The 132,695-nt window shown below is 43.1% G+C and overlaps 4 protein-coding genes across 6 annotated transcripts; 2 read left to right on the top strand and 2 right to left on the bottom strand.

The window, feature by feature from the left end:
* The first annotated feature begins 11,525 nt into the window (after positions 1–11,525).
* On the top strand, positions 11,526–43,712 carry RHOQ (ras homolog family member Q). The gene is made up of 5 exons (XM_048482692.1): positions 11,526–12,221; positions 12,922–12,980; positions 31,964–32,128; positions 35,371–35,466; positions 38,335–43,712. The coding sequence occupies exons 1-5, from the start codon at positions 12,077–12,079 to the stop codon at positions 38,488–38,490; spliced, it is 621 nt and encodes a 206-aa protein (XP_048338649.1). The 5' UTR covers positions 11,526–12,076; the 3' UTR covers positions 38,491–43,712.
* Positions 38,681–71,730, bottom strand: PIGF (phosphatidylinositol glycan anchor biosynthesis class F). 3 transcript variants are annotated; one of them, XM_048482681.1, is made up of 6 exons: positions 71,584–71,730; positions 69,173–69,427; positions 66,423–66,510; positions 63,797–63,913; positions 53,406–53,514; positions 38,681–39,038 (listed from the first exon to the last, which is right to left on the bottom strand). In XM_048482681.1, the coding sequence occupies exons 2-6, from the start codon at positions 69,402–69,404 to the stop codon at positions 38,925–38,927; spliced, it is 660 nt and encodes a 219-aa protein (XP_048338638.1). In that variant the 5' UTR covers positions 69,405–69,427; positions 71,584–71,730; the 3' UTR covers positions 38,681–38,924. The 3 variants fall into 3 exon arrangements, with proteins under 3 accessions (XP_048338638.1, XP_048338622.1, XP_048338630.1); XM_048482665.1 differs by having other exon boundaries at positions 66,423–66,514; positions 69,177–69,427; XM_048482673.1 differs by having other exon boundaries at positions 66,423–66,514; positions 69,177–69,427; positions 71,541–71,721.
* Positions 71,731–71,830: 100 nt separating this feature from the next.
* Positions 71,831–78,092, top strand: CRIPT (CXXC repeat containing interactor of PDZ3 domain). Its single transcript, XM_048482700.1, has 5 exons — positions 71,831–71,987; positions 74,379–74,444; positions 75,407–75,461; positions 76,325–76,428; positions 77,230–78,092. The coding sequence occupies exons 1-5, from the start codon at positions 71,972–71,974 to the stop codon at positions 77,292–77,294; spliced, it is 306 nt and encodes a 101-aa protein (XP_048338657.1). The 5' UTR covers positions 71,831–71,971; the 3' UTR covers positions 77,295–78,092.
* A 5,518-nt stretch (positions 78,093–83,610) lies between these two features.
* LOC125438564 (GTP cyclohydrolase 1-like) lies at positions 83,611–104,612 on the bottom strand. The gene is made up of 6 exons (XM_048507037.1): positions 103,906–104,612; positions 92,441–92,550; positions 89,630–89,685; positions 88,452–88,483; positions 87,359–87,443; positions 83,611–86,640 (listed from the first exon to the last, which is right to left on the bottom strand). Exons 1-6 carry the CDS (start codon positions 104,216–104,218, stop codon positions 86,514–86,516), a joined length of 723 nt encoding a protein of 240 aa, XP_048362994.1. The 5' UTR covers positions 104,219–104,612; the 3' UTR covers positions 83,611–86,513.
* Between the last annotated feature and the right edge of the window lie 28,083 nt (positions 104,613–132,695).

Here is a 132,695-nt window from a genome sequence, read left to right as displayed (position 1 = left end):
CAGAGTGCTGTGTGGTTGCTTACTTCATCAACTATGATCTCAGAGTATGTATCAGTATTACAGTTCAAGACTTGCTGTGGAACCATATGATAAATTAAGTTAAAACAATACAAGACAGAGATGACAAAATACATTAGCTCACGTATAGTAATCATACCCTTGCCAGAAAGCCAGCTCTCTCATGCTCCCCCACCCACATTTCTCCACAGTCACCTTCCATCTTCCTCAAAGAGGAACAGATGGAAATACAGGCCACCTCTGGATATCCAGATGCCCTGCTCTCCAGTTAGTCAGCATACAAGGGTATCTTATTGCTGTTTCTTTGTTAAGTGGGTTGCTGGTTAATAGTCCTTGATGGTATTTTATCAATGGAAGCTGATGGTTAGGAGTACTTTAGTCTCAACCAACAGATACAAAACCTGCTACAATAGTGCCTAGAACATCTTGGCACTGGGACTTAATAGCTGTACATCATTATTGAACTTTGATACCAAAGAGAGAATTAAGAGAGAGGTCTATCCTGAGTCCCTTTTGGAGTTTTGCCCTCTCCATGTGAGGGAAAGAGGCAGAAGCATTATTTCACCACTGTTGTACCTGTTTGCTTAGGCCCAACTCTCGCATAAGTTAGCCAGAGGTAAAAAATGGCAAATTGTGCATCAAGTGGGAATTTCAACAAGTGCTAGCTGTTATGAGTGTGACATAGTAGACATACTGTCGAAGTTCCCTGTTTCTGTCTGCTGCAATCAGCCAGACTTCAAGGCTGCCTTGACTGGGAAGGATATATAGATCAATAGCTTTGACAGGAAGGTGCTTCCCTGTGACCCAATTTATTTATTATCCCATATGGCATGGTCTGAGACCCCTTCAAGGTGTAGTTCCCTGAATCGGACTTAAGTGTTCATTTATCCATCAGGGATTGTGACCATTTTTTCCCTTGTCATTACATTGTTTAAATCTTTAAAAAAACAAGGCAAAGTGGGGGAGAAACAAGAAGAAAGAAGCGGGAGATTTGCTAACTCATTTGCTAACTGATTTGCTAACTCATTTCCTTGGCTTGCTGCAGAATAGTAAAGGATAACTAGATGTCCATAGTGCCTGTCAAAGAACACTAGCAATTTGTGTTTGTAGTCTTGCAAACCCTTCTAAGTCCATTCAAGTCAATAGGCTTAGAAAGGTGAAACTCTCTTTAGGATTGCAGTCTTACTTACAGTGAATAGTTTGGTCTCAAGGAACCAGGAGCCAGGATCTAGGGCAAAAGATGAATAATGATATGTAAGGACCGTGGATGTTTTCTTAATGGGGCACAATTGTTAGGAGATGGTTCTGTCGGAGAAGGAAAGTTGCTCTTTCCCACAATTTATTCTTCTACTAATTATGTAAAATAAAGCAAAAAGAAGAAGAAGAAAGAATAAAAGTAAAAGCAGAATGCAGGTTCCCCCACTTAGAAAGTTTGACTCCCCCACCCAGCCCAAATTATGCCCGTGACATGATATGAAGGAAATACTAGACCAGCTAAAGTCCCAAGTTTCTAGATCTCAGTAAGAATAATTTCCCTCCTCCCATTCTTTCTTTTACAAAAAGGACCCTTCAGTTCACAAACTGCTTCTCTCTGCTGTTGCCATTAGAGGTCAGAAGGGAACTACAGGTTAAGTCCTCTAAAAATGCCACCCCTTTCATGTATCTTGCCTTTCTTTCCAACAGCCCCTGGTTGGCAGCAATTTCTAGCCCTTGCAGGGCTTGCCAAATCTGTATCTAATAAAAGTTCTTTCTACCCCCTCCCGTTTCTTGTTGAGTGCTTGATAGATAGAAGAAAAGACTGCAACACCAGCAGGCTGAGATTTTTCTAAGGATAAGTTTTATTAATACGTGGAAAAACCACATATCCCCCTCCCCCCCCAAAAAGTTCTACTATGCGTAGGCGTACATTTTCACTGTAAGAGAAAAGCTAGGGCTATGGATACTCACATTTTGTGAGATTTGTTAGGTCAATGAAAAGCAGTGTAGAGCAAAACAAGCAACTTCCTTGGTGGTTTCCCATCTAAGTGCTAACCAGGCTGAGATTGGGCTAACCTAGTCTGTCAAGGCACAATAGTATTAGGACTCTGGAAATCTGAAACCAAGCAGCAATCTGAAACAAAGATGAAACAAAGCATACATTAAACTATGGCAAAATTACATGGTAGGATAATATATACAGCAACAGGTAGTTCATATTATACACGGTCCCTTTGCTTTTGTTAAAGCATCTTTGTGGATCATTGTGTTATAATATAGCTCTATTACCTTTGTAAAAATGCCCTCCTGAATAATTCAGTTTTGCATAATTTGAGGAATGCTTGGAAAATGGCAAGCCAATCCAGAAGGCGAGGGTCATAACAGAAAATGCACATGTATGGTAGCTGTAGGATGGTAGCTGCAAAATGCCATGATCAGATGAGCAAATTTGTCATGGTGGAGTGTAGGAGGAGGAGGTCCTGCAGATATAACAAATTCAGCAACTAATTTTCAGTGAAGCATGCATAGACCTATGGATTATTGCACACTGCCAGTGACTGTGACAGAAGCTAAAGGAAGAAGCGGAGGTATGCAAATTCAGTTTGGTTCAGTTTTCAGAAGATCCCGTTGAATAATATGTGACAAAGTAAATGGGCTGTGATCTGGGGCACACCTGAGGTGGGCAAATCCAGTCTGGACATTGGGTCCTCTTTCTGCCATGAGTTAGTCACATATCTCAGGGACATTCCAGGGTGTTCCCTTCACTTTCTTCCATACGAATGAATGACTTCTACAGGGGGGAAAAACCCACTAAGTATTGCACCAGTGTCTATATTACATTTCACATATTTACAGCGAGAAGGGGGCTGTGAGTTCCTCATGGCAACTTGGTTCTGAGCCAGCATGGGGTGGGGGTGGGGGATGCTAAAGACTCTTCCTCCCTCATACCATGGTCCCAAACTGAATCAGGACTTTGTGTGCTTTGGAACTGAGTTCCCACTGGCAACTCACAGCTGATCTACTGCAAGTGCTCCATGGCAGTCATGTGTCAAACATAACATCTACCTAGGAGACAATGTCATGATGGGAACAAAATGTGCCCTCCCACCTCTGTCTGAGTTTAGGGGTCATTGGGGGGCAGGGGGGATGCATCACCGTGAAGAGTGCAGAGATACTCAGCAGTCTCCCTAGAGATATAGTGAATTTTTTTCTCTGCACACATTTGTAATGATGGGCCTTTTGCTAATTTTTTCTCCCTAGAGATATATGCATTTTTTTCTGCACACATCATAATGATCGGCCTTTTGCTAATAGATGAGTCTTACTGAAAACAGTGATTAATTTATCGGTTCCAATTTATGGTTAGTAATTATGGATATTATTAAAATGATTTGTGATCAGATTTTAATCAAGGCTTGCAGCTTGGGAAAGTTATTCAGTAATAATGACTTTTCTCCACTATCTAACTTGGGCTTTTAATTCAGAGCTTTTAAGATGATTTTATTCTTCCAATAATAAATACTGTAGGGGTTTCAGACAAGTTAGCCTGAAAAAAACTAGTTGAACATCCTGGGAGATATGTAGTCTTTGTAATTCTTAATACTAGATATGTTGGCCACAGCCAATATGGGAAAGATTACCCACAAAAACAGGTTGCATGGTTGTTTTCAAGGGGTGTGCACAAAAACAAAAAACACCTTCATTTAATTTGTTATTCTTTTGGGGGGAGGATCAGGTTCTTCAAGTTCAGTATTAAAACTATTTGTTTTAGTCATTCAGTTTATTTTTAAAAAAATTTTCCACTGGTTTCAACAGGAAGCAGAATTCCAGCTGTAAGTCTTCCTCTCATGCAACAAGAATGAAATTTTCAAAGCCTGTCTCACTTCTGCGTCAAATTTCAGACAAGCTTATTTATTTACTTACTGTCTGGGGACAGGGCTGCTGTCCAGCACCCAGCAGACCTCCTCACACTCTTCTTTTTCAGGGGTACCCACCCACAGACGACAGGATACCTGCAACAAGCAACCATGCCCCCAAACTTACCAGTAAACTAACGCACCTCATGGAAACTGGAAGCCAGGAGAAGCTGCAGAGAGCTGGCAGGAAGGCCAGGGCAGCAGGAGACAGCCTCAGCACTTCTGCAGAACAGGGCCAACCCAGCAGGGGCCAAGCTGCAATCAGCAGGCCCCACCAGTTCCCCAGGGCAGGGGTGACCCAACCCCAACCAGGCTACAATCAGCTTTTTGTTTTTACTCTTCAAAAGTGGCCAAGGGAAAGGCTAAGAGCGAACCTGCAGGGGTTGACAGCTAGCCCGCTGGCCATTAGTACCTGTAGCAGGGAGATCTAGGGGGAAGGAAACTTTTTGGGAAGGGTAAAAGGAGGACAGAGGGGGAAGCACAAGACAGCTGGTAGATGAAACATGAAGAAGGGAGGAGAGGACTGTAACTATTTAAAGCAGAAATTATTATTATTATTATTATTATTATTATTATTATTATTATTATTATTATTATTATTATTATTATTAATAAACCACCTTCTGACAAAGAACCCTGTGGCCTCCACCTTCTCTTGCTGTGCTGATTGGTTTCAAGGCCCTGAGCCTACCCTGTGCGGACAGCAGAGAGGGGCAGCGCTCATTCTTACATACTTAATTTCTACCCTTCCCTTTCTTCCCACTGAGGACTTCATCATTTTCTCCTCTTTTTTATCCTGTGACTGAACCAAGATCACCTAGCAAGTTTCTATAGCAGAGTGGAGAATCTGGAGAATCTGAATTTGGGTCTCCCAGATCCTAGTCTGACACTGTAAACACTACATTACACTGGCTTCCCATTTATTAAAATTCACACTTGATGGGCAGGCACAGGGGAGCATCCAGCAAGCCAAGAAACTCTAACATTGTGATGTGGACATAAATAACATACATAAACATCAAAGCAATAGGAATGGACACTACTCTGAGCTGGATTGTGGTACCAGGCATGATCATGTGTTGGTGAAGCAAGTCTACAGACCACTACGTAAGTTCTTCCTCTCTATCAGTATAGGGAGAAGATTGTCTCTGTCTCTGTTTCTGTGTGTGTGTGTGTGTGTGTGTGTGTGTGTGTGTGTGTGTGTGTGTTTTAACCTTTTAAACAAAATTTAAAAAACCTCCACAGAGCCCTTTAGTTCAATTGAGAGAAAAAAGCTTGCCAGATGGCATGGGGTGTACTATGAGGTACTATGCCCGTTATTCTAAGATACTGCCATCATTGTACAACTAGTAGAGTACCAACTGGAGGGGAGTCAACAGATGGGTGAAGGGTGTAGAAGGCCACTTCTGGAGAGTAAAAAGAAAAAGCTATAATAAAATAAAAGCAAGGTCTGTTTCTTAAATAAAAACACCAGCGAACCAAATAGAGGGGGAGTTGGGGGGGGGGGAGTATATAAATTGCCAGTTCCTGTACAAGTTATTTAAAAATATAAATATGGAACCAAGAATGAGTTGCAGGGGTTACTTTATTTTCTTACACCATTCCTTTTTTACTCCTCCTGTCAGCCCCCTTATCCCTTTCTCTGCTTCCTCCTCTCTTTCCCATATCTCCTTCAACCTTTCTTTTATCTACCCCAACAGTCTTCAGTTTATATATTTACCCCACCTTTATTAATACCTCACCTTTCTCCCTAACGGAGACACAAAACAGTTTACATCATTCTCCTCAATTTTATTCTCACAACAACCCTGTTAAGTAGACTAGGCTGTGTGTGCATGCATGACTAGTCCAGGGTCACCCAGTTACCTTTGCTAGCAGACTGGGGATATTAGCCTGGACCTTCCATTTACTTGCCTGGCACTCCAACCTCTACAGCATACTGGCTCTCAGCATTCATTTTTTTCTCTCAGCCTGGCAGCCTCTCCCTGGGAAAAGTCTGGCCAAGTTGCTGAAGTCTTTCATGTTGCTTGGATGAGTATTGGGGTGGCTGCTGTCAGGCCTGGCCAAGTTGTACATGGGGAGACTGCTAGGCCCAGACAAGTTGTGTGACATCAAGTTGTTTCATAACCACCACTGAATCTGGGTGAATTGCACAAATTGCATAATAACAAGTTGCTTGTAGCTCCTGCTGAGCCTGGCCCTGAGGAATCCTCCCTCCAGAGCTGAAGGGAATAGATCAAAGATGGACTGAAGCCAAAATAATCCTTGAAGGGGTCCTTCCCCTGTCTTTTACTGACAGAAACCAAGGTTTGAAATCTAGCAGTATTGTTATTGTAGCCTAGCAACCCCATAATGACTATTGAGTTTCCCATTTCTTAAACGTACAGGCCCTCCTATTACTTGGGCAGGTTTTAACCCACCAATGTATTTTTTAAATTTCGGATTTACATGCACACTAGAGATTTTCTTATGTTTGTAGAAAGATCTGTCATATCTGTCTGTTGCCCCATGCACCCACATATGGGGCCAAGCTAAGAATTAGATATATGGATTCCAGTAGGGCATTTTTAATGTCCTATTGATAAAATGCAGTAGAGAACATTCTGCCAAGGGTAGGGAGCTAGACCTTAAATTTAGATCAAACTGTGAGGTTTCTTTGTAATGAGTGGCAGTTGGCAAGTTACAGACCATCATCAATCTCTCTACTAATTATGAGTTTGACTAGCAGTTGGAACTTTTCTCACTTACTCTGCAAGTTCTTTTTCCACTATGGATTGTGAGAAAACACAATAATCAGTCACAGGAGTAAAACATCTCAGCTCATTTTAAAACTTAAATCTGGAAACATTTGTGGTGAGTTTTCAGATGCATTACTCAAAACCTTTGTAGCATCTAAACTTTAATATGTTGTGGATAGAACTGGCAACTGAAGACTAGAAAAATCATTTTGAGGGTGCGAGTTGATTAATATATAAGGCTTGGATGTGGGTCGATGTGTAAGCTGAAAGGTAAGAGCGAAAGGGTTTGTGCCCTTTGGTTGTTAGTCTGCAGCTATCAGCTGGTGCCTTCAGATAAGCCAGTCACTGATTCCTGAAGTGGTTGGTACATATTACTTTTGGTTGGTTGGTTGGTTGGTTGGTTGGTTGGTTGGTTGGTTTATATTACTTTTTGTGGTAAGCCACTTTGGGTCCCTTTGGAGAGAAAAGCAATATACAAATAATATTTTTAAAAAAGTTAACAGATGTTCCTCACACTTCTGCCCAGGATCTGAGTTTCACTGTTCACATAAATTCACAAGTGACACACGCATAATGAACAGATGTAGGTAAAATAATGTGACAGCCATTTTTTTCAGCTGGTTATGCAAAACTTGCATCACACCTGCCAAGTTTGCTGGCCTTCCCAGATGCCTGACAGTCCTCTGCATGCAAGGCAGAGGTTTATCAAGCCCCTGGTGGGCTACCGTATTTGGCAGCCTGGAGTCAGTTGGATGGGTTACATTGTATCGGTATACCTTATATTCAGAAGAAGATATGTGAATTCTCTCTCTGTGTACATGTTTTCTCTCCATGAAGCAACATATATATCTTAAGTTTAAATCACATACATTTTCTACTTACTTTCAGATAAGTTGCAAGACACACCAGATATAGACTGGTATACTTTTTAACTTATCTTTAAGTACTGATTTATAATGATGTTTGGAACTTCTGCCACAGTTCCTTCCACTGCCCATTACTGTCTCACCTGATGACTGTGGGAATATGTTCCCTGCCTGGTATTCTAATGAATGCCATTCCTTGGCACTGAAGGTCATGGAGACATCCTGTACATTTCAAAATGAACTGAAATAGGTAAGGGGAGGTATTGTGGCACTGGTGGACTCCACACAGGGCAATACAAACCATTGGGGAGGGGGACTTTGTACAGGACCCGTCCCCCAAATGAGTCTGCCCTGTTTTATTTCCCTCAACCCGGGATTTTCAAAAATTGCTAAACCAGCAAACCTTTTGCACAATCCTAGGTTGGAGCTGCTTCTGTGCAAATGGCCAGGCAGGAAGCATATTATTTCCCTCCCTTGCACCGCGCCATCCACAGTTAGGGAGAATCGCCTGCCACAACAATGCATTCACTATTGCCATTGCAGGGAGGCCCCTTTTTCTCTTTAATTTTTTTTGCATGTTGCACATGTGCATCTACCCAGGTGCAGCCGATCATGTATGGGACATTTGGCATGGCTGCAGGGGTTCATTTCTGTATGTCTGCAGAGCTACACATGCAGGAAATACAGAGAAGTGTCTCCATGTGAAGGTGTGAAAGCAACCCGGATTTTTTCTGTGGTTTCCAATCACTGCCTGCACAGCATGCGTGTGAATGGAAAAAAGGAAAATGCAACCCATTATACATTTGCTGTGTGGAATTGACCACTGTGATAAACTACCTATTTTAAATGCAGAGAGTCCCAGGTGCAGCCTCTGACAACTCTGCTTTAAATGATCAGTTAATAGGGTGATGGTAAAGATCTCTGCCTTAGACCATGAAGACCCCGGTCAAAGCAGACAATAGTGACCTTGGTAGACCAGTTGTCTAATCAGTACAAGGCAGCTTCATGTGTTCACGCCATTTGCCAATTTAATCTCTCGGGGGTTTGCTTTAAAACTGTATCAAATTTACAGCAGTAAAGAGTTATGTGGAAAGATTTTAAATTAAAAATTTTAATCAAAATAAGTCGTATGAGCAGTCTTGCCCTGACACTGTGTGCACAGACTGCTTCTGAATTTTTTGAAAAAAGTGGCGTTGACAAAGATTTTCCTCTTATGTTGCAAGTCCTGGAATGTCAGCTTCATCTCATTTTTGCCCCTTCTTGTCAGGAGCAGCAAATGCTCTCTTGTGAGGAAAAGAAGGGATAGTTGCCACCCACTGGTAGTGGCAACTGGTGGGAAACTGAGTCAACAGCAGTGCTGTGATCTCTCTTTATGGGGAAGTGGATGGTGAAGCATTCTCAGTAACAGGGGACATACTGACAGGGGAAATGCTAGCTTTCTAAGGAAAGCTCCTATAACCAGAGCAGTGTAGAGTGTCAAGTAAGAATACAAGAGACTCTGGTTCAAATGCCTGCTGTACCAAGAAGTTTGCTGGGTGATCTTGGACCAGTGACTGCATCTGAGCCAAACTGAGCCCAAAAAGTTGTTGTGATAATAAAATGGGAGGTGCACAAAAAAAGGATGTCACCCTGACTGAATTCAAAGGTGGTCAGGATGACAATGTACTAAATAAATAAAATAAACAGCAAGTATAGAGGGGTGCATCCCAGCTCAGCTGCTTTTTCTGATGAAGCCAATCCATGTCACAGAGGTAGCACTGAATGAGACAATTGCTTGAACATTTGCTTCACCCCCTCCCCAAAAAAGCTTTTTCCTTGTCCTTTTGAAACACTGACAGAGCTTGTCTTTTTAAAATCAGTGTTGACAATAGGAGATCCTGCTCAAAGGCCGCCTGTTGTGAAAGACCATATGCAGATGGAGGCTCTCCTTCAAATGCAGGGTCTGTTTTTTCTCACTGATACAAATCCAGCCTTTTAGCATTCTTATGTGGTTTTCCCACAACAGTCGACCAGATTGTGAATTGCATGTCTGCTGTCAAATGCACTCTGAAAAAAATGATTTATTTATACTCCACTTGTTTTACTACCATCAGATCCTCTGAAGATGCCAGCCACAGATGCAGGCGAAATGTCAGAAGAAAATGCTACTAGAACACAGCCATACAGCCTGGAAACCCCACAACACCCCAGCGAATCCGGCCTTGAAAGCCTTCGACAATACAATGATTTATGGGTTCACCACCTTTGTCTATTTCCTGCCCCTGACAAAGTAGCCCCTTGCCCACAGACTCTCATATATAGGTTAGTCTACATGCAGAGTGCCACAGGTGTCCTTCACTTTGTTCCTGTTGTAGACTGACAGCTGTTCTTTACAAGAAATACCTTGTTTCTTTCAAGAGCAAGAAGGACCCTCTACTGGTCACCATAACTGGATTGTTATCACCATCGCCTCTAGTTTGACTCAATCCTTATTTGCATCTGTATTTTATTGACTTCTTTTCTGCCCCACTTTTCTTGAGAATGAGGTCCCAAAGTGATTCACAACATTGTCCCATCTCCATTTTATCCTCACAACAACTCCATGAGGTACATTTTGCATACGAAGCTGCATGAAAATGAATCAGACCACTGGTCCATCAACGTCAACATTCTCTTCTCAGACTGGCAGCTGCTCTCCAGGATCTCACAGAGTGATCTTTCACATCACCTACTATCTGATCTTTTTAACTGGAGGTGTTAAGGCTTGAACCCGGGGTCACTTGCATGCCAAGCAGATGCTCTGCCACTGAGCCACAGCCCCTCCTGAACCACAGGAATGCATGACTGGCCAAGACATTCTAGCAAGCTCCTATGGCAGAGTGGAGATGTGAACCTGAGTCTCCCAGATCCAAGTCTAGCACACCACCCTGGCTGCAGCACTAATCCTGGACTTCTCACAGTTCATGAAAATGTGGAGCACAGAAAGTATAATGGCTGTTCCTTGTCATTTGCAGTGTTCCCAGTTTGAGCGGGCAATGGAAGCACTGCCGGTGTGAGAATACTATATGCTAAGGAAGCACACATTTCATTATCATATTAATTTTTGTTTTTTAAAAAAATATATCCATTTTTGTTAAGGTTATATGATATATTTCCTAGCTGTGCATGCAACAACAATCCTCATCCTCAAAGTGCAGAGGACCAGGCAAGCCTACAATGGAGAGTGATAACAGGGTTGCCGTTCTCCAGGTGGCGGCTGGAGATTGCCCAGAATTGCAAATGGCAGGGATCAGTTCCTCTGCAGCACATGGGTTCTTTGGAGGGTGGGCTCTGTGGCATGTGTACCCGCTGTGGTCCCTGTCCTCCCCAAACCCTGATCTCTCCAAGCTCCACCCCCACAATATCCAGGAATTCCCCAACCCAAACTTGGCAAGAACCTGTCTTGGGGAGAGGCCAGGGTGCAGATTTCCCATTCACTCCCTGGGACTGCTTTGCTTCACTTACACACCCTCAGGCTAACGACTTGGTCGGGTTGTTGCAGTAATAAAAGAAAAGAAACCCCAGAAATGCTGGTCTCAGCTCCCGAGACGGATACAAAAGGGATAGATTCAAGGGTATAACACAAACACTTTCAATACCAGTTCCTTTTGCTGCTTTAATTTAGGAACATTTATGGGTGGTTCCAAATTTTAGTTCTCCATTCCCAGAGATGACCTCTTCCACCTTTTCATTTTGCTATATGTTTCCATATGCGTCTCTTTATATATTGTAGCCAAGGCACCACGCTTGCCAGCAAACAAAATAACGAAATCACGATGCTAAAATAATATCTATCTATCGATCTGATCCCCTTCTCACCCGCTGTGGAAACATATTCCGGGATTAGTATTTATTGATTACATCATCCCCGGCGAGGGGAGGAGGCGGTTTGCAAAAGCTGTGAACGTTTCTCTGCGCTGCAGGCTCTTTGGAGAGGAGCCCTGAGCGGGTGCATCTCTTTAGCTATTTGGCGTCGCTCCTCCTTCCTCCTCTCAAGCTAGTCTGAGGTTGCAGGGCTGGCCCCCCCCCCCCCCCCCGTTTTGGAGAAGTGCCGCCTGAAGCCTGGACAAATTGGGGGAAGGGAAGTACGAAAGTAAAGTGGGGCTGCACTTGCTCCGCCGGGTGTTTTTTTTTGTTTTTTTGTTTTTTGCTCCGCTCCTTTTTCTGTCGGAAGGGAGGGTTTACACGGCACACGCGAAGCGGTGTGGAATCCCGGAGACGGCGGGCCGAAGTGGTGCGGGCTTTGCTGCTCGAAGTTCCCGTTGCGCCCGGGCTGCCAGGCTTATGAGACATTGTGTCATCGTGCCCAGCTGGGGCAAGCGGGAGGAAAATCCCTGCGAGCCAAATTTGGCACTGGAGGGGAGGGGAGGCGAGGCGGAGGAGAAATGCCATCTTCAGTGATTTGCGGCGCCTGCTGAAAGAGACCGGCTCCAGTACTTAATGCACAAGGATCGTCGCCCTTCACAGCTCGGCGGGTGAACCCTTTTATTGAACTTAGAGACATTTTTTTTAAAAAAAAAATGACGATCTGCTTGGAAGCATCATGGCCAACGGGACGGGGGCGACGGTCATGCTGAAATGCGTGGTGGTCGGAGACGGAGCGGTGGGCAAAACTTGCCTGCTCATGAGCTACGCCAACGATGCCTTCCCGGAGGAGTATGTGCCCACCGTCTTTGACCATTACGCAGGTGAGAAAGAGCGGGGGCGGGGGGGGGATGAGAGAGACGTGTCTCGCTTGGAAGTGCTGAGTAAGTGCTGTGCCACCGTCCTCCCCCCACCCCCCCAGCAACGCAGGAACTTCAGCAAAAACTTTGCCATTTCCAGCCCTTCGTCTCTTGACGCTCTCCTTCCTCTTGTCTTCTCCTGGATCTTCTGGGCTGTCCTGGATTCTCCCCCGGGCTACTTGACCCCCTTTGCAAAAACCAAAGCTGCCGGAAAGGACTGGCTGGAGTGCTTGTCAGCCCATGCAGTTGAATTGGGGGTGGGGGTGGGGGTAATGGTTCTGATACGGCCGGGAGAGGACGATAAAAGGGGGCTGACTGGATGTCTACCCCAAATTGTGGTGGGCAAACATGCACCCGCACCCGGGGGACATCTTTGGTTTAATCAGCTGCCTTACAGTTGTTCTACCCCCAAAAGTGCTTTTGAAAACTATTTTGCACTATTCTACACAAGGGCAGGCAGCTGTTTTGCTTTGGGTCCTCCCCCCTTTTTTTCCTTAGACGTCTGTGCTTTTTATGATTATTGTTGAGTCTGGTGGAGTAATTGAAACCACTCGTGCTGCTTCTTGATGAAGGGAAAGAGAGTGAGCAAGAGAGCAGCCACCAGGCTCATGCTGGCCTTCTCCAGGGGTGTCGGGCTTCATTTTCTCTTTGCTTTGTTTTGCAGTCAGCGTGACTGTTGGTGGGAAGCAGTATCTCCTTGGGCTGTATGACACTGCGGGACAGGTAAGGACTTCTGATCCGGCGCCTTCAGATAGCCAAATTGGATTTTTTTTTTCAAAAAGAGAAACAGCAAGAGCAGCATATGGTGTTTCCCAAAGCTTTAGTTCTTTTCCTGCTTACTTGCCCACACTGAATTATTCAAAGACGTTTGTTTATGTTGGGGAGTCTCACCACAGCTGCTTGCCATAAACACCTCCTTGCCTGCCTTGTCACAGACATCTGAGGGGGGGAAATACTGCTTCCTAGAGTACTCCCCATCCCAATTTTAAAAGCAGTGATAAAATCAGTTCCCTTAATGTCCTGTTCAAACTCCTATCCCACAGTGAAAACAACCAGCCATGAGAGACTTTATTTTTAGTTCCAAATGGCTGGGTCTTCTTTTGAGTTCTGCCTTTCTCCTCATTGGAGAATGGGCAACACAAACCTCCGGCTCTGATTGGTGAATAATGGCATCATCTAATGTTATGGGAAGGCATTTTGTCTGACTGTGTTTATTGCAGCCCAGGGACGCATCACTTTCTACCCTGAAATCATCCTCCGAGTCAAAACCTTTGCAAAGGAATGGGTGAATAGTTCTGGAGGGCACCAGACAGGGAGCATCTCTTCTGGTGTAAGCACATCTGCTCCAGCAAACCGGAAATCCCAAATTGCTGCTCTCACTTCCAGATCTGATATAATGAGCTGCAAGAATAACAGACTCCCTCTCAGTGCTTGCCAGTTTTTGCATTATTTTAGACATATTTGTACCTGGCTTTTGCAATACCTGATTGCAAATTAGCACAGCATCTTTCCAGGGTGCTTTAATTGCAGATGTTCTCATCAAACAGGTAGAGCTCTGAAATGGCCCAAGTAAAACACATTTGAAAAATCAGTTAACTGCTCCTCTGATATTTGTGTATCATAGAATAGCCTCATTACTTGATGTAACCAAATATAGTTCAGCCTAATATATCTGAATCATGTATGAGAAATAAGAAAATGTTGAGATGAATAGATCTGCTCTTTGCAGGAATCCCGGATACAAAGTTGTTTAAATTATAAGTGGTTTAAATAAGATTTTTTTTACATTAAAAATAAAGATCAAACCATATGGAATTAGACATCGGTTTTAAAAAAATTCTGGAGGCAAACATTAAAGATAATTAGGGAGTTGTTTTAATTTGTTGTCTAAACCTTAATGGCTCACATTGCAGTTATGTAGTCAAACCTTTCTTCATTGTCATGCATGCTTTAAACTTTCATAGTTTCACCTGCTGAACCATTAAGTAAACATTGAAAAAAGCAGTAGGATGTTCAGCAAAACTGCAAGAGACTGTGGTCCTTAATTAGGCTGTCCAGAAGAGCACATGGGAAGACAGACTCTTCCAAACCATTAAAAAAATAGAGATAGCAGTTACTTGAAGTCATATACTAGAAAGTGTTCTGAATGGCCCTCATGGGGTAATTGACTTTTGTGTTCTTAGGAAACCTGTAATAGTTGGATCTTCAAAGACTCCTACTGAGCGTTTATAAGAGAGGCCTCTATTTAATGGTAGAGCTCTTAGTTTTCCTCTAAGGCAACACTAGTTTAAAAGGATCTCATGTAATGGTGCTAAGAAAACTCACTAACTGAGACCTTAAAGAGGTGGTGTTAGTAGAGCAACTTCAGACTTGATGAACCAGCATTCTGGTTTGTCACTGTTCTTGATGTAATAAAAGGGTTGTTAGTACATTTACCTATTTGTATGTAGATGTCACCTACAGGGAAGTTAGAGAGAAACTGGATGTGAGTTTGGAGGTAACCCGCTATGGCTGGAGTGCTGAACCTTTCGAATTGATCATCCCCCTAAATCAGTGGTTCTCAACCTGGGGGTTGGAACCCCTTTGGGGGTCGAACGACCCTTTCACAGGGGTCGCCTAAGACTCTCTGCATCAGTGTTCTCCATCTGTAAAATGGGTAAATGTTAGGGTTGGGGGTCACCACAAGATGAGGAACTGTATTAAAGGGTTGCGGCATTAGGAAGGTTGAGAACCACTGCCCTAAATCAAGGGGAGTTTCTATTTGAGCTTCCTCAGATGTAACTAAGCAAAGTAAAATTGCTTTTGCTGATGGAGAATCCCCTAGCTTTAATGTGTCATCACTATAAAGCTAAAAGCATGCCATCATTATGTCATCAATGGAGGGCCAGGCCATATGGCCAAGGTGGCCTTTTTCCATCTTTGCTAGGCTGGACAGTTGGTCCCCACCTGTCACACATGGACCTATCTACAGTGATCCATGAAATGGTCACCTCAAGGCTGGATTACTGCAACTTCTCTATCCTGGACTGCCCTTGAGATTGCTCCAGAAGTTACAATGGTTCAGAATACAGTGGCAAGGGTCCTTACAGGGACCCCAGTCAGCACATATTCAACTTGTGCTTTGCCATCTGCACTGGTTACCAGTTGAATTCTGGATCATGTTCAAGGTTTTGGTATTAACCATCAAGGTCTTGGGTGGTCTGGAACTGTTACATCTACTGGACCACCTCTCCCAATACTGCCTCTGGAGAATATTGCATTCCCCCAGAAGTAACCTCCTGGTGGTCTCTCACCCCAAGAATGTCTGGCTGGCCTTGACCAAAGCCAGGGCTTTTTCAGCCCTGACCCCAACATGGTGGAACTCTCTGTCAGTCAAGACCAGGGCCCTGTGGGACCTAACTCAGCTCCGCAAGGCCTGCAAGACAGAAAAGTTCTACCAGGCTTTTGGTTGAAGCATCAATGACTTTTCCAACATTGCTTGCCTCCCAAACCACTCCTTTCCTGCTCCCTCTTCCCTATTTGATAATACATCTAAAATAAGGTGGGTCAGGAGGGTATTAGTTTGGTTGTCTGGGATAGCCTGTTGGTACTTCCAGATTGTTCTAAAGAATTAATTCCGTCCAGAGTAGAAATTTCAATGTTTCAGTGTTATTATTTTAACCTTGTTGATTATTTTAATATGATGCCATGCTGAGCCTGGCCATTAAGTCAGGAAGAGCGGGATACTAATTCCAAATGCATACATACGTACATACATACATATGTACCTTCAGTATGAATCTGCCTGTTATCATTGGAGACTCTTTTCCGGGTGCTTGCTTCAGCAGCAGTGAGATAGAAAGTGACCAAGCATAGGACCTCCTCAGTTGTGACTTCATGTCTCTGGAACTCCCTTCCCAAAGAAGTTTACTGTCACCTTGGGTGGCATTCAGGCCACAGATTTTTGGAGTTTTGTGTTCAAGTTACCTGTTTTCAGCCTGCTCTTTTAAATTTACTTTAGTTAAAGCCATCTGATTATGCTATTTTTATTTTCTTCTGCTGTTGCATCATCGATACATAAATATTCTGCTTCTAAAAACTTTTCATTCTTTTGAATGGTGGTTGCTACTGATTTCTGTTGTATTTTTATGGTATTGATGTGAGCCATTTTGAATAACTTTTTTGGGGAGGGGGAAGTGGGATACAAGTATTTTAAATAAATCGATAAACTAAGAAGGCACTGGAAATAGTGTTGTTTGTTACCAAAACAGATATCATGGAACTCCATCAGCCTGTTAAAGGGATTGGGGCATGCAGGAAGGGAGAAGGTGATGTAACCATTGAACACTTGATCAAGTTTGCTAATTCAAATTTGGTTCTCCATGCTGTCATTAGCAATTTTAAAGGGTGACAGATGGCTTTTTTTAAAAGAACAAAAAGCACACTAAAATTCTTGTCATATCTTTTATTTGGAATCAACCAAATGACACAAAACATTGTGCAGGCTTTTTGAGCTCACTAGAACTCTTAGCCAAGCTACAAATTACAATTCTTAAAAGTGGGGGCAGGAGAAGAAAACAGATTTTTGGGTCATGATCCTTAGACCTAATCTTGCTAGCAAACCTGCCATTCTACCTTTTCAAATTGCTAGTACAGAAAATTTGATTTCAGTTTGTGAAATCAAGTTGAAGGGGGCTTAAATTCCCTCTTCCATTCCCAGGTGACCCTGATTTGAATTTCTGCTGTGAATGCAATTTACTTTTAAGGGACTGATGGCGATTTGTAATTTCTTTCAGGTCTGTTTAGACCTGTGGTGGCAAACCTTTGGCACTCCAGATGTTATGGACTACAATTCCCATCAGCCCCTGCCAGCATGGCCAATTGCTGGCAGGGGCTGATGGGAATTGTAGTCCATAACATCTGGAGTGCCAAAGGTTTGCCACCACTGGTTTAGACCCACAGTTGAACTCTTAAGACTGATCAAATGTTACTTTAGCCTTGCTTCTGTCCTCCTGTCCTTAGGCTGTAATTAAAAAAAGGAAAGAAAAGAAGGCAAGGCAAAACAAGGCAAAGCAAAGCAAGGCCTCACAGAAACGTACCCACCAGAGGAGCTATGACATCAGCATTTAGTCATTGTCAAATAATAATTAATCGTACTTAAGGGGCGGACTGAGGACCTGTGGCTTGCCTGGGGTCATTTGGCAGGTTTGTGGCTTCTTAATTACAGATCAAACATTTCATCACTAGGCTTCACTTGCTTCCCATATGTCCATTTAATCTCTTACCAGTATGTGATAGCAGGAAAAAAGCTTGATGTTTTCATTTAGGTTGAATTGAGGGAGTGATCAGTGTGTTCACTCTGAAAAGGGCAGTATCTTCTCCTCAGTCTTTGGGAGCAGGGCCAGTGGTGGGATTCAGCAGGTTCGCACCACTTTGGCAGAACTGGTTGTTAAAATGGTGCTTGTAAACAACCAGTTATTAAATTATTTGAATCCCACTACTGAGCAGGGGTTCAGGAAGACTTACGCATGGCAATCCTTTTCTGGTCAATCCTTATTGTCACTTCATGTTCCAATTCACCACAAAAACACCAGGCCTCCCAGGTGGCAGATTGCTCTACATTTTCCCTGTCCCAGTCCTAATGGTGGCTGTATCCCCCCCCCCCCCCACACACACACACACGCTACTGTGGGGGCATTTCAAGGATTTTTAAACTGGGAATTGACATATTGGCCCATTCCACACAGAACATTTAAATATCTTGTGGAGGTTTTAAAAAAAACCTTTTGGGCTTTTTTCCTCCCGCACAGTGTGGGAAAATAAAGCATTTCAGGCCAAAACAGTTCTTTTTTTTCCAGCTGCTGCCTGACTGAAGCTTGTCAATTTCATTTTGTTGTGCTCACCATTTTGTGATGCTGCAGGGATTCTCTGTTCCTCCAGCCATTTGCTGAAGGTTTCCAATGGAGGTTTCCTTTGCTTGCAGCTCCTCCACCTGTGATTTCACTGTATTAAGTTCATGAATAAAGTTAGTTTGGACTAGTGATCCTATGCACATGTCGTTTTTCTTATTTTTGTTTTCAATGAGATATCGTTGAAGCTATGATGATTCAATATGACAAAAAAAAGGAAACAAGAAAAAAGGAAAAACGACATGCACGTGAGATCGCCAGTCCAAACTAACTTTATGTACTTTATACAGTGAAATCACAGGTGGATGAGCTGAAAGCCAAGGAAATCACCATCAGAAACCTTCAGCAAATGGCCAGTGGCGCAGAGAATCTCTGCAGCAGCACAAATGGCGGGTGTGGGCTGTTGAGAAAATGTAAGTGGTAAATTGGGTGGGAAAAATAAAACGTTTCCTGCTTTCTTCACAGCAAGCAGGGAACATTTTGAAAACATCTCAGAGGAAAGGAAACACTGTTTAGTGTTTTCAAAATGTTTCAAGGAAAAATAAAAAGTCTTCCAAATGCTTTGAAGAAAAAGCTGTGCACAAGTCCAACAGGAAATGTTTTATATTTCAGCCTCAAAACATTCTATTTGTGTGTATGGAATCAGCCATTGATATGGCATTATATAAATATGCAGTTTTCAAAGTCCTTTAAAAAGTCCCCTGTGACATGTGGGGACATGGGGGTGTGAATGATTACACTCAGGACTGGAGCAGAGGACATGGCTATTGTGTGGGTGGGACTGAGAAAATCTGGACTTTCCTGCCCCCACAGCAGCCTTCCAGGCTTTGCTGTGCACTTTCTGAAAACGCCTCACCAAAGCAGGTTTGGGAAAGATCAAGAAAAACTGGGTAAACCTAAGAAGTCTGTGGACTGCAATGTTATGGGGAAGTTGAGCAGGGAGAGACGGCTTCCCAACAGCATCACATCTGGGGAAAGTATCCTATCTGGGAAAAGTTCCTGTTCTACAGGAATAGATCGATGGGCTGACCCAGTGAGCCACTTAGCTTGAGTAAACCTAGGGAGAACGAACACATTTTGCAAGTTAAAATGCTTGTCCCATGATAGAAGATAAAACCAAACCACTGGGGTCAAGTGATCTGTAAGGTCACAAGACAAGTTGAAAGCCAGTTGTAGGACAAGCTGAGTTTCCTGTACAGTTTTAGATTGCAGCTCATTACTTTCCAACTGCTGATTTTGTCATGAGGTTTTATTACTGTGAGGCCAGGCTGGGTCAGGGGGCTCACTTTTACACACATTCTGGGATAGATTCCTCACAGTCAGTTACTGGTTCTGCTTTCCTTGCTCCTTTTCAACCTAAAATCTCACATTTTTTTTCAGTAGTAGCCTACATTAGGAGGTTCTGTTAACTCTGTTAACTACATTTTTTTTCAGTAGTAGCCTACATTAGGAGATTCTGTTAACTCTGTTAGCCTTCTGTTAACTCTGACTATTGTCACTTCGGTTTACACAAGCAAATGAGGTGGTAGCACTTTTTGTGATTTGGTCCATGCAGAGGTAGGAAGGCGATTAACTGGAAGAAATTCTGTTCCAGTCTTTTGAACCAAACTATGCTCTTTCATGGTTCAGTGTAAGAGAACAAATGTATAAATAGTCACCATTTTTGAAGCTGTTAATTGCCATTATTTCCTCCTCTATTGCTGTTTTGGTACATTGTTTTCCTGGTTAGGGTTTCTTTTCCCTTCCTAGTGTGATCCCAACCCAGTCATGAGGACATTGTTCCCGAACTAGAAATGCAGATGATCCTAACTTAGGTATCGTATCCTTATATATATTGTAACTAATTAATATATGATACCTGACAATTAGGTGTCATATATTAATTTCAGTGATGCCAGTGAGAGTAACTGAAGTGTAGCCAGAGCAATTCTGTCCCCTTTGGCAGTAGTCCCCTCCCCACAAAAAACCCCTTCCAGAAGGGATGTGTGATACCCCTATGGTCAAGGGCCCCATCTCCTCAGAGACATACTATGGTGCATTCATGTTGTCAAAGATAAGTCAACACTCAAGAATTGCCAGATAGCCCTTTTTATTAGTTCAGTTCTAGTCAGTGGTTTCTGAGGTTAACTGTACCCCTTCAGCCTGGCTGTTGTTGTTTTTCTTGATTACTTCCACCTTCCTTTATCCAAGTTCTTAGGCCCACTGCCATTGCTGAGATCCTTCAAGCTGATCTTGGCCCCCTCATCTTCTGGCAGGGTTAATGCTCGCAGTAGCTATGCCCCTCAGTTCTGGCCCAGTGATAGTTGAGGCCTCTTGACCAGCAATGTCATCATCTCAGTTCAGGAGAATTCTGGGTTTCAATGTAGAGAGCTTTGGTCAAACTGGCTTCTTTTCTACCCAGTTTCTAGTGGGTCCCAGGCAGATACTTCCTCCTACCTCCTTTAGCTGGCCCATTTTGTCCTCTGTCTACTGAACCCACCTAGCTCCTCGTACCCTGAGCCACTATTTGAATCCTGGCTTGCAGGAAAATAACAAAACATGGTTTCCTGGTTTAAATGTAACTGCAAACTCAAGATTGCTATGAAAGTAGAAATAATTTATTAGTTAAAAGGACATTCATCCACATAGCAACAAACCATGATTTGTTGTTATGTCTGAACTGAACCATTGATCACAGTGGATAGTTTATTATTCAAAACCTATAGAGGGGTGTGGAGTATTTGGTAAATATTATAGCTTTTCAGTAAAACATTTCAGGGAGGTAAGGCTATCCCAATCTCATCAGATATTGGAAGCAGAATTGGATGGTAGATCACCAAGGAAGACTCTGAAGAGGAAGGCAAATTATATTTGCTTCTTTCTTACCTTGTTGAGGCTTTAAATCAGTTGTGATTTAATGGAAATGGTGTATCTAGGGGGGACAGAGGGGGCACCACTTTCAACAGTCACATGGGGGGAAAATTAAGCCGGTCCCCCCATCCTCCCTCTAGGAGGCTCCTGAACCCCCACCCGCCCACCTGCCACTTCTGCCATCTCTCACCACTCACCCGCTGCTTCTGCCACTTGCCCTCCACTTTTGCTGCTGCTCACCTGCTGCTTCTGCCCCTCACTGGCTGCTTCTGCCATCCAACACCACTTGCTGGCTGCTTTTGCTGCTTGCCTGTTGCTTCTGCCACCTCCATCACTCATCTGTCACTTCTATACCCCCCTGTTCACCCACTGTTTCTGCCATCCTTCTGCTCATCCACTGTTTCTGCCACCCCCGGTTGCTCACCTGCTGCTTTTGTTACTCATCTGATGCTTCTGCTGTTCCCCTGCCACTCGCCTACCTGCCGCAATTTGGGGGTTAGGCAATTTTAGTACTTGCCCTGGGCAACATTTTGGGCAGGTACACCATTAATGACACTTTTGTACATAGTAAAACATTTCATCTGCAGTATCACTGCATTTAGAGCTTAACAACCTTGTAAAATCCAGCAAATAGACATTAAAACTCTAAACATTAAAATCCAGAACAGCAACATCACTGCTTCAGACAAAGTACAATTCTAACTCCATACACACAGACTTTCTGGAACACATGCATCTAAAGGTGTCTAAAAACCAGGAAGGATCAACAGTGACAAACCTCTGGAGGTGTAATTCCATAATCTGGGACAATTGCATAGAAGGTGCAACTTCTCACTGCTGACATCTGAGCTGCATTAGTCAAAATCAGGACATTCAGAACTAGATTTTGGTGCAGATTTTAAAAGGTCTTCGGCCAGGACGTGGTGCACTTAATGAGGTGCAAAACCAGGTTATGAAAGGCTTTAGATAGAAGAACTACCACACTAAGTGCAGCTAGGGGAGTTGGCAGAAAACTAAAGGTAAATGCATTTCTACCTGCTCAAAACAACTAACAGGCAATCTGCAACATTCTGCAGTAGTTGCAACTTCTAAACTATCTTCAAGGGCAGCCCCACTTAAAATGCATTGCAATCATTAGTCTGAACTTGCATAGATATGAATAGATATGATGAGACATCACTTCTCTCCACAGAGGGGACTACTTTAATATTATTGTGATATAATGTAAAACTGAAGCAGCACCCCTACTTGTCTGTCTGTGTCTTTACTGCGAAGTGTTGGAGAGAAGAAAGACAAAGCGTTATGCTCTGTGTGGAATTTAAGGCTTTCGAAAGATTTCTCTTAAAGGCTTGGGAAATTTGTTTCAGAAGACTTAGGATGCATAACTTGTTTGAAAATAACTAGTAATTAGAGATTGATTGCAGTATTTCCCATTATGAATGGTAAACAGACTTGAAGCCACCAGCATCTTTGCCAACTGTCCCAGTGAACTGCTGCCAGGGTTGATATTATCTGTCTTGTCCAGGGTTGACTATGAGTGCTACAATTCCATCAAAAAGCAGGAAAGCCACAGAATGTGGCAATGGCTGCAGAATTCAGATTTCAGAGAGTTTCAAGCTTTCCTATTTTCTGAATTGTTTGAAAGTGTGTGGAAAATGCCTTGTTGTAACTTTGGGAGTCTAAGGAAATGATGAGCCGTGCTTTGATATTCAGAACAGGAGTCCAATTGTTTAATATCCTGTGTAGCTCGTTGCGTTATCCAGACTCATTAATTTGCATAATTTATGCCAATCACACAATTCTGCATTCTTGTTTCCATTTGCATAAAACAGCTAAATATTTTAAAACCTCTTTAGCTTAGATTACACAGAGACCTTCTCCCCCCTCCACTCCAGGTTTTAGCCTTTCACTATACATTTGATTTATATGTAGAAATGTATTGTACAAACCCAGTTTCGAATGTAGAAGTTATATGTTCTCTATGTGGCGTGGCCTTTCCTTGGGTCCTTAAAAGATATCTGAGAAAGAAATCTCTGCACGTCTCCCCCCTCCCACACACACACACACACACACACACACACTGCCACGAGTGGCACTTCATCCCAACAAGAGATTTGAGCAGGCTCTCATTAGCCGGCACTACTGTGGAAAGAGATTATAATGTGGAACAGTAACCGGGACCCTCCCCTCCCCAAGCAGCCAACCTCAAGCTGTGATATGCCTCTGCTCATGTACCCATTTTAGCCCTGCTAATGGCTACCCTTCCACACAGGACGGTTGGCTTTCTTCAGCAGCTCTGACCAATATCTATTTTTGGTTCCCCTTCTAAAAACAGATGGTTCTGATTGAGAGCCTTCTCTCATGAATCCTTGGCCATAAACTGTGAGAGCAACAGATGGTTCCCAAGGTAGTGATTACAAAACCCGGGCCTCTTTCCTTGGAGTGTGCAAATCTTTTGTGATCTTCACTAGATCCTTCCCTCCAATATAAGAGAGGCTTTCTCTTTTAAAAATCATCCTGGTGTCCTGAAAGAAATTCAGAACAGGACTAATAGATTATATGCAATCCTGTGCATGTCTATTCAGAAGGAAGTCCCACAGTGTTCATTTAGGTTTACTTTGGGGTAAGTGTGCCTTGGGTTGCAGCCTTAAATGAAGAATAGAGGCAGCAACTAACTGCTACTTACTTTCTCTGGGGTAGATTGCCAGGAACAGAGGAAGAGCCACACCAGTGCTTGGGGCAGTCCTATTTCTATCCATCTGTGCATGAGAAATTAGCCCTCCTAAACTGAACCCTCTGGGGCTTGATTGAATCGCCAGTCTTCTCTGTCTCCTTTATCACCAATCAGTGGCTGAATGAATATGCTTTACTGTGTCAGACTGCAGGCCCAGGACACACTGGAAGCTGAAATATTGGTATTCCTGTCTTGTTTCACAGGAGAAGGTGGGGGGCTTGATGGGGGAGTCTTCTTATTTGGAAATTCCCAATAACACAGAAAGGTACAACACTGCCGAAGAGATTTCTGTCAGTGAAATGGAACTTCTGCCTTTCTGCAGCAGTCCAAAGGTATCCACCAAATACTGCTCCTGTGGGATAGCCCCCCCCCCCCCCCCCCCCGATAAGAACAGCATGAGAAGGAGTTGCAGGTCTGCAACAGGAAGGGAGAATTGTGAAAAGTCAGACTGGACAGTAGTGAATTAAATGAATCAATCTACAGACTTAGTGGCCGTTCATATGAAATGGTGCCCATCTGCCTGGCCTGCTGCGTCCCGCAACTTCATATGGAAGCTTACATTTGGCTTTTCATCTATCACACTGAAAGCGTTTCCGACAATTCTAAACTCTTTCATATTTTAATGTGTTAGTATGTAACATTATTTTTGACCTCATTTTGTGCTCCTGCTCCTCTAGGGCAGGTATCTTTATTGTCCTGTGCTGGCTGTTCTATGATGCAGGAACGAAGATGGCTTTGCAAGGCCTTCAAATGGTATGAGTTGGATGTGCTCTGGAGAAATATCCATCATCCTCAATGTTCTCAAGTGGATCTAACCCAACATATGACAAAGGAGGGGATTCAGAAAAGATATTGGGCTGGGTTTAATGTTGAATTGTTCCAAGCATCTACCATAAAGCATCCTAACTGTTGGCTGCCTTGACAGAGCTACTATTGAGACAGTGAAGATGGGCTTCTCTTAGGAAGTTTTTCAGTCCGAAGTCAAGCAAATTCATCAAACTGGGTCACAACCCAAATTGTCCAGAACCGACTGGTGGGAAAGGAATGCTATATTTCTAGTGCAGTCATTAGCAGGGGTTAAACTCTTCGAAGCCCAGTATTTAGGATTCCAATTTTGGGAACAGAAGTGGGAGGCTGGAAGGATCATGGAGCAGATAGCATAGCAAGAAGACCATTGGTAATGATAGCAAGACAGGTGCAAGGATGGTGGAGGAATACAGTTAGAACAGGAAAAAACTCAATCTGAGGATGGTAGATAAGGCACAGTAGACCCAAGCCCCCTGATAACATACATTTTCCAGCAGGACTGGCAATTATTGCATTTGGTATCTTTGGATCTTTAGTTACATTTTATGGTGTCATGTGTTACAAGAGGAACAACCGTTGAGGTTCTGGCCCTTGTGGTTTTACAGACACTCATGAAAGGAGAGGGTGTAGATGTTTTAGTGATACCACTCAATCCAGCAGGTGCTGAAGCCTAGAGAGTAGCGGTTTTCTCGGCCAAATGAGTGAGTCATTGAATTATTAGACAAACTTTATTTCTCAGCTCTCAGTGAAAGACACCGCCCTTCTCTGATGTGTACAATCAGAGAAAGTATTGATTGCAAAACACTGTCCTTGCACAGTACATTTAATGGCTGTAGGGTTGCCTGAACTCCCATGGTTTAATGTGTGTTTTGTCTGAGCTGACATTTAAAGTTGCAAGGTTGCCTTTAAAAGTACACATTCAATGCTTCTTGACATGCCTACTTTAATTACAAGGAAAAAACAGATGTAGACTGAAGAAACTAACCTAAAAAGTCTGTCCCCTACTCTTTGGTGTGGATGCTTCAAGTCACTCATCCAGCTTTAATTCTAGTGATTTCTCTGTTTACAAGTTCAGAGCTCATAGAAGTGCAGAAAAATTAGAGGCATGCCAGATGGCTCCTCAGTGGCCAGTTTCAAGCTTGCCTGCTCTGCCCCCTCCCTTCTGCAGCATCAGATTTGAAGAACTTCCCTCCTTTTGTTTGTGTGTTTTGCTTGCAGTTATGCTTCCTTTAACTTCATGGGCACATGCTTGTTATGTAAAATGAAGCCCAAGGAAACAGCTGCTGTGGCTGCTGTTTTCATTCTGTTTACTAATACCAGCATAAGCCAGTCCTAGGAGGCAACATCAGGGGAAGGCCTTGGCCTCTGTGTCCTGTTTGTTGCCCCCCCCTTTCCCCAAGGCAGCTTATTGGGTGCTGCGTGAAATAGGATACTGGACTAGAATGGACTGTTGGTCAGATCCAGTAGAGTTCCTTATGAGTCTTACTATGTGGGTACCCTACAGAAAAAGTTAATGTGAACCAGGATGTATGTATTGTGCCAACTCTTTGCTTGTAGAAGGTTCATTCCTTTGCATCCCCAGTTAAATAATCTGTTGTTGGGAAAGGCCTTCTTCTGCCTGTGACCTTGGAGAGTTGCAGCCAGTCAAAGCAGACAAGGGGTGGTCAGACATGCTTAAAATAACTTGCTTAACATAGAGTAAACTTCAGATGTTTGAGAGCCACAAGGCATGAACAAATATTACACACAGTTTTAAGTGTTACATGTACACTTTGTACCAAACCTGAGTCCTTTGGGAAAGGGCAGTCTGGAAATCTAATGAATAAATAAAAATAAAAATAAATGTTAAGAAATTTACATGCATAATAACTATTCATATATGTAATTTTATTAACATTAAATGAGATTGACAAAAATGATAATAAAGGAGTAAAAGCAAATATTATTAATGATACTTCTTTGTCTAAGACCCTAAGTAGCTGGTCAAAACATAGAGAAAAATAGGTAGAGATAGTTACTATTAATGCTAGTAGAAATATTGTAAATCTCTATCTTTCCTGTGAGTCGTTTAAAATCTGGCTGAAATGGTGTCAAGGTTGTACAAGCTACCTCCATCAGTTGTTGATTTGTAAGGATTGCACGATTTTTCGTGGTGTAGTGGTTAAGAGCAGTTGGACTCTAATCTGGAGAACCGTGTTTGATTCCTCACTCCTCCACGTGAGTGTGGAGTCTTATCTGGTGAACCAGATTTGTTTCCCCACTCCTACATTCCTTGGGCTAATCATAGTTCATTCAGAACTCCCTCAGCCCCACTTACGTCATAAGGGGAGAGAAAGGGAAAGGAGTCTGTAAGCCCCTTTGAGTCTGTTTGTAGCAGAGAAAGCGGGAGTACAAATCCAGATTCTTCTTCAACTTCTACTTCACAAACCTCATCACGGAATAAGTTATTCACAGCAGCATGTTGTAATCCACATGATCTACCCTCATGCAAAAACAAACATTTCCAGAAGGTCTCTCACAGGTTTGTCATGTCATGAGGATAAAATTAGGGAAGGTGTGAGGGCTGCCCCTGAGCTCCTTGGAGGTCAGAATCTAATCAATAGATTTTGTATTACCATCAGTTGCCTCCTGACTGTCCAAATCCAACTTTGCCTCAGTATAGTGGTTCTTCAGGTCCAGCCATAACATTTCAGCACAAGAGGAGTCTTATTTATTTTAGTTGGCTTCTGTGCTGCTTTTCTGCCTCAATGTTCCCAAAATAGGACATTGTTATGATAAACTACTTCCAAATTATCTCTGTACCTTGCAGGTTTACTTCTTTTGCACATTACAACTTGAGACCATGAAAGAGAGGGACCTTCAACACACTGCTATTGCAAGCCCTGTTTCCACCCTGCCTTGGTCTCAGGCGTTTTCATGCTCCAATGGTCATTCCAGCCCTTACAGCTTTAAAGTTTTTTCCAATTCTAATTTTCCAGATGTTTCATCCCTATCCCCCACTCTGTCCTATTTCTAAGGCTGCTATGGCAACAGACCACTTTGTTTCCAGGCCAAGGAGTACAGGTGCATGTTTTTAACGTGGCTTCTCCTTGGACAACTTCTCTGAATTGTGTCGGTTTTTCCCTCCCATCCATTCTACGTGTTCAAGATATTCCACTCAAGTTCTTCAAATATTTTTCATGCCTCAAAAAGCCCACTCCCTTTTTGAAGCTGCAAATAAAATCTTGTGTATATGCCTGTCTGTGGCTCAGTTTTAGGGTGAGAGTTTCTTGGATCAGGAACCAGTTTGATGCCTGAAAACACTGAATTTTTTTTGTTTGCATTTATTAGTTAAAATGACACTACCTGAGCTGATGGCTTTGTTTATGCCACACAGAAAAGGCACAGAATATAGTGTTGGCAAAATTCAGTTTCCTCTGTATAGAAGTTTAACAGCTTTTTTGTCATTAAAAAATAAAACAAGTTTCTAGCTCCTATACCTTCAAGCAGAGACGCTTGAGAGATTGTGGGTGCCCTGCCTACAGAATATCCCCAAAGCAGAGAGATGGGAAGCTGATCACTTGCACAGCCCTTTGTAAATATCTCTCTGTGCATAAAGCATCGTCAAGTCATAGCTAACTCATAGTGACCTCAGACTGGGGTTTCAAAGGTAGTTGATGAAGCAGAGGTGGTTTGCCATTGCCTTCTTCTGGCAGAGTCCTTCTTGGAGGTCTCCCTTCCAAATACCAACCAAACTTAGCTTCCAAGAGCTGACAAGACTGGGCAATACTATACCATTCTGGAGAACCAGGTTTAATTGCCCACTCCTCCGCATGAAGCCTGCTGGTTGACTTAGGGCCACTCTTTGGCCTCACCTACCTCACAAGGTGTCTTTTGTGGGGAGGGGAAGTGAAGATGAATGTAAGCTGCTTTGAGACACCTTGAAAGGAAGAGAAAAATGGGCTATAAAAACAAACTTTCTAAATCAAACTTGTATAAAGACTGTGTACCTCTAAATATTCAGACTTGGATCCTGACCCCCACCCTTCCACTTGTGCTAGGTACTTCCACTTATGGAAAGGGGAGAGGACTAATTTTGCCTAGTTGTGCTCTCACTTGCAGTTGCCCCCCAACCATATTGGTGTTTCTGGGATTTTACTTTCTCACAGTTTAGGGGGCCATGGAAGACTGAAACAGGAGGAGGAAAGTGGAAAAGCTCTGATTATGCTGCATAAGATCTTAGATCCCATGGGGGGAGGTTATTTACTTTCTTGTAATGCTTGTAAGCCTCTCTGCTTATTAAAAAATGCCAGACTCGATTGCCCTTTCGTCCAATCCTGAAGGCTGCTCTTATGATTTTGTCAAAAGCATTGCAACAACATAGTTAAGATTATTATATTTTGCAAGATTGGGAGACATGTGTCATACAGAGAAGAAAAGAGGTCAAGCCTTGGTAGTTCTTTGAGTTTGTCCATGATTAGGGTTTCCCCCAGCAAACCACACTTCCATAGCTGACATTTCTTTTTCTTCCAAAAACACGCTATTATACATTTAACTACCAGTTGCGCTCCCACATAAAGCATTCTTCAACTGGAACGTCATAAAAATGGAACAAAAGAGTCTAAGGGCCAAGCTGGACGCAACAGTGACAGCTCTGTGAATTCAACAAGAAGACTTCCCCCCCCAGTTGCGCAGAAACAGAGGGATGGGAATGGGGTAAGCCCTCTGAACAATAAAAGAGGAATGCAAGTAAGAAACTCCCGAATTCCCTCCCCCCTCCCTCCCCTCCCCTGGCTTACCTTCATACACTTTCTCTCCTTCAGTGTTTTACTTGTCAGCTGACTCTGGGAAAGAAGCATGCTTAGCTAGGAGAAAAACCCTATAGAGGAGGGATCGCAATGAGATATAAACAGGTGTACAGAGGATTTGGTGCCTGGACACACTGAACCTCTTTCTGCGGAACTGGGGAAGGGGTGTGAGTGTGTGTGATTTCTGCCATCACCTAGTTTGGATTGTGATCACCCTTTTTAGGCTAGATCCTGAAAAACTGCAAAATCGCAGTGACACCTTTAAAACTGCTCCCAAGAGGCAGGCTTATGGCATATAACATCTCTTGTTATCTGGAGCCATTTGCTGGCACACTCTTCAGTTCTCATATTCAGCTTGTGTGCTGTATTCGTTTTGTCACTGCCCACAGGACCACGCTTTGGGCTGCCACATTCTGTTCCTAGGCCCACGTTCTGATGCACAGGAGTTTCCGTCTTTTCATTGAAAAGCTGGAGGGTGTGCATTCCTGGCCATCATAGGAAATTCCGTCCTCTTCCTCTCACTTTTGAAAAGGGTCAAGTCTGTGAAGGGGAACCTTTCCAGCCATCTCTCTTGTATGATTTGTCTTGCTCTTAATGGAATCCTGGTTCCTGTTGTGAAATGAGCTTCTCATTTTACATTTTGGCAACTTGACACACACACACTTACCAAAAAAGACTGTTTCTCTGATATTTCCAGTAATTAGCATGAATTACTCACCAGATGGGCAGTATATTTCATTTTTCTGTCTATTGCTCCCTGACCACTATTAATGAGATCCACACATTGCATACACCGCTATCTTTCCAAATGTCTGTGGACTTTGCAAATCAGGACTTTCCCACTCTTCCCTCTTGCTGTTATTTACTGAGCCCCCTTCCACTTTCATTCCTCATGACGGCAGAGGGGACAAAGAGGGGTCTGTTGTGAGAGTGAGGAATCAGTCAGAATTACTACACACAAACGCACACACACACAAAAGTAGAAAAACCATTCATTGAGAAAAACCGCACGGTTGGATCAGGACATTGTTTTTTTGAGGGGTAGTTGGCTGTAAGTATTTTGTCTTAACCAGAGAATATTGTCTGCAGAGGGTAGATTGGTAGACAACCCAAACATATATGTGTGTGTGCGTTTGGTTACTGACCTTCTTTTGAAATTTATGAAAGGTTTAATAGTTCTTTAATGGTTGGCATTTTTTCTCAGACTGCAGATAAGCAATAGTAATTTTTCAGAGCATTTAAAGCAGTATGAAAATGGGGGCATTCTTCATGTTATGTATACGTATTCACCTTTTGCCTCTGGTATATGTTTTTTGTAGGTTTTCATATCATTTCAGGCTTGGTATTTTCACAGACCTGCAAAACCCATTTAGTCAGACTGGGACACTGCTTTGGATATAGATAGAAAGCATGATAGCATACAGTGATAGGAATTTCCATTTCTCTAGGGGCTTGGTTGTCACAGGTATCCTGTCTTTTGGATAATGGAAGTTGAATTTTAGCTAATAGCATCCAGGCATTGATCTAATTAATTTTTAAGCTTCTGGTACGTACAACAACATCCAGTCACAGTGAAGTGTATAGGTTAATTGTGCTCAATGAATGTTTGCTTGTCTACAGCCTGATCTCAATTATTGTATTCTGAAAGAAAATGAATACTTTTCAGGTAGTTGTTTTCTTTGAAACAAATCCTTTGCCACAAAGTGTACTGTATTATTTTCAGCCCCAACTGTTTATGTCTTTTTTATAATATGGTGACTTGTGCCCTGCTTTGTTCAATTGCTTTTCCCCACCCTTATACCATTTCTGGCTTTACCTCATCCTGTACTAGACAAGCCAGCCTGAACTGAGGGCCAGTGTGGTAGGCTGAAGAGTTTGGGGTTCAGACTATCAGGTTTACCCAGGAGTGACTCAACTGATGGTCATTTTTAAAATTTTTATCTCATATCACTGACACTGACTGGAGGCAGAGGATTCCCCACTCCCACTGGGGTAGCTAGCAACCCTACTAGGACTGCATAACTTCCTTTGTTTTGGCCTTCTGGAGATATACAAAAACTGTTGAATTCTGGAGAACATCTGTTGACACATGACATGAATGACCCTGACATGCTATAATCTATTTATCTAATGCTGGGGTTTTTTTTGTTTTGATGATTGATGGTTCTTACTATTTTAGTGGTATTTGCTATTTATCATTGATTTAACTGCCTCTTGTTGAATTTTTTAACTTAGTTTTTATTTTGTAATCTGCTTTGGATAATTTTAGTATAAAGGCAGAGTAAGACAAAGACATATATATATATCATTTCAGGCTAAGGTTGAGCTTCTGTGTATGAGGGTTGCAATCTTCTTGTTTTGTGTGTATACTTTCTCCTAGGAGCTCCATCACAGTAGTCAGTTTGTAGACTCAATTGCAGTGCTGCATTGTTCAAGTTAAGGTTAGGAACACAGTGACACAATGATCTGTCACATTTCTGTCTTGCTTTTCCTTCAGAGTATTTATAAGATACACATGATGCTTCCTTCTTCCAGTACTACTTGGGATCATCTGAATTTATGGAACAGAAGTTATAACAGACAAAGCACTGCTCCAAAACTACTAGCACTGAATAATGTTGTTCATATTTCTTTTCCCAGGAAGATTATGATCGCCTGAGACCATTATCTTACCCCATGACTGACGTCTTCCTTATCTGCTTCTCTGTGGTAAATCCAGCTTCCTTTCAGAACGTGAAGGAGGAATGGGTGCCAGAGCTGAAAGAATATGCCCCAAATGTACCCTTCTTGTTAGTTGGAACCCAGGTAGGTCTGAATATTTTACATGTTTTACAAAAGTAGAAGGATCCTCTTCCGCATCCAGCATGAATTCCTGGTCCTCCATTTTAAATCTCTTCATAGTTTTGACCTTGTCTTTCTATTTTTTATTTCTTGTTCATTCCCTTTCTGTGATTTTCACTCTCCAAATCTGAAGTGAAACTGAACAGTTTGTTGCCTGCTTAACTGGCTCTGCCAGTTCTCCTGTTTGCCTTGACTGCCTTTCCAGAGCACTGACATGTTACCGCCTTTCTCTTTCCCGTTCAGGTTCCTTCACAGAGTTTATCTTTTCCACAAAGTTTTTGCCTTCCAATCATGCTTATATTTATATGGTGTTCTAGAATGTGAATGTCCAAAGCACTGACCTTATGTTAGATGTGAGGGCAGTATTTCTATTCTTTATATGGTAGAGGGGAAGTGAAGAGTTAAGAAAGAATGGAGCATTTTGCCCAGGACCACCTGGTGAGACTCAAACCAGAGACATGGTGACTTGCAGCTCAGGTTCTTAGCTGCTACAACAATTTAGGTTCTTGGTCCTGCAAGATTCCTTCCAACTCTTAACATTATATTACTGCAATCCAGTTTCTCCAAATTCCAGCCACAACCTCTTTTTTCCAGCCTCTCACTCTCTTGTTCCTTTCAACCAGATAGAGCCAGAGAGGAGTCTAGAGTCTTCTAGTCCCTGTGACTGACTTCCTGAGCTTTATACGACCCGGTGCTCGATCCCTTCCAGTCCGGCTTCCGTGCTGGGCATGGGACGGAGACCGTCCTCATTGCCATCACAGACATGCTCCGCATGCAGCTAGACCAAGGCGGATCGGCGCTGCTTGTGTTACTTGATCTCACAGCAGCGTTTGATGTGGTCGATCACGACCTTTTGATCCACCGCCTGGCAGCCTCTGGAGTGCGGGGCATTGTCCTCCAATGGATTGCCTCCAGCTTCTCCAGGGTCGTGGGTCAGGTATGGTGCGGGGTTGAGGCCTCCCAGAGAGCCCCACTTAGTTGTGGGGTTCCTCAGGGGGCCTTGCTTTCCCCGCTTTTATTTAACATCTACATGCGACCCCTTGCTCAGCTGGTGCGGAGCTTTGGGCTGGTCTGTCACCAATGGCGGATGACACCCAGCTCATTCTGTTGATGGAGAGGGGGGCTGCCTCTGCCCCTGCAGCTCTACAGCATTGTCTGGAGTCGGGTCGCTGGTTGGTTGAAGCAGAGTAGGTTAAAACTTAATCCAACAAAGACGGAGGTCCTCTCTGGCTGGGCCGGGGGGAGAGACCAAGGGAATTCCAGCCGCCTATATTGGAGGGGGTCGCTTTTGGCCCCTCGCATCCCTGGCTCAGAGCCTGGGGGTCCGCCTGGACTCTGCCTTGTCAATGGAGAGCCAGGTGGCCCATGCCACCTAGGTTATGCGTTTTTTCATCTTCGCACGGGCGTTGGCTCCCTATCTCTCTGTGACTGACTCCGGGCCACTGTGATCCATGCGACAGTCACCTCGCTGTTAGATTACTGTAACTCTTTTACGCTGGCCTTCATGATTGATCCGCCGAAGTTGCTTTCAGTCCTGTAGTCGCTACTGACAGGTGGTGGTGATTACTCAGGACCATATCACCCCTGTGCTACTGGCGTCTGTACTGGCTCCCAGTGGAGTTCCGGATCGCTCTTCAAGGTGCTGGTAATAACCTTTAAGGCCTTACGCGGCATGGGGCCCTCATATCTACGGGACCGCATCACCCCTTATGTCCCACATAGGCCACTGCGCCGGGTAGTGGTGGCAGAATAATTCAGGCTACACCCTAGCTCGCCACGACGATGCTGCTGGCCTCGACCCGGGCTAGGGCCTTTACGGCTCTGGCCTCAGCCTGGTGGAATACCTTACCCCCATTGGTCCGGCCCCAAGGGATCTTGGTGAGTTCCGCGAGGGCCTGTAAGACAGAATTATTCCAATCGGCCTCCTTTGGAGAGGCTGGCCGCTGTTCTATTGCCCCCCACTGAAACTCACACTTCCATCTTTGTCATCTCGGCTACCTGCTGTGACTCCATCTGGGCCCGCCTGTTCCCTCCCTTTGTTCTTTCCTCTTTTCCTTTGTTTTTAGCCGTAGGAACGGGGGCCTGTTTGAACTGTTTTATACGGGTTGAATGGCTTGGATTGTTTTAATTATATGTAATTGCTGCCGGAGTTTTAATGTTTACGTTATGTTGTTGAGTTGCTGTTAATAACAGCCATGTTGTTGAGCCGCCTCGAGCCCTTCGGGGAAGAGGCGGCCTATAAATCTAAAATATAAATAAATAAATAAATAAATAAAAGCATGGAATGGTAGAACTTTGCAGAAATCAAAGTGAACACCTGCATGACACACACACACACACACACACACACACACACGCACACACACACACGCACACACAAAATTTTACCAGCTGTGAGATGCTGGAGAGGGATGGGGGAATCCTCATGGCCCATCACACAACCAATCACATCTGTTTTGAAACCCCTTTCCAACTCTTAGTGGGATAGTGGAATGAGAGTTTTCAGCTCTTTCCAGGCTCTTATCCATGCAGGGTTTGGCGTTCTGTCCTGTTGTTCTCCTGCCCCTATCAGCAGTGTTGGTGAGAAGTACAAGCTGTACAGTGTTTGCCCTGCCAGCTTCTAGGCCAAACGTGGGGCTTTCCTGAGGAAAGAGAGGCCTGCCTTCTTGTAGGATACTCATTTATATTTTGGATGTTGTGCTTTGGCACTGCTGAGCTGAGATCGTCTCAATTTTAAATCTAATAGTTTAAAGTGGTTTTATGATTGAAGTTGTTATTGGTTTTTAACACAATTTAACTTGGAAAGGGTAATTGCAAGAAATGTTCTAAGATTTAGAGCAGCACTACATGATACAATGGAAAACATGTGTTTTCTGTTAATAGTTCATGTAGAGGGGAGGCAGTTTGCAAGGAGAGGTAGTGAATGGCAGTGAAACCAGTTCTTTCCTGCAGTCTCTCTTTTTTCCCATCTTCCCCTCCCCCACTCACATTCAGCTATGTTTATTTCTGATCTCAGAATCAGCAAGGGGGAAGGAGTTATATGGGAGCACTGGTGAGTGGAGCAAGGATTAAGTGGTCTTTTCCCAGCTCCTGATTCTGTTCCGCAAAGGCCCCGCGTTTTGCCATGTACAGCTCCACTCTCCTATACTCACAAGGTTGCAATACATAGGAAAGAATGCCCCTGATTTGTGATCTTTTCCTAACAGATTGATCTTCGTGATGATCCCAAAACTTTAGCACGGCTGAATGACATGAAAGAGAAACCAATATCTGTGGAGCAAGGACAGAAGCTAGCAAAAGAGGTAAGCTGGCTGTTTAGAGACCCACAGGCTAGCTCACTGGGATTTCCCCCCCCACCCCCATTTTGAAAGCTTTTCTGAAATCTTACATGAAAGAATGACTGCAGTGAAATAATGGGTAGATAGTCACAGGAAAGCCTCAAATGAAAGAACCAGGCACATGCTAATCTGCTTGGAACTATTACTTTGAAATGGAACACCAGAAGCAGCAATGCAGCCTCTTTAGAGAAGAGTGGATCACCCACTGTTCTCATACTATTAGATGGCGCTCTTTTACTAATCAAGTAGCAGGTGCCCATCATATCAGAACAGTCATACAGGGTTGATTGAAAAGCAGGAGAAGGGTCTGTGCTTGTTTCAGCAGCAAGGCAGAAATGAGACTCATATGTGCAGATGCCACTCAGGTGCAGCTGTATGACACAACAGTGTGTTTTCCTGCATCTCACGTGCACCATTCAGTTCTACCTTTTGCTTTCCTGTAGACTCCTACAGTCACTGAATTATGATTTACATTTGTTTATTTCATAAAAAACTTGCATGACTTCTTTTCCACTATGGGAACTTTAAGAAATTAACATGATGCTGACCACTGCTCTATCCCAGTCCATATTGTCTACTCTGATTGGCAACTCCACAGGGTTTCAGGTTGAGTTCTTTCCCATCTCCTACTACTTGAGCCTTTTAAATGGCAATGCTGGGAATTGGACTTTGGTCCTCCTACATTTAAAGCAGAAGCCATATCGCTAAGCCTTGCTCCCTCCCCGAACACGCAACTCTCGTCCAGTATTAGTGCTTGCTTCTCCTTTCGAAGTATGCAGTTCTCTTATTCCTTTGCCCATCCCTGTTCTCCTCCCTGGATTTGTTGCCACTCCCTCAAAACATGTTGGTTCTGATACATACAGCTCCTTTATCTAAAATTGGCCTTCATCGCTACCAGTGGACTTCTCAGTTCTTGATTCCTCACATGTCTCCAAACTGTTCTAACTGTATGTTTACTCCACTGTTACCACTGCTGTTGCTGGAAAGAAATGCATTAACAGTACAGGAGAGACTGGCAGAAATCCTTTATGTCCCTAAGACCACAATGCACTGGACATTCTGGAGAACAGTTATCATTTGTTAATTCTTGGAAAACTGGGTGGGTATTTTGTTTGGATGCTGCTCTGCCCATTTGAAGCCAGAAACAACAACCTTTGGAGTCCATATAGTATTAGATTTGGATTGGGGAAAATATTTTCGTCTGTGACTACAGAAGGAAGATGGTGGATTCTTTCATATGCAGATGTACACCTTTTCCCTTCTGCTGACATGGTCAGTCTGACACCTTTGCCAGAACAACAGCCAGACTCTGGTCTTCTTGTGGATTTCAAGTTTTGGTACAGATTATTGGTCTGGTTGTCCTCTTGCTTGTCCTCTTGTATCTCCATGTCTACATCCTTTCTCCAACACATGTGCAGATAGATTTCCTGATTTGGATCCTGGCCTATAATGGTCCTTCCTATGGGTCTGGTGAAAGTGCAGCAGCCAGCTTTGGTCCTAATCTTTCCAGGACCAGAACTGCAACTTCTTGGGTGCTCAGCCACTAATGCTCAGTTTCTCAAACTTCTATGTAACCTGCCCAATAAGAGTTTCTGTGAAAATAAAATGGGAAAATGCCATGTACCGGTATCCTACTTCATATTCTTTGGAAAAACGGCTGTATACAAATGTGATAAAGCATGTATTTTTAAAGTGGATATTTCTCTCCACCATGGGCTCACAATGTTGCATAGCCTCAACAAATTTTAGTCTTACTGCTAAAGGAAGGAGAATGAGCCAGCCAGACCCATAGCCCTGTGGGGCCCTGTGTCTAGTTTACACACTGGCTGGAAACCAGTGTCCTGTTGCCCAGGAAACCTGTTAAGGTGGGGAAGCAGGCCTGGGATCCTTAAATGCTGGCCCTGGATATTTCTAGAAACTGACTCAGATATCAGTATTCCTGGGAATCCTGAATACTGCTTCAGGAGCCCAAATATACTAATAAAGTATTTTTGGGCTGGATTTATCGGAGTGCACATCCCTAGACTTTCCTGATGAACAGCTTCTCTCCAGGGTTGCAGGCTGAGAAAGATCTCTCTCAACACTTACCACCTGAAATTCTTTTAACAGGGATTGAATCTGGGACTGACCCTCTGTATGGGAAAGCATGTGTTCTATTGCTAAGCCATAGCTGCCTGCCCCCCAAGGCAGGAGAACTCTCCAATTTCAAAGGCTGCAGTGCAATCTAAGCTGTTAATGAAGCCATTTTGCTCATGAATAAAACATAATTTTAAATACTGCTAACTAGGTTGGCTCATTTAATACTTCCTTTTTAATAATTAGAAAATAGCTCTTTGGAATGGAAGACAAACACATTAAAATAGTGAGATAATTGAATGGCTGGCAGTACCTTCAAGGCATTCCAAAATTACGACCATTTAAAACACCAGGTGAAAGTTACATTGGATTATGAAGGCTGCTTTTGTTTATCAGCTTATTTCCACTCGAGTGTTTGGTTTTTTTCAGAATTGCCCATATGATTCCTTTGCACTTTCTTCCCACACCTCACAATCACAAAGCCAACGACTGAAACAACCACTCTGTTTTTAATGTGTTTTTCAGAAACTGAATCTAATGAAAGACATTCTAAACCTGTCAGCAAAAGACAAAGTAAAAGAGTAACTTCTTTTCCTGCAGGGTCAAACGCTAGAATGTGTTTCTAAAGGCAAAGAAAAGAAAACATAAACCTTTGATGTTTCTGTATAAATGAAAGCCCCCACGAGCTTACAAATAGATTTTGGGGAGGACAGTCGGTGCCTGTGTAGCTATTAAAGACATTTGTTTTCTTGACAGATAGGAGCTTGCTGCTACGTGGAGTGCTCAGCTTTAACACAGAAAGGACTGAAGACCGTTTTTGACGAAGCTATTATAGCCATTTTAACTCCAAAGAAACACACAGTGAAAAAAAGAATAGGATCAAGATGCATTAATTGCTGCCTGATCACGTGAGACCCCCACTGGGACAATGGCCACACCTACTGTGAAACTTCCCTGCATATACACTTCTTAAAACCCTCCTGTTACCTGATCATAAATTAATTTGGAAGCTGATTTTAGGAATTGGCATTTGGTGAAATCCAGAGGGTGGGGGAGAGGGGAGAGGACAAAAATCCCATATCTGTGAAGAAGCAAGCAACCATCTGTTCCAAATAATTTATTAGGACTGGAAGGAAAATACAATCTCTCAGGGGTAACACAATTTAGGACAGATGCATCAGCATGTTGCCACAGCATCCAAACCATGCTGTGAAAGGAGGTGCAAGGCCCAATGATGCTTTGAAGATGTCTGGGTAGCTTTGACCCACACGGAAGTCTCTGCACAGTCTTGATAGAATCGGCACAAGAGGAAAACAAAACCAAGCCTTCTCTCTTCTTAGCGCCCATCATCTGCTTTTGTAGGTAAGCTGCTTCCTATTCCAGTATATCCACAAAGGTGCAATGAGGAGACCAGCCACATAGCCAAAGGTGGCTCCGAGCGAACAGGAAATGGGCCACACCTAAAGGAAGAGAATGCTGCATTAAAAGCTAGACATTACGGCTTTATGAACTTTATGAGCACAAGTTGTTTTGGGTGTAATTTACAGGAAAAAAAACCAGAATGCAGTACAGGATCCATTTTAGAGCTTCATGCGCTTTCTTGGAGAATGCCCAAAGTGTTAGTGGTCATCGAGCCTTTATTATGAACACTAAATGTTGTGCAGCTTTTAATTAATATGCATTAAAATGTAACTAGGCTTCTGGGTATGGCAGCTGATGCTTGATAATTTTCCGAAACCAGGCAAGAAGCTTGGGTAGCATTTCACCTGCTAGTCTTGGAGGGCTGCAGCTGCTGCAGTGTTCATGCCTCTCAATGAATTTGTTAGTCTTTAAACAAATTTGATAGTGGATGCTTGAAACAGTTTGTGATCCCCCTCCCCCCCCCCTGCATTCTTACATTGCTGAATAGCAGTTTGACAGTAAAGCACAACTGAAGTGGAAGGACACATTGGGATGGTTTGTCTCCACATTGTCATCTTCCTCCTCAAGGGACTGTTAAGGCCCAGGAGAGGAAGTGTGCAGCCCATTTCCGAAGCTGCCAAACGTTTCCCCAGCACCATACTAGGACTACACATCATGTGCAGGTTTTCCTTTCGTTTTCTTATCCCTAGCCAATGCTAAACAGAATGCCCCAATTACAGTGTTTCTGTGCCATGTGTCCCGAGTGTTCCTTCTCCCTTGTCAAGGCCTGCAGTGCCTACATTATGGTGAATGTGGCCCAACATTGACTGTCAGCAAAAAGGGAAAGTGAAATTTAGACGAGTGAAGTCTCCCTCATACACATGAAGTACTTTCATTTGTGTTTGAAGCCTGTGCATTCTAGACCCAGCACATTCTCTCCAACACAGGCCAACCAGCCACGCCAGAGAGCACACCAGCAGCATAAAGTGCAAAAAAATAGCAGCAGTCACCACATTAAAACAAAGCTGAGTTGACTGATGGTGTGAGTTTTAATTTATGAATTAACCAAATAAATATTCTTAAATGCAGTTAGGAATACAAGAATGGTTTTGGAAGTGTGTGTGGGGGGGTACTTTTTGCTTTTAAGATGATTTGTGTGTTGCAGCAGGCAGCATCTTAGAAGAGACATTCCTGTTTGTGCGTGAGAGAGAAGGGAGAATACCTCTCCTAAGATGGCTTCTGCCATCCTTTTTTTTAAAGGTACTTATATTTAAAATAATTATGGTGTGCTTTTAAAGTGCTGCCTGATTCAGGGCAGGTGTTTCAGTTAATCCAAAAGTGTATAGATAATGTAACCAATGAATTGATTAATACTGCAATCTTATGTGCACTTACCCGAGAATGAATCCCATTGGGCGATTTACTTCTGAGAATGCTTAGGATTGCTCTTGTAGCCAAAAAAAGTGTGCAGGCAGTTCTATTAAATAGGCATCCAGCAGAGTTCCTTAGGATGGCAGATCTTTGCTATACTGATTGAGAGGCATGGTATGTCTGTAACAGTGTCTAATATGGCAAAAGGACGTGTCTGAGGGAATCTTTGGATTTGCAGGCTTTCCCCTATACTCTGTGTGGCTTACAAACTAACAAGTCCAGTTTTTGTGGCAAACCACATATTGTGGTTATGTCTGATCCCCTGCCCCCAAACTGTAGTTTGTTCTCTTGTATACAAACCTGTATTGAACTGTAGCTTTCAATCCTGGCAGGCAGAGGGAAAAATCAATGTTTCCTGGCTTAGATACAAGAGTCAAAATAATCTATGAGCTGCATTCAAGGGAAGAAAGTGTGTATGTGGGCTTCAGGATAACCCCCCCCCCCCTCTAATTCCCATAAGCAGCCATTGTTACAAATAGACTATGCCCAACTCCTCCCTCTTCGAATCAAGGCAGCCCAAGTTATGTTGTGATATCATTGCAATGGGCAAGGAGGGATGGAATTGTCTAAAGTGAGAGGAGTTGTAGGAATAGTTATCTTATGCAGTTCCACGTACTTTTAGCAAATTTTCCAGTACTAAGGACCATCAGTGGGAAAAGAACGCCTCTCAACAGACATCCGAATAGCTTCTGCTGCTTGCCAGGATGTTCAGAGTATAATCTCACATGATTTAAATGCCATTTCAGACTTGAAATTTACAATAAAAGCAATCAAAATATATGTTGATTATGTAATTGGGATAATATTTAAGAAAATTAAATTGCTGGAAGTCAGCTGAACTCAAAATACTGAACTGACATCCTCAAGATTCAGATGAATTAAAGATATAAATATCTGCATAAACTGGAAACACTGAAGAAACATTAACAGAAAGGCATGTAAAAATGCTCCCAGTTATCTAAGTTCTGTATCTCCTTGCACGGTATCTCAGCCCGCAAACACAAAATCCAAAGTCACACTGGCTTCCTGGTTGTTCTGCGCAGTTACGAAAATGACAACCTTGCTACTTTTGAAATTAGAGATTCTTAGAGTGCCAAATTGTGTATCAAGTGAGGTAACATTAGTGCTAACACACTGATCCTGCAAACAAGCAGAATACCCATTAAAACCAGATGCAAAGTAAAACAATACTCCACATAAAAAAGCACTAAAACAACTGCATGCAGCACACTGTGATCTTTCAGCCCCACTGAGACAGTTGCCACTATATGTTACAGTACAAGAACACAGTGGTGCTGTTACAATCAAGTACTGCTAAATGCTGATACTGAACACTGATAGCTCATACTTGTTTAGTGACTTGAAAGCTCTATGCAGACATCCTCAGCAATTGTAGTGCGTTGATCCTACCACATTTTCTGCTTCATTGCATCTGAACCTCTTCCATGTTCCTCAGCATAGCCTTTTGGCTGGTCAAGAGAGCCCCTTCCTCTTTTGCCAGCAGAAAAGTTGGCAGGGTCCAACCCACTGTTATCTCCCTATCTGGTATTCATGTACTAAAACTGTGTTGTCACGGGCCCCTTGTGGCTGTTACATTTCAAAAGTGGGAGTAGGGTGGGTACGTTGTGGATAAGGCCTATGCATGCACAGGGGTCAGGCAAGACCTATGTGGGCATAACAGGGACAAGGAGTAAAGAAGGGAAATCCCAATTCTCCATCAAGCAAACATAAAAGGTTATCTCCCTAGTTAGTTGAAAACTTAAAGACTTCCCTTGGCACCAGAGTCCCTACCCGGAAAAAGGATCAACCCCAATTCTGAAAGATACTGGCCTGATCATCACCAAATACAAAGTCAAGTTTCACTTTAGAGCACTGCAGCCTAGTTTGGCTCTTTTGTCCTATGGGTACTGGCAATGCTCTTCGTGCCTTCTGCTGGATCGAGGCACTATGTATTCTGTTAATCTTTCTAAAAGGCACAATTTTTTTTGCCTCATCTCCAGGACAACCAGTGAAGTATAACCGAGACATGTGAGGGGAAAAAAGCCAAATTGTCTGTCCTCCAGCCTGGAGCTCCTGTCTGTGCTTATACACCAGCGCCCTAAACCTTTTAATATAATGATCCAAGAAGAAGGAACAGGAGAGCTGATTTGCTCTCTCCCATATCCTTCCAGCCATTAGCCTTTTCATAGTTTCAACTTTTCTTTCACTATCTAGGATTTGCTGTGCTTCAGTCTTCCCGCACTTAACCTTCACGTTCCTGGACGAGTGCATTTAGTGTCAGATTATATTCATTTAGAGGTCTTGGAAAGTACAGAAAAGATGACAACCATCATCTTTACATGAGGTGCCTTAGGTACTGTTCCCTGACCTTGCTTAAATTTTCCCCTCCTAGTTTCAGAAACATAATTGGTTTCATTTAATTACTGCTGTTTTTCAAACCAAAGATTTGCTTGTTCCTACTCATTAACATGACACTGGGTATCTTCTGCCAAGTGTTAAGAAGCTTTTACATAATACAATGTATATTCGATGCTAGTGTACTGTAATGTGTAGCTGAAAGTTGTATCTTCCCTGCATATTTTTATTCACAATAAAACTCAATTTTAGCAGGATTTGACCAGTGATTAGATGAAAACAAAAAGCAATGATTTTAAGATATATTGTGACATTTCCAGAGACACTTATAACCCAAAAACAAGAAAGTACATATACATTTGAATCTGATTGTGTACTTTCCCCTTCACAGGGGCAATAGTTTGATTTATCTTGCAATGGTATAAAGTCTTTTCCTACATTTGCCCCAAATATCTAGCACAACTAACAGGCCTGATCTCTTAATTGCGATTCTGAAACATGTATGCTACTTCTTTGGGTCAAATTCCATCTTCCTTACCTAATATCACTAAAGGGATATTTTGGCACTCACCTTAACAATGGCTCAGTATAACTGGGTTCCCAGCTTAACAAGGATTTTTAAACAGTTACAAAACTCTGGTCAAATGGCACCTGGTTTGCCTTAGCCACCATTAATGTCTATTAACCACAGTTAAGAGACTGGACCCATTGCATGTGGCCAGGCCAAAGAAGTTACTGATTATCTCTGAAGACTTACAATGCACACTGAAGTCTTTGTGGGAATCTTTATGACAAATTGATATCTTGGAATCTTTTGCTCTTTACTGTATATGCACATTTTAACTGTATGTGTCAAATGCTACTGTGATTATTTCTAGTGAGCAGCCTTTTCTCACTAGAAAAAGTGCTTTCTAAATCAGGAAAAAAATAAAAATGACTCCTCCATTTGCAAGTTTTCATATTTTTTTTGGTCATCACTTTCATATTCTCCACCATCTTTGTTGGAAATAGGCAGGCTCTGTTAAGAAACACATAGCTTGGTGTTTGTGTTAAGGACTATTTTAGAATTATTTTTAGAGAAAGTACTTCAAAAGGACATGGTGGAAAAAATTATTCAATAGTGCTGTCCACACATCTGTGTTCTTAAAATCAGCTTCTCTTTTTCCTTGCATGTTGTGTAAATGGAATCAGCTACATTTTTCTTGTTTTGCATTACTTTTAAATGATTTAGACTGGGATACACATATAACGGCAGTGCTTGTTCTTTGGGTTGAACATGATTTTGAACCTGTGTGTCTCAAAACAAGTACCCTACTGTGAAAGCTACATGAAACTCAGAATTTGCAAAAGCAGTATGGGGTATAGCATGGAAATGGACTGTTTTAACCTTTAAAAGAAAATCCCACTGTCTGCAGACAAACCCTTCAACTCACCTAAACTGGTTCTTGGAATCTTGGTTACTGGCTGATATATTTTAAAAAACCTTTTTAAACATTCCATCCTGCCTTTCTCCTTCCAAGTAGGACCCGAGGTGACTTGTTACAAGTCATACCCAATAGACATTACAGCACATAGAATGATAATAAAAATCTCACACACAACAGGTCTTGGCCTCTTCCACAGACAGAAGTTCTCATACTTCCAAGCATGGGAGAATGCAGTTGAAGGGACGTGATGAGGGTGGGTGAGAAGGGGACCACTTACTGTTCAGTTAGAGCTCTTTTTAAGCTAACTTAAACACTCTGAGGTTGGCCTGCACAAGCACAATCCCATGCGGGACTGCACAGAGGCCACAATGATGAAGCTGGTCTTACTCCTACAGGACTGGAATACTCTTCGTGAAATGTATTAATAGCACTAGAAAGTTATAAAAATTATTATGGGTTCATTCTGGAATATGATTCTTTCTGTTTCAATGTTTATCACAAAACAAGCACTTCTAATTACATAAAAAGTGGGGAGGGGGGAACCATCTGCAAACAAGACAGACCCTTCACTATACTTGGAAGATGCCATGGGTATGTAGTAAAATGTGACTTTGTACATTAATAGACAGCCAAAGTGGCCTAACAGTTAGAATGTCAGACTAGGAAATGGAAGATCCAGGTTTAAATCCCACCCTATCCTAACCTCACGTTATTTCTTATAATAAGAAAAAAAGAAAGAATAACCATGTATGCTGTCCTGAGCCCCTCAAAGAAGGAACAGGATGGGAATGGGACAGATAGGGAAAAAGCCCACCCCCTAGAAAGGTTCCAAGATATGCTCCTGATTAGAGTTATCTAAAAGGAAAAACAGTAGGAGAGGAAAATCTCTGAAAGCTTACAGAATCCCAAAGTGGGAGGTTTGGAGAGAGGGGAGGGGATTTTCAAACTAAGGAGAATCATCCACATGTAGTTCTCCCACACGGCACCATAACAAGAAGAAAAGAGATGTGAATGACTCCATCTATTTGATTGAAATGTTCACATTCATTCATTAGCAGCATTTGAAAGAAAAAACCTTCATCTCCAAGCAGCAGCTATTTGAACCATCATATAAACCTGGTCTGGAACACTGCTCAAGCGATCAAAGCTCGGCTCCCACAGCTTTCTCCTGCACCACCGCTAATGGATATCAAAGAAGAAAGACAACTCATTTGAACTCGTCAGGATGTCCAATGCCGAGTCAGGCTTCGGAAGGGAGTATAAAGATATTTGTCTAAGATTTGTATCCTGCTTTCATATTCAAAAATTCACAAAATAAGTTATACTGCACTTAGTATTTGTATTATGTGATAGACAAAACAGTGGCTCAAAGCAAGCCTTAAGAACTGCAGGATTAATTTATCTTCTCCATCATGCCGGAAGAGAACATAAACATTACCATTAGCCTCAGGCCAACCCAACAGGGAGGTTCAGTGGAAGAGGACAGAGATTTGCACACAGGTGGCTATTTCCTGGGATTTCTAGTTAAAAGGTCTTGGGTGTCCATCAGGTGTCGGAAAAGACTTTTTCTAAGGCCGTTTCCACACGGCCACGCTCGGGGGTGCGTTGGCGTATACACCGCCAACGCACACATACACACCCCGGGACTGTTCGCGACGCAACAGTCCGGTAGAAGGCTCTTTGGGAAGAGCGGTGCAGCGGCTGCAACTGTCGCCCAGAGCGGCGATACCTTCCTCGCGACAGCTTCTGGCGTGAAATGCCCAGGCCAGGGGACACGCTCCCCTGCCCTGCGCAACAGCTCTGGAGTCGCAGGGCAGGGGGCGTGTCCCCAGGCCTGGGCGACACGCTGGAAGGTCGCAAGGAAGGTACATTGTTCAGGAAAGGAGGGATGGCACCTTCCAGCCAATGCCGTTCACACGGCAGCAGCTTCGTGCCACTGGGGGGGGGAAAGGGGGCGATGCAGCTCGCTTATCGCGAACAGCTCCACTAGGGGCCGGTGTTTTTTTGCACATCCCTGGGAATTGCTGTTATTGGCCCACGTCTTGCGAAAGCGGGCCCTCCAAGATTCCTAGAAGAACTTCCGCTATGGGCACACCATTATAAACTAAGTGAGCTAACGTGGTGTGGGGACGGGGGCGGTGGTGGCACTAACCCAGTGATGGCGAACCTATGGCACGGGTGCCAGAGGTGGCACTCGGAGCCCTCTCTGTGGGCACGTGCACACAGAGTTTGTCATGTGGGGGGTGGAAAATCACCCCTACACACACACATCTAGGCTGGCCTGGTCCACTGAGCACGATGTGCGCACACCGCAGTGAGCAGGGAGGACTTGGCTGGCAGGCCTGGTGCCTGTGCTCCACGTGACTGCTGCCCGAGGGGGAGGGTGCAGAGGAGGCAGAGAAGCTAGAGAGGCACAGAGCGGTGTGAACAGGACTTGCTGGAGGATACAGCATGCTGGCCCCTGCTTGAGCGGGTGGGGTGGAGGAAGAGGGAGCCAACCGGTTTTTTCTAAACGAAAACCTCAGCGTTCAGGTTAAATTGCTGGGGTGGCACTTTGCGATAAATAAGTGGGGTTTGGGTTGCAATTTGGGCACTCGGTCTCAAAAAGGTTTGCCATCACTGCACTAACCTTTTCTTTAATGAGAGCTGCTTCAAAGTAACTAATCCTATTCCAAGCTATTCCCCCCTACCCAGAATGTTACTAAGTCCTGTTCTGCCCTAGAAACAGAACATGGACTAGAAATAGCACCTGAAACGAAGCCATCAGATAAACAACACAGAAGGGGAGGAAAGCCCAGAGCAGTTCTTTTTGCAATCTTTTTCTGCATCTCTTAGAGGACATACAAGCTATGCTACAGCAGCAGGTGGGCTACCAGTAACTAACTAGCTGCTGCAGATTCCTAGATGTCTGCTTTGTTCAACATCATATATTCATATAAAGTGTGGTACTTTAAACTGAGCAGCTTTTTAAAAGGATCAAAAAAGTGCAATTCTCAGAGAAATAGATCAAAAGGAAGAAAATAAAATGCTACCGATTTAAGTAGGTATGTTGTGGTTTTCAGTTTTAACAGAGTGCTTTAATTAGAACATTTTCCTAAAGCATGATTTTTTAAAATAAAATCTATAAATTACAATAAAAAATAATTTACCCACCAGTCTATTTTTGGAAAATAAATTAAATGATATTTAGTACAATATATATTTATAAGGGTAACTATTTCTATTTTCAGCCAACTGAATTTATTGCCTCTTTAATTTCATAGCTCATACTGCATTATAAATAACCATCTCTGCAGGAACTAATTTTTGCTGAAGGCTGCAGTTTTTAAGAGTCTGTTTGAAGAAACAGGCACTTTTGTTCATATTTGTGGTGTTAACAGTTTAAAGTTACCTGACTTGCATAGAAAAGAGATGTGAAGAATAAAAAAATCCTTTTTCTTTTTGTTCATGTTGGAAGTGTCTCTGAAGGAAAGAGAAATGTCCAAAGTTTTAACTTTCCCCTTTTATTGCCAAATGCTGTGTGTGTGTTTTTTTTAAAAAAGATGTATCACTTTTAGGTGAAGAAGCTGTAATTACGGCACTATAACATATGAACTACTTTGCCAAATGGTCTGGGCCCAGCGATGCACAAGAATATAGAATATACTTAGCCAGAGGTGCAGCAAGGGGGAAAAGCGACCGGTGCACTGGTGTGTCCTCCGCCCCTGCCCTCCCCTGTCATGCCCTCACCATACCCCCACAGGGGCGTATGCTCGGTGCGTCATGCACCCCCTGCCCCGCCCCCTTGGAGTTATGTCTCTGTACTTAGCACAGTTCTGCATGCACAAGCCATACTGCAAGGGGTGCTGCAACATATAGAGCTCAATATATTTTTATGAAATAATGTAGACAATGAGCAACTGAATGCACAACAGATGGTTCCCATTGTTTATTTTTAAAATTATTTCAGAAGAAATAATTTGCATCAGGTCTTCCACATGTGGGGAAATACTGGAATAAAATCACTTTCACTTAACTCAAGCTGAAGTAACGAATAATTTTAGCACTTCTGTAAGGACTTTCATGTACCTAGAAATCCAATCCATTGTAAAGAGAGCCAATGTAATGCAGCAGCTAGAGTGCTGAACTTGGGCCAGGAAAATACAAGTCCCAACCAGTCATGAAGTTCAGGGGGTGACCTTAGGCCAGTCACACATATACACACAGTCAAATTTAGCACATGGGGTTGATGTGAGGATAAAATGGAAGGGAATACACATACAAGTATATGCCATTCAGAACTCCTTGGAAAAAGTGCAAGAATCAGGATACAAATGAGATCATTATATGCTTCTTGAAAATTCAAATAAAATAATAGATTTTCATTAGTTGGGGACAGTCTGAGATTTACCTTAACAGCATAGCTTCCAATTCCATGTAGCTGCTTCTTGTGTGTAAAGTGCCAATGAGTCGGAGCCAACTTATGGCAACCCTGTAGGGTTTTTAAGGTAAGAGACTAACAGGGGTGGTTTGTCATTGCCTTCCTCTGCATAACAACACTGGTATTCCCTGGAGGTCTCCCATCTAAGTACTAACCAGGGCCATCGCTGCTTAACTTCTGAGATCTGATGAGATCAGGCTAGCCTTTCAAGGCAGGGAGTTGCTTCTCAGAGTACTGTGATAATGCATGTAATAGAGAAAATCACCTGGGAGGTAGGGAAATAATGTAGTTACCTCCCTCACCAACTGATGCTTTTCCCACAGGAAACCCCTTCATTTTTCATCACATCGGGGGGGGGGGGGGGGAGAACATAACAAGTTTGCTCCATGCTCACTATGAAAAGGCACATTCCATCATATTCTCCCAAGGACTCCAGACTTATATTATAACTAATAGAGAAGACTTTGACTTTTATATCATATACAGTGAGAGGACCCATAATTACTGCTAAGACGTTTACTTAATAAATGAGTGATACTGCTTACTGTTTACTTAATGAGTTGTACTGCTTACTGTTGTACATAACATAATAGTAATTTCTTTCATAGCAACAAGAAATTCCAGAAGGGGTCCATAAAGAAGTTCTTGAGATCAACAGATCACTTGGTACCTGAGGAATGAGCATCTTGAAAGAGCACAGATTAAACTAAAGCTGCTTTCCTGGAATCATCTTTTTTTCTTTTTTGCCATTATCAAGAGTTTAATGCAACCTCTTTTAAAGGTCTCCCCCTCCACACACACACAAAAGGCACATTGAAATGACCAAGTATTTTGGAAAGCCTCCGTTCATAAAAGAATGTAAAACTTCTCCAATATTTCCCAAGTCTTGAAAGTCAACTGCTGATAGAAACTTCTGCAATAAAAGCAGGCTTTATGCTTTCTACTCCAGAGAATCACGTATTATCTTAACCTAGCACAGAGATAAATACTCATTTACCAACTGCTTCAGAAACATTATAAATTTCATTCATTTTTAAAGAATAATAGAAATAAAAGATGAAAGCTGTGTGTTAAGGGTGTGTGTGTGTGTGGAATCAGTGTGTTTTAGGTGGTGATCCATTTGAAGGCCAAGCAGCAGGTCATTGTGTTCATTAAAATTTACTCAAGTCTAGCTCCACTGAATAACTTCAGAGAAGAAAAGTAATTTCAAAGGGAGTGACAACTTTTGACTAGGGAATATCAGCTCAGAAACCTGTGGCTGCCTGCATACGTATATACATATGTGAACGCACACACATGCACAGAGTGAAAGACCCCGCTGGCAGTTACCAGATAATTACTTGTGGGGGGTAGGGGGGGGGAGAGCAATATCTCGGGAGAAGCACCACCAGTCACACAGAGAATGACAACAGTCAGCTGCTAAGGGTCAGTTGGGCGTCCTATTCCATGGACGGGTGAGAAGCAAGGAAAGTTTTCACCCTGTAGCAGCTGTGGCCTGAAGAAGAAACGACATCCAGAATCACAGTGCCAGGAAGATCTCAAGGACTGGGGGGAAATGACTGAAACTACTGTTTTTGTGCATGCATCCATGTTTGCCTAATTCATTATATATCTTAATTTGTCATACCCTGTTTCCCCGTAAATAAAATAGTGTCTTATATTAATTTTTGCTTCCAAAGATGCGCTGTGTCTTATTTTCAGGGGATGTCTTATTTTTCCACTCCACAGCTGCATGCTCTGGTGTTCTGTTCGACGGGCATGCTTCCAAACAAAAACTTTGCCACGTCTTACTTTCGTGGGATGCTTTATATTTAGCACTTCAGCAAAACCTCTACTACATCTTACTTTCAGGGGATGTCTTATTTAAGGGGAAACAGGGATATATACGATGAATTTTTTAAAAGCTGGCTCAAAACACTATACAATGGGAAAGCATGATAAAAATATGCTACACAAATATATTGCCAAATTCCTAGATTCCCTCATAAAAATTCCCTCTCCTTAAGGCTGTCCAGTCTCCTTGCAGTTTGCTGGGATTAACTGGCCTCTTAACATGCTCATGGGTAATGTTCAGAGGGACCCTGCAAAGAGACACCACATGTTTCTACCTGCCTTATCCCAATCAGGCAGGCTTCCGTTTACTATCTAGCCTTTGCCTTCCCCCTTTTTCTGAACACCTAGATGTTAAATCAACAGATAGTGGACTGACTGTTTGGAACACGCTCTAGTACAAGATGCATCAAAACTGGAGAGCACCTGCCATTTCTAAAAAAAAACCTCGGAAGCTGTGAGATGGATCCTAATCCTATCCTACCACTCCACTGAACTCCAACTGAAGGAGATTGCTCGCAATTAACTGGTTTGTTTCCCCCCATGGCAGAGCCGCTTAGGTTGGAGGAAGTCTAACATAGGTTGGGCCAAAATACTTGGTAACTGTGAATTATTTTAGTATCATCAGTCTGAAAGAAGCATCAATGATCCTCATCCCAAGGAGCTGACAATCTGAAATTCACCACAAGGGAGGCAAAAGAGATCAAGGAAAGGATTCAGAGGGAAAGAATATTTACTCAGTAAAATTAATTGCAATAAGTATATGCAAAAGTGATCCAATTTTTATCTGGTCTTTGCTCTAGTGAGCTCAGCATGGCTTATAAGGTTTCCTTCCCCATTTAATCCTCACAACAACTCTGTAAGGTAGGTCAACTTCAACAGACCTTTATTAGGCATATCAGTAAAAATAAAACAAAATACAGGACAGTGGGTGTTAAAACAAGACATAAAACTGGACAAAGCACGTAAGGTTGGTAAGGAAGAGGTGATCAAGCTTCCGTTCAGTTTTTGACTTGAGCACTTCTAATAAAAATTCAGCGGTTTTTCCAGTTATCCCGCTGTCGCTATTAGTCAGCAGGTGAATAGTCTTTGTATGCTCTGAACAACTTTTTTTATTTCCTAGAGCTGGGACAAGTAGGGAGAGTCTAGGTAACACATACCTCAGGCAAGAAAAGATAATATGCTCAAGGGTCTCAACAGTATCCTGACAATATGCACATGTTCTATCTTGAAGTGGAATATTCAACTGTCGGCCCTTAAGAACAGCAGAGGCGAATGCATTAACATCTAGCTCGAGTAATGATCCATCTCTGCCTGGACTCTTGACAGTTGGGGTAGATATTTAGCTGTGAGGCTAATTTCAGGATAGATTCCAAACTGCAAGGGGGCTGTAAGGTAGGTAAGGCCGAACCATTCAAGGCCATCATGTGAACTCTATGGCAGAAGGGGGATTTCAGCTCAGGTTTCCTTAATCACAGAATGCCACACTAAACATAACACTACATGACATTACTGTAAGCACATGTTCAGACACGAGAAGGTGAAGTGAGAATTGGCTCAGATTTACCTAAATTCTAAACATAATTTATCAACTTGGTGTACTTTTATTCCATCCTTTCCCCAAGGAGCTCAGGGCTGAGTACATCTCCTTATTTCACCCTCCTAACAATCCCTCTGAAGATTAGGCTGACCAAGAGTGTGAATGTTCCAAAATCACCCAGAAAGCATTCAAAGTTGTGCAGGGACTTGAATGTGGGTCTCTCAGTTCTAAGTCTAGCAATCCAACCACTACATCTGAGTGGTTCTCCATGCAACATCACTCATCTCCAAGCCCAGAGGTGCCAGCGGCAGTTTGACTGCTGCCAAAAACTCCTTCCGGATGGCTGGAACATCTGAATCCAGTTCTATTATTAATAAAAATTAACCCCTCCTCCCCCAATTAGTTTTAAAATCAAAAGTATCTCAACAATCAAATGATTACATAGACTCTTAAATGGCATCATCAGGCAGCTCTGTGTATAGCTTTCCTGCAAGCTTCGTATTTTCTCATATGCAGCCAAAGGCCAAAGTTTGCCAGAGCTCTGTTTGAAATTGCAAGCTAGGTTTTTGATGCAGAGCTTGGCCACACCACTCTTGCAGATCAATTTAAAGCCAGTAGGCTATATTCAAATGCATTTTGTTAAGTGCTTTAATGGAAAGGAGCTACAAACACCACAGGCCACATTATAGATGGCATCAGAGTACCCAGCCTCCCATAAAATCAAGGCAGCTAAGCTGACTGGACAAGCACTGGACTCTAGGAGTGGCAATTCTGCACCATAAATAAGAAATGAGGTTGCACGTTTGTACTACCTGAATGCAAAAGGACACTGATAACCACACAGATCACGTTTCCCTGTTACCTGACTGGAGGAAATCATTTTCCTTCATCCAATATTCTATTGCCTTTCAATTGACAAAACTCATATAGTTTCATTCATTCAAATACGCAATGGACAAACACAAAATACATCAGATCATCTTATAAACAAAAGAGATGAAAGGCCATCTACATGCCACTAGTTTTTTAAAAAAAACATATTCAGGATTAACCACCTTAAATATGCCACCAAGAGATTGCTGGAAAGATTCTCTTCTCAGCTTGCAAATTCGATGAATTTACTGTTGCAAGATGAAGTAATGATCAGTCATTCAGGAGGCTTTAAAATGGATTAGACAAATTCTGCAATAACAGATCTACCAATGGGTATTAGCCACAATACCAAAGTCTCCATATACAAAGGTAGTGCTCCTCAAAATATAGGCGCTGGGGGCAAAGTCCTATAACCATGCTTCCTCTTCATGCTCTCCTTATGCATTTACCAGAGAGATCTAGGTAGCTGCTACTGGCAGCACAAATGGACCTTGGTCTGAACCAAATAAAGCAATTGTTGTGTTCATCTATATTACGGCAAGAAACTAACCTGCCATGGTCGATCCCAATCCAGGGGAATAGGAAATGCTCCAAGCCATGCTCCCACCACGCTGCACATGGTTGTGATCTGCAGATTGTTATCCCAGATAGACATGGCCCTGAAAAAAAAATTGCTTGACATTTTCAGTAACCGTAAGTAATGAACTCATTCACAACTTTAGACCTGCCTCCTCCACCAATACATCCAAAGATGTAATGCACATTTACTCAGGATAAAGTTCCAATGAATTGAGTGAAACTTGCTTCTGACTAAACAAACACTGGGCTAAAAAATGTCATAAAAATTTAAAAAGCGACAAAATAAAAGCCATAAATTGCTACCTCACCACTCAGCAATGTGGTTATGAAGCAGTTCCCAGACAAAGTCTACTTAAAAATTACAAAGCTAGGGTGGGAGGAAACCAATAAGCCAGTGATGGCGAACCTTTTCGAGACCGAGTGCCCAAACTGCAACCCAAAACCCACTTCTTTATCGCAAAGTGCCAACACAGCCATTTAACCTGAATGCTGAGGTTTTAGTTTAGAAAAAAAATGGATTTGTGGCTCTGAAGTATATGCGTTACTCGGGAGTAAGCTTGGTGGTAGTTACTGGCTTTGCTTTGAAGCAACTATGCAACAATCATGACCCTAGGAGGGTTTATGCAGAAGCAAGTCCCATTGCCAGCAACCGAGCTTACTCCCAGGTAAAGGATCGCGCTTTAGTTCTTTGCATGAAAATCAGTGGGGTTTAACAGCGCTTAACAGGGTTACCTATACTGCTTCCCCAAAACTGGGTCTTAGGTTTAATGCTAATAAACAAGCCCAGTGGCCCAGGCCAGCCTAGATGTGTGTGTGGGGGGGGGCGATTTCCCCCCCACACACACACACATGATGAACTCTGTTTGTGCGTGCCCACGGAGAGGGCTCTGAGTGCCACCTCTGGCACCCGTGCCATAGGTTCGCCATCACTGCAATAAGCCAATATGCTACCTAATCATTAACAAAACCCAGGCCAACTTCTCCTCCACGTGATCGGTGGACTCAGGTGAACTGGATTTGTTTCCCCGCTCTTCCACATGAAGCCTCCTGGGTGACCGTGGACTAGTCACAGTTCTCTCAGAACGGCCTCAGCCCCACCTGCCTCACAAGGTTTCTGTTGTGGGGAGAGGAAGGGAAAATGAGTTTGTAAGATGCCTTGAGACTCCTTACAGGAGGGAAAAGTGGACTATAAATTCCAACTCTATTATTATTATCATTATCATCATCATCATTATTGAATTAATGTTAAGTAATGAGACCTTTGGGGAGAGCGGTTTATTAAGTCGAATTAATAACAATAACAACAACAACCACAATAATAATAGACACAGAAGAGCATGGAGGTGAAATGCCTGCCTAAACACAGGTGGACAGAGCAAGCTGTTCAATTTCATTTGCATCAGTTCAAAAACAGTGGTAGGTAAAATAACCACAGTGTTTCCTTGCTAAAAGAGACGGCACCATTTGAGTCGCTACTTGCCATCTGGTTGCAACATTATTCCTGTGATTATACATGGGGAGAGAACACAGTAACTTTTCTCATAGCCGAGAAGTGTTCACAGAAGTCACAAAATAAACCATAATCACCAAAGCTGGAAAAAAAAACATTTCAAATACTTAAGTACACTGGCGCCAACAAAATCAACTGTAGCATAAACAAATACTGCTGGGTTAGACTTCAAGAGAGTTATCTCCTGCCTACTTTGGGTCATTTTTATCCCATCATACGACTTCCGTAGTCATACCTGTGATAACAACCCTTTGGCCAAGACAAACACTTGGGCCCCTTCCGCACACGCAAAATAATGCATTTTCAAACCACTTTCACAACTGTTTGCAAGTAGATTTTGCTATTCCGCACAGTTTCAAAGAGCACTGAAAGCAGTTTGAAAGTGCATTATTCTGAATGTGCAGAATGAGCTTTTGCTTCAGACACAGAGTTAAACCATGGTCTGATATTGTAGGAATCATGGATTATGCTCTTTCTCCCCACCTCCCTTCTCTTGCATGTTCACAGGAGAGTTGTTTTTCAACAAAAATCAGCTTGTTACAGCCAAAGCATGAAACACGATCAGGCCATAGTGTCAGCCATAGTGGGGCAGGGTGGCAAGGTGAAGCCTGAGCAAGAAGTAATCCATGGTCCCCAAGTGTGCAAGGAGAATGGAGCACAAAATACAGAACTTCTTCATGTAGCATCCACAGTGGCCCCTAGACTGCAAAATGCCCTCCCTCCAGAGGTTCATCAGACACCTTCTCCCTTGGTGTTTTGGCACCGGCATTGGGCATTTGGCTGACACATCCCCTCCACTGGGAGGATCCCCCAGGATGTCCATATACCCTGCCTTTTTAATGGATAAGTGGGGTGGGTGTAGGAGATTTTAGATTGTGTCTGGGTTTTAAGAATGGGGTTTTATTGTGTTTTACTGTCATGATTTTAATGTTACATGTTTTATTGTAACCTGCCCAAGACTGTGTTCTCTCCCCATGTATAATCACAGGAATAATGTGGGTAATAGGGTGGGTAATAAATGTAAACAGAATCGAATAGTTAACAATGCACTGCTGACCCAGCAGCACCGTGGTAGAACGTTGGCACACCAGCCTTGCACGGGTTCTGGTTGCACCGCACTTCACCTCTCATCCCCCCATGAGTCATGAACTATCTGGCTCAGTCACTGGCGCTCCGGACAAAGGGACAATGGTCTTGCTCCCCTGTGGTGAGGATTAGGCCCAGACGCTTACGCCTCTCTCCGGTGACGTAGGCAGCTAGGTGAGAGATCATGTATCACATGATGATCTCCCCCGTCTCCCCGCCTGACTCCCCTTGCCCCTTCTACACTCCCATTAGAATCATAATAAAAGGTGGCAGAGACCAGCACGGGAGAGTTGTCAGATCACTTAACTCGGCTCCTGTTGCTGACGCTTCCACCAGATGAAAACCTCCCTCCGGGCTCCTATTCCTAGCTACCTAATTCCCAAGTGGGATGACTACAGCGGCAACTACAAATTATGTCAGAACCATTTCAATGAGATCTCACTGGAAAGCACTTTTTAAAAATCAGGATCAGGCAGAGGGTTGGATTCACACTAAATTTTGCACCAGTCAGAGGTGTATCTAAAGAAAATGGAGCCCGGGGCAAAACCTGAGTTTTCCGCCCCCACCCTCATGGGCGGCTCTGGAGCTGCCCTCTCCGGCTCTCTCCACCTTTCATCTTGATGAGGATGGAGAGGGTGGAAGGTGGAGGGTGAAGAGGAATGGCTTGGGGTAGAAGAGGATAGAACAGAGTGACTGGGGATGGCGGGAGGATGGCAGCAATGTACCCAGAGCATCTGAGTTAAAATAAGTTTCAAGATAGGTACATGTACATATACAGATGATAAAAAAACAATAAAAATCTACAGCAGATTGTGAGGCATTACAGAAGGCTTTCATAACACATGGAGTGAGCAAGAAAATAGCAGATGATGCTCCAGGTGGTGAGTACACACTGATGCACACTGAAACAAAAATAATCCTTACTCCATGTTTTTCAGTTTTAGCCTACTTATCAGTGATTACCCACTCAAGACATGCTGAAGTCCCTGTAGTTTATTTGTATACTAGCAAAACACGTTCAAGCATATAGGACATAAGATTATAGGAATCATTGGAAGGGGAGGGACTCCATACAAATGGGTAGTACAGTGTTAAACTAAAATCTGGGAGACCTGGGTCTAGCTGCCATGTTACCATGCAGCTAACTGGGTGACTTTGGACCCGTGACACACTCTCAGATAACCTATTTTAGAATGTAGTTGTGACCGAGAACCACGGACTCCACTATGAGCTCCTTGGTGGAAAGGAAGGATAAAAATGCACCAGAAAGGTACATATATCAATATAAAGAAAGCAGAGGGTGTGAGAATATAATATTGTTTAATAAAGTAATACCTGGCACAGAATATTTTGTTATTTTACTGATTATTTCACACCTTTATTGAATAGGAGTGAGCACCTGGTTAATTTAAAGTATTAAATCTGAACAAGTGGGGCTGTCTCTCATTGAGTTGGGCCATCAGTCTATCAAGGTCTCTTGGGACTGGCAGCAGTCCTGCAGGGGTTCATCTCTTATCTAACCCTGTTAACTGAAGATGCCAGAAATTGAACCTGGGACCTTCTGCACGAAAGGCAGATGTTCTACCAATGAGCCATGTACCATCCTACAAAAAATATTTACAAGTAGTGATCCCATGAGGACTTATGGGAGGAAGAAGGGTCTCATCTTCCACTGTAGCTCCTCTCTATTACCTTTGCCCCTCTTTCAGCAGCCACCATAGACTGTCCCCTTTCCCTTATTCCTTCTCTCTTCACTCAACCGATCCACCTTTACCTCTGCCCCCACCCACATCTTCAGCTTCCCCTTCTTCCTTCACCCTGGAAGTCTCTTCCCTTTTCTTCCTTTTCACTCACCTAACAACACTTTTCTGTTCTCCCCATGAAAAGAAGCCTTTGCTTCTTTTCTCCCCTTTGTTTCCTCCCCCCCCCCCTTCTCTATCTTTTACCCTTTTCAGTCTCCCTTCCCCACAGATAGAAACAAAGGCCTGGAATGCTGATCAATGCTGTTGTGGTTGCCTAGCAATGCTCAAAATGACTACCAAGATCTCATAACGTATTCCTGGAAGACCTCAGAACATTCACCTATTGAAGTTTTTATCATTTTGGATTTTTTAAAATCCCTCCAATGTTTTCTCTGCATATCTAGGTTTGTGGAAAATATCCCACCTGTCCCTGGCCAAAATATGAGGCCCAGTTCAAAATCAGATTAAACAAGCAGGAACCCACAAGGACTTGTTGGGAGTTTTCCAGGCTGTGTGGTCATGGTCTGGTAGACCTTGTTCTTAACATTTTGCCTGCATCTGTTGCTGACATCTGCAGAGGTGTATCACAGAGAGGAGTCTGTTATACGCTGTGCCCAGACTTCTCTCTGTGATACACCTCTGGAGATGCCAGCCTGCCGGGTATTACATGTCCCCAGGTGCCACCCATTGCATCATGTGGGGCCCCCCCCACAAAATCGCCTCACACACCCCTCCGGCGGAGAGGAGGAGCAGGGCTGCAACAAGCAATGGCTGCGGCCTTGACGGCCCAGATGGCCACAGCCCTGATGGTGCCTGGAGGCCAGTAGCGGAGCCTTGGCACCCTGTGCAGGAAGCGCACTTGCCGCCCCTGCCTGGCTCCCCACACACCCTTACCTGGCACAGCGGTGATGCTCAGCCACGCAAGGCCCCAGGGGAGGCGCCCTGGCCATCACTGCAATGCGGCTACTGGCCCTGCCAACCCCTGAACAACGTTGGCCCAGTCCCAGACAACCGGCAACGCCGCACCCTGAGGCTCCGATGTATTCCGGGCCTCGTCGAGGGGCCGGCAGGGACAGGCGGAGCCAGCAGCTGCGGGGGCTGCCAACAGCCTGGGAGCTTCTCCCAGGGCCTTGCCGTGGCCCAGGAGAACATGGCCAGATGGCCACGGCCCAGGGAACTTCCCTGGAGAGGCCAGCAGCACTGAGAAGGCTCAGGCCATGCCGCTGGGCCCTCCAGAAGCCAGGGGTACTGGCTTTTCTGGGGGGCGGAAAAATTAGGTCTTGCACCGGAGTCCATGGGGGTGGTGGTGGGAAACTCTGATCTTGCCCCGGGTGCCATTTTCTGCCTATACACCTCTGCTGGCAAACCTAGCTAAACCTGGCCATGGTGAGTCCACCCTCAAAGACTTAGAAACAGCCCCCTTCACCTGCCTTTTACTCACAGAAACTGAAGCCTAAAATGCTGCAGTTGTCTATCAACAGCTATTTAAATGAATCTGTTGCTTAAAGCTACAGGAGCTCCTTTTATCATTTACAGGTTTTTAAATCCACTCCGTGCAATGTATTTTTTTTAGATTTCAAATCTTTTCTGCAAAACCTGAGCTCTTTTTGAGTTTGTAGAAAGATCTGTCTTCCTCATCCACAGCTCCAGTCACCAGATTTAAGTATCCAAAAGGCTGACTTCACTATTAAAATATAAGACAAATTAAGGCCAGTGAAACTCGTTAGGGGAGGTCCCCCATTGCTGCCAAGGCCATTCCTCCAGTCCTGTTCTCAGCTGATAAGCCCACTGCTGTCTCTGGGTGACGGGGGGAGGGGGGGAATCTGGCAGCCAGAGTGGATAAAAAGCAATAATTTTTTAAAAAATCAAATCGGATTTTTAAAATTTAAATTGGATTTGTTTAAATAAAAGGCCTTTGAGAAATAAACCAAATGATGGCTTAAATAGCTTTCTATTTAAGATACCTCATAGTCCTAAGGTTATTCATCATGAAGTAAAGATTATTTTTTTAATTATGTGGCATAAAACAGTATATTTGTGCAATGTTTAATTTTTTTGTTAAATGAATTCCATTAACTTGTTCACAATGTCATGCTCTTCCAGAAGTTTCTGTAAGGTTTTGGGCAGTTTTTCGATTTAGAAAATGTCATAGATGCTTGGTTTTGCAGTGCTCAAAACTGAGAATGCAGCGACAATATGCCTCTTCTTCATAGTAAAAAATATTATAAAATAAACATACAGAGTTGAGAAAAAGACCTTAATCGCACTGTCCCTTTGCCAATCTATGTACACAGAATCAACCTCTTATTCTTAAGGGCTAAGTTTCAAGAAGTTCAATGAATAGAAGATTGTTTGGAATGGGATAGATATGTACAAGGAGAGAAGTGTAAGCAGGGAGGGGCAAGCAGTTAAAGTGAAATGATTTGAGCCAAATATCCCACACATCTTGGGACTTTTGTGTATACAGCGTAAATTTATCAAATTATTCTCTCCCTGAAAGAAGAATATCTATCATTACAGCAGGCCACAAAGAGATCAAGTTCAGGAATATTCCAATGAAGTTCCTCTACCTATGGGTAAGGCAAACAATATTCTAAAAATTCAACCTTCAGCTGGTGGTAAATATTAAGATTATACCAGCAATAATTAAGTCTTTACATAGAAAACCATGATTTAAATGTCTGGATGACTAGTGATTCAAATCGATTTGATTTAAATCAAACTCACTCTGCTAGCAACTGCCAACAGTAAAGGCATTCTCTGTGCATATGTAGAGAATGCTTTCTTTAGTTTTAATCCCCTTTTTAAGTTTCAGATTTTTCTGCAAACCTAGGAGGTTCCTTGAGTCTGCCAAAAATTCTCTTGGGGACTCAGTCTGCCCCTCCTACAGATCTAAATTAGATATAGAGATGAAGCAGGAATACCATATATTATATTTCTGGCCAAGCAAGCAGATATTACATTATATTACATTTCTGTTACATTGCTGGTAAATTTTACAACAGCTCTGCATGGTAGGCTAATATCATGATCCTCAAATTATTGACGGGGGCAACTACCATACTTATTCTCTACTTGCAAAAAATATTTTATATATAATGAGGCCTGACCTGCTGCTTGATGTGATATAGCCCAGACACAGGGCTATCACCTAGTGGGTGGAAAAGCTGTAGTAACACAAAGAATAAGGGTCCCTCCAAAATCTCCACAAGGAAGGGAAAAATGGATCTGAAATACTTCATTTCAGAAAGAAGCAGAGCCCTTTACAGTATTAATATCCAATTTTCACAAGTATAATCACTGTCAGTGATGTAACTGACATAGCACAGGAAATGCAACATAAGCATCTAGCTTGAAGGGTGGCGGAGAGACTGCGGAAGGAGGATTCAAAGTGCAGCAACAAAATCACCAATTGTATGCAGGCAACCAGGGGCTTTTCATTTCAGCTGCTATTTTAGCCAATGATGACTGAACAATGATGGAACAGTCTTTCAAAGTGCTTTTTCCTGGCTCCATTAGCCCTGACAATCTCTTCACAGCAGTTTGTTCCCACTATAAGCTTGTGACAGCCAGTCATTAGCTCAGTGACACTGGCTACAATGAGGGATGCCAGAATACAAATTCCAGGAGTGGCTAACTTGGGCATCTTGTTCCTGGCAGGCAGAATGACAGGAGATGGGAGTCCTGCTGACCAATTATTTAGCACAGGATGCCAATATTTATGAAGTTGGCATTGTAGTACACACTAGAAATACTGCATGAACAATGAAAGATATTGCCTCTCTCCAAACAGAGACCACCAATTTGCTCACCACATCAAACAAAGTACAAGGAAGAGGCTGGATCACAGCCCCCAAGCATTCCCTTGACTTAACACTAGCAGTTTTAACTTCCCTTTATGAGACATAAGCAAGTTGCCCCCAAATATAAGGTAGAGATGGGGACTGAACCTCAAATATCAAACTCCAAAGCATTATTTCTTCAATTAATTTACCCCCCAATATTCTTTACCTACCCAGCTCTCCCCTAATTTTTGTGTCAGCTTATCCATCTGAAGTTCATCTCACTCTGATTTTCCAAGAAACCTTCAAATAAATTTATAATTCCCCACCCCCATAAATCTCCCTGCAGATTATTTCATGGATTTTTACAGAAATCTTGCAATCTTTTGCCTTCAGATGATGGTGCAATCTTTTTCCAAAGCACCAACAAAGAAAGGGGGGGGGGGGCTTAACCCAAACAAAGAATTAAATGCCTAAAGGTCAAGGAGGAATTAGGACCAATACATTAAAAACTGTTTTATAGCAAAAATGCAAATGCATTTTTTTCAAATTAAAATAATAACCTCACAGTAGAAGACCCATAAAAGTCTGCCTTACGTGTATAAAATCACAATAAATTAAAACACAGAGTCCACTTTATGACCCAAAAACAAATGTGTTTTTGGCCCTTTGCCCTTCTTCAGTGGTCAAAAGTGGTAATACAAAGTGTTACTACCCAATGAAACATTTAAACAGCTGAGATTAGTTATTAGAGAGCCATGTACCATTGGCACCCAAGTCTTCAACATGAAACTAGTGTCCATTCAAGAGGCATAAAATGGTAGGCCAAACAGGCCAATCAAGCCAAATTCTGTTATGGCAGCATCCTTTAATACCTCAGTCAAATAGAATTTCTGTAAGTCAGGAGTAATAGTTATTTTTCCCATCCATCCCCCACTGGGCAAATCCAATTTGTTATTTTGCTGAATAACTTATGTACTTGATTTGACATTTCAAATAAATGTCATATTTTTGCTGAAGAATAGAGTGTTCAGAGTTGTTCAGAATATTTCAGACAAATGCATCTGATGCTAGACATTTCACACAGAGTATTACAAAATATTGCATTAAAAAACTGGATGCATTTTACTCAACCACAAGGAGAGAGACAGTAATACTTAAGAGGTCTACTCGGAGATAAATTCCATTTTACTCAATGACACTTATTCTCAGGAAAGTGTTCTTAGGATAGGTCAACAAACAGTCAGTCCTTCCTGCATACCTTGCATGTGGTCCTGTTATTGTTATTCACTGTATTTATAGTCTACCTTTTCCGCTAAGACTCAAGGTTGACTACAGTGCAATCAAACAACATAAAACAACCAACTGACAATCTATTTTAACTAGCATTACAGAAACAGAAAACAATGAGAACAGACTATTTAAGACAAGGCACACTATAAACAATACAGAAAGTGGATTACAAAGTATAGGATAATGCAGTAAAAGTAGGTAATACCTATAGTAATCATTGCAATGGACTACAATCCTATTCCATTAGAGGGAGACCTCCTGGACTGTTCCATTCTACTGCAGTTCTCTCTTTAAAAATGCCCTCCTGAAAGTTTGTTTTGCAGATTCTGCAAAAAAGCAGGCCGTTCCATAAGGGGGGAGCCACCACTTAGAATGCATGAGTCAGCGGCAGCCAATCTTGCCCATTAGCTGGGTGGCACCTTTAGAAGGCTTTACTCAAATGAGTGAAACAGTCAGTACAAAGCAGAGCAGGAACGGCAATCATGCAGATATGTGCATCTATTGCCTTTAAGGGCTTCGTAAGTAATAACCAAAACTTCAAACTGAGCCTGGTAAATTGATCAGCAACCAGTGCACTGTCTGTAGAAGGGGGTGTGGCATGCATGTTCTACCTTCTGCCCAGCAATAACCCAGTTGTGGAGTTCTGCACCAACTGGAATTTCTAAGTTGTCTTCAAGGGTAGACCTCAAGTAATTAGCCTCAAGGCAACCATAGCATGGAGCCATGTGTCCAGATCAGCCCAGTCAAGGTAGAGAGTTGTGTTCTGGGACAAAAGTTGGTTCTTCCACCAGAATGTTATGATCATACTATATTGCACAACTATGATGTCCATTACATTCTAATCAGTTTAAATTTTTGTATGAAATTGGATTGAGTATAGTTCCTTAAATATAACTCCTTTAAACTATCCCTAGGCTGATGCAGAGTTAGAAAATGGCACACAACTTACCCATTTTTACTGAACACTCGGAGCCACACTTGAAAATTTGGCCCCAGAAGACACAAGCAGTGCAGAGTAGTGAATGTAGAAAGGAGAACTGCAAATAAGAAGGTCTCAAGTACTGATCTGAAAGGAAGGGATGCAGCAACAAAAAGTTAAGCGACTGATTTCTTAAGAAAATTGTATGCTGCTTCTCCAGAGAGCTTCTAGAGGCAGCTCGCAAGGTAAAAACAATACAGTAAAATCATAAAAACACATCAATTGTCACTGTTTAAACAAGCCATAAAATAAAGCCAGGGCATAAAAGTAACATTCAGCAGGCCAGGATAATATCCATAAAGGAACATAAAAACATAAGAACTAGCCTGCTGGATCAGACCAGAGTCCATCTAGTCCAGCACTCTGCTACTCGCAGTGGCCCACCAGGTGCCTTTGGGAGCTCACGTGCACGATGGGAAAGCAGTGGCCTTCTGCTGCTCTTGAGCAGCTGGTCTGCTAAGGCATTTGCAATCTGAAATCAAGGAGGATCAAGATTGGTAGCCATAAATCGACTTCTCCTCCATAAATCTGTCCAAGCCCTTTTTAAAGCTATCCAGGTTAGTGGCCATCACCACCTCCTGTGGCAGCATAGTCCAAACACCAATCACACATTGTGTGAAGAAGTGTTTCCTTTTATTAGTCCTAATTCTTCCCCCCAGCATTTTCAATGAATGCCCCCTGGTTCTAGTATTGGGAGAGAGAAAAATTTCTCTCTGTCAACATTTTCTACCCCATGCACAATTTTATAGACTTCAATCATATCCCCCCTCAGACGTCTCCTCTCCAAACTAAAGAGTCCCAAACGCTGCAGCCTCTTCTCATAGGGAAGGTGCTCCACTCCCTCAATCCCCCTTCTTGCCCCTCCCTGCACTTTTTTCTATCTCTTCGATTATCCTTTTTTGAGATCGTGACCAGAACTGAACCCACCCAGTACTCCAAGTGCTTGGAGATTTAAGCACCACTTTCTGCTGCTTTTATATAAGGGCATGACAATCCTTGAAGTTTTATTATCCAACTTCTTTTCCCTAATTAGCCCCAGCATAGAGAGTTTGCCTTTTTCACAGCTGCCATGCATTGAGAGTTGACATTCCCATGGAACTATCAACTAAGGCCCAAATCCCACTTTCTAGTCCTGTGACTGATAGCACTGACCCTGGTAGGTCGTGTTTAATGTATGAAGTTTGGATTTTTTTCACCGATGTGCATCACTTTGCATTTTGCTACATATAACTACATATGCCATTTCTTAGCCCAATCACCTACATTATAAAGGTCCACATGAGGCTCTTAGCAATCCTTTGTGGCTCTCCAACTTACCCTACATAATTCGGTATCATCTTGCAAACTTGGCCACCACGCTACCCACCCCTACTTCCAGGTCATTTATGAATAGGTTAAAGAGCACTGGTCCCAAAACGGATCCTTGGGGGACACCACTCCCGACATCTCTCCATTGTGAGAACTTCCCATTTATACTCACCCTTTGTTCCTCAACCAGTTTTTAATCCATAGGAGGACTTCCCCTCTTATTCCTTCATTGCTGAGTTTTCTCAACAGTCTCTGGTGAGGAACTTTGTCAAAAGCCTTTTGGAAATCCAAGTAGACAATGTCCACTGGGTCCCCACTTAATCCCACATGCCTGTTTACACCCTCAAAGAACTCTAGTAAGTTTGTAAGACAGGACTTGCCTGTGCAAAAGCCATGCTGACTCTTCCTCAGCAGGTCTTGCTTTTCTACATGTTTTATAATTTTATCTTTAATGATAGATTCTACTAATTTACCAGGAACAGATGTCAGACTGACTGGCCTATAATTTCCTGGGTCCCCCCTAGACCCTTTCTTAAGGATTGGTGTGAGGCAAGAAGTAAACCATAAAAAACCGCTAAAAATAACAGAATCCTCCAGTTGAAATCCTTTGTAAAAATAAATGTTCTTGCCTGGTGCCCAAAGGATGGTAAAGGAGGCACCAGGAGAATCTCAATGGGGAAGCCATTCCAAAGACATCATTGCCTTTGCTGGGGAAAAAAACCTGTGACTTTGGTCACCTCATCTCTGCAGAACTGTCTCAGTAAACCCAACAGAAAGCAAACTACAAGAGTCATGACATTTCAAGAACTAATACAATATAGGGAAAAGAGAAGCACACAATAGGCAACGTTAAGGAAGAGGAATAGTGAGATATTAAGGAACACTCTTTTTTTGACCCATTCATTTATATTTCACCTTCCAAGACTATTCCACTGGAAGTCTAGAAAACCTGTGCATGGGCTGAACAACATCAGACTGCAGGGAGAGGATGTGAATATGGCCAATTCTTCCTCAATACCAAACATTTTCCCCACAGAAATATGCCAAAGAGAGAGATTCCAGCCAAGCTAGTCCCAAACATGTTACTTTTCTATGACCTAGGACATTTTCATAAAATGGAAGAAGGCATAATTATGTTATGTTACACCCAGGCAAATATCTGCCACCTCAGCAAAGGTCACAGTTCACCAGGGTTTACTTCCAAGTAAGTGACTATAGGTTCACTGGTTTCAAGACAGGGTATGCAAATCATTACACAGAACAATAGGATTTTTGTTTAGAGACTTACTCAATTAACGGTGCTCCATAAAGAACAATGATTCCGTGAAATATGATACAAGATGCAAAGAAGTACACACAGCATCTAATAAACTTTGCCACCTTTTAAACAGAAGAAAAAGGTTTTCACATTAACAAGAGAGAAAAGGCCTGGTGACATTATCAATTTTTTAAAAAAATGTTTTTCTATTAACATGCCATTACGTGGGTACTGGTAAGGATGAACCCAAGGCCAGCATAGATGAGTGTCACCCTCTGAGCCAACTGAATAGCTCAAGAGCATACGCTAGCAGAACCAGGCATCTTAATGCAATAAGCGGAATGATGCAGTCAGAGCTGACCACTCTTAAAGATCCACAGGTTTCATCTGGACAAGTTAAGAACATTCAAATGCTTTACGTTTAAGTCCATAAGACGTCACTCTTGATTACATCAAGATGTTTTAACAAGGGGGGAGGGAGGGGTAGTACCAACCTTAGGATGGTGCTTTTCAAACTACTAAACCAGTGTGCTAGAGCTGTTAAGATATAAGTGGTTTCTAAAACACAAACTCCATCCACATTGAGTATTTATTGTGGGGGCTCAGATATGGGTCTTCCCCAGCCCCGATTTTTAACGCTCTACTGAGCAGAAAGAACTGAACATGTGATTATACTTCAGAGAGCAATAACCTTGACTACTGTTCAGTTTTTGAGTAACTGAACACATCAGAAGCCATTTCAAGAAGGAGAAATCCTGTTCTTTATTTGATAAAAATTGTAGGGGAAGGTATGATTGCATAACATAGATGAGCCCAGAAATCTATAACTGAAATCTGATCTCAACGGTGAGCTCAATAGAAAACAGAAGACAAGCTACTATTCTCTGCGCCTAGCCGACCCATCTGGCCTATCTTACATAAGTATCATTAAGTTAACTTACATAATATTCTTTAAAGTCTTGAGATGCTCTGAATAACATCACTATCTCTAAAGAATGAAGGGATAGCCCTGCTTGAATGACAGAAGGAGCTGAATCAGGTGACCCACAGACATGGTACAGGTGACCCATGGTACAGGTGACCCACAGACCCACCCTACATCATCAAGTGACTCCCCAGCTATCCAAAAAATATGGCACTGAAGATTAGCTAAAAGTAAAAGAAGTCCCCCATGCAAAGAAACACCAGCCTAATAACATTTCCCAGGCACACATAATGTTGACAGCATTTCATAGTTAAAGGGGAAAAACAGTTCCATGGCAGAGAGTGGTAAGCTGTAGTACTGCAGTAAAAGTTCTGTTCAACACATGAGCCCAAGCCTGATGGAACTCAATTTCAGGTAGCCAGCTCAGGGTTGACTTGGCCTTAAGTTCCATCCTTCTGAGATTGGTAAAATGAGAATTCAGTTTGCTGGGCGTAAAGTGTAGACATCTGGGCAAGGCAAATGCAAATCACTCTGTAAACCTTGTCCGTCTAGTTAACATTGTGAACCAACATCACCTGATAGGTCAATAATGATCCAGTTGCTTTTTTTTTTTTAGGGAGGGGGGACTAACTTTACCTTTTTTAAAAGGCTTCCAAGAAGAAAAGGGAAGGGAGAAAGGGACTACAGCCTGTTCAATTTCAGCCCTTGCACATGGGAGCTCATAAGACAAAATCTTGCAGAAAGCGATTGGGGTGGAGGGTGGGGAGAAGTAATCTCTAGCTTATCACTGCCCTTGGCTATTCACTGTAGCCCCTAAGCTTGATTCTTTTTTTAGCAAAGTGTGGAGCTCATGCTGACCAACAAGGTTGCAAAACAGGGATGAGAAGATTTCTGCATACCTGGGAGAATCTCAAGTACACAGACAAATACTGAAACCCCCCCCCCCCCCCCCGCCCCATGCACACACAGAAGAGGTGAACAGAATGACTGCGCACACATGCTGTCACTGAATTTAGGCAAAATGCAGACACAGGATGGGTGGCCATCAGGCTGAAGGACAACTGTTCATATCCCCTAAGTCTAGGTAAGAAGGGAAATTCAGTTGAAGGATGCACCTTTTGAAGTGCTTATCTCGTGACTCCAACTGTTCCCAGACATCTCCTTTACATACCCATGCTACCAAAAGATGACTTAGGGAAGCCAGCCCTGAACCTGACTGCTGTTTAGCACTGCTTTGGGATGACTGGAGAAGCACACAGAAGCACTACAGCTTTAGAACTATACAACACTCATATTTGAAGCTATCAGCAAGCCCCACCCACCCACATGTTCACTTGTGCTTCAATTCTCCTGTTTCAGCAACATGAAGCCCACAGGAAGGCGCTAATGGTAGTACTAGATATTCAGCTGGGGGAATACTTAGGGCTCCCAGGTGCCTGCTAATGGCAGGCGATCACCTGGGGACTCCTGCTGCCACCCGTCAACACTTAGATCAGGGGTAGGGAACCTGCGGCTCTCCAGATGTTCAGGAACTACAATTCCCATCAGCCCCTACCAGCATGGCCAATTGGCCATGCTGACAGAGGCTGATGGGAATTGTAGTTCCTGAACATCTGGAGAGCCGCAGGTTCCCTACCCCTGACTTAGATGTTCAGTGGGCAGAAGTATGCCAGTCAAAAAGGGGGGAGCAATCGGCATCTGCGTGTGATGATGTTACTTCTGGCACAATTGATAAGTGCTACTATCACACAGCAGGATGCTTTATCACTTTCCTGAAAACCATAGAAAGCCCCTCATAAAATGTTGTTCCAGGGTCCATTCCCTACCAAAAATTACTTCAAAGTGGGATTCAGTCTTACCTTGTGGGCAACAGAGTTTCTTTTCATAGATGGATTTGGTTTAAGGATAAGATACAAAATTACATTGACTGTACCAACACTTGCTGAACAGATGCACAGCCATGTCAGGTGTGTTCCCAAAACTGAGAAGTTCTTCAAAAACAGTGAGGGAATGAGTGTAGTTAAAATAATGGAAGATACACAGACAGCATTGGCAGAAAGCAGCCTCTTTATTTCTGAATGCCTCATGGTGTTCTTTCTTCAGCTTTTACCTGTTGAGAAGCAGAGTATACATACTCATACACATGAAAGAACAATATTTTTCTTATACAACACTCTAATAAAATTTGGAACAATGGCAGCATGAAAGTCTAAATTGATACACCAGTTTAAAACCATGAAACCTTCACCATTACAACTCTAAAGCACAGGTTGAAATTGTATGCACACTTATTGGGGACTTCAGTGAGACCTGAACACAAATATCACTTGTACCAGTTAATAAGAAAGGATTATTGTTGGAGAAATGATACAACCAACTGGTCAGACACAATAACACTTTTCTTGAATGCTTAGAGAATGATCCCATAAGTTCCAGTGTGAGGCCAAAGTTTTTACTTCAGAGCTCATGGAAGCAACTTATTAGATTTGCTACTGGACAAGACAATAAAAAGCTTATAAAAAGAAAATAAAAAGGAGCAGCAGTGGCATAGTGGTTAAGAGTAGGTGCATTCTAATCTGGAGGCACCGGGTTTGATTCCCCACCCTGTCGCATCAGCTGTGGAGGCTTATCTGGGGAATTCAGATTAGCCTGTGCACTCCCACACACACCAGCTGGGTGACCTTGGGCTAGTCACAGCTTTTTGGAGCTTTCTCAGCCCCACCCACCTCACAGGGTGTTTGTTGTGAGGGGGGAAAGGGCAAGGAGATTGTAAACCCCTTTGAGTCTCCTACAGAAGAGAAAGGGGGGATATAAATCCAAACTATTATCATTATTATCATTTTGGCCTTGTCCTATTTTGCAAGATGAAGAGCAAATAATTCAAGCTACACCTTTCCATTTTTCGTTCTCAGCTCCTGAAATATGGAACTGCTTCATAGCAACAGGTCACACAACAGTTCAAATAAAATCGAGTACCTCAAAAACAATCACAACAGATTGTCAAAGGCTTTCATGGCCAGAATCACTTGAATGCTGTGTGGTTTTCGGGCTGTTTGGCCGTGTTCTAGCAGCATTCTCTCCTGACGTTTCACCTGCATCTGTGGCTGGCATCTTCAGAGGATCCTGAAATCTTGCTTTCCTTTCCTACTATCAGATCCTCTGAAGATGCCAGCCACAGATGCAGGCGAAACGTCAGGAGAGAATGCTGCTAGAACACGGCCATACAGCCCGAAAACCACATAGTACCCAAATCACAACATACCTGCTGAGTCTCTACAGTCATAGAACAAATTCTCTACTGCACCAACTTCCATTCCTTCACTTATGAATCCTATGTCTTTTTCTGGTCCATGCCAGGTTCCCACAGGTACATTTCTCTATAATAGCACTACTACAACAGTACTACAGCAAAATATGGTAGCCACAACTGGAGAACTGGAAGCAGGAAGTGCACAGAATAGGCCAGGCAAAGCATGGAAGGAGAGGCTGCTTTACATTTTAGTGTAGTTAACACAGGCATTATATAGTTACACCCTCTCACAATAACTATGTTCAATGACCATACTTCAGTGAAATGAGCTTAGGACTGTTCCTCAAGGATCCAACTCTATTCAATTTTAATTGGAAATTTCATAGCATCTACAGTGATCCATTTTCTCGTACCTGTGTACAAAATTGCAGCAATAGAATGCAAGCCTATATAGAGTCTGGCATATTCATCTGATTGAAATCAGTGGGCCTAATTATTCATGGGCAAGTGTCATTAATGAGGAAGAAACTGTATGAAAACAATCTCTATCACTCTCATATAGACAGAAAGACAGCATCGGGAATACAAGTGCTTATACTACGTAAAGCAAACAGTAAACACTACCCACCCATACATTACAGCCTTTATTGACGTTAGTAAACACTACCCATCGTGCATTTACTTGTAAGTTTTAAAAAATCAATTAAACTTCCCAGTCAGGGGAAGCAAGCTAGTCTACTCCATTCCTGTTTAGTTACTTGAATGAAAGCCCTTACAAACTCTGTGACTGACTTGCAATTCGATATGAGCAGAATCGGACTCAGGCCCAACGAATATGGTTACTTGCGAGTAACACTTAATTCCGCGGTTTTTACTTCCGAGTAACTCTAGGGGGTAGGGATGCAGCCTGTGTAACCTCAAGAATAAAAGACAACTGTTTACACAAAGGCAGGAGGAGCCCCCCCACACACACCTCGGGGCGGGGAAGAGGTGAGTCTCTCCTCCCGCCACCTTACCTGTCCACGAGCTACTGGGAGGAGCTTCCCCACCTCGCATGTGATTCACCGGGGACAGACTCCGCCTCCCTGAAGCAACAAACCAACACCGCTCACAATGCTGCGGCCGTCTCCCCTTTCGACGGAACGTAATTAAAGTGACATTGGGCTACAACCAATCGGATAACCCACGAGGCGGGCTCTTTGGGTAATCCCAACCAATAGGCCCCCAGGGGGGAGAGCTTCCGCCTGGAAACCAGGAAGAGGAATAAGGTGACGGTTTTTCGCCGGAAGTTAGAACGTGGGAGGGGGTGTTTGTTGTTGGCTGGTTTTTTAATCGACCGCCAGCGGTGGTTTGCGGTTTCCTGGGGTGTGCGTGTGCGGCGGACTTCGTCGTGCGTGATTCGCCATGGTGTGCGAGAAGTGTAAGGAGCGGGGGTCGGGATAACGAGAGTGGGATGCTGTTAAAAGGGCCGGAGCGGAGTTGCCTTTAGAGAAGCAGATACCACGAAATATTTTAAGGTTTCTTGAGCTCGTTAAACGCTGCCCTCTTCCCGGCACCCCCTTTTTTGTCTTTGAATTATTCGTTGTTCCTGCTCTTGATTCTTTCCAGTCACCTTCTCTTGTCTCCCTTCAATCATCCTCTGTTGGAGGCGGGCGATGCTGCTGTGTCTCTGGACAGAATAAATCCACGACAGTATTGCAATTCAGGCATTCCCAAATCTGCAGTAGTAATAAAAAGTGAAAGATTTGCTCGTTCTAAAGAGAAACCACAATATGCTCAGATCAATTACTTATACAGAAACAGAGGTGTGTTTCTCTGAGGGTGAGCAATTTTTAACCCTTCCCTAATCTGAACGTTTTGAATGGTCAGCTCCAATTTTAATTCAGGGAAGAGAATTTAAGGTTTCCTAAGAGGACTGGGCATTCATTTTAGCACTAATTGCCCTATTAGGCAGTTAGATGTTAGCAATAATGGTCAGTATTTATATGGAGAATTTAAAGGATATTGAAAGTTATTGAGATTGGTGAGTACTGTTCCTATGGCATATGAGGGACTGAAATAAGAGTGCTTTGACTATGGTCACCTAGTTAATTCATGGCTGAAATAAGATTCTAACTGTAGGTTTCTGATATATGACTCATCTCAATCCACAGGGTTCAGGTGGCGAAGGATGGTGCCATGCCATATCCAGAGAGTTTCCAGGTGGCCTGGGGAGGCCAACTGAAAGCCTTCCATAGCCCAAAAGGGTGGCATAAGACTGAGGATATTCTGGGGGTGTTTCCGGCTCCACCCCAGGACCCCCCCCCCCCCCGACACAGCTCTGGAGACCTGGCTCTCTTGCACCGCTGAGATCCTCAGCACTCCCCCTGCCTCCCAGTTTGCCTTCCCTGTGGGCAAAAGTGCCACTTACACCAGCGGGGTGGGCAAACACACTAGCATGGCCTAGCACCGGCTCCAAGAGCCCATTCGCCCCCAGTAGGATTGGACTACCCATCTCTTACTAACTCTGCTGTACCAGCTCTCAAAAGCTATTGGAAATTCAGAAGGTGGGGTTTAAACCTACAGTTCTAGAGAGGCAAACTTGAGAGCAGTGATGATGTGAGCCAATCTATGTTCTGCACACTTCTGAGGCATCTGATTGATTCTGTCTCTCTTTGATTAATGTTTGTATATTTGTTATTAAAATGTGTATAACTCTTCTTCCTTATTGGGTAAAAGCAGCTAACAAATAATAATTAAAATGTTACAGATTAAAACCAGATTCCAAAAGCTCTGGCAAACAAGCAAGGCCTTTGGTTCTTCCTATGCATATCTAACAAGAAGGCTCCCTCATTTAGTAATGTTTACAAACCAAGTTATAACAGTTTTTTATAGTCCAACTTCTGCATGTATGGCTCTACATAGAGGTAGGCTAGTTGTGAGCTTGTAAAAAGAGATACAATTTGGGGTGTTGCAGGCAAAAGATATGCTCAGATTTCATTCTCTGTGAGACAGATGCTAAATCCACAATATATCTTCTTGGGACTAAGATAAGCAGCCATTATACAAATCTAGTGGAACTGCTTGTAAGCCATACAACGTGAAAGAGCTTACTTTGTTCTCAAACATCAGACTTTAATAATCTGAGACAAGCTCATCCACAATGTGACCAGTGCTGATCTCCTCTGGGCAGCACATGACAGTCAGCAGAAATTCTTTTCATAAACAAAGCTGGAGAAAATATAGATTTAATCATAAGAATTTCTGCTGGTCATAACCACATCTGTTTTGCTGAAATCCGCATACCCTACACTAAAGCATAATAATTTGCAAATCTCCTCTTTTCTGAATGATATCTTTTTCTTTGCAGAACTTTATTTATGTCTTCTGTTCCACTTATTCAGTGTTTATGCATTCTTATGATCTGAAGCCATTTGTGTTTAAAGTAAGCCATACCCTGATTATTAGAGTTTTTGTTTAGGCCTGCCATTTTGGTATTGCAGGCAGGCTTGGTTATTGTGAGATTCACTGCCTCAAAAAAGAGAATTCTTTCTAACTAAGCATGTGTAGGATCAGGCCCCATCAGTGGTGTAGCGCCAATGGGGCGGTGGGGGCGTGATGCCCTGGGTCCCATGCGTTATGCATTGGTGCCTTGCTGTGCTTTTAAATGCTGTTTTATAGGAAGACTTGGGATCTGTCAGTTGTAAAAAAAGTGTTTTGTATTACTAGCATACTTGGTTTGGTTAATGGGCTTAATAAAATCCATTATGTACGATGAGCATAAGGAAAGGACTTTTATTATTTATTTCTGTATTTCTATGCTACTTCACAGGTGAGAAGAAACTTGGCACTGTAATTACACCTGATACATGGAAAGATGGTGCACGAAATACTACAGGTAATTTTAAAGAATTATATTGCTACAAACAGTATTTGTGACTTATATGTATTAGGAAAGCTTAATGAAATACTTTGACTCCTTGTTCTGTGTCTGTCTGACTATATACACAGTTTCATTCTCCTCTTATTAGATGTGACTGCATGGGATCAATACATCAATAGTTTCATCTAAGCCTGTGGGCACAGTTCAGCTTTATGGGGTTCTTCTAACTGCTAGAGGGTTTACCCTCTACCCAGAACTCTTAATCAAGATGGATATTGGTAAATAATATTAAATTCTTACCTGCCAGAGAGACATGGGGTCAGCCATGTCCCTGGGCACCACCTATCTGGTCACGTGGGGGGTGCAAAATCCTCCCCCCCCACACACACACAGACTGAAGCCTTCTGCAAGAGGAAGAGGCCGAAATGGGCAGTCAGCTTCTCCCTGCGGCCCCTCTGATGTGGGGAGCCACGTGACAGTGGAGAGAAGAAAAGGCCAGCCCCTTTCGGAGTGCATGCCAGCCAGCCCTCCCGAGTGTGCTCTGCCTCCCCCCAGCTTTGCCGAGGGCGAGGAGACAGCGGCCCATGGCTTCCCGGAAGAGGCTTGCCAGCACTACCCACGGCCAGCAAAACAAGTTTGAGGTGCCAAGCAGCACCTCTGCCACACACCCCTTGCGCCTCTCTGGCTGACTGGCGCGGCCTCCTATAGAGGTAGGAAGTGGCAGCAACCGGCACCAGGCCAGGAGCCTGCCACAGGCAAGGCCTTTTTTTGCGCACACACACACCCCACCTCTATTGGAGGCTGGGAAGTGAGGGGGAGTGGGGGGACGCAAACACAAGGCCTGTCCCCTAGGTGCCGTTTTGTGCTGGTATGCCTCTGCTTCCTGGAGAGGCACCTTAAAAATATTGTCAGTAAGCAAAGTTCCTCTCTGTGAGCTCTGTTGGTCAATTTATGTGAACTTATCTTTTGTTTTATAGAAAGCGGTGGGCGAAAACTAAATGAAAATAAGGCGTTGACATCAAAGAAGGCAAGGTAATTGATGTCTAATACCTAGTAAATATACGGACAAATACTGAACAAAATACTGTTTGTCCAGTTACCACCACCAACACACCCTCAGGGTCTCCATATTATTCTGAAATATTTTCTTCTTTCCTGAATCTCTGTTCCTTCCATTTTCTCTTGCCCTGTTTTTCCTTGACACGTCTTTTTTTCCCCTCTCCCCATTTGCTGGCCGTCCTTTGTCCTCATCCCCTCTTACATTTCCCTGGGTCACATCAGCTGCCTTAGGAGCTTCTATCCGCCTTTCATTTGCCCCACGAATGCTTCCTTCCACAGTTAACACTTGGCCTCCTGTTGTGGCATCCATATCTTGATTTGATGTTTATTTCTCTTGGCCCTCTTCTTCAGCATGACCTCTTCTCTATCTTTGACCCACACCTCCTGCCAGTTCTCCACAACTGCTTAGCCTGCTGTCATGTGCACTCAACATTGATGAGGCAACGGAGCAATGGAAATGGGGTTGTGCGGCTAGAGTAGCTGTCAGAACTAATAAGCAGTGGCTAAAATGGCAGAAAGCCAAACAGTTGTGGTGTGGTCAGGAAAGAGAGGGGAGAGGCCATGTATCATCTTTCCCATCAGTTGCAATCTTTCTGTTCTTGTCTTATAATCCTCTAAGCAAGACATAGCAAGTCAAAAATGAAAGGCAATATTGGCCTTTAAAGCTAATTTATATGTCAGTTGCTTATGTGCCACTTTTGATTTTGAAAACATTTTGTAATATATCATTTACATAGTTCCTCTGGGCAGTTTTACCCATTTGCAAAAGAGATATGAGAAGAAATTCCTTGGAATTCCTTAATTAATAGATTTTTTTTTGCCTCTTTGGTTTCTAGGTTTGATCCGTATGGCAAAAACAAATTTGCGATATGCCGAATTTGTAAAAGTTCAGTTCACCAGCCAGGTTCTCACTACTGCCAGGGATGTGCTTACAAAAAGGGTAAGGCATTTGAGATACTGTCTTTTAATTTGTTTTCTTACTAGCTGCTATGAGTAAGTTGCTTGTATACCAAGAACTAAAGTTACCAGTGATCTAGCTGTCTTTCAGTATTTCAATATAGGGGGAAAAAATTTTCAGACTGTCAAGTGTAATAATATTTATATGAAATGTGTCTAACCCAACAAGTGGTCCCATCTCAAAGTCTGTATTACAGTGAAGTTGGCCACTTCATTTAAGGTTGGAAAAAAACCCTACAAACCCTACAAAAAAACCCTACAAACCCTACAAAAAAACCCTACAAAAATCTTTTTGAATTAGCAAAATGCACTTAAAGATATAGTGGACATGCTGTTGACATGTACAGCTCTTAAATTCATGAAGCATTTCTGCACCTAAAAGGATGCCCATATATAAATGACGTATTTTGTGTTGTTAAAGCAGTAACATTAGTTTAGGTTTGACAGGACAGTAAGTATTACGTATATTTCAATTTTCCCCCCAAATTTGGTTTTCCTTGAGTGAGGGAGACATATTTTTTCCTGCATCTTCAAAGGTTTTAGAAATTTTACATCCGTAGTTAGAACACCTGCTAAAACTATATGGAAGATATGAAGCCTCCTGGAAATCCTATGTAGCATCCCTATCCTTTGAGTTCCATGAAGGCAAAAAGAAGGGATAAAAATGAAACAAATAAACCAATTTTCTTGGCTGAGTCTGAAACATCAAATGATAGTTTCAGTACTATACCAGTTACATTAGTAGCAGAAGTTGTTTTAACTTCAATGTGTTTTTCTTTAACAGGCATCTGCTCAATGTGTGGAAAGAAAGTCTTGGATACAAAAAACTACAAGCAAACATCTGTATAGTTGTATACTGTGAGCTCTTCCCATTGACCTCCTTTGAGATTAAACACAATTAACAAACATTATCAGCTTGAGCAAAATGCTGAAAAGGTCCCCTATAATTTACTTGGCTTTGATTTAAACATGGTCTGATCAATGTTTGTGCTACTTGTACTATAAGGGAGCCTTATGCTTCCTTGTAACTTGATCTGGTTGATACACTGATACAAGAGACATCCACCAGTGGTACTTAGTGGTATAAATATTTATACATCTTATTATAAACACATATGCTTTTTGTCTGAACTTACAAATCCTAAAGCCGTCTGTAGAAAATGCAAGGCTGAAAATATTTATCAATTTTTTCTTCACAGATTGATAACCTGGAGGACTTAGTGGTTGTATTGTGAGATGCTCTGTGTGCCAGCAGTACAAATAAATAGCAAGTTTTCATATATGTTTATTAGTGTATAAAATATGCAGTGCAATTTGTATTCCCCTAAACAAACTGGAGCTCACTAAGGCCCCATAAACCTCCTAGGATTGTTGCCTGCTGTTGGGTCACATAGTTGAAGGCTACGTGTTCAACTTGGCAGGTCCCAAGTTCTGAAACCCTATGCAATATGTTTCAGTGAAGAATTTTTTTTTAACTATCTGGGTTTGTTGGACTGAAATATAAGGTGGAAATGACAAGGCTAATGTAAATTAGTCTTTATCATTATGGTGTCAATTAAGTATTGAGGCAAAGCCTTAACAAAGAAAGAACTGTATATAAACATGTTTTCAATATGTTGCATTAAAACAAAGAAATGTTCTAGGAAACTTGATTCCTTTATTGTGTATGTTCTGTTCTTGTGCAATATGTATTGTTTTCCTTTTCAGGACAGATGTCTAGTTATTGCTATCCAAAGCCATATTTCTGTTCAATTAATTTAATTTTTATTATGACCTTTTTAAAGGACACATAAAACCAATGGCAACTTCACAATGCCAAGTCACAAAATTAAAAAAAAAACAGACTTCCAATTCCTGATATTTCTTGCTTGGAGAGAACAGAGTGCAACCTGGTAGTAAACTCAGATGCATAAACATTGAACTGAACTATTCTGGATTTTACCTGATATGTTTTTACAGATTAAGCTCAATGCTAGCAGAAGGCCAAAGCAGACAATCTGTGCATCAATTACAGCTTTGCAGGAACCTGATTTGAACATGGGGAGAGTAGGTTTAACCGTTGCACTCATGGATGATTTCATTGATCAAAGACATTCGTTTCATTACCACCTCAGTATTGCTTTTAGTTCTTTACAGTACAGGGAGAGAGGCAGGATCCTGTTTTTTTCCTTTGCAGGACTAATGGCAGGGGGGACAGCATCAAGTAGCAAAACTGAAATCCTTTCATTCTGTGCCACACCCATCTGTGCCACAACCCTTGCTATTGCAGTCTCCCTTTTAAAATCACTAGGAAATCGGCCATGTATGCACATACCGTACTATTTATATCCCCCTAAGCAAAATGGAGCTTACTACTTACCCATTGTGTGAGACACAGTTGGTTTTCCAACTTTGCTTCACAGTAGGGTTTTCCTATTTACACCATTCTTTTTCCCTCGCAATGTTTTGCTTCTCTATCCAAACCTGTCCGCCATTTTGCCTGTCCATCTCTTTGTTGTTGCCATGTAACCTGCATGTTGGGAGATTACCTACTGCTTTTTTTTTGTTGGTCATCTTTTTATCTATCAATAGTTTGTTAAAACAGCGTGATTTCACAAGCAGGATCTGCCATGCCATGCTGAACAGTAACAGCTATAAAGTCTTGCAGGAGGTTCGAGAGGGAGGAAAGAAGGCAGCATCCGCTTCAGGTGGGGAGAGACAAGGAAGACAGGCAAAAGTGAACCTAGCCTTGTCAATTTCACTGGGTTCACCACTCCAGCAATAGATTTTAAACAATTTTTTTAAAAAAAGAAGCCAATTGAAGAACCTGAGCATCCTGAAATGGTGGCCAGTAGAGTGGAAGGTAGAGTGGTGTGGGCAGGGGCATATCGCCCAAAGGGACACGGGGTAACCCATGTCCCTGGGCGCATGTCGTTTTGTCATGTGGGGGGCACCGGGCACCAACCGGGTCCCCACGCCCAGCCTCCTGTGGCGCAACAACCCGGCCGGCACCCACGGCTCCCACCATGCCAGGGGGGACTGGGGAGGGCAGAATCCAGCCTGCAGGGAATCCCAGGAGCCAGACTGCTGCAACAGCTGTCTGAGCAGGCCCCCAAGCCCCACCCCCAAACTCCAACCTTGCCCAACCTCGCTGCTGGCTCCCGTAAGTGGAGCGCAAGGAGCCGGTCATGCCCCCGGGCGCCATTTAGACCCAGTATATTACTGGGTGTGGGAAGACGAAGAGGAGCAAGAAAACCCAAGGAAATGCTAATGCATGCATATCTCCTTTGCTTTCCGGCATAGGACAAAAGTCACATTTAAAGAGCTTTTAGAAAACAGATTCTCTGATCGGAGAGAGGGGTGAATGCTAGAAAATGGAAAACAAGTGCTAACTGAGAATCAAACCTGAAGGGAATGTACGCTCCAAGTGAAGGAGACCACACATGTGTAAATGGCTATCCAGTAACAGACTTCCTAGATGACCTGTTTTGATCCAGACACCTCAAAATGTTACTTCTAAGCATTAACGAATGACGTATAGAGTAGCCACATTCTTTTAATATATTACAATTGATACTATGGCATTTCTGTGTTAGCATAGTATCCTACCAGTCCAGTTATTCATTCATAATTGTCTTCTTCACTATGGGGATAATTATCTTCTCTATTGTGGGGACAGTTCCTTTGAACTGACGCTGGGTTTGGATTGCAAATGCCCAGTTTGTGTAGTTGTTTATGCACATGTGTACCTGTTAAGGTATTTTACATGGAGTGCTTTGCTACTGCTTGATATTTGTTTTGAACAACATCTTTATGCTTGCTGAGAGAATGTAGAGACACATTTCTTTCAAGCAGAGGTTTATGGCATAATTTGGGTCCACGGGAAGGCAAACTTCGGGGAGGTCCAAGAATAGCTCCTGCATATGTTCATAATTTGTTCTAGCAGTTTTCTTGTGCTACTACGATCAGCTGTCAATTGTATATAGTCTGCAGAATAATCAGTACTGTATGTGCAACTGCTGGCAAGGAACATACATAGAAAACACTGTCATGGTTTTTCAAGCATTCTTCCATATTGAAGTAGTGAATTGTAAAGGATTTACTAATTATTTCAGGAAGAGAAGGCCCCATTCTAACTACACACCACAGTTTTGGACAAGAGTCTTAGTTTTGGTTGTGGGAAATGTCTTTTAATTCTGCAGTCTAGAGAAGTAATGCCTTGTAGCAAGAGGAGGGAATTTGTGCAGGAAATTAAGGGATTTTCTTGTAAAGCTTCAGGTCAAGGACTTAAGAATCATTTGCTAGTGCCCAGTGTTTCATTCAAAATGTACAGCAGGAAATTGGAAACAAAATAATGTTCTCATGTATTTGAAAGTAAATTATTGTGGTTTGTTATGTAATGAAGGTTGGTTGCCTTCCATAATAGAATGTGCATTCTCTGTCTGATGTTCACTTTCCTGTGTCCTGAGTTTATGTACTCCCTGATATTTGGAGAGTATAATACTCCACTTAATTTCTTTGTGCATGATGTAGGTACTTTCCCTTTTTCAGTCAATCCCTAATAGGTATTTAGGTACATCTATCTGAAATATTTACACCTTGACTAACCTGAGCAATTAGTACCTCCTCCCTCTTCTCTCCTGTGTTTTGCTGTATATAAAGAAAAAGTTTGCATGGATGACAAATAAAGCTTCATTTATGCTTTTTATAGTCTACTTTTCCCACTGGGTCTAAAGGGAAATTATATCATCATTACTATATCTTTGAGAGCCAGTGTGGAATAGCAGTTTAGGGCCATGGAATCTAATCTGGAGAACCAGGTTTGATTCCCAACTTCTCCACGGAGCGGTGGACTCTTATCTGGTGAACTGGATTTGTTTCCCCACTCTTATACATGAAGCCTGCTGGTGATTCTGGAGTAGTCATAGTTCTCTCAGAACTCTCTTGTCCCTACCTAGTTCACAAGGGGTCTACTGTGAGAAGAGGAAGGGAAAAGGAGTTTGTAAGCTGCTTTGAGATCCTTACAGGAGAGAAAAGCAGAGTATAAATCCAAACTACTACTCCTCTCTTCTTCTTCCCCCCAATTCAAATCAGGTTCTTGCAGAGCTAGAATATCTGCAGATATTTAAATCTGTGGATTGGAGCTGCGTCACATATTTACACATGAAGTTGCCTTGTACTGAATTAGATGATTGGTCCATCAAGGTCGATATTGTCCACTCACACTGGTAGCAGTTCTCCAGGGTATTAGGTGGAAGTCTTTCACATTGTCTACTGCTTGGTCTTTTAAAGTGGAGATGTGGGGGATTGAACCTGGGACCTTTTGCATGCAAAGGAGAGGCTTTTCCACTGAGCCACAGCCACTGCTGTTGAGAGACAGGAGCCTTTTATTTAAGTTTTCAGGGGGGAAACCCTAAAAGCAACGAAGGGTAGGATCTGGGTAGTATTTGGATGCAACATTTCCAAGGTATAATAGAGTAAGGCAACGGGAAACCACCTCTGAACACCTCTTGCCTTGAAAACCCTACAGGGGTACCATAAGTCAGCTGCAACTTGACAGCAAAAAGGAACAGATTTTTTTTACAAACCAAGGTTTACAGAAAAATATGACACATTGTAAAATGGAGGGGGTAATCCCCCTCAGAGGGAACAGCGCTTGTATAAGCACTGTGCCTCCATTAACTTGGCTGCATCTTCACACTGAGATAGATGAGGGTGGGGGGGAGCTGCTGCTGATCCACATGGGTTTAAGCCAGCTATTCTCAACCAGGGTTCCGTGGTACCCTCGGGTGCCGTTAGCATGTCCCAGGGGTTTGTTGCTGTTGTTCTATGTATGCCAGTAAAGTTTTTGCTTTGCTTAATGTCCCAGGGGTACCGCGGCAACACTACTGCCCCCCCCTTATTTTTGTGGTGTCTCCCACCGGCGCCAGCAAGGACATGGAGCTGGCCCATGGGGCAGGGCCTGCCACAAGATCAGCAGCCACCCCTTCACCCTGGGAGGGGAAGGTGGGGGTGTGGCAAGCAGGGGCAATGGGAGGGGACGGTGGAGGGTGGTGGCAGGGGTACTGTGAGATATGAAGAGTGAGGTCTAGGGTACCCTGACCTTGAAAAGGTTGGGAAACACTGGTTTAAGCAATGCAGGTAGAAGCCATCCTTTCTCTACTGCAACACCCTAGCAGGGGTGGTACGGAGGATGGGTGGGTAAGTGAGATTCTCATGAGTTTTCTGGGATGGGGTGGTGGAGAAGTGAGAACCAGGCCCACAAAGGCAGGAAAACAAGGGCTAGGAGAGCAAGGGGAAAGGTTAGGATTCCTGCCCCATAGGTCCCTGCCTGAGTGTGTAGGTCTGCGTGTATATAAAAGTCAGTAAACACACCATGGAAATGAAGCCTTGTTTATTTTGTTTAAAATACATGCATACAGTTGGCATGGGTGCAGCACTTGCTTTAGAGAATTAAAATCACATATGCAAAGTTGTTCTGATAGTGCTGGGGATGGTACCATGGATTGGGAGCCAGTTGCACTTTTTGCCAAATTCAGCTGTATTTTAGCCTCAAAAGAATGGAAAAAACATATTCGGTTTGAAAAATATTTTGCTATCATCTGGATGTGTATATATGGCTATATGCTGACAGACAGCTGTTTTTATATGACACTGAATGAAGCACTACAGGTATAACTCCACCAAATTCAGAAGTACAGCAACAGGTAGATACTATCCATTCAGTCACTCTAACTTGCTTTCAGTAGGGTGCATATTTTAACATACATCCTGTTACCATTCTGCTGCAAATAGTCATTCTCAAATATCCATGGAGTGGGATGCAGGTTTTTAGATACAAGTTAGGCATTCTGTCCAAAAGTGAGTTCCCAGTACCTTCTCACATGCAAGTGTGCTCCTCAGATATAGAAACTAGATGGGAGATTTTTTAAAAGTAGGAGCAGGTTCAGTTCTGAATGGCTGAGGTAACTGATGATAGGTTTTCCCCCCATTAAGTCACATCTGACTTATGTTGACCTTGGTAGGGTTTTCAAAGCAAAAGACATTCAGAGGTGGCTTGCCATTGCCTGCCTCCACACACGACCCTAGTATTCCTTGAAAGTCTTCCATCAAAATACTAACCAGGGCCAACCCTGCTTAGTTCCTGAGATCTGATGAGATCAGGCTAGCCTAGGGCTATCCAGGTTAGGATGCAACATTAGTGCCGCCCCCCCCCCCCCCCCCGGAAGTCTAGGAGTGTGCTTCTTTTTCTTTCTGCTCCATAGGGGACTGAATGCTTGCTGTTGCACTTGGCTCTACTCCCTGCATTTGAATCTACTCATGTTCCACGGTCAATCAGTGTCCTAATCTTACACAGAAATCTGATGGTTCGTACCATTTCTTCCAATTTTAAATAACAGCTTACAATCCAGTAAACATGATATAAAAATAGAAAAAGAGCTTAAGGAAAATTCAAAGGCACCTCTTTCATAATGTCTCATAGCAAGCATAAAAGGGTATAGGTGCAATGATTATACCAGGAGAAGATTGTGGGATGGGAGGAGTTAAATTGGGAGTTGGTCCCAACCAAGCTCCAGGAGAAGGCCACAATGTAGCCTTTCTCTTCATAAGGCAGACAGATGAAATGGCTGCTGCCGGTGACAAATGGAAATTTGCTTCGACCTACAGGAGCCCATCATGACTGTACTTCTCTACCAATGCTCTCTGTTACAATATTGATAGCCAAATGACTATTTAAAATGCACTGCAGCTAACATTGTGAAATACTTTTAGTATAAGCTGAACAGAAAGGTCTTACGATCCCATTACCAGGTCCTGCTAAAATACAAAAGCTGTGAGCTAGATCTTGATTCCCATCAAACTCTTTCTCAGCTTTGTCCTGTCTGCAATCATAATCTTAAAATAGTGATTCACAGAGACTCCTTGAGGATGCATTAGATTTATATCCAATGGGAAAGATGACAGATTGCGCTAAAGCAAACAAAGATAAAACTGTGCTATGAAGATTCAATCTTAACTTGTTCTATGCCATAATTATAGCACAAAGACAGAATATAAAAGAAGCAGTGATGGTAATAGTTACCACTTAATATAACCATTTTGCATTTCTGAACACAATACAACTACTGGTATAAAGGAAATTATTTGCTACTAACATATGACAAGCTAAGCTGGAATCCAGAACTGTAGTTCTGTATTAAAAGCATTTTATAAATACAGTAATATATTAACATAACACTTTGGGGTTATGTGCACATTTTAGCACCATGTTTACTGTTATTTTAGTGACAAACAAAACTCAACTGCAGAACTGAGTGAGCTGTAAAAATTTCAGGCCCAGGGCTTTTCCATTTAAGCAAACAAAAACTGTTCAGGAAATGCCAGCCCTTTCTATAGCATGTTAAGTCTTATAAGGCACATTCCAAGTTGTGTTATACAGTTCTCTGAGGATTAAGTGGTAGTGCTATAGTACTTTAAAAGTTCTATCCTGAAGCACGTGCTCAAAAAAAATAAACATTGAATAAGACAAGTATTATTTAGTTACATCAGTTATGCCCTGCCTTATTCCTCAATGGGGACTCCAAATGTTTTACATCATCTATTAAATGGCACTGATTGAATGAAGACTTTGTGCACTGAAGCTATTCTCCAATGGGCAACAGAATACATAAAATGAGATTTTACAATTCTGATTTAGGATAATATCCTTTTCTGCCTAGACCAAATGCCAAGGCATTTGGATAAGGATCAATGTGTGATGTATATGTCATACTTCATGATACTGACACCCCAATCTATGTGAAGAACCCCAAGAAAATCAACAATAGTGCAATCAGCTGTCCAGGAGAGGGAGCAGGGTATGGGCAGTTACCCTTGAACAGCTAAGCTTTGCGATTGTTGCTTTTCTAATTGGCTTCTACACACACAGCCTTTGGCAGTTGATAGAGAATGGCTAAATGGAGGCCTATGAAAGAATAGCGCTAGTTAGGTACATATCTACAATTCAGACTTAATGCAATTCAAAGCAGAGCTATACTCTTCTAAACTCACTAAACTCAGTGGAATGAAAATGGTGTAACTCTATTTAGGACTGTACGGTTGAAGTAGTTAAGCAATAATTCTCTAACAACACTGGAAAATACAATATGTAATGCCAATAAAGGCTTCTGTATGTGTGAAAATACAGTATGCTGTATATATGTAGCATCTCTTAACAGAATTTTTAGCACCCTCCACAAAGTTACTAGAATTCTTCAAGGGGAACCACGACAGTTAAATTGACATTAAATCAAAGTAAGGAGTACTGCAGATGTATTTGAACAACATCAATGAAAGACTGGTATTCAGACTTTTTAAAAATACAACTTTCTCATACTATAAAAATAATTTTGGCGGGTCGAGGTTTAGGTTTTGCTGGGACCATGAAGAAAACAATGCAGTCTCTATGTCACCACTGGGAATCAAGAGCCTGGTAACTGTTTCGGTTGACAGGTATAAAGCTAAAAACCCTTTCCCTGGGATGCATTCTAACAACCTGGTACATTCTAGGAAATAAAGTTCCCAGAAAGCACTGGTTGTTGAACATCCAAGGCATTGGTGTAGGGTGGAAAGGTGGAGTAAAAAAGCATAATTTTATTTTCTTGCAGCTATCTGTAACACATCACTCCCCACCAGCAGGGCAAAATAACTGAAGTGGAATAGAAGTAAAAAGGGCCTCGGAGGGGGAAATATGGGGAGATAGCAAGAATTCTATGGTCCTCCTAATTACATCAGTCAGTGTACCATGATGTCATCAAATTAATCATCAGAACTAAAATATGATAAAAAATGTTTGCCACTTTATCCTCTAATATCTCAGTTGGTCTCCTTTTAATAATAATGGAGCCAGGTAGTTGCATCCCGTTAAATGTTTAGCAACATTCTAAGGTGTTACAGAGAAGTGAGAATAAAGCTGTGATACAATTATTTTTGTTGGTTTGTTTAAACTGCACAGATTTTTAAAAAACTGGCTCACATAAGGCAATCATTTGTTGGCAATTAGCTATAGCATGGAATCCAAACCCACAGAGAGCCACAAGCTGTTGCCATTTAATTCTTAATCAAGGCAAGAAATTCCTCCCTGGTTTTTGGATCTTCTCGCAAGACTCCAAGCATGGCGCTGGTGACAGTCTTGCTGTTCATTTTCTGAACGCCCCTCATGATCATGCACATGTGCCTGCCAATATGAAAAAAAGACAATTTTTAATATAAGGATGTCAGCATAGTATCTGAATGTTGTGAACACTAGAATAGGGACCAAATGGTAAATTATAATGTAACTTTTGCTTGGATTTTTTACCTGCCTGGCTACAATCACATGATAGATCTAAGACTTCAGAGGCGTCATACTTTTTCTAAAGTAACTGCAAAAGTCCATCTTAATGGCATTTTATCTAGATCACTCACAGTTTTCCCTTCCCAGTCCTAGCACTTGAACAGTTCCTTCATCTGTAGCTTTATCTCTCCACACAGCATCCATGAAAAGTGCATCCTATGTTAATGTCAGTCAGTAGTGAGGAAGCACCAAAACTGGGGCCTTAAATGATGACCAGGGCATAACAATCAAATAAATAGTTCAAGGAGAATGATTTTGTGAAATGCTGCAACAACAGTGGTTTTTCCCCTGCCCACCCAAATGTTCACACTGAACTCTGGCATTCCAGTTGTAAAACAGCACTCTGTAGTGGTAATTGTGTTCAGGAATATAATCTTAAAACAGTATAAGACATAATCAAAATCATAGAGGAAGTCTGTCGCACAACTGAGCTGATGTCCGTTTCTCCTGTTCTACGGTGTCTTTACCACAAACACCATTCCCAGGAAGAAGCCAAAAGGAGCACCCCGGATATTTTGTTGAGCAACCATTGGAGTTTTGATGTTAATAATTGACTTACGATGCTTCTATGACCACAGCCACTCCAACAGGTTTCAGTGCTTCAGTAATTGCCATAGCGATCTGTTTGGTAAGTCGTTCTTGGACTGAAAAATAATAATGGAGCTTTTTAAAAAAGGACTATGGACTAGTTTCATGTTTGAGTCTTGGGTTAATATGTTCCCTCTTGCCACTTCTGCTGCACTCTTTTTTTAAATCGGCAAACTATGGATCTCACTGCCATTGTTGCATGATTTTTGTTTACTGTGTCCTTAGTAGGACTGTAACCCACAGACAGTGAAGAATTGTGCTGCATCTCTCCCTCAGGAGTGATTGAATGATCTACCTGGCATAGAGACTGCATGATCTGACATACCTGCTCACCCCTTTTGTAATCATACAGAGCATAACAGGAAACCTCTTCTGGGGTGAGCACTTTTGATTCACAAAAGCATTTAATTAATTAATTGATATATTCCTTTCAGCATGCAACAATTCTCTCTGTGGTACACACTTTGGGAATTGCTGTCCTAGAGTGACAAAAACAGTGCAGTCCTTAGCAGAATTAAAAACTCCTGTGTCTGTTGACTTAAAACTTAAAACTTAAAAGAGTTTAACTCTGCATAGGGTTGCACTGTTAGCATTAGTAATAGAGTTCAGTATGTTGAGCAACTTGAGAAACTCACTGAGAAATCTCCATTTAGCCATAAGGCTCACTGGGTAACCTTGGGCCAGTGGAATACTCTCAGCCTGATGTATGTCATAGGGTTGGTGTGAGGCAAAAGAACCAAATATGAGGCCCAAGTTCCTTGAAGGGAGGGAGGGAGAAGAATATATATTTATTTAGAACATTTTTATACCACCTCTCCAGCAACTTGCTCAAGGCAGTTTATAGTTAAGGCAATTAAATCAAAGCCATTACAAAAGTTAAAACTATCAATGGGGATAAGAAGTCAGTAGAGCAAGGCAGGGCCGGAGTGGGGGGGAACTGTGCTCAGGGCACGTTTGTGCCCTGCGCCCCTGCCACACCCCCACACGTGGTGCATTGAGCGCGCCCCCATCCCCCTTGGCGCTACGCCACTGGAGCAGGGTCATACTACAGAAAGGATACAAACCTTGAAGCCTTCGGCTAAATATCTCAACAATTCTGAATGGAGAAAAGATAGATGTAGTAAGAAAAAAACAGCAACATAAAAAATAACTGCCTGGCAAAACAGAACAGAAAATGCAAACAAAAATACAGGAAATTATCGTGTTTAGTGTTCTTTCCTTTTTAGCAATCACTTGGCTACAATCCTCAAGCCTGTACCTCTCAAGTGGAGTCAATGAAATCTGAGACAACTTTAAAATCATTATCACTATTTTTTAAATAAAAGTAGGTCCTGTTTCCATACCATTAACAACTATCTAACAGAAATTGAACACAAAGAGCTTGCACTAGCAAGGGAAATTTTCACTAGATAAAAGTGTTGTGTGGCCTGCTGTTCAAAGGTATAGGAACAGGGCTAATAAAATAGGCAGTTGCCTATGTCCCAGGTCTGAAATCTTAAGTTCTCATTGGGCTTCAGAGGCATAGCTCGAAGGGGGAAGGGGAGGTGACGCGTTGAGTGCATGCCCATGTGGGGGGTGCGGTGAGGGTGTTCCAGGGGTGTGGTGGGAGCATGGCGTGGCGGGGGCGTTCTGAGGCAGAGGACGCACCAGTGCACCTCTGTTGGGCTTGCTCTGGGAACAGCTGCAGTCTTCTTGTTAGTGCACTGAGATGAAGGGAGAAAGCTCGTGAAAAGGCCAGAGAGTTTACAATTAGGGTGGTGAGATGTAACAGAAGACAAGGATCTGTACCTTTGAGAATTGGGTGATAGAGAATTTCAGCAGGTATAGTTTCTTAACCACTTCATGACAAGCTATCATGATTCCACTTGCAATAAAAGTTTCTTTAGATCATTCCTGCACACTGAGGTCAAGAACCAGCAGCAGTGGATGTGCTTCCAAATGTCTCCTCCCAAATTGATGTGGTAACATCTTGCTTTGTGATGCTCAACTGCATTGTCTGGGAATTTCTAGCACAATAAGTCTGTAGATCAAGTATCACACTGCCTCTTTTCCTTCCTGACAGACATTTTGGTGCTCACACTACACTCTAACAGATGAAACTACAAATCAATGCCACTCTCAGTAGTCATATCCCAGGGAAAAGATGAGACTGTTTCTCAGTAAGAACCTTAAAGGCTCATTTTATACATTCATTTTATACATTCATTCATGAATGTACAGTGTTATATGTGAGCGTACTAACCTTGCAAGCTTGCTTAAGCCAACCACTTTCTTCCGTGGTAAGTATCCAATGTGTACCTGTAGACATGGCAGGGTGATTGGAGAAATATTTGTGTAAAGATACAAAACTAGATTCAAATGATTGCCCATCTGGCACAACTTTCTAGTCAGTTGTGAAAATGGGCTTTACCACAATAGCCATCAGATAGTTTTCAACATTCATGCCTGTCACATGTCTATAGCCGGGAAGCTCTTTGTAAAAACTGATTCCACATTCACCTCTCCAAAGAAAACCAAACGATCCTCTCATTGGAGAAAAATGTTCAAAAGACTTCATCCATGATTATTTTTACAGGACCTTTTAGTCATATGGGTTTCAAACTGAGACCAACCTGTAGATTCAAACTGTGATACTTTATTCTTTTGTAGTGCATTTGCAGAGTGAGTGATACATCTGATACTACCAGGAATATTTAATATTTGTGATATGCAAGGAAATTCTTTGCATGATGGATTCACAACTGTGTATTTACAAAAAGCATTAAAAGATTGAAAAAGAAATTTGATGCACACTGCAAGACACTGTTTAAAGTGGATTTTCAATACACAATACTCCTTTTCACAGCGTAGGCAGCATGCACAGAAGCTTGGAACAAAAAGAAAAACTTTCAGAAAGTTACAGGACTATGAGAAGCAGACAGGAACTGCAAAGAAGAACAAGGGAGACAGAAAAAGAGGAAACTAAGACAAAGCAAAAGGGAAAGAACTAAGTATTCTGGCAAGCAAAAACAGTAGTTCTGAAAAGTATCTGCTAACAGGTCCAATGAGTTATAATGGAATTTTTGGGTTTGCAACAGTTTCAATGTTGCAATGCATCATGAATCTACAGAGATTTCTAAAGGCAAGGATACATTAGGATTCTAGTGTGACATTTTAAACATTAACTCCAATGCAGGCTAATAGCTTTTCAAGATTCTGTCTGCATGAGAAGCAAAAGACAGAATCTCAAAAGGAAAGAACCCTTAATTTCCTTTGGTACAACTGTAATTAGCCAAAATCCATCTAGGGTGCATTTCAGTTTACTGCAGAAACAATGTAAATTGACCAATGAATTATCAGAATCCAGCAGGGGGCAAGTTGACCAGTCTAAAGCAGACCTCACCCAGTGGACACCCGCCCAAGAAGCCTCAGGGCCATCTTCTCAATAGGAGAGGAGTCTACCATATAGGAGGGAAGAGGCCCACTGGAATTTAAGATTAGATGTACAGAAAGATGAGTGATTATATAGTTGACAGGGGTTGTCATGAATGGGAGTTGCTCTGATGCTAATGTACGGTAATATACTTTCTGAGGGCAGAGTGTCACTTAGGGTGCTTTCACACATGCCGAATAGTACACTTTCAGTGCACTTTGCAGCTTCATTTTACCGTGTGAAATGGAAAGATCCACTTGCAAACAATCACAAAAGTGCATTAAAAGTGGGTTGAAAATGCATTATGGATGACTTGGGAAAGCCTCTAGCCAGGCAGTGCAACATCCACTATGCTGTCATCTTCCTATGTTAGAAGTTCTGGGATTCTCCTATAAGATATCAAAGAGCCAGTCTGGACATCACTAAAGCATCTAAACCATAACTGGGAATATTACTGGTGCATCAGATTGTCGCAGAACATGGAGAATGAGCCCCTCAGTAGTCACTGGTCAACAGAGGAAGAGAAGAATAGTTTGGATTTATACCCCACCTCTCTCTCCTGTAAGGAGACTCAAGGTGGCTTACAAGCTCCTTTTCCTTCCTCTCCCCACAACAGACACCTTGTGAGGTAGGTGGGGCTGAGAGAGTTCCAAAGAACTGTGACTAGCTCAAGGTTACCCAGAAGGAATGTAGGAATGTGGAAACACATCTGGTTCACCAGATAAGCCTCTGCCACTCAGGTGGAGGAGTGGGGAATCAAACCCGGTTCTCCAGATTAGAATCCTCCTGCTCTTAACTACTATTCCACGCTGGCTGAAGAGAGGGGGATCCCAGCACAGTCCCCAAGATAAGGGTGCCAAGCAACATGCCCCTTTATCTAGTCCAGTTCTGGAATCTTGGACAAGAATCAGCCTGAATAAACTAATTCACGTACCCTCACCCATCTCTCAAAGGATGATATGCAGCATTAATTCAAGCAATGAATAAAGCTTGTTTTTTTGTCTAGTCAATCTTGCTATATTGTCTTACGTTGCAGAATATTTTTACCTGTGTTTTCTGCTTAAATTAAACTTGCAGCGGAATAAAAAAAATTAGAAGCCTTGGAGGCAAAAGGATTTATTTTGCATGAATGGCTCCAGCCCATGTAAATGCCATGCACAGCTCAGAAAACATGCATAAACACTGACAGCCCTGGAAGGACAACTCCAGCCCTAGTTGAGAGAAACTCATGAAGGGGAAGGAAGTATAAAATTGGGAAGCGTTAGCTCAACCTCTTCTCTCATGCATAGATACATAGCTGAGCTGGACCCAAGATCATTTCTTCCAGATTTATACTGGGAAAATCCCCCCCCTACTGAAATTTCTTAGGTAGTAACAGCCATTACCATCATTCTAATCTACTTTGAATGGGAGGAGCCCAAATCAGCTACACTTTTCTTCTACAAATCTTGCTTTCTTAGTGTCCCACCTCGAACATCAAACCTAGCAGCAGCTGGTGAAAGAGTGAGCTGTGTGCCTGAGGGGGTGATCTGTAACAGGAGAATTCCAGACCTAAAAGGTTGGTTAAAAAAAGAAGCCAGACCCTTTCCCCCATTCCCAGCCAACAGAAATTGATCATCATCTATATCAGAGGAACAATACCTTGCCAAAGAAAGGCACCAAGTGATGTTCACAAAGGGAAAACATATCAATGTCCTTCACAATCACCATCTCATCATGGTCCTCATCAAAAACGGCATCATTGAGTATATCTGGGGGAGAAAGGAGATTATTAATGGACAAAGAAAATGAACTTTCTTTATTAAATGGGGTAGGGAACCTTTAACACTCAAAGAGCCATTTGGACCCGTTTTCCACGGGAAAAGAAAACACTTGGAGCCACAAATAATTTTTGACATTTAAAATAAAGATAACACTGTATATATTGGGGTTTTTTTACCTTTTACTCCGCTCATTCTGAGAAGCGCATGGATGCGTCCGCTCTGCTGCCTGCAGGGCGGGCAAGGATGGGGCCAGCGGCTCGGCCTCGCCGGCCGCTGGGAAAGCGCCCACCCCACTCCAACGAGGCAGACGAGAAGGGAAGCCCGCAGTGTGGCCCAGCCGGCCGCGGGCAGTTGGTGTGCCCACCCGGCTGCCTGCAGGGCGGGCAAGGATGGGGCCAGCGGCTCGGCTCATGGAGCCGCAGTGCAAGGGCAGAAGAGCCGAATGCGGCTCTCGAGCTGCAGGTTCCCTACCCCTGCTCTAGAATAACCACTAAGAGACACCTGCTAGAGTAGGAAGGGTCAGAAATATCTTGATAGAAAAGTTTCTGGTCAAGCTTGGAAAAACATGTAAAATTTGTAAGGGCCAGAGTCCTGTAGGGAAATTTTAAAAATCCTTATATTCTTGTCACCATCAAATTTTAAGAACCAGAGATCCTCAGTCTGGCATGCTTCTTTAGGAGCAAGGGCTACTTTATACAAAAGTACTCCAATTTTCATTGGATCACCTGCATGGAGGACTCATATCTTCTCATTTCATGTTCCTCATCAGACTTACTCAAAACAAGTTTGGGAAACAAAGATTGTATCTGTTTTATAAGAGGACAATTATGTAGTTTGTACATTTTCAAAAGCTTTAAGTCCTGTTCTTTCATTTAAAATGTGTTTACCAATCGCTGCTGAATGAATGCATTATAGAAATAATTCAGCAACCTTGGAACAAGAAGATGATTTAAAAGGATTTCTGGTCAATGCGCTTCTGGGCATCAATTCAATAAAAGAAAAACAAGAGTCTAATTATAAGTAGCAATGAATGAGCTAGTGAATGATGCTGTCACAAGGATTTATGCTTATGCTGTCACCACAGGATTAGCTCTAACAAACAAGGGAAAATAAAGTAGTTAACATGAATTTACTTGCTCATCTTACTTCTAGCAGAAAGATAGCCAAGTTTTTTAGGTTCTATAGAATTGCACTGATAGAAGAGACGGTAGAGTATAAATTTTGTTGAGAACATAACCTTTAAAATAGTTTAAATTATGTATTATCAAAATGGAAAAAAGGGGGCTTCTGGTGGGGGATTTATGGAGTGTTGAAGCCTCTGTGTAATGCAGAGGATCTTTGCAGCTAAATTGCTGGCTGGGAGATGTAAATCACCAGCTAAGTAATAATTCTGGATAGAGAATGATCAGGAGATAATCCACATTGCTTTAAAAAAGACCTCCTCTCGAGTAAATGATGAAAAAGTTGGTTTTTGCAGATAACCTTGGAGACAATTTTTCCTTTTTTTCTGGAACCTATTCATTATGGCAACGACCAAGAAACAAATCTTGAATATAAAACTTGAAAAGCAAGTCTTGTTTGAAATGATGAAAAAATATTTTGAGCAATTAAGAGGTAAATGGAATTCATTTGAGAAGAACATGAAGGAGAGATTTACCAAAATAGATTTTTTTAAATGTAAAAGAACAGAAGTTTGAAGATGTTAAGAAATTAGAAAGTTCTATAAATCAAATATGTGAAGCAACAAACTATTGACAAAGTTGAAATTGTAGAGGGGACAACAGAAGCCTTAAATAGAGATTTGCAAAGAGAAATGGACAGTTTCACTTTACTGGAGCTGACAGAAAAAGAATTTTGTTCGAGATTTAGAGCTATCCCTGAGGATACAGATGAGATTAGACGAATGGCTATAATTGCTTTGGCAAGGTTTCTGGGAATCTCAGAGGAAGAGATAGAAGTTAATAAAGACTACAGGCTAAATTCTAGATTTGTTCTAATGAGATACTCTGGTTTATTCTGTAAGGAAGAAGAAGACTAGAGATATAATTATACAACAGTATTTTGGTGCAAGACTGAAAACAGATAAGCCCTTCCGGGGAGGGTGCTTAAAAAATCTAAAGGATGGATAGATAGATAGATAGATAGATAGATAGATAGATAGATAGATAGATAGATAGATAGATAGATAGAGAGAGAGAGAGAGAGAGAGAGAGAGAGAGAGAGAGAATGTGGATATAATTGTTTTAAAAACAATCAAAATCCTGCATAAAAGAAAATAATACGCTTTGCTAACTAAAAAGTTAAAAAAGAAAAATATTATGTTTTGTTGTGAAAAACTGGAAGTTGCATCTTTTACCTTCAGACAACATAGATTCAGACTGAAAAGGCACATGACTTCTTTGAAAGATACAAAAGAGAGTTTAATGGGACAGAGTCTTCAGAGGATTCACACCCAGATCAACCAGATACAGGGCAACTACCACAAGGAAAAGGAAAAGAAGACACTGGACTGGAGGATAAAGAGAGTTAATATTTTTGGACCCAAATATAAATTGCAAATTTCTAATGTGGAACATAAATGGAGCTAATACTCCACAAAAAAGGAGAAAAGTTTTAATCATTTGAGAAATTAAAACAATAAACCCTCATCATAAAATGGATCTAAAATATTTGTCCTGGTTTGCATCAACCAGGGTCGGGGGGTTGGGGGCCCTGGCCCCAGTCTGGTGAAATACTCTCTCGAGTGAGACCTGGGCCTTTCAGGACCTGATGCAGTTCCACAGGGCCTGGAAGACAGAGCCCTGTAGACACTTGGCTTATGGCCGAGGCAGCTACAGTTTTTACCATCTTGGCCCTCCCTCTTTCCTTCGCCACCTTTTTACTCCCTCCTGTATCCTGATTTTTATAGTAATTCAATTGCCATAGGGTTTCAAAAATGTCTGATGTTCAGATGTAATTTTTGTTTTAAATTGGTATTGTACTTATACTTAAATGTTGGAAGCCACCCTGAGCTTGTGAGGGGAAGGATGACATAAAAAACCAATAAATGAAATGAATGAAATGATTTCATCCATTTTATAAAATTCTCTCCAAAATCTATATTTTCTAAAAAAACAAAAAAAATCCATTCAAATTATCAAATGCTTTCTTTGCATCCAGAAAGGTTGAAGTAGCCTGTTCTTCAATATGTTTCTCAAAATAGTCCAGAATATTCAGTTCAATTCTAACACTGTCCTTTAATTGTCTTTTAGGTTAAAATGCACATTGATCTTCATGGATAAACTCCTGTCATGTTTCTTTTCAATGTATCCACTAAAATTGTAGTAAACCATTTATAGCCATTATTTAGTAATGATATCTACAATTTCTTGTCAAAGTAGTCTACAATTTCTTGTCAAAGTTAAGTCTTGCTCTTTTTTAGGTATTAATGTTATCTTGGCCTTTTATCATGACTCTGGAATCTTTCCTCCTTGCAATATGGAGTTCATTGTATCCTGTAATAGATGTAAAGTTTCAACTTGAAAACACTTTTAGTACAAACCTGACACACCATCCGAACCAGGTACCATTCCTGGTTTAGTTTTTTTAATAGTCTCTACCACTCCCACCACAGTTAACTTACCATTCATAACATGTCTCTGTTCTTCTGTAATCTTTTGTATTGTTTGCATAGATAACTGTGGTAAAATTATTTGTTGCAAAATATTTTTGTCTTTTGAATGTTTTTTACAGGACAATCCAGTTTACCATGGCATCCACAGGCAGCTTCAAAGGGGTCTCCAAAGAGTCTTCGGGCAGTGCAGAAGGAGCTTTGGATGACGCAGAAGGAAGGTAAAACAGGGGCTGGTGTTCCTGGGCTAGAATGCTGGTGGAAGTTGACAAACATTGGCTCCACCCCACCCCACCCCCAATGCCAGTGCCCAACTGGGAAACCAGCACAGCTCTGCAGAGGCCCAGACTTCTGGGATATGCCGCCATAAAAACTGAGGAGTGGCCAGCCACCATTGTCTCTGCCCCTGCCCAATGGCTCCCCGCTCCATCTAGATTGGGCTGTTAGTTCCTTCTCTTTTTTCTAATCTCTTCTAAAATATTTTGGATTTTCTCATTTTCCTAAATTCATAATTATGTTGTCTCCAACATATAAGATTTACTTTCATCCCAAACTTTTCTCAATTCTATTATCTTATTTAAATTGAACTCAAAAATTATTTTAGTTTTACAGTCCTGAACATTTGTGTGCTTTGTAAAGTTTCATTTAGTCTCCATCTGAAAGCACTGGATTTTCTCTTACAAACCAGAGCTATAAGATTATGATCTGAAAAAGTATTTGGTAGGAACAGCTAAATCAGGCAGGGGGAGGCGCATCCTGGAAGCAGCGCAGGTATGCGGCAATGCATTTGCCACCTTGCCAGCATAAGTTTCACCTATGTTGGCAGAGAAGGTAAACACAGCAGTGGGTGGGTGCTGCACAGCTCCATGGCGACTGACTCAGAAAAGGCTGCCTCCCTGAGAGGTGTGCTGGCATAACTGTGCAACTAGAGGCGTTTCTGGGGGTAGAGCTGATTTTACTGGGCTTCCACTGGGCTTTCAGCCTGGAAACTCCCCCGTCCCCAGTCACAGACTTACACAACACAAAAGTCCATTTTGCCCAATAGGCGCTTTTCAGGTGGATGGGGTTTTTCATGTTTGCTGTGCCTTCTGGAACGGTCTGAAACCCTTTTGGAGACCACAAAGCAGCAGCACCATACAAGGCTGCAGCACCCTCTGGATTTCATGGGTTGAGCCAGGAATGAATCCCTGAAGGAGGAGTACTGGCAGGATGACCCACCTTCACCAGAGCGCTAGCTGGTTGAGGTCCAAGAGCAATCAGAAGTCTCGCAGGAGGGAGTCAAAGCTGACCATAGACAACCCGACAGCAGGAGGACAGGGTGCTTGTAGAAGCACCTCCAGCTGCAGATGCCAGAACTGATAGCTCCCTCAGCTTACCTGAACTGGTTAGGCAACTCCAAATTCATAGCCATCAGGAGTTATAATCTAAAAGGGGCAGCGCCGGACTGGAGGCTCAGAGACACCCAGAGAACACTCTAAGTCTTCCCAGGAGCAGAACTAAGCAGAAAGGGAGACTCATAAAAGACAGGCACAGAGAAGCTGACTTTGCAGGAGCAACTTCGTCGAAAGCCTGTGACTTTCTGCCCCCACTGCTCATGGACTGCTGTTTCTGGACACGGCGCCCTGACCTACGCCTCAACCCTTGGCTGCTTTTTCTGAGCTTTGCACCGGATTTGTTTTGGCTGGACTCCCAGTAAGTGTTCTCTTTCTCTCATGACCGTGCTTGCTAACCATTGTGATCTGACTCTCTCTCTCGGAACTCAGCAGGGAAGTACACTGGATTGGGCCATAAGATATGTTAGATTCTAAGTCCCTAGAAACCCAGGTAATATCTATTCTTGAAAAAGATATGTTTCTTTCTGAGAAATAAGTATATTCTCTTGAGTTTCCTTTTTTAAGTCTCTGGAACACTCTCCCCCCACCCTCCCGTGGTGGTCCACCAGGTGCCAACTCTGCAAGAGTTTAGGCACCTGGTCAAGACCACCCTCTGTTCCCCGAGCATATGGGTGATCTTTCTAGGTGGTGCTCCCTCATACTCCCTTTTTTGGTACTTGCTCTCGCCTGTACCAGCTCTCTTTTGGTTTCAGTTCTTGAAATTTCTTCTGGCCCAGTTTTCTTCTGGCCCAGTTTTTGAAATTTGCTGGAGCGGGCTTTATGTGGGATAGATTACTATTTAATTTAAGGAGGGTGGGTTAGGGTGCGGGATTGGGATGATTTATAAAGGAGTTTCAAATATGGTTTTATGAATTTATTTTAATAGTATTTTATAACTGTACCCTCCCAGAGAATTTGGTGATAGGTGGGAACATAAGAAAGAGCCCGCTGGATCAGACCAGAGTCCATCTAGTCCAGCACTCTGCTACTCGCAGTGGCCCACCAGATACCTTTGGGAGCTCACATGCAGGATGTGAAATCTGTCTAAGCCCCTTTTAAAGCTATCCAAGTTAGTAGCCATCACCACCTCCTGTGGCAGCATATTCCAAACACCAATCATGCATGTTATCGTTTATTAGTTCTAATTCTCTCCCCACCCCCCCACCCCCAGCATTTTCAATGTATGCCCCCTGGTTCTAGTATTGTGAGAGAGAAAATTTCTCTGTCGACATTTTCTACCCCATGCACAATTTTATAGACTTCAATTATATCCCCCCTCAGATGTCTCCTCTCCAAACTAGAGTCCCAAACGCTGCAGCCTCTCCTCATAAGGAAGGTGCTCCAGTCCCTCAATCATCCTCATTGGACAAAGTTCCTCACCAGAGACTGTTGAGAAAACTCAGCAATGAAGGAATAAGAGGGGAAGTCCTCCTATGGATTAAAAACTGGTTGAGAAACAGGAAACAAAGAGTGGGTGTAAATGGGAAGTTCTCACAATGGAGAGATGTCGGGAGTGGTGTCCCCCAAGGATCCGTTTTGGGACCAGTGCTCTTTAACCTATTCATAAATGACCTGGAAGTAGGGGTGGGTAGCGTGGTGGCCAAGTTTGCAGATGATACCAAATTATGTAGGGTGGTGAGAACCACAAAGGATTGCGAAGAGCTCCAAGCGGACCTTGATAAATTAGATGAGTGGGCTCAGAAATGGCAAATGCAGTTCAATGTAGCAAAATGTAAAGTGATGCACATAGGGGCAAAAAATCCAAACTTTACATACACGCTACAGGGGTCAGTGCTATCAGTCACAGACCAGGAAAGGGATTTAGGTGTCTTAGTTGATAGTTCCATGGGAATGTCAACTCAATGCATGGCAGCTGTGAAAAAGGCAAACTCTATGCTGGGGATCATTAGAAAAGGAATTGAGAATAAAACTGCAAAGATTGTCATGCCCTTATATAAAGCAGTGGTGCGACCGCACTTGGAGTACTGTGTCCAGTTCTGGTCGCCGCATCTCAAAAAGGATATTGAGGAGATAGAAAAAGTGCAGAGAAGGGCAACAAGGATGATTGAGGGACTGGAGCACCTTCCCTATGAGGAGAGGCTGTAGCGTTTGGGACTCTTTAGTTTGGAGAGGAGGCGGCTGAGGGGGGATATGATTGAAGTCTACAAAATTATGCATGGGGTAGAAAATGTTGACAGAGAGACATTTTTCTCTCTTTCTCACAATACTAGAACCAGGGGACATTCATTGAAAATGCTGGGGGGAAGAATTAGGACTAATAAAAGGAAACACTTCTTCACGCAACGTGTGATTGGTGTTTGGAATATGCTGCCGCAGGAGGTGGTGATGGCCACTAACCTGGATAGCTTTAAAAGGGGCTTGGACAGATTTATGGGGGAGAAGTTGATTTATGGCTACCAATCTTGATCCTCCTTGATCTCAGATTGCAAATGCCTTAACAGACCAGGTGATCGGGAGCAACAGCCGCAGAAGGCCATTGCGTTCACATCCTACATGTGAGCTCCCAAAGGCACCTGGTGGGCCACTGCGAGTAGCAGAGAGCTGGACTAGATGGACTTTGGTCTGTTGGGGAGGCTGTGGAATACCTTCCCCTGTAAAAAAAAAAGCAGAAATTTCCCAATGAAGCATTCCATCTAACCCAGGATCAGGTATCTTCCTGGGTTCTTTCCTCCCTAGCAGCCAGCGAGCAATTCGCCAGCCTGGCTGATGCCAATGGGAGTGAGGCAGAACAGAAAGCCTGAGAGCAACACATGGAGTAGTCGAGAGGGAAGGGCGGAGCAGGCGTTGCCACGTGTAAGGTTTCCAACTCTGGGTCAGAAAATTCATGGAGATTTGGGGGTGCCATCATGTAACTGCAATCAACGGCCATTGGGGCAGGTTCCTCCTCTCCCTCGAGCCCCCACTGCACATGAATGGAGCCATCGCCGCCATGCCTGGCGGGCCGGATAAATGCCTTCAGGGGGCCACATCTGGCCCCCGGGCCGTAGTTTGGGGACCCCTGGGGTATAGTATACAACTGTAACAGTGGGAGAGAGTATATGGCTAAAGCAGGGGTCGGGAACCTTTTCCACTCAAAGAGCCATTTGGCTTACCTTCCCCCGCTCACCCTTACCGCCACCGCCGCGCCCAAAGACGGACCCGGCGGCTTGGCCTGGCCGGCCGCCGGGAGACTGAAGCGCCCGCCCTGCTGCCTGCAGGGCGGGTGAAGACGGACCCGGCGGCTCGGCCTGGCCGGCCGCCGGGAGACTGAAGCGCCCACCCTGCTGCCTGCAGGGCGGGTGAAGACGGGCCCGGCGGCTCGGCTCATGGAGCCGCAGAACAGCGGCAGAAGAGCCGCATGCCGCTCGCGAGCCGCGGGTTCCCGACCCCTGGGCTAAAGTGTCTTGTTTCAAGTACTAGTGTTAAAGAGAACTTTGATCAGTGATGTATTGGTGGTATTTGTCACTAATGAAACTGGCAAAAATGTATAAAAAGTTTTGAATGAACAGCATGAAGGGTCTTTTAATCATTAATGGTGGACTTATAATAAAGTTTTAAAAATTTGGATACAAATCCATTCAACAACTGAGAAGATTTTAAAAGTAACATACAAATGAAACCAGAGGTTTTTCTTTTTTAATCTTATGGCCAGACTGAAAACAAAAGACTGTTGTTTTTACATATCACATCAGCATTGGAGATATTGTATGCATAAAAATGGAAAACTGCATTGATAACTACAACAGAAGAATGGCTTATGAATCTGTTGGAATTGGCAGAAATGGCTAAACTTATTTGATTTGAGAAAATAATAGTGTGGAGCCCCCAGCACAGCCTGGGATGCTCCTCCCCAGGTCTGAGCAGCCTTTCCTCCAGCCTCGGACAGGGTGTCTGGGTGCAGCTGCACTTCAGCGGCCCTTTCCCAAGGCTAACAGGTTAACAGGTCCTGAGTTGCGCCACAGCTGGATGGGAGCATCCTCCCTGACCATTCTGTCCCTCACCCTTTTTATTCCCTCTCCCCCAGCCCTTCCCCCTGGCTCTTCCCTCAGGGCCTGTAAGGACCCTCATCCAGCCCACTTGCTTCTCCCTTCCTGGCCAGGCTGGACCCCGCCTTTCCCTGTTACTGTTCCAAGAGGGCAACGGCCTCAGTTGGGTTCTGGGCCCTGTGAGGGCCTGGGCTTCTGGTGCAGCATTGGGTCATGCCTGGGCAAGCACAGCCTGGATTCCAGGCCTCTTCTCCACTGTGCAGCCTTTGGAGCCCAGGCAGCCACTGGCCCAGGGTGAGGCTCCTCCCCGTGAGCTGCCTTGCTCCACAGGGTCTGTCTGCCACTGCCACCTGCTGCCCTCAGGGCCTGGGTAAGTCTTTCTCTTGGGGCTTATCCCAGGCTTTTGGGAGTGGGAGTTCAGGGGCACACACTGATTATTGGAAACCCTTGACAGACTTTTTGTGCAAGAGAAAAAAATGAATGGGTGATTTGTGGATTTGAGGAATAGAAGTACAGGAAAACAGATATAGTAGATACATATGACCCTTATTGGGAAGAATAATTGAGAATTAATTTATAATTAGAGAGCAAGTAGTAAATTTTTAAGTGTTTAAATTTGGTGCAGACAAAATTGAGAGCCTTTTAATGCATTTTTGTTTTTATGTACTTTTTGTTCGTTTTTTCATTTTTTATTGTTTACATATGTCTTAATAATTTTTTAAAGTAAAATAAAAAAAGAATGGAGCAAAAGTGCTGCTTTGAACCCTGACTTAAGATTTCTTATTATGTCACTTTCATACTATGGAGTCTGTTCCTTGTACCAGTGGCACTTGTGATAAGAATCCATCAACTGGGGGTCCACTGAATAGTCAATAACTCTTTCCTGATGTGGGTTGAAGAACCAGTGATTCAAGTTGTAACAAGCGTGTTGGCAGAGGCGTAGCTCCAAGTGGGCGGGGGGTGCATGACGCACTGGGCGCACAACCCTGTGGGGTGTGGCGGGGCATTCTGGGTATGTGGCAGGGGCATTCCGGGTGGGGCAGGGGACGCACCAGTGCACCAGGCACTTTCCCCCCTTGCTACGCCTCTGCGTGTTGGTCTATATTTTATGAATTTACAACCCAGTATCATCTTAAGAGAAATGACTGCTCAATTCTTCCATGCTGCTCATTGGCATCTCTGCCAATCTCAACCTCATGGATGCCTTCCCTTTCTCCTGGTCTTTCTCAAATGAATTTTCCTCAGGCAGACAGCAGTTACCTTCCATGGATGTTTCTCTGATAATCCCTTGCCAGAACCTCACTCCTTCCCTCCCCATCTCTCTCTCCTGTCCCCCTTTGGAAGTCTCTTCCTCACCTATCTTGTTCTGCAGACGACTCCGCAGTTTCCAAACCCAGCCAGTTCCAGCCTGTCTAGATTCCCGTCACAGTTTTGAAGCTTTCAAAGTTCATCCATCCAACAAACAGCAACTTCACAGTGTGTGTTCCACTGGGAAAATAGGGGAAGGTTTAAACTCATCCTACTCCATGATGGACTTTGTCCCCAAATCCCCTCCCTTGCTGGTTTAGAGCTTTTAAAATAATGCTAGAGATCCTATCATGGGTCTCTTGCCATCACATCAACTGCAAATACTGCTCTGTCTGTGCCCAATTATTATGTTGTCTCCTTCAGCCCTGTGCAGGTTCTACCTTCCCAGCACTATGCCAAATGCTCCTTTTGAGACCATAAGTTCCCTGAGTAGGTGGCTGATTCAAAAACTCATTTACTCACCCATTCGACTGGCATCAAAAAGGTAAGAAGCATGCCCACCAAAATAATAAGGCTGGCACACATATGGGGCATAGAACCCTAAGTTCATGAACCTGTTTGAAATGGGCATTGTTCCACCGAACAGTCAAAACGTGGGGTGTGAATTTTACCTCCTAAGAGAAGCCAGAGTTCTCCCAGAAAGTAAGCTAAGCCTCACAATGGGATCTGATCTTGGTATTCTTAAACTGAGAAATAATTCAATAAAAAATAATTTGCTAGCCTTGTCAGAGAGTGGGTATATATTAATAAACCACGAATCTTGCAGTATTTGGATAGTGTCGGTTCTAGAAGTGTTCTAGAAGTATCAGTTCTAGAAGAATAGGTGCCTTTGCAAAATTGTGGGCCAGTGTAAGCCGTCCGTGCAGAGGGAACCCTCGCTAGAGTCCACACAGCCACAAACAGCCCTTCCACCACCATAATTATAAAAACCTCATGGGTTTTGACAGAAGCGTTTTCCTCACGTGAGTAAACTGGAATCTCGGGTGTTTCTAGACACTTAATCTGGGCCGAATTGTGCCTTTATTTTGTAGTTTCTTCTTTAAAATGCTCGTCGAATTGGACTCACCTGCGACTGTTTCTCGATAGCCTTTGGTGAGAAACTGCATGGCTTTGGCGGCTCGGCGGGGGGTCAGCTGCAGCCCTTGCCTCGCCGGGTTCTCGTCCAGCCCCTGGAGGATGGTGGCGTAGGCGGCCTCCAGAGCCTGCAATCCGTCCTCGTCTCCGTCGCGGTCTTCCGCCTCGCGGTCGCATTTGGCCAAGGACGGGTGATGCTTCGCGGTTTTCCGCGGCTCGCTGCTGGGCAGCTCGCCCAACTGCTGGAGGCGACTGGGAAGCAAGTCCCCGTTCTGGAAGCACTGCAGATCCAGCTGGTTTTCCATGGCGGAGCACGTGCCAAGGCGGAGTGGGAAGTCCGGGCGGCTCTTTGCAGGGAAAGGCTAAATTTTGACAGGTTGGCTTGGTCGGATCTGGCCTGCCCAGAGTGTGCACAGATATTGCCGCATCTAAAGGATAGGTGCGTTTGCAAAACTGTGCAGAGGGAGCCTCGCTAGACCCCGCGCTGTCCCCGCAAGTGTCCTTGAGCGGGCGATGGGCTCTCTCAGCTCGACGCTACCGCTGGAGACTGCAGCGCCCGTAGGCGAGTTTGGGCCACAACCTGCTGGGGTGCAAGAGGCCGTGATCCGCGGTGGCGGGCAGTTGGACGGCTGGCTCTTTTGGGAACTTTGGGATGTTGGGAAGCCCTCTTCTTGCGCCCTCTTCTGCACGGCGCGCGGGGAGGTTTGCAACCCCGAGGCTGGTGCTGGGCCGCTTCCGAGCGAGCCATCTGGTATTTATCGCGTCGCTTTGCCATGGCAATGTACCCTTTCCCGGTCAGATGGTGACGTCTTGAGACTGTCAGCTGGGCAAGGCTCACTGAGGCACCCCTTTTGGCTTCGGTAATCGGAGGAAACAAGGTCGGGTCACGAGGGTTACACATGCTGCACGTGGCTAATGTGCGGGTCCCCCACCCACGCCTCTCCGGCAATGCAGACCTTCTACGCCCCTTCCTCAAGATTCCCTCTTCCGTTTCCAAATGCCCAAACTGAATTGCATTTTCTTGGTCAACCTGCAAGCAGTTCATCGCAGACGTGGGATTCACGGCGCCGTGCATTAGAGGGAGCAGAAGAGGGCTTCACACTTTTCTCCCTTTTGGAGTGCCAAAGCAGCCTCCAAGATTGTTCTCCCCACCACGTTTCATCCTTACAAGAACAACCCTGTGAGGTAGAATGTGTTGTCGAAGGCTGTGACCCTTGAGAGATTACATAAATCTCCCTGACTTGCTGAGTGACCTTGGGCTGATCACTTTGACCTATCTCATCATAGGGGTGTTGTGAGGATAAAATTGTGGGAAGGAGACAATACAAGCCACTTAGGGTTCCCATTTGGGAGAAAGGTGGGATATAAATATCATATGTGAATTAATAAATTACATTAGACCATGATACAAAATGTTGCGAAAACAACCCACCTTTAGTTGTCCATTAACTAAAACATCTATCTACTGTTACTTGATGTATTCAGGAGAATGTGTTTCCTGATTTCTAGTTTGCCAGATGACTAGTTACAGAAGTGGTACAGATTTCCAATGAGGTGCTACGATTTCTATTATCTATTTATTTCATTACTAGCGTGGCCCGGCCACGCGTTGCTGTGGCTTATTGTGGTGAAATGGGAAAGGAACAGTAGCAGCAAATCAATTGCAGAGGCCAGCAGTACATGCTCATGCAAACACGCAGCCGCAGCGCTATTCGATACTGTGCGATGTCAGTGATGTGTGGCCCACATTCCTTGGGGGGGGGGGATGGAAAGGCACCCCTCCCACACATCTAGGCTGGCTGGTCATGATCCTTTACCTGGGAGTAAGTTTGGTTGGTGGCAATGGGTGTCGCTTCTGAGGAAACCCTCTAAGGGGCGCGACGCAGCCATTCAAAGTATGTCATGGTGGCTGTACTGAGCTTACTCCTGAGTAATGCGTGCCTGGTTTTCTTAACTGTAACTGCAGTATTCAGGGAATCTAGGGTGCCTGGCCCCTCCCTCCAGTCCCTTGCATGTCACCCCTCACTCTCTTCCCTCCCTCACTTATCTTCCCTTGCATGCCACCCCTCCTTCCCTTCCCTTTCCCTCCGCTAGGGTGGGTGGGTCATATCAAGATGTAGGGCCCCCTGCCTCCCCTCCCTTGCATGCCACAGCTCACTGTCTCCCCTCTCTCACTTCTCTTCCCTTGCATGCCTCCCCCACCGTCCCTTTCCTCTCCCTCCCTCTCTTCCCTTGCATGCCACCCAGTGGTGAGAGCCAAAAATTTTAGTAATAGGTTCCCATGGTGGCGGGATTCAAACTGTGGCGTAGCACCAATGGGGCTGGGCGGGGCACGATGGGGGCGTGGCCGGCCATTCCAGGGGCGGGGCATTACTGGGCGGGGCTGTGGCAAGGACGCAGCCGCTGTGCCGGTCCTTGGGTGGGAAACGAATGCACACAGGCGCAGGCTGCCACGCACGCTGGTGCACCTCCTGCTAGACTGCTTCAAGTTCTGCGCGCTACTTCTGAGAGAAGGGGCGTAACTAAGGCAAAAATCACGTGACAAAATCACCAATTAGTAACCCCCTCTCGGCACACACAAATAATTAGTAACCTACTCTCGGGAACCTGTGAGAAACTTGCTGGATCCCATCTCTGATGCCACCCCTCCCTCTCAGTGGCAGTGGAGGTTAAGAGCTCGTGTATCTAATCTGAAGGAACCGGGTTTGATGCTCCGTTCTGCCACCTAAGCTGTGGAGGCTTATCTGGGGAATTCAGAGTAGCCTGTACACTCCCACACACACCAGCTGGGTGACCTTGGGCTAGTCACAGCTTCTCGGAGCTCTCTCAGTATTGCATGCCACCCCTCCTCCTCCCTCCCTTCCCTTTCCCTCCGCTAGGGTGGGTGGGTCATATCAAGATGCTGGTGGGATTCAAACTGTGGCGTAGCGCCAATGGGGCTGGGCTGAGCACGACAGGGGTGTGGCCAGGTATTCCAGGGGCGGGGCATTCCTGGGCGGGGCTGTGGCAAGGACGCAGCGGCTGCGCCAGTCCTTGGGTGGGAAATGAATGCACGCAGGCGCAGGCTGCCACGCATACCGGTGCACCTCCTGCTAGAATGCTTCAAGTTCTGCGCGCTACTTCTGAGAGGAGGGGCATAACTAAGGCAAAAATCACGTGGCAAAATCACCAATTAGTAACCCCCTCTTGGCACACACAAATAATTAGTGGCAGTGGAGGTTAAGAGCTCGTGTATCTAATCTGGAGGAACCGGGTTTGATTCTCCGTTCTGCCACCTGAGCTGTGGAGGCTTATCTGGGGAATTCAGATTAGCCTGTACACTCCCACACATGCCAGCTGAGTGACCTTGGGCTAGTCACAGCTTCTTGGAGCTCTCTCAGCCCCACCTACCTCACAGGGTGTTTGTTGTGAGGGGGGAAGGGCAAGGAGATTGTAAGCCCCTTTGAGTCTCCTGCAGGAGAGAATGGGGGGATATAAATCCAAACTCTTCTTCTTCTTCTCCTCCTCCTCCTCCTCCCTTCCCTCTCCCTCTCCCTCGTGTGTATGTGTTTCACTTCCATTCGAGTTACTGCCTATGTGCTGTTTTCTCTGCTCATCTCTGGCCATCTGATGAACATTCTAAGCAGCACAAACATTCTAAAAGTGACAGTTACACAGGCAGCTGCATGTCCTTCACCAGAGAGCGCCAGGAAAAAGGCGTTTTACCTGGGCCAGGTATGAAATTTCAGGTATGTGAACATCTAAAAACACTCTCGCCTGACTGACTATAGTGGCTGGGAATTTTCAGAGGAATTGGCCCAGCAGTTACTGAGGTACCCTGTCATCAACACATACACGGTTAGCTTTTTATATATATAGATTAATGTTTTGCCCTTCCACAGAGGAGCTCAGGGAGGCATTGTTATCTATTTTAGCTTCGTAGTAATTGTAAATACCTCAAGCAAAAGATAGTGGCTGCCCCAAGATCATCCAATGAGTTGCCTGGCAGAATAGAACATGAACCTGGTTCTACCTAGTTCTGGTCCAGCACTCAAGCCCACTACAGCACACTGACTAGTTGGTGCTGTGACGAATGCCAAAGGGCATGGAAGGTCCCTGTGCCAAATTTAACCTCTAACACAAAATCATTGTATTGAGGTAATTGGAGGAGACAAGGTCAGGTCAAGCCAATAGTTAGTAAAGCCAATGGTTCTCAACTGCTACTCTTGATTGTAAATAATGTAACACTACTCTACCTTCTATGGATGCTGTAAAAATTACTGCACGATCATATGATGCTGCCTGACACTTCACCACATCATTAGTTCACTTATCTACTCCAACTTGGGGTTGTGGTTGTTTAACTACAGAGACCAAGGAGTGAACCCGGAACATTCTACATGCATTTAGCTATGGTCTCTTCCCAATATTATTACTATTTATTCCATTTACAGAACACCCTTCTGCTGGAAGCTCAATATAAACATTATTTTGAACTAGAGAAAGGAATGGTCTCTGAAATGGAGTTGGAGAAAATATTGAGAAATGTGAAGATCTGGCTAATGCCGTTAGGAAACAACATTTAAAATTAAGATAATTTTCCAATTTCAATATCTGTTCTTTCTGTGGTGGGAGTGTAGTTCACTTTATGTGACTCAGTGTTTCATCTATGAACCACAGAGACAACGTCCCTAGGACAGAAGGGCTTTAAGCAGGTCTCAGGTTGACGTACGTTTCATAAAATACAGGTGTCCTGGTTTCCTTCACCTTTGCATGAACAGGCCAATGTGCCATGCATCTGAGCCAGTGTAACCTCAGCTTGTGGGTTCTGTGGGGCAGTACTTGGAAGGAGTTGCAAAGAACCAATTTTTAAACAACAAAATGGTTTACTTTTCTTTACAATTAACACTTGTAAAACATCAACATTTAACGTTACAATTCAAGGTCCTGTTCAGGTTGCATTTCAAGTCCTTCTATTTACAGTCTACTGATATTGCCAAGTCCAAATTCTTCTTTGCTGGTGGTTGGTTTTGAAGACTCCAAGGGCTTGATGAACAGGTTGCAACATGATGAAGGTTTCCAGGAGAACTCTCACCCATTACAACCACACAAGAAAACCCTGAAACAATAAACTCCAACATTTACAACATAGCAAAACAACAACTACCTTCCCAGTAGTTCCCAACAATATTGAAATTACCTTAACAAGGTGTTAAGGGCTTATAGAAATCAAGGTCCAAGTCTGGTAGCCTTGCTTCTTCTGCAAAAGAGCTCTTGCAGCCTCTCTGCTGCTCCGAGTCTCCACCCCCTTACTGGGTCAACCCATTCTGGGCCAACCCATTCTGGGCATGGGGGTTACACCAGCAGAGGTGATGACCACAAGACTCCTGAAAAACAGGACAATGAGAGCAGCAAACTGATCAAGTGAGGAGGCTCATCTTTTCACAAACATGTGTAGCCTGAAATGGTTTTATAATTGAATCTGTTTTGCAGCTCACTGCGTGTATTCAAAATTAGTCATGCATTGTCTTTAAAAAACCATAAAGCACGCATCAAACCTGTGTTTCCTTTTGCAAATTAGATTGCATGTTTGTCCCTGTGCTCTTTCACTGACTGTAAGACATTAGATTATGAGGATAGTTAGGCAACGATGAACATTTTTTAGAAGTTAAATTGTTTTCTTTTGGAGGCTCAAAAATATTTTTATCCTCTTGGTAGGTTACAATATTTAACTGTGGATGGCTCTAGAGACAATCCTGGGTCAGAAAATCAAAATGGGGCTTCCCTAGTATGTACATATGTACCATGAAGTCTCAACTGGCTTTTAGTGGTCCTTGCAATGGGTTTTCAAGGCAAGTATTGCCTCTCTCTACATAATCTTCATTGGTGCTCCTCCTTCAAAACACCGACCACCTGTGACACACCCCATATTGATCCCAAGGATCCATTTAACCTTTGGAGTAATGTTCCTAAACATTTCCTAAAAATTAGTTCAGATGGACACAACATCAGGCAACTCATCCTGGGCTATTAAGTTAACAAAGGACCAGCTAGCAACCATAACAATGTCCTTTGTGGGGTCAGGGTACATTTCTGTTTACCCACCGCTTGTGTACAAGTAGAAACAGCACTGTAGCCAGGCAATAAGGACATCTATCCTAACTGCAACTGGCTTTAAATGGGTGTCAAGTATTTTGTAATATATTGAGAGTTATTAAAGGAATATTGAATTATGTAATTTCAATTTTCAACATGAAAGAATGAATTATGGGTTCAAAAGGTGCTTCTTCGGAGTTTCATTGACTTGAAAAGAGAGGGAACTAATCAAAGCCATCTTTTGTCCTGATGGACTGGCTTTGGATCCATACAGCTGGGTCTCTGCTAGCTTGCTGAACCTGCTTTCTAAGAATAATCTGTATCTATAGTTTTTCTGACCTTACCCACAGAGTACCTTTTTATTTTGAGGAACCTCAGCATGTTGCAAGAGATTTATGCATGTGTTTTGAGGCATGCTCGAGCTTGCATAGACTAATTTTATGTTGAGAATTCATCCCAGAAAATCTTAAAAACCACCATCCCTATTCTTAAAGGGTCATATCGGTCTTTTTCTAAAGTTAGCACAGATGAAATGGAGAAAGGGCAGAGAATCAACCCAAAGGTCTGTGTTTCACATATGAAACTGTCTGCCAATATCAGCACTGTCTTCTCTGACTAGTAGCAGCTCTCCAGGCTGTCAGGTGGTTGTCTTTTACATCACCTTCTCCCTGCTCTTTATAACTGAAGATACTAGGAACTGGACCTGGAACCTTCTGCACACAAAACAGATGCTCTAATTCAGAGACATACTCCTACCCCTCTACTTTATAACATGCTTTGTCTAGAGTAATAATGACCACAGGATCAGCTGTTCCCTAGGATCCCATATGCTGTCATGGGGAGAGGGGCATCCTGCTCAGAGGATCAGGTTGTAAATACATTAATATATGGTGCTACATGAAGAAAAAAGTAGCTGTATTTAATATGACAAATGATATCCATTTTTAAAATACTTCTTTTTTACAGTGCATAGATCTTACAATGGTATACTGTATACTTAGGGGCTAGAAAGTCAGTTGTCTTCAAGGAAATGAAGGCAATAGACTAGAGGATGACTTAAGCGTTTCCCCTTTTTTAGGTATCTGAAGAACTTTCTGCTGTTGAAAAAGTCCAATAAGATTAAGAATCCATGAGATCTTTTTTTGTAATAATCCCCAGTCCTTAAGCAAACCCATTCCTTTTGTTGCTAGGGAATTCCTTAGGGTGGGAAAGTCAAAATTACATATTCCTTGATAAACATATACAGTTCAGTTTATTAAAGCTTCTTTGAAACATTCAAAAATATTTTTTTCTGGGATAAAATACCCACAGGTGAACTGTGTTATAATTAATGGTATGCTAATTAATAGAGTTTTCATTCAGAAGACCAGCCCAAATGTGTGATTCTTTAAGAGAACAAAACCAGTAGTTTGGAAAGTAATTTTAAATTAGATTCTTAAAGCACCAACTGGACTAGTTTGCAGGTAGCGTTAAGGTTTGAAGTGTATATTTTAATAAATTAACATACATTAAATGATGTTGAAGACTTGGCCTTTTCAGGAGAAGATGAACTGGAAGATGTCATAGTTAATGAGACATTAGAGCTGGTACAATAGTCAGAAGGGGCATGGCTCAGTGATTTAAATCTGTGAAATCTGAGATGTGTGACTGGTGTCACCTGATGGGTGACTGCTAGTGTACTACTCAAGTGAAGCTGGTTGACATTAAAAGACATCCCATAACTATCCCCAAGTCATGCTCTGCAGAACTTAACATGGTCCCAACAGGGACTTCTCAAAGTAGGTTCCCTGTTCAAAGTGGGAATTCCATAGCTAGAACATCCTGAAAATGTCCCATCAGCTTACAAGACAAGTGGTTTCAAAATCTTTTACTCTTTTCCCTAATGTTCAGCTAAAATCTAACCTCTTCTAATGTAATAATTTAGATCCATTGTTGCTATCTGGAACAGCAGATAAGAAAACCAAAATGTCTGAAGTCATGGAATGGTCAGATTTGGATCAAGATGGAACTGATATTGGAGGAACTAGGAAGATCTCAGGACTGAAATGACTGCTTAGAACATGTTGCAGGGGTGTGGTTGAGGAAAACAGTGATCTGGGCTCACCGTGAGTGGTGCCACCCCACTGGTCATGTTCAACTGCACTCCTTTTCTGAACTCTGTGGGAAATTTGGGAAGAGGTACAGTTGTGGGGGGCATGCAGAGTGCCCCCCTGATCATCAGGAGCGGCATCAGGGGTTCCAGCTCCCCACATCTCTCCAGAGACTCCACTGGCAGTTTGGGCTAGAGTTCTAGAACCAGGTTGCTGCACAGTGGTTGATGAGGTATTTTGCCATAAAGTGGCTTTAAGGATGGAGATAATTAGGAAAGCAATTGATAATAAAACTGCAAAGCAGGGACGTAGGTAAAGATTTTTTATGGGGGGGTTCGGGGGTGGGGCCACACCCCACCCACCCCTAAGGCATGGCCACGCCTCCCCAAGCCCCACCCCTGGCCTAGCGCTTATAAAAGCAGCTCTCCAAGCGGGCGTAACGAGGCAAACTGTAGCCCTGGGCAAAACCTGAGTTGGATGCCCCCCCCCCCATGGGTGGCCACTCCACCACGACCAATTTTTTTTTAGCACCAGGACATTGGTGCCTTCAGGGGGTGCATTTTTAGACATATCAGCACCACAATTTCAGCTTATCATTAGGAGACTGTCCTTATGCTACCCCCCAGGTTTGGTGAGGTTTGGTTCAAGGAATCCAAAGTTATAGACTCCAAAAGGGGGGGCCCATCCCCCATTGTTTCCAATGGGAGCTAATAGGAGATGGGGGCTACAGTTTTGAGGGTCCATAACTTTGGTCCCCATGAACCAAACTGCACCAAACCTGGGGGTATCATCAGGGCAGTCTCCTGAAAGTTTTGAGACTGTGCCTTCAGAAATGTGCCCCCACCCCCAGCCTGCAACCTCCATTGACGTAGTCTGGAAGGAAGCCACAAGGACTACAAGTTCCAGCATGCACTTGAAAGCTGGGCTGGAAGGATGATGGGAATTGTTGTTTGCCCTGTGACAAACGTCTACAAATCCTTTAAAACTTTTTATTTTTGTAAATGTTAGTTTTTAAGTCAGTCGCCCAAGCAGTTTACAAGATATGGATTAAAAACTGGTTGAGGAACAGGAAACAAAGGGTGGGTATAAATGGGAAGTTCTCACAATGGAGAGATGTAGGGAGTGATGTCCCCCAAGGATCCGTTTTGGGACCAGTGCTCTTAAACCTATTCATAAATGACCTGGAAGTAGGGGTGGGTACAGTGGCGTTCCTGCCTAGGGACAGGGGGTACCCTATGTCCCCGGGCGCCCCCCATTTGGTCACGTGTAGGGGCGGCAACATTTCAGGGTCGTTTGTGTGTTTTTAAACGTTTTAAGTGTTTTTTCACATTCCGGCCTGAAGGGGGCGCATTTTTAAGGCTAGCAGCACCATAATTTCAGGGTACCATCCAGAGACTGTCCTGATGATACCACCCAAAATTGGTGATGTTTGGTTCAGGGGAAGCAAAGTTATGGACCCCCAAAGGGAGTGCCCCTATCCCCATTGTTTTCAATGGGAGCTAACCTGAGATGGGGAATACCCATTTGAGGGACCATAACTTTGGTTCCCCTGAACATAACTTCACCAAACTTGGGTGGCATCATAAGAATAGTTAACAGATGATACACTGACATTTTGGTGTCACTAGCTTTAAAAATACACCCCTTCCAGGCACCTTAAGAAATTTGCCCAAGATTCTTTGTTTTGCAGTGACTTTGCTCCATTGTAGCCAATGGGGAATTTCTGAATGTGTAGGCAGGCTGCACATTTTTGAACATAGAGGCACCAGACTTTCAGGGTGGCTCCAGGAGGGCCTCCTGGTAATAGAATCCAGGTTTGGAGACCTTTGCTTCTGGGGGTTCAATTTTATGGGCCCCCAAAAGGCTTATTTTGTTTCCCCGCTCCTGCACATGAAAGCCTGTGGGCTGAGTTCTCTCAGCACGCTCTCAACTCCCCTCCCCCCCACTCCAGAAGCAAAGCTCACCAAGCTTGGATGTGATTACTCAAGGTCTCTTGGAACCACCTTGAAAGTCTGGTGCCTCTATCTTCAAAAATGTGCAGCCTGCCTCAGAAATTCCTCATTAGCTACAATGGAGCAAAGTCACTGCAAAACAAAGAATCTTGGGCAAATTTCTTGGGGTGCCTGGAAGGTGTGTATTTTTAAAGCTAGTGACACCAAAATGTCAGGGTATCATCTGTTAACTATTCTTATGATGCCACCCAAGTTTGGTGAAGTTATGTTCAGGGGGACCAAAGTTATGGTCCCTCAAATGGGTATCCCCCATCTCAGGATAGTGTAGTCGACCCACGTGGTCAGCGCAAGAACGAGACGAGACGCGGAGATAACATCTGGGAAACTGTCCTGATAGGACCCCCCAAGTTTGAATTTTAGTTTTGGTTTCAGGGGTTCAAAAGTTATGGACCCTAAAGGGGAGTGCCCCAGTCCCCCATTCTTTGCCTATAGGAGATGGGAGGCTACACTTTTGAGTGGTCCATAACTTTGGACCCCCTGAACTAAACTGCACCAAATCTTGGGGGGGTCCCATCAGAGACAGAATACTCCCCAGATGATAAATCACTAGTGCTGATATGTCCAAAAAATGCCATTCCCCTGCAGGAACATCCCAGAAATTTGCCCAAGATACTTTGTTCTGCGTGAAGACCTATTCTGCAATGCTGTCAATGGAGATTACAGGCTGGGGGGGGGGCATGTTGTGAAGGCACAGTCTCAAAACTTTCTCATGATCTCATCAGGGAGACTGCCCTAATATTACCCCCAGGTTTGGTGCAGTTTGGTTCATGGGGGGCCAAGTTACTTAGACCCTCCAAAACTGTAGCCCCAATCTCCTACTAGCTCCCCATTGGAAAAAAATGGGGGGATGGGAGGCACCCAGGAGTTTATAACTTTGGACTCCCTGAACCACATTCTACCAGGGGTAGCATAAGGAACCAGTCTCCTGATGATATGGATGAAATTTTTGGTGCTGCTAAGCGTTGAGGGGTGAGGAACCTCGCGGCTCTCCAGCCTATGTTCAGACACCTGTTCAATTCCATCAGCCCCCTGGGTCCGGCTTGCCCAATTGGCCATGCTGGCAGGGGCTGATGGGAATTGTAGTTCCTGAACATCTGGAGAGCCGCAGGTTCCCTACCCCTGTAGCTAGCCTAAAATCTGCGCCCCCTACAGGCCAAAAATGGAAAACCACTAAAAATACCCAAAAACGAACCCTGTATTTTGATGCCCCCCACAAGGTGGTGCTCTGGGCAGCTGCCCACCTTGCCCAATGGGCATTACACCCCTGTCTCTAAGGCTGGGGATGGCAGACTCCCCTGCTCTGCCCTTCCCTGTTCCCCACCAGCTGGCAGCTCCTTCTGCCCTCCCCTCTGGGCAGAGGCATAGAGGGAAAATGGAGCTCGGTGCAAAATCTGAATTTTGCCCCCCCCCCCCGGGGCAGCCGCTGTGATGCTGGAATCCACCCCCAAACAGCATCACTTTCAATGGTGTTTAAACTAGAGATGCCAAATTCTCCTTTTAAATCCATCTTAAAGGGAGAATCTGGGGTCCCCAGTTAAACAACATTGAAAGTGATGCTGTTTTGGGGTGGATTATCCCCCACCCTGAAACAGCATCACTTTCAATGTGGCATAGTGGTTAAGAGCAGGTGCATTCTAATCTGGAGGAACCGGATTTGATTCCCTGCTCTGCCACTTGAGCTGTGGAGGCTTATTTGGGGAATTCAGATTAGCATGTGCACTCCCACACATGCCAGCTGGGTGACCTTGGGCTAGTCACAGCTTTTTGGAGCTCTCTCAGCCCCACCCACCTCACAGGGTGTTTGTTGTGAGGGGGGAAGGGCAAGGAGATTGTAAGCTCCTTTGAGTCTCCTACAGAAGAGAAAGGGGGATATAAATCCAAACTTTTCTTCTTCTTCTAAACTGAGGACCTCAGATTCTCCCTTTAAATCCATGCCGAAGGGGGTGGATTTAAAAGGAGAATCTGGGGAAATTTGGGGGGTGCCTGCTGTCAGGGGTGCAATTGTTAAGCTAGAAATACCAAACTTTCAGGGAATCTTTAAGAGACTCTTCTAATGATACCCACCAAGTTTGGTGCAGTTTGGTTCAGGTGGTCCAAAGTTATGGACCCTCAAAAGTGTAGCCCCTATCTTCTGTTCTATAGGGGTTCCATTTAGGGACCACTTATAAAGTTGATATCTGTTGGAAGCAATCATAATTTTTGTTTTGTTTGTTTTGTTTTTTCAAATTTAAGCTCAGGGAATTTTCTTTGCAGTATATATTACATTTCAATAATAGGCAATTTATGCCAACTTTAGACCTAGATAGTAAAATCACATCGTCGGCATATAGCAAGATTGGTACAGCAACATTATCCATTGTTACACAGTGCATTCTAGCCTCTCTGAGCTTAGGTGCTAAATTGTTCAAAAATAAATTGAACAAGGTTGGTGCCAATATGCATTCTTGTTTTACACCAGTATTTATTGGAATTTTTATGGTAAGTTTGCCAATAGATGTACATTTTATTTGACAAGTTGTTTTATAATAGAGGCGTCTAATTAATGTTAAGAATCTTTAATCAGTGCCTAAAAGTCTTAATTTATCCCAAAGCAGAGTTCTATTTACCGAATCAAAGGCACCTTTAAGATCTAAAAAATCCAGAAAGATTTTGGTGTCACCCTGAGTCTTATATTTGGACATGAGCACATTGAGTAGCATATAATGATCTAGTGAAACATTAGTCATGCTTGTCAGAAATGTCATTTTAGTGCCGCAGGTGGCACACTTTTTAAATGTGGCTTGGGCACCATCCCAGAGACAAGAACTGCCATCATCAGTGTGAGGGAACAGACAAACAACTAGTCAGTGAAAGCTGGCTCATTTCACTCTCACCTTTTGAAGACGAAAAAGCTAGGAATCAAAAGCTACCTCAGCTTGGAACCCAAAAACCATAGAGAATTCTCACGAACGAATAGAAGGGCTAGACCAATCTGTATGTGTCAGCGGTGAAAAAGGAACTCGAGGGAAGGAGGCTGAGCCACTCTGAGTCACATGATGATTTGGGAGGAAAAGAACCATCACATGATGCTGGGAAGAGATTGCCCGCTACTCTTGCCAAGAGCTAAAAGAATTTTGCCAAATTGGCTGGCCTGCACAGGTGCTGTCCCCAATGTGGGGCTGCATTGAGACTGCAGATGAACCAGTGATCCAAGTTCGTTTTTCAGTGGAACCTATAACTCTATTGGGGAGGCGTCATAGCTAGTATCTGCTTGGCATGCAGAAGATCCCTAACATCTCTAATTTAAAGGATGAGGTAATGTGAAAAACGACTACCGGAGACCCTGGAGAGCTACTTCCAGTCTGACTGGACAATACTAATCATGATGAAATAATTCAGTATGTTTATATGTTCAACAGGTTGGGTATGTGCCCCCATTCCTGTGAACTCCATTTTGTGAGACTAGAAATATGTATGAGGGGGCATGCTACGTGCAATCCTGGAGAGCAACTACCATCTGGAATCCAGTACTGAAATAAATGTGTCTGTACAAGGCAGGTTATATCTGTTTCTGCCATATCCCCATGTTAGTGTGCAGAACATGTATTTCCAAAAGGTCTGATTATTCTGGGATTTCTTTAGCCCATGGTCCTGTATACCAGTGGATTTATCTTAATCTAATTACACAGTAAACCAGATTCCCCTTGGCCTTGACAACATTAATACCATCTTTCATTGACAATGGATGAGCATGCATCACAAGGTTGATTCCCAAGATCTGACATCCTGGGGATGCACTGTATGGGCTACATGGCATCTTTAGACCTCAAAGAGGATGATTTCAAGGCAATGGAAAAATATTTCATGCTTCTTTCACTATTGTTAGAATGAACAAGGTAGTTACTGAAAAGCTGCATGATAAAATCCACTTTGTAAAAAATGTTAATGTTTTGTAAAAAATCAGAATTTCAGGGCCTTTTTTTAAATAAAAAAAGCATAGTGTATAGGACAGGGAAATCTGCATCCTTCCAGCATCTTTTATTAGGATCTTGTGGGAAATCTAAGAGTTATGCTTTCAGCAAGTATGCAAAACATAATGAATTTGACAAGGTCCCAGCTCACATGCAGATGTTTAACACGTTCTGGATGATCCAGTGAATGCTACTAACTCTATTTTCATTGCCAAAGGCAGGGATGAATCAAGGCACTCCTACAAATGCTGGGTCAGGTTTGCATGACTTGTGACTTACCATGTCGAATGATGCCAATCAGTCATATATTATAGTACAAGTTATGTAGAACTATCCTAAAGAAGAAGAGGAGGAGGAGGAGGAGGAGGACAAGGTTGGATTTATACTCCACCTTTTTCAGCCATAAGGAGTCTCAAAGCGGTCACTACTTCCCTTCCCGTCCCCACAACAGCCACCTTGTGAAGTATGTGGGGCTGAGAGAGTTCAGACAGGACAAGCCCATGGTCACCCAGCAGGAATGAAGGGGGAGGGGAACAAATCCAGTTCACCAGATAAGACTCCACTGTTCATGTAGAGGAGTGGGGAATCAAACCCTGTTCTCCAGATTAGAGTCCACTGCCCTTAACTACTACACCATGCTGCAGATATGGAATTAGGATCTCCGATCTCAATTTCCTGTGTAGAGCCAGTTTCAAGTTTAGTATATTTTCCCCACCCTTCCTTCAAGGACCTCAGGATGGCATACATCAGTAAACAGTACGCAGAAGCCAGCCTGCAGGAAGGGCTCTGTGGCGAGTGGCCCAGGCAGGCGACGCAGCGCTGCCTGTCTGAGCCTCACCCCCTGGCTTTCCATCTGGCTCCCATAAGTGGGGCACAGGGAGCCGGGCAGGTGTGGCTGGGGAGCCAGTCATGCCCCTGGGTGCCATTTAGGCCCAGTATGCCACTGGCAGTTTGCCTCTGGTGTTTTGCATTGTTCACTCTCCACTCCCACACCCCTCCGAAGCTGGCTGCATCTAAGTAAAGTGCTTCCCTTCTCCTTGTCCCTTGCCCTCTCCAGCTTCTCCCTGCAAAAGAAGAAAGTGCAGCAAACAGCTTAGCTGCTCTGGAATAATGTGATTGCTTCTCGTTCCACTTTCCTAACATTCTGACCTGAGAGAAACACTTTAGAAAAGCTCTCTCTTCATGCCGCTACTTGACACAGAGAGGCTTCGTTCTCCTTCCCTTTCCTGTTAAGAGCCAGATAAAGCAACCCCCTATTGCTTTCCACCCCACCCTCTCTTTTTAGGCATATTGGTGGAAGCTGACTTTGGAGTTAGTCATCACTATAATAACTCAGCTGGCTTCCTTTCTTCAGCTCCCCCACCCCACAAGTCCAAGGTAGGAGATCTCTTAGAATTATATCTGATCTCCAGATAGCAAAGATTGCTTTCCCAGGAGAAAATGGCTACATTTGGAGGGTGGACTCTGGCATGATACTCTGCTGAGGTCCCTCTACCTGAACTCTGCCCACCCCCAGATTCTATCCCTCATCTAGGGATAGGTGTGTGGGGGGGAGGGGGATATAAAAAGACCATGGGAAAATCCTGCTATGCCATCCCAAGTGAAGGAACATCTCTGAGGCCCCTTCCGCACAACAAATGTATAACGGGTTACAATCAGACTAAAGGAACCCATTTTCCTGTTTTTCCATTCACATGTGTCCCGTGCAGGCAGTGATTGGAGGCCACAAAAATAATCCAGGTGGCTGTCATGCCTTCACATGGAGACGCTTCTCTTTTTTTTATTGTCCTGCCACACATGCATAGCTAGGCTGGAAAGTTGAGATAAACTTCCACAGCCATACCGATGTCCCACACAGCTGCAAGCCATAAAATAAAAAAGGAACAGGGTCTCCCTGCAATGGTTGGGCAATGGCGGGCAGCTTCTCCCCCACCGTGGAGGACACAGTGGAAGGGAAGTAAATAAAGTGCCTCCTGCCCGCCCTTTTGCTCTGGAGCAGCTCTAACCCAGGATTTTTCGAAAGGATCACTTAATGTAGTGATTTTTAAAAAATCTGGGTTGGGGGAAATAAAATGGGGCAGATTCATTTGGGGGGCAGAACCTGTGTGAAGTTCTCACCATAAACAGGTTATATAGCATCCTACACCCTTGTTTCTTTACCTGTGCAGAAGAACCCTGAGTTTATTTTATGAACACGAGAGTTTATTAGAGGGACAGAGAGTCCATGATGTTTGCTTGCAGTTTTGTGCCAAAGTACACTTGTACATCTTTTCCACCCCCAAAATACATATGCACTCATCTTCCTAGTATTCTTATTCTTATTGAGTGAAATATCTATAAAAGCACTTTCAGGGAAGCTGGACTTCTTTTTGTCAAGTACAGGAAGCCTGCTATAAGGAGCAAATATGTTTAACATTCACTGAGGCCCGTTTCGCACGATCCCCAGCAGCAGCTGCACACTGGCATAAATGATGCCAGTGTGGCCCTGGGGCCATTCACACGCTGAGGTGCGACCGGCCCCAGAGCGGCTGCAGCCCGCCAAGGGGCCCGTTTTGTTTCCCCACACTTATCTTCTCTCCCTGCGGAGGTCGAAGGGCAGCATGGGCATGTCTGCAGGGAGAGAAGGTAAATGTGAGGAAACAAATCGGAGGTGCCTAAAAGCAGCGCCTCCAACCCGGTGCAGTTTGCATGGTGCTGGCTGGGAAATGCTGATTCCAAAAGCTTTGCTCATTAAGTAAGGCAGGAAAACAGTGCTTCCCTGCCAGTTTTAAGGGAAAGCATAGCACTGCCTCGATGCAGAGACAGAAGCCTTGCGAACAGCGCCCTTGGAATGGTGTTTTTTTACCATTCCACGGGCGCTGTTTTTGGCCTGTGTGGAGTGTGCCTGAGTCTGTAAATTGTGTGTCAATGTGTGACAACATTTTACCTTTATATCAGATAAGTGGAAAATGTCATGCAAAAGTACTTAATTGGAAAGGGTGAAAAATTGAGTTTGTTTATGGCATTTTCCCCATTTTCTTCCCTGACAGGTTCAAAGGCTAAGGTAGTAGTGATCCAGGAAGCTATGTCTGTGGAACATATTGGTTGGATTCAGTGGTGTAGCAGGGGGAAGGGAGATGATGCACCGAGTGCGCACCCCTGCAGGGATGTGGAGGGGGATGACAGGGGCGTGGCGGGAACGTGGGGCACACGCATACCCTGGGCGCAGTTCCCCCTCGCTCTGCACCTGGTTGCATCTCTTTTTGCCATCCAGTCACATCTGATTAATGGCAACCTCGGTGGGGTTTTCAAGGTAAGGGACATTCAGAGGTGCTTTGCCATTGCCTGCCTCTGAGTCACAAACTGGGTATTCTGAGGACCTCCCATCTCCCATCTAAATACTTGCCAATACTGTTTAGCTTCTGAGATCTGAGTAGATCAGGCTAGCCTGGAGCTATCTGTCAGATTGTGTACAACAACAATCAGATATTGAGTATATGAGTAAGAATTCCCCCCTACCACCACTATAACAATATTGTGTCATCATGGTGCACATAAAACATGTAAAACAGTTTAAAGGTTTAACCTGGGCCTTGTAATCAGTTTTGGAACGTTTTAAATTTAACGAGTGCAAGAGGTTCTTCTACCTTCCATTGTGATGAACCTAATGATGCAGGGCACAATGTCCCAGGAGGTTATTCTTTGCAAGCCTTGTGTACTAGCTGCTTGGGATTACTCACTTCAGTGTGAAGAGAACTTCCTGGTGGGGTATACTCAAAGACAGATAAACTGGCAGTTTTGAAAGAAAGATAATTTTCTGGTTAATATGGCATGAGTTCCACTGCAGGAGCAACAGGACAGATATTCCTTCTGACAATTTCCATCTTTTCATCCGTTGTAAATGTAAATTTATTTCATTTATTTATTTCATTATATTTTTAGCCCACCATTTCTGACTGTAAGAAAAAAATGTGATGGATTAATTTGCAATGTGGTTTATTGCAGTTCCAGATTTAATATTGCATCTTGCATCAGTTGAATCTGGTTTCAAAAAACTAAGTGCCTCAAAACAAGCTTCAGGGTGGCACGGAACACTTATTGCTTTTTTAAATAAACATATCAAAGATTTCAAGTGTTAATAAATTAAATGTAAAAAAAATTAATGTATATGCAATGTAGTGTTTATGTTAGTTAAGTGTTAACTTGAGCTCATTTTATCTTTTCAGTTTTGAGTGTAAATAAATAATTACTGTTTGTTCACACTATTATTCTGTTGCTTTTTACCCCATTATTGGGCTATTTATTTGCAGTTACAATGTATAAATTTGAAATAACAGCAACTGTTACAAACACTTTGCTAATGTGGGGGTACAATTTCAGCAAAATGGGTTGCCAGGGGGTATGCGAGTGAAAAAGGGTCGGGAACCATTGGCATACATCATTCTCCCCTACTCCATTTTAGCCTTACAACAACAACCCCTTGAAATAGGTTAGGCTGAGAGTATGACTGGTCCAAGGTCATATTGAAGCCTTCATGGACTAAGTGCCTTGAAGTGGAAGAATTTGAACCTAGATGTTCCAGATCCTGTCCAACACTCCAACTACTACACCGTAACAGCTTTTGGTTCTTCTGTTGGGATTAGTACTAAGAAAAGTGGGATGCGAAATGGTATGGAAGCTACACAGGGTCAGTACTTCGATAGGGGTCACCAAGATAAGCTAGAGACATACACACAACTAATGATCGCCTGTGGAATTATCACTGTCCTAGTTTCTATTGGTTCAGAGAGTGAATCAGAAGGGACTGGGAAAGATAAAAATCAAGGTTTCTCATGAGGGTGACAGTTTATCATCATGCTCTAAAATAGATGCTGGCTCTTTTTCTCCTCTCACTCCATTATCCATTGCTTTTGTCCTCTCATATCTGTTCTATTTTGTGCCTTTAAAAATACTGTGTGCTTTAAAAACACACACATGAAAGTGCTGTAATATACTGCTGAATAACCCAACCTTGGAAATAGGCATATAACTTTGTTCTGAAAATAAAAATCAGCAATGTTATCTCCGTTCCCTTTAACGGTCATTTGGGTTCATGTACATTCACTTGTTTTAAAACAGCTGCTGCATGAAAACACAATGTTTCCCTACTTGGTTCTTCCCAGTGAAACAGTTAAACTGACTATTGACACGATTTTTGATATCCCTCCTCCTCTTTTAGCTTGGCTTCTTCCTACCAGTTCCTTCTCAGCATCAGCTCATGCTATGTGGAAAAGGCTCCCATAGGAGACCAGGAGAGAACTTTTGCTGAAAGCCTTGAGAAAATTCTGCAAAGCTTTGTCATTTTATCAGGGTATTTGGCAACCCCATTTGTGACACATCCCAAGGACAGTTGGGAGAGCCCCATCTCCTGGATGTCAACAAGGTTTTTAAACTGAGAAGGAAAGATTTTAGACAAGTTGGTCAGAAATAGGCTGAACTGCCCTGCTTTACCAAGGATAAGATACTGTTTTAGTAGGCTCATTCCGCACATGCAGAATCATGCACTTTCAAACTGCTTTCAGTGCTCTTTGAAGCTGTGCGGAATAGCAAAATCCACTTTCAAACAGTTGTGAAAGTGGTTTGAAAACGCATTATTTTGCGTGTGCGGAAGGGGCCATGTAGTCATGATGTATACTTCCATGCCAAAGATGCTAAAAAGCAGGAAAGATTAAAACAATTCAGTTAATAACTATTAAGAAATCTTATCACCCGTTCTTTCTTTAAATAGCTCATACTACTTTAAAACAGAATCCACAAACATTTTACTATGACAGGCACAAATGTTCTTGAAAAAAAGCCTTCCAAGCACAAAATCCTATGGCACATAAAAGCAAGTGTGGGGCCAGGGCCGCTCTCTGGTCCTACACAGCTGAGTTAGTTTTAAGAAAAACTTAAAATTTGAAATAAAGCAAAAGACATCTGACATTAGAAAACAAACAGACAGTTTTACTTAGCAGAATTTAGATCAGTTACAGAATGTGAACTCTCCCGAGGAAGAGACACGCCCTTCGTGCCCTCGAGTGATAGACACAGAATTTAGAACGTTACAGAATACAGATAAGTTGAAGAAGGTGACCTCTCCCTAAGGAGAGGCACTTGCCCTCTCCTGGGTGGCTCTCTAAAGAGGCACGCTCAGTATAGGAAAACCTGAGTTTTTGTAGATGCAAAGACGTCACACAGTCCTCCCCTTTTGTTCCACGTATTATGATTCATATACCTTAAAAATCTAATTGGTCAGAACTGGTCACATGAAGACAGCCTATATTCCTACGTATTTTCACATTCTTTCTGTAATTCAAACGCTACATGCTGTTAGTTTATGGCCTCTATGCATATACAAAGAACAGTAATAAAAGGTAGCTTGTTGTCTTCAAGAAAAACCCGTTTTGCTAGGTTTCTCCAGAGATAGCTATCCCTAAGGCAATGCAGCATTCCTTAGGCTCATAAAACTTTTCTTTTCCCAGCATGAAATGTTTCTAACAATTCCCCAGTTTGAAATGTTAAAACATGGTTCTAAGACTTATACAATGATTCTAACAATTATAGGATTATAGTAAAATACTAATACATGTGAATGTGAATCACTTATTTATGTGTTCATTTAACTATATAGAAAAACACTTTGTAATTTAACTAATTACATTCATTTCTAACCCAAAAACAAGGTAATAAAATGCATCTGTCTGCTGGCACGTAGGCCCTCAGTGCCAAGATACTAAAGATGTTATCTTTACACAGAAGCTCCCATTTTGATTCTTTGCAAATCCTTGGTTCTATGACTTCCCATAATTCTTGATTAAACAAATTTATACACATTCTGGCCTGTCCCCACACAAGCAAATGTAAGCATAAATTTCTAAATCCCATTCCATAAAGCCAATTTTAAGATGTCATTCTAAATATACATGGGTTTTACATAACATTTACTTGTACTATATGAGCATCTTATATAGATAAAAATACAAGCTCTGAGTTTAGTTGCAGATGAGAACAGGATTAAAAGCAGAGACCTGATCTGTGTTTCCTCATCAGGGGATCCATTAGAGACCTACTTGTGATTCAGAGACTGGTAATTCTAGAACTAAAGAGAATAATAGCCATTGACCACAGAAACCCAGGAAAGGCTTAGCCTCTATTTCCTTATATACCTTTTACATATTATTGTGTTATACCTACACAAAGATTTGCCATTCAGCGAGGAAAACTTGTTCACCTTTACATCTATCAATCCCCTTACAACATAACAGAATGGCCTCCTATCTGTATCATCTGACCAATCCAGTTCAGAGAAGAGTTTTTTCACTTGCTTGCTTCAATGTTTTCCCTTCTGCCATACTACGAGGTAGATATAACAACCTAGAAATGTGCAAAAGGGTGTGTTCATGTGGTGCAAATCAATTAGAAACATTAACTCACCAATTATTCCGTTGTCCTAAATCGGCAAGTATTAGAGTCAAATACTCCAGGTTGCTTTCTATGATACCTAGCGAGCTGGATGAACTAAGCAGACTATTGTTCTTATTAAATAATTCTGATGCTACATTCTGTGAAATGGCTGCGAACTTTCTGCTGGAAATATCCCACAAGCAACAGTATGTATGAATCAACTTAATTTGTTATATGTTGCAAGTTTGTATTTTGATGCGATTTAGATGTGATTTTATACTTTTTATACTGTTTATGCCAAATAAAGGCTAAATGAATGAATGAGATTTGCCATTGTTGCTTTTTCATAATGGTAAAAGCAGAGCAGAAGTAGTTTCATCATTTAAATAATGGATGTTAATGTGCTATAGTGTAATGTGGGATATTGCATTATTTGGCACTACACTACACTACGCTATCGCACTATTGTTCATTCACTTGAGTTGCAATAGTGCAGAAGGTGATCTGTGCAGCTGCAGCAAAGGAAAGCAGAGGCTCTCAGAAATTATCCTAGTTCATTCTGATTGTTAATTTGGGCCACAAAAAAGAAGAAGAGTTGGATTTATACCTCACCTTTCTCTCCTGTAAGGAGTCTCAAGGTGGCTTAAAACCCCTTCCCCTCTCCACAGCAGACACATTGTGAGTTAGGTGGGCCTGAGAAAGTTCAGAAAGAACAATAATTAGACCAAGGTATCTCTTCTTAGGATTGCATTGTAGATATAGGGGGCAAAAGCCCTCACCTTGACAGGCTACTGCTCAACTCGTGTGATGCTATAGCAGAGGGCGGGGGATTGCTGCTGCCTTCCATCTTTTGCCATTGCTCAAATATTTCTTTTCTATAGCCTTGTGGGATAGGAGCTGTTTGACAATATACTCAACATAGTACAATAAAATGCAAAATGAGGTGGCACATTATTGTGCAAACTGCAGCAATCTCCCACCATTTATTTATTCAAGCTTCATGTGAGGCGTTGATGGTAGATGGACTTGGTTTCACAAAATCCTCTTTGTATTAAAAACAGAGCATAGGTTCTTCTAGGAACAATATGCACAACAGATTAATAAAGACTGGTGCTCTGGCCCCTAAATAAACTAGGCATTATTTGTAGTCCCAACTAAATCCTAATGAGTTATTTTTATTCCCAGCTTGGATGTCTCCCAAAATATTTACACATTTGCACTATGCAAGCTGGTTAACTGTGTACACGTATTATAGGTCAGTGTTTGAAGAACAAAGCTCTTCCAAAGAGCAGCTTTAATTGCCTTTGGAGAACTGTAGGGCTCACAATTAAGCAGCTGTGGAAATGACCTTTGCTGCTGAATTGTTCTGTAGTTAAATAAATTTATTTTAATAAAGGATTTTATTTTAATATGACTCCTGACTCAGTTCTTTTTGCTCACTTCAAACTTTACCTCACAGCAACAAACCCAAAGCTTTTATACTTAGTACTCCAACTATACTTTATAACCAAGGGAATCGAGGAAAAAGTTTTATTTTATTTTAAAAGAGCCTGATTCCCCAAGAGGCCGTGAGGTCCCCTTGGTTAATGTATAGGAGCCTGTGCCATTTCTACCCAGACTTTGGGCAACTCTTTCCACATAATGCACTGGGTAATGCCTGAGTATTACAGACCAGAAGATCTCTGAAATGATATCAGACATCTGTAACTACAGAAGCTTATGTTCCAATCCTGCACTGCAGCAGTGACTCATGGGATTTTCTATTGTACATTTCTAGAATTTTTCTCACAAAATAAAGTTCATATTGCCAAATTATGACCATCTTAATATAATTATCCATTCATCTCTCCCCCTTTCTCTCACAAAATGAAACTCAAGTTATCAGTTTCTGACCATCTTTCATACTGTCAATCAGCTCTTAAAATACCACTGACTGCTGCAGCCATCGTCCTCTCTTTCCTTTGGCCGGAAAGGAGGGGGACTGTATTCTGCATATTGTATTGGGAAAGGTGGGACTTTCTCCCTTATTATGGCATCAGCAGTCAATTTAAGAGAGGCAATCTGCAGCAGTAAGTAATATCTATCAAGGTCCTTCTCATTGTTTGGTTAAGTGTTTTACTAATCTGATCTGGGGCCCGACCTGGCCAATATTTTTTTTTCTTTTTAATTCATATTGGGAAGTCATTCACATATCTCTCTACATCATGACTGAGTTGGCTTGTACTTTTTATGTCATGCATTAAGCTTAGTCACCCCAGTAAATGGCTTGAAGCTCAGTTAAAGTGCCCAAAGCTTCTAAATGTTTCTTCAAATCCAGATTTATCCCACTTTAAATAGCAAGCTGCAATGTTTAATACACACACACGGCCAAACTCTGGAATGGCAGTCCAAAAGAACAGAGGAAGAAGGAGTCTAGTTCATCAGTGTGAAGGTCTAGCTATCTATTGGATTTAAGGCATTTAGCAGCCTTTGTGGAACAGAGGCTGTGCTGTAGAAACAGCAGGAATCTAGCTGGATGGGCAGTCTATTGCATTTATATCCCATCAGTCCTCTGAGCAACATATATTCTCCTTGCCTACACTGTATTTGCACAACAGCCCTGTGAGGTGGATTAGGTTAAAACAGAATGACTAGCCCAAAGTCACCCAGTGAGTTTCATCATGGCCAAGAGGCAACATGAACCTGGGTTGTCCAGGTCCTAGCCTGATATGTAAACCTGCACCCCAGCAACAGTTGTACCAGTCTCTTTCCACCTGCAAAGAGAATTGCATCTTCAACAGGGATGTGATTTCTATTGGGCACATGGCAAAAAGTTAAACATCCTCTGTCTGGCACCATTTCACTAATCTTCAATGCAATAAGTTGGCACTACTCATTAATTTTTTTAAAGCCCTTAGAATACAGAAGATATTTGTTAGAGAGGGAAAATCATTGCTTTTTTAGGTGTAATAATACCCCAGGACTCACCAGATGCAGGATATTCCACCTTCTTAGAAATAAACAGCAGAGTCTGCAGATTAATCCAGCTTGAAGAAATTTCTGTGCAGCACTCATATTCAAGATCAAGAAAGCTGGTTTAATAACTATTTGCAAAGCCATAGAAAACAGCATCTTGGCTAAAGCTTAGGAGGCTTCAACAACTTTACCTCAGTATAACAAAACAGCAAAAATGAGAGAAAGGCAGAAAGCGGCAGTGGCCTCCATGAATAACTGTAAATAAGTCAGAAGGGAGAGGCTGATTCTGGAGGAAAGAAAGAACCAGTATGGTGCATCAAATCCCCTACCTCCTGAAACTGTGGAGGTTTCCCTCATTCAAATTCAGCTCCAGAGACTTTCTAACAGTACTCATCATGGAAATAAATTGTGGACTTTGATAGGTTGGAAAATAAGCTGAAACTAATAAAATCAATTTCAGCAGAGACAAATGCAAAACTGTGCATTTAGAGAAAAAACTAATCAAAGGCACTGATATAGGATGAGGGCAGCAGTTCATAAAAAAAAGAGCTTGGGATTGTGGTTGATCACAAGCTGAACATGAATTGTCTGTGTGAGGCAGCTGCAAAAAGGTTAATGTGATTTCCAGCAACATGAATAGAAGGATGGTATCAGTTAGGAGAAGTAATTACTTTATTTTGCTTGTTTATTTTGCTCACCTGGAGTACCACACGTTACACTTTAAGGAGGAGGATGGTAAACTGGGACGCATCCAGAGGAGGGCTACAAAGACAGCCAGGAGTCTGGGAGGAAATCCTACAAATAACTGTTGGAGGAACTGGGTAACCTTCAACCAGACTATGGCCACACAGCCCTGAAAACCCATAATAGCCAGAACTGAGTATGTTTAGAGTGGAGAAGATCAAAGGGAGCATTATGACACTCTTTAAATACGCTGAACGTGCAGAGGCATGCTGGCCCCACCCCCCTGCCTCCCCATGATCTCTGACGTTGGAGCATGCCACTTTGCACAGAAGTAGTGTTTATGCTTACGCTCCATCCCCATGATCCCCCGTGTTTGGAAAACATTATCCCCTGTAACTTGGGATTTTTTGCACTGACCAAAGGAGGGTGGATTAGATGGCCTACATATACCCTTTGCGTTTAGCACTGTGGAAAAATTGCACAAGGGGAAAAAGCATTAAATAGCCTTTCTCCATTCACATCAGTCATCTGTTTTAAATTGCAATCCTAGCAGGCACAAACTGCTTTTAAAAGTTGAGGGAAAAGAATCATGTTCCCCATCAGTTACACTCCTGCAGTGGCTTTGGGTGAGCCAGTAAGAATGGAAGGGGGCCTGAGTGAGCTGGCAAGATGGGGATAGCCTCCCTACCTTGCCTGTTGGAGTGGTTTCAGAAAGTGAAAAGTGGAGCTCTGTGTGTTTGTCAGAAGCAGGGGGAGACTTCACTTCTCAAAGACATTCTGGCCAAATGTTCAAAGGACAGCTCTCCCTGCCTTCCCTCGGCTCACATGAAGCCATGCCAGGCCGGTGTGGTTCCTGCAGAATTTGTACCATAGTAGATTTATCAAAATAATGATACATCTAATACAGAATATCAAAATAACAAGTCTCTTTCTCCTCCTGCGGCATCAGCCACTACAGGAAAAGAGAGAGTGTGGGGGGGAGAGTGGGGGGAGAAAATATCAGCTCCAGGACATAGTCCCCTTCTTCAACAGAGTGTGGTCCAGGGAATTGCTTTCATTCCTTCATTGGGGGGGGGCAGTTATTTCTGGAAAGAGCTACAATATAAATATAACTGCAAAAACAGAAATATTGATATATCAGTAATTTAAAGGCTTTCACAAAGCCAGCAAAATTGAGACTACTAGGTGTGATGAAATGTGCCTTTAAGAGAGAGTTGATGGGCGGAGTTAAGAGAACCAGGAAAAGCAGACCCAGGAGAGATTTCAGGAGACAAGCTGCACAGGAAGGAGACTCCACTAAAAAACCCCTGCGCAATAAAGAGCCCTGAGGTAAGTGTTTCATGCATAATGGGCCTCCAACACCACACTACAGTGATTTAGAAGAACAAAGAATAACTGAAAATGGAAGAAAGTTGTTTTTTTAAACAACAACGTTGTCTCAGCCCCACTTTGCAGATGGGACACAAGCAGCTTTGAATGAAAAGGTTTTTGTAAAAGTCAGTTAGCAGCCAGGAGGCAAAATGGTTGTGCCTGAAATGACATTTTCAAAATATGTTAATAACTGGCTACTAAAACAGATTACAAAGTTTATTGGAAAGGGACCACTCTTTCCTGGGAGACAGTCCTATTGAACTACTGAAATCCTTTTGTTTGTTTGTTTTAAAAAAGGTGAGTTCTTTATCCATTCTGCTAGCATCAATAGTCTTTATTATCAACTATATATTGAAACACGCACAGAGAGTGTTATCCCTTTACCCATCAGGTTGCCAGGAGCAATTCCCCCTCCTGAGCTGTCACCAACTGTTTAAGGAAAAAAGACAGACATCCATATCATACCTGCCTGTTCCCCATTCCAGGGCTAATAGAAATTAGTGACCCTGAGATACAATTAGGAAAGCAAGGGGCTTACCTATCCATAAATCTAAACTATGGCACCGACCAAATTGGAGGAGGCTTGTGGCTACTTTTAATTTTAGGAAAAAATAGGCAAAGAGGTCCTATTTTGGGTCTCCTACATCTTGTCTCGTTGCAGCTTTAATCTTGAGTATGTTTGAAAACAAGTTTTGCTGAGCATCTGGTCCTGCTTCCCCTGCCAAATGTCAAACTGCTGTCTTCCATATCAAACAATGCAAACAGAACCAAATGGGGGAGCCATTTGCTTGCCATGGTGAAACTTGCCCAGAATTCTTATTGCAATTATTTTTGCCATTGAATTCCATTCGAAGGTCCTCCTGGTAATGTTTTTGTTGGAACGGGAAGAGGAAGTGAGCAATCCCAAGCAACTGGAGCCCACAGTTTGACAAAGAGGCTGTATTGCCAAAAACACTTGGAGGTGCTGGAATGATACAGCTATGGCTCCTAAAATAGAACACTAACTTAGAAGTGCTTACCAGACTTAATTACACACATACTGTAAGGACAAAGATAATATTCCTACATGCTGTCCCAGTCTATGCAGGTTTCTTTGAGTTAAGCCCTGCTGCATTCAATGGTGTTTACTCCCAAGCAAGTAAGCTCTCATTTGTAACTTTTGGTGTGTGATCACTAAAAGCCAGATTTACAAACTAGCAGCCAGCAGAAGGCAGCATTCAGTGAATGTTTGGTGCTTTGAATGTTTGCAGGAGATCTATTATTATTATTATTGTTGTTGTTGTTGTTGTTAGTTTTGTTTTATATTATTATTATTTATTAGTTTTGTATACCACCCTCCCCCGAAGGACTCTGGGCAGTTAACAACATATGAGTAGAGCACAATTTAAAACATCAGTAATTCACGGTACAAACTTATGGCTCTATTAACATTAAAACAGCTAAAAAACCCTTATAAAACACAGTGTTCTAAATTACAATTCCTTGTGTCCAGTCACTAAACCCTCCCCTCAGAGGGGGTGGTGGCAGGTCCCTCAGATGTAATGGGGACCACCAAAGAGGGGACTACTGAAGGGCGCCGTATCAGCGGCTGGTTCCACCAAAGGCCCGGTGGAACAACTCAGTCTTACAGGCCCTGCAGAACTCACCAAGGTCCCGCTGGGCCCGGACAGCTGTAGGAAGAGAGTTCCACCAGGCCGGGGCCAGAGCCATAAAGGCTCCGGCCTGAGTGGAGGCCAGCCGCATCATTGAGGGCCCGGGGACCACCAGTAAATTTGCCTCTGCGTTCGGCAGAGGGACATGTGGGGTAAGACGGCCCCGAAGGTATGAGGGTCCCAGGCCATGTAGAGCCTTAAAGGTTAACACCAACACCTTGAAAGTGATTCAGAACTCAACTGGAAGCCAATGCAGGCGGTGCAACACAGGCCGAATGTGATCTCTATCTATAGTGGGAATCCCACTGCGAGGGAGGTGGCGGTGGCAGCCAGGCTTGGCTGACGAGAGGGGAGCAGAAGGACAAGAGGGAGCGTACAGGTGTCTGCAGATAACCAAATTCACCCACAGCCAGCCTCATGCCACAGCAGAGCTGGGCGACACCCTATAGCCAGCCTCTTGAAGGGGAGGGGGGGAGCAGAGTTAGGTAGGCACTGGGACCCAAGCAGACCATTCTACGGCAAAGAAAGTCCAGCATGTGGCATGTGAATATTCAATTGTACTTTAATCTTTTCAGTGGAAAAGAGCATA

Source organism: Sphaerodactylus townsendi, linkage group LG01, assembly GCF_021028975.2.
Source record: "Sphaerodactylus townsendi isolate TG3544 linkage group LG01, MPM_Stown_v2.3, whole genome shotgun sequence".
NCBI lineage: Eukaryota > Metazoa > Chordata > Lepidosauria > Squamata > Sphaerodactylidae > Sphaerodactylus > Sphaerodactylus townsendi.
Note: the sequence above shows the minus strand (reverse complement) of the source record. Positions and strands in the feature narration are given on the sequence as shown.

Coding starts and splice junctions, on each gene's coding strand:
- CRIPT (XM_048482700.1), top strand. Junction 74,445..75,406: donor TGGTGCACGAAATACTACAG/GTAATTTTAAAG, acceptor TTTGTTTTATAG/AAAGCGGTGGGCGAAAACTA. Junction 76,429..77,229: donor GGGATGTGCTTACAAAAAGG/GTAAGGCATTTG, acceptor TTTCTTTAACAG/GCATCTGCTCAATGTGTGGA.
- RHOQ (XM_048482692.1), top strand. CDS start 12,077: ATGGCCAACGGGACGGGGGCGACGGTCATGCTGAAATGCGTGGTGGTC. Junction 32,129..35,370: donor TCTTGTTAGTTGGAACCCAG/GTAGGTCTGAAT, acceptor TTTTCCTAACAG/ATTGATCTTCGTGATGATCC. Junction 35,467..38,334: donor GACAGAAGCTAGCAAAAGAG/GTAAGCTGGCTG, acceptor TTTTCTTGACAG/ATAGGAGCTTGCTGCTACGT.
- LOC125438564 (XM_048507037.1), bottom strand. CDS start 104,218: ATGGAAAACCAGCTGGATCTGCAGTGCTTCCAGAACGGGGACTTGCTT. Junction 92,551..103,905: donor CTATCGAGAAACAGTCGCAG/GTGAGTCCAATT, acceptor TTTCTCCCCCAG/ATATACTCAATGATGCCGTT. Junction 88,484..89,629: donor GGCTTAAGCAAGCTTGCAAG/GTTAGTACGCTC, acceptor TTCTCCATTCAG/AATTGTTGAGATATTTAGCC.
- PIGF (XM_048482681.1), bottom strand. CDS start 69,404: ATGAGGCATTCAGAAATAAAGAGGCTGCTTTCTGCCAATGCTGTCTGT. Junction 66,511..69,172: donor CTCTGTTGCCCACAAGGTAA/GACTGAATCCCA, acceptor TTTAAAAGGTGG/CAAAGTTTATTAGATGCTGT. Junction 39,039..53,405: donor ATTGGGATCGACCATGGCAG/GTTAGTTTCTTG, acceptor CTCTTCCTTTAG/GTGTGGCCCATTTCCTGTTC.